The sequence below is a fragment of the Salmo salar genome, chromosome 23 (genome assembly GCF_965601325.2).
Source record: "Salmo salar chromosome 23, fSalSal1, whole genome shotgun sequence".
In the NCBI taxonomy this organism is placed as follows: domain Eukaryota; kingdom Metazoa; phylum Chordata; class Actinopteri; order Salmoniformes; family Salmonidae; genus Salmo; species Salmo salar.
Genome location: NC_138313.1, coordinates 31388185 through 31532363, shown reverse-complemented (window position 1 = coordinate 31532363; position 144179 = coordinate 31388185). Strand labels below are relative to the sequence as shown.

Genomic DNA, 144179 nt, shown 5'->3' with positions numbered 1-144179 from the left:
ACGCAGATGCTAAGCTACAGGACTGTTTTGCTAGCACAGCCTGGAATAATTTATTCCGATGGCATTGAGGAGTACACCACAATCAATCACTGGCTACAGCAATAAGTGCATCGATGACGTCGTCCCCACAGTGACCGTACGTACATTTCCCAACCAGAAGCCATGGATAACAGGCAACAGCCGCACTGAGCTGAAGGGTAGAGCTGCCGCTTTCAAGGAGCGGAATCACGCTATGCACTCAGACGAACCATAAAACAGGCAAAGTGTCAATACAGGACTAAGATTGAATCGTACTACAATGGCTCCGACACTCGTCGGATGTGGGAGGGCTTGCAAACTATTACAGATTACAAAGGGAAGAACAGCCGCGAGTTGCCCAGTGACACAAGGCTACCAGACGAGCTAAATTACTTCTATGCTCGCATCGAAGCAAACATCACTGAAGCACACGAGAGCATCAGCTGTTCTGGACGACTGTCTGATCACGCTCTCCGTAGCCGATGTGAGTAAGACCTTTAACAGGTCAACATTCACAAGGCCGCGGGGCCAGACGGATTACCAGGACGAGCATGCGCTGACCAACTGGCAAGAGTCTTCACTGACATTTTCAGCCTTTCTCTGACTGAGTCTGTAATACCAACATGTTTCAAGCAGACCACCACAGTCCCTGTGCCCAAGCTAACCTGCCTAAATGACTTCCGACCTGTAGCACTCACATCAGTAGCCATGAAGTGCTTTGAAAGGCTGGTCATGGCTCACATCAACACCATTATACCAGCATACCACCCCAACAGATGACGCAATCTCTATTGCACTCCACACCTGGACAAAAGGAACACATACGTGACAATGCTATTCATTGACTACAGCTCAGCGTTCAACACCATAGTTCCCTCACAAGTTCATCACTAAGCTAAGGACCCTGGGACTAAACACCTCCCTCTGCGAACTGGATCCTGGACTTCCTGATGGGCCACCCCCAGGTGCTAAAGGGTAGGTAACAATACATCTGCCATGCTGATCCTCAACATGGGGGCCCCTCAGGGGTGTGTTCTTAGTCCCCTCTTGTACTCCCTGTTCACCCATGACTGCATGGCCAGGCACGACTTCAACACCATCATTAAGTTTCCCGACAAAACAGCGGTAGGCCTGATCACCAACAACGATGAGAGCCTATAGGGAGGTGGTCAGAGACCTGGCCATGTGGTGCCTGGAAAACAACTTCTCCCTCAACGTGATCAAGACAAAGGAGATATTGTAACTTTCCACGACACTGCACATAACCAGTATATTTTGTGGTGATTTGGTAATAATGTTATACCTGTACACGTTTTATCACTGTATGTTTACATTCCAAGTCAGGTTAACATCCTTCACGTATGAATCTAATTCCAGATGTTTTCCAAACACTAGTCATCTCTGTGTGTGGGTCCTATGAGAGATGTGATTGTATGCATGGGGAACAGTGGGATCGAGTTGGAGAGCCATGATGATTGAGCTGGAGCTGAAGGACGAAGCTGAAAGACGCGGGTGGGGGGGTGTGTGACCACAGAGAGGAGGGAGGATGAGGGGGAGACTGCCGGAACCATTGTGCTGGGGGAAAAAAAAACACACAAAAAAAGTGTCCGGGCCAGATGCGAGTGGAACCAAGAGGGAGAGGAGAGGGATGGGAGAACAAGGAGCCCTTGACCAAATTAAGACACTTGTTTAATGTTAAAGGAAGGAGAGGGAGAAAAGGGGGGACCCCATCAGGAGTAGCATTCCCAGCTGCCTGGCCCTCCTCTCTGTGGGACTTTGAGTAAGTTAGCAGGGCATGCATGTTTACTCAGGTGTATTATTAGCTTGTCTTGAACAAAAATACTGTATATTATATAGATTTCTATGTATACACATTATTGTCTTGGATGTAACAATCCAAGCTGGCGTAGCAGTCGGACCTGTGTTTTGTCTTGTCCCGTGTAAATATCAATTCTCATTTTTTTTGTACACATTTTAATCTCACTTTATCTACGGACTGAATATACTCTCCTGCAGCCAGCCTCACCCAATGTGGTATGGATCTGCTATTTTTATATCTTTAGAACCGGAACCCCTATCAGCAGCTAGCCAGCTAACTAGCTACTAGTCAGTTTGCCACTGCTAGCGGTCTTCACTGTTAACTCGGACACCAGCCAGCCTCAGCTCGGTCAATACCTGCCAGTCTGCACAGCGCGATATCAACCCAGAGCATATCGAACTGCTTTTTCTCTACCACATCTCCAGATTCCTACCGCAAGCTCTGAACCTTTACACCGGATCATTGCAGATAGTTAGCTGCAATCCAAGTGGCTACTCCTGACTAATGTCTTGGTCCCGAAGCAAGCACCAGTTAGCTTTGAGCTAGCCTCGAGTTAGGCCCATCTCCCGGCTAGCCGAAGAGGTCCACCAGCTAATTCTTGGGCTACCAATACCTCTTTGCCAATTGGCCTGGACCCTTTACTGCCGACACGGAACCCGCCTATCCATCACGACTGGTCTGCCAACGAAATCGTCTGCGGTGGTTTCAACAGGCTCTTCAATTTGCGACGTTGCCGAAGGCCCATCTGCTAGCCCCGGCCCGCGAGCTGTCTGAATCGCCGTGTCTCCAGCTCGCCTAACGTTGTAGCGACTGCTGAATGGCTACCTGGCTCACCTATTGCTACTCATTGGACCCTATGCTCACTCGGCTACACATGCCTCTCCCTAATGTCAATATACCTTGTCTATTGCTGTTTTGGTTAGTTATTGTCTTATTTCACTGTAGAGCCCCCAGCCCTGCCCAATATGCCTTAGATAGCCCTTTTGTCCCACCCCCCACACATGCAGTGACCTCATCTGGCTTAACTGGTGCCTCGAGACAAAACCTCTCTCGTCACTCAATGCCTAGGTTTACCTCCACTGTACTCACATCCTACTATACCCTTGTCTGTACATTATGCCTTGAATCTATTCTACCACGCCAAAGAAATCTGCTCCTTTTACTCTGTTCCGAACGCACTAGACGACCAGTTCTTATAGCCTTCAGCCGTACCCTTATCCTACTCCTCCTCTGGTGATAGAGGTTAACCCAGGCCCTGCAGCCCCCAGCACCACTCCTATTCTCCATGCGCTCTCATTTGTTGACTTCTGTAACCGTAAAGGCCTTGGTTTCATGCACGTTAACAGAAGCCTCCTCCCTAACTTAGTTTTATTCACTGCTTTAGCACACTCGGCCAACCCTGATGTCCTAGCCGTGTCTGAATCCTGGCTTAGGAAGGCCCCCAAAAATCCAGAAAATATCCATCCCCAACTACAACATTTTCCGACAAGATAGAACTGCCGAAGGGGGCAGAGTTGCAATCTACTGCAGAGATTGACAGAACTCTGCAGGCTTACTATCCAGGTCTGTGCCCGAACAAGTCGAGCTTCTACTTTTAAAAATCCACCTTTCAAGAAACAAGTCTCACCGTTGCCGCGTGTTATAGACCCCCCTCATCCCCCATCTGTGCCCTGGACACCATATGTGAATTGATTGCCCCCCATCTATCTTCAGAGTTCGTATCGTTAGGTGACCTAAACTGGGATATGCTTAACACCCCGGCCGTCCTACAATCTGCCCTACCTCAATCACACACAAATTATCAAGGAACCTACCAGGTACAACCCTAAATCCATAACCATGGGCACCTTAGATATCATCCTGATCAACTTGCCCTCTAAATACACCTCTGCTGTCTTCAACCAGGATCTCAGCGATCACTGCCTGCATCCGTGATGGGTCCACAGTCAAACAACCGCCCCTCATCACTGTCAAATGCTCCCTAAAACAGTTCAGCGAGCAGGCTTCTCTAATCGACCTGGCCCGGGTATCCTGGAAGGATATTGACCTCATCCCGTCAGTAGAGGATGCCTGGTTGATCTTTAAAAAGTGCTTTCCTCGCCATCTTAAATAAGCATGACCTACACAAATAATTGAGAACTAAAAACGGATATAATACTTAGTTCATCCCAGACTTGACTGCCTATTTCGCAACAAAGCCTCCTTCACTCATGCTGCCAAACACACCATCTTAGCAATCCTTGACTTCGGCGATGTCATTTACAAAATAGCCTCCAACACTCTACTCAGCAAACTGGATGTAGTCTATCACCGTGCCATCCTTTTTGTCACCAAAGCCCCATACACTACCCACCACTGCGACCTGTATGCTCTCGTTGCCTGGCCCTCGCTACATATTCATTCATCGCCAAACCCACTGGCTCCAGGTCATCTATAAGTCTTTGCTAGGTAAAGCCCCGCCTTATCTCAGCTCACTGGTCACCATAGCACGCGCTCCAGCAGGTATATTTCAATGGTCATCCCCAAAGCCAACACTTATTTTGGCTGCTTTTCCTTCCAGTTCTCTAGTGCCAATGACTTGAACAAATTGGAAAAAAATTAATCACTTAAGATGGAGACCTACATGTCCCTCGCTAACTTTAAGCATCAGCTGTTAGAGCATCTTACTGATCAATGTACCTGTACACAGCCAATCTGTAAATAGCACACCCAACTACCTCATACCCATATTGTTATTTATCTTTTTGCCACCAAGTATCTCTACTTGCACATCATCTGCACATCTATCACTCCAGTGTTAACGCTAAATTATTTCTCCACTGTGGCCTATTTATTGCCTTACCTCCCTAATCTTACTGCATCTGCACAAACTGTATATAGATTTTCTATTGTGTTATTGACTGTACATTTGTTTATCCCATGTGTAACTCTGTTGTTTTTGTCACACTGCTTTGCTGTATCTTGGCCAGGTCGCAGTTGTAAATGAGAACTTGTTCTCAACTAGCCTATCTGGTTAAATAAAGGTGAAATAAAAAAATATATAAATGTTTATTTCTCAGAGTTAAAATGATTTGCTGAAAATGCTTTTGTAAAAGATTTAAAGTAAAATCCTTAAAAGAAAATGTGTGATACTGAATTCCAACGAAATTGCACTTGAGCAGTAGCTTCGAGAGGTCATGACTGCATTGAAGTCAGTAGAAATGTCTAACTCAAAGTCCACAAATTCTATGGTGCTTTACAGGACTTCTCATTGTAGCACTTTATTTTATCGTAAAGAAATGACCAAGTAGATCATTAAATGGTAATTACACTGTAATAACCCATTTGTTACACTACTTGTTTGTTCCAGAATAATAATTTGAAGTACATTTACATTTGAGTCATTTAGCAGACGCTCTTATCCAGAGCGACTTACAGTAGTGAATGCATACATTTAATTTCATGCATTTTCTTATTTTTTTTGGTACTGCAGTATCATGGAAGTATCGTTCCAACTCCGTAAATCTTATAAGTTGTTAAAGGGTCGAACAAATAAACATCATAGTGAAGATCATTTATTTTAGGTAGAGAATTTTGGCAGTGAAGACGCACAGAAACTGAGTTCATGAGAGAAAATTCACAAGTGTTGCATGAGAATCAACCATAGTACATCTTGCCCAGCATTTAGTACTGAATGACCAATAACAGACCAGTACACTGCTCAGTGAGATGGCCAGAATGTCAGTATTAGAGAATGAGCGTTATAGTAATTACCAGTGTGATGGAGAGAATAGGTATGAAACGTAGGAGTGTATATGGTAGGGACTGGCTTCACTGTGGGGGTTAGACAGGTGGGGTGGAGGTGTTAATGCTGGTTAGGCAGTGTGTGGGAGCCGGTATCTGTGGGATTCCGTTAAAAAGGGGTGTGAGTGGCGGTGTGTAGATGCCTAGACACAGGAGGAACTGAATTCGTCTCAGTGTGGGCTAGTGTGAAAACGTCATTCATATCGTCTGTGACTCAAACTATTGGTGGTGAGTGTTTGGGTGAGGCTCGGTGCACAGGGAGCTGGCTGTTCAGAATGTTGTAGATAGAAAAGTCATGTAAGAACGGACATGCCTATTCTGAATGACAGTCTGTTCTGCACAGTACATTTCCAACTGAACACCCTGTAAGAGGCTCGGCACACTTTACAGTTCCTGCAAACGGCGTACAACGCAATACGTGAATGCCGTATGTCACAATGGGCGTTTTCTTTTGCCTGCTACGTAGATTTTCACTGCTCAAAGCTTGAAATGAAACATACTATTCCTTACCCCACGGTGGGAGGCACTCGTGTAGATAATGAGGCTGTATCACGCCAAACTCGCTTGGTTAAAATGAAACCAGAAACATAGTTCCTCTTTCGGCAAAAAGTTGTTTCTCTTCACAAAATTACTATCAACTTATAAATTAAAAAAAAATATATTATTAAAACAAGCACTAGTGCTGGTATAAATCCTTGAAAACAAAAGTGATGAATGTACAAATGCCATTTAAACTTTCAAACCGCAACATTTTCTCAAAGCTCCATGGAAAAATGTGTAGCTACAATTGCAAGAAATTAACTTTAAAAGAAAAAGTGACGCCAAGAAGAGGGCTCTAAAATGCTCTTACCCAGGGCCACATTCAGCCACGTTGACAGGCTGAACAGGATCGGAATTAACATACAATTTAAAAACATTGTCCTCAGTCACCCTCCACGAGTTCGATTGACATACACTGGTGTACAAAACATTACACCTTCCTAATATTTAGTTGCACCCCATTTTGCCCTCAGACCAATCTCAATTTGTTGGGGATGGACTCTATAAGGTGTTAAAAGCGTACCACAGGGATGTTTTTGACACACTCAAACCGGTGCGCCTGGCACCTACTACCATAGCCCATTCAAAAGGCACTTAAATCTTTTTGTCTTGTCCATTCACCCTCGGAGCGGCAAATACATAATCCATCTCTCAATTATTGCAAGGCTTAAAAATCCTTCTTTAACCTGTGTCCTCCCCTTCATCTACACTGATTGAAGTGGATTTAACAGATGACATCAATAAGGGATCATAGCCTTCACCTGGATTCACCTGGTCAGTGTCATGGAAAGAGGTGTTCCTAATGATTTGTACATTGTGTGTGACACGTTTTTCTGCCCTGTAAAAAAAAAACGAATCAAAGAGAAACTAAATGATACTCCATTTTGTTCTGAGGTGAACAGAGTTTAAGATTAGACAAGAGTAGGTCACTCATTCCATCTACTTCCCACCTCCTGAAGTCACCCAAACAAATGCATTTCTATTAGGACTGCTAATCAATGCATCAGGCAGCACAATCCGGGCCTCACAGAGTCCCATCCTATGTGTCACTACACCCTAAAGGTGAGATAGGACAGCTAGACAATATTAAAAAGGAAATAACTTGTTAAAAACAAGTAGTACAGCTCACAATGAGAGGTGCATCCCTGCGTGGTACACACAGTGCATACTGGTACACAGCGGACAGGAAGGCCACAGTCTGCTACTGGTGTGGGGGAGGGGGGCAGAGATGTGGGGGTCCAATTGGGGACAAGGGAATAGGTCATTCAGAGTCTACCTCATTGACTTCAACTCATTCCCCCATGTTTGGTCCTTCCAGTCTCCCAGCATCTCTGGGGGGGGGGGGGGGGCACTGTTGGGCGCCGGGAGGCACAGCAACTCCTCAGCTGGACTGGCTGCCCCGCACATACAGCAGGAAGTCAAAGTTGGCTGAGGTGTTCATGGTATAACACAGGCTTACTAGGATGATGCAGGAGGCCTGGGTGTTTTAGACGAGGGACATGGTCATCAGGAAGACCAAGTGACTGTACATGCAGGGCGGGCCAGGCTGTGTTTCACTCAATGGGGAACTGGCTGCTGAGGAGCCAACTCCTTGGAACAGTCTGGTGAAAGGGGGGAAATGGTTAGGTAAAAAAAGGACCATCTATACGGGTCAGAGACATTAATATACTGCTCAAAAAAATAAAGGGAACACTTAAACAACACATCCTAGATCTGAATGAAAGAAATAATCTTATTAAATACTTTTTTCATTACATAGTTGAATGTGCTGAAAACAAAATCACACAAAAATAATCAATGGAAATCCAATTTATCAACCCATGGAGGTCTGTATTTGTAGTCACACTCAAAATTAAAGTGGAAAACCACACTACAGGCTGATCCAACTTTGATGTAATGTCCTTAAAACAAGTCAAAATGAGGCTCAGTAGTGTGTGTGGCGTCCACGTGCCTGTATGACCTCCCTACAACGCCTGGGCATGCTCCTGATGAGGTGGCGGATGGTCTCCTGAGGGATCTCCTCCCAGACCTGGACTAAAGCATCCGCCAACTCCTGGACAGTCTGTGGTGCAACGTGGCGTTGGTGGATGGAGCGAGACATGATGTCCCAGATGTGCTCAATTGGATTCAGGTCTGGGGAACGGGCGGGCCAGTCCATAGCATCAATGCCTTCCTCTTGCAAGAACTGCTGACACACTCCAGCCACGAGGTCTAGCATTGTCTTGCATTAGCAGGAACCCAGGGCCAACCACACCAGCATATGGTCTCACAAGGGGTCTGAGGTTCTCATCTCGGTACCTAATGGCAGTCAGGCTACCTCTGGCGAGCACATGGAGGGCTGTGCGGCACCCCAAAGAAATGCCACCCCACACCATGACTGACCCACCGCCAAACCGGTCATGCTGGAGGATGTTGCAGGCAGCAGAACGTTCTCCACGGCGTCTCCAGACTCTGTCACGTCTGTCACGTGCTCAGTGTGAACCTGCTTTCATCTGTGAAGAGCACAGGGCGCCAGTGGCAAATTTGCCAATCTTGGTGTTCTCTGGCAAATGCCAAACGTCCTGCACGGTGTTGGGCTGTAAGCACAACCCCCACCTGTGGACGTCGGGCCCTCATACCACCCTCATGGAGTCTGTTTCTGACCGTTTGAGCAGACACATGCACATTTGTGGCCTGCTGGAGGTCATTTTGCAGGGCTCTGGCAGTGCTTCTCCTGCTCCTCCTTGCACAAAGGCGGAGGTAGCGGTCCTGCTGCTGGGTTGTTGCCCTCCTACGGCCTCCTCCACGTCTCCTGATGTACTGGCCTGCCTCCTGGTAGCGCCTCCATGCTCTGGACACTACGCTGACAGACACAGCAAACCTTCTTGCCACAGCTCGCATTGATGTGTCATCCTGGATGAGCTGCACTACCTGAGCCACTTGTGTGGGTTGTAGACTCCGTCTCATGCTACCACTAGAGTGAAAGCACCGCCAGCATTCAAAAGTGACCAAAACATCAGCCAGAAAGCATAGGAACTGAGAAGTGGTCTGTGGTCCCCACCTGCAGAACCACTCCTTTATTGGGGGTGTCTTGCTAATTGCCTATAATTTCCACCTGTTGTCTATTCCATTTGCACAACAGCATGTGAAATTTATTGTCAATCAGTGTTGCTTCCTAAGTGGACAGTTTGATTTCACAGAAGTGTGATTGACTTGGAGTTACATTGTGTTGTTTAAGTGTTCCCTTTATTTTTTTGAGCAGTGTATAAAAATGTAAAAACCACTGATAACTGATTCCTGTTAAAACATGTAAAAAAACAAGTTTTCAAATCTGATTGAATTCCTCTGACTACAATACAATGTCTATTTCAGGGTAGATTTATTTCAAATAAATGTTAGTTACAGTATACCCCATAGGGGGAGATCAGTGTCAGTCAGGTCAAACGAGCGGACACTAAGATCATTAATGACTAACTAATTAGTAGGTTAAGAACAGGTTGTAAATGACTCACCTGTCACCTATTCTCAAAGTTGACGAGCTCACCCTGCAGGGGACAAAAATAACAGTGTGAAAGTCTGAACGCTGATAACACGCTGTGCTGGTGAGACAAACAGCGGTGAAGGACTATAAAAACTGCCCAAAAATACTAATGGAAATGCATGTTCTAGATGCAAACAGTGGTTAGTCACAACACATACAGGAGAAGTCTCTACAACCGTCACAGTCGGGGGAGCCTCTATTGGGTGCACGCGCTTAAAAACCTGTTGGGGCTCGGGGGCAGTATTGAGACATTTTGAAAAAAATATGTGCCCATTTTTAACTGCCTCCTACACCAACTCAGAAGCTAGGATATGCATATTATTAACACATTCGGATAGAAAACACTCTGAATTTTCTAAAACAGTTTGAATGGTGTCTGTAAGTATAACAAAACTCATATTGCAGGCAAAAACCTGTGAAAAATAGATCAAAAAAAATGTGAATTTTGTGACTGTACTATTTAGTGTCATGGTTTTATAGATACCATAGTGAGAAAGGATTCATTTCGCAACACCTACGGCTTCCACTAGATGTCAACGATCTTTATAAAGTTGTTTGAAGCGTCTATGATAAACAGAGAGCAAATTAGAATCCAAGGAAGTTGACATGTCATCACTTCATTTTTTTGCGCCTGCGCATAAATCTGAGAAGCGTGAGTTTGTCTTCATTGTTTATCTAGACATAGGATAGGTTGTGTGAAAATATTACTGATGTTTAACGTTAAAAATGGACCAAAAGATTAATGCTAAACAACATTTGACATGTTTGAACGGACGTAAATAGATTATTTACTAGGTTTTTTTAGCTTTTCGGCGTGATTTTACACTCCCCCCACCACGTTTTGTGGGAGCATAATGAACGCTAAGTACTTGGTGTTATTTGGACATAAATTATGAACTTTGTCAAAAGAAACCACATTTGTTCCGGACCTGGGATGCCTTCCGGACCTGGGATGCCTGCCTTCTGATGGAGATAATCAAAGGTAAGGGGATATTTACAATGTTATTATCGATTTTAGATGATGCTAACTGTATAGCATAGCCTGTTGTTCTTAGCATAGCACCCCGTTTATTGCAAAATGTGATTTCCCAGTAAAGTTATTTTGAGATCAGGCCATTCGGTAGCAATTACGAGATGATAATATATTATTCTTTGAATGACAATATTATAATTTACCAATGTTTTCGAATAGTAATTTTGTTATGTTCACCGGAAGCATTTCAGAGAAGAAAAACATCTGAATTTCACGCTACTGTAAAATGCTGTTTTTGGATATAAATATGAACTTGATGGAACAAAAAATGCATGTATTGTATAACATAATGTCCTAGGAGTGTCATCTGATGGAGATTGACAAAAGTTAGTGCATAATTCTAGCTGGTTTCTGCTTTTGGTGACGCCTGACCTTGAATTGAAAATGGATGTTTGTACTTTTGTGGCTATGTACTGTCCTAACATAATCTAACTTTATGCTTTTGCCGTAAAGCCTCTTTGAAAATTGAACAATGTGGTTAGATTAAGGAGATGTTTATCATTTAAATTGTGTAAAATAGTTGATTGTTTGAGAAATTGAAATTATTTGATTTTTGATGTTTTGAATTTCCAGCCTTGTTAGCAATCCCGACTCGGGGTTCATTGCTAACCTGTAGCCCCAACAGGTTAAAAAAAAAAAGGGTGTAATTGTAAAGACATGTCATTTAACAGTAAAAATGTATTACATTTTAATGTGGCATGAACACAAACAGTAATGACGTGGTCATCTGATTAGCTAGGTTTTCAGCCAATTGGCGACCAATTACTGTGCGAATATTCTAAAATCTGCATAAAACAATACGCACATTTTCCCACCAGAGATGTTTCCATCAAATGTACTTGTTGCAGATAAAATGTGCGTGATGACGCAGGGCACCAATTTTTATTTTGCAGTTAAATTCCCATGTACCGAATAAAAAGTTAAATGGGTTCCCATTTTATTTTTAACTCTGAAGGTTTTGGCAGACATTTTATTTGCTTTATATAGCAAATGTGCCCACTCAGATTTTCACACGTCCACTCTAGTCAACAGCTCGCAGATACAGTGCGGGTATAGCCTACATGAGATTATTATGGCAGCCAAGCATCGATCATCATGTCACCAGAATAAAACCCTTGATATTTATTGGAAAGGGGTATCAAGCCTTTCCAATAAAGCCTCACCACGCTGTGAAGTTCATCATAACTCATTTGATCTATAGCCTAATTAACTGCATGCTTTACCGGGTGGGATGACCACACCATATCATCACGTGACTCCAAGTTTACTTCAATATGATGGTTATTATATAAACATTTGCACATAATGGAATTTCCACCATAAAGTCTTATAATTAATTTTACCGACAAGATCCACCTTGTCTAGAGTGTTTTGTTTTGTCAAAATTGGAAAGTTTGCCAACAAATTAGATGTTTCCATCAGGCCTGTCATGACATTTATCTGGCATGTACATTACATGAAAAGGTTGGATGGAAACCTGGTTATTGTAAAAAAAGAAGAAAAAAAAATCACTTAAAAATCAGCAACCTGCAGCTGTGCACATTCATCTACTCAAAAATAATTCCAGCATCCATTTGATGAATGGAAATCTGTTAAACACCATAATGACATTCATTGATTGTTATTAGGCCTAATACTAGTGGATGCCAAGTTTTCCCCAGAAATGTGAAACATTTTTAATACATGAAATGTTTCATAAATTTCCTTCAATTCACAAGTGGCTGAATCTCAGAGCGAGCAAACCAGCATATCAGTCTGTGTAGCCCATATATCCAGTGCTGTCTCGCCAAAAATACTATGACGGGCGCCGTTTCGCTCGCAAGGATGCTTTCTCCAGTGAGATTGATGCGTTATGCCCAAGTAAGGTATTGTCCCCTGCAGAGCACCCTGGGAAAAGAAAAAGCATAGGATAAACCATACCAATACATCTGCAGCCACTGCCAAGCTTCTCACTTTGACTTCCCTCCTTAAAAACGTAAGCACAAACAGGGCCTTGAACACAAACTGCCAGTGGCTTGTAGCTTGCGCCATCTCTCACCATTTCTATTTTCCTCTGGAGTTGTTTGTGAGTGTGCTTCTGGTGCTCCTTAGCACAGCCTTCCAGATTGGCAAATTTAGATGTGCCCTCCTGTAGGGGAAAAAGTAGATTGTGTAACTATCACATCACTACTACAATCAACCACTACACCAAAAACCAAACCCTCTCATATGATGGTATTAACAGAGCAGAGTCTCACCCTCATCAGCAGCTCTTCGCTGGTCAGGTAGAGTTTGTGATGTAAGATGTCTGATAGCTCCTCAAACGTAGACATGCTGTCTCTGGGGAATTACATAGAGAAAGGTTAGAACTAATTGGGAAAGCATAGGAACTCCTCCCCATGAGTTGTAAGTAATCAGTTCATATGCATTCAGGTTGTGAAAGAGACTCCCTCAGACACCCAGGACCAGGCCCTCTTCAGTCTGTAGAGTGGGTTGGACTGCAGTGCAGACACAATGGCACGCAGCGACGAGAAGTTCTTAAGCATGCGACACTCCTGAGCGATGTCTATCCAGCGCTTGATGACCCGTGCCCTGAGGTGTGGGCGGATCTGGCGTCGGTGCAGTATGGTGCTGACCACACACGCTGCCACAGCGTTGAACTGGGTGATGGTGGCACGGATGGTGGGAGCACTGTGCTTGTTCTGTTTCTTATCCCTCTGGGACCAGATGGAGCCCAGGCAGTGGTGAGGAATCACCTTCTTGAACAACAACTGGAAACAGACAAGCTAATTAAGCCGTGTTCACATTGGCTTAATTTCATAGGCGGTTTGAAGTCCGGTAGAAATCTGATTCCTTGTCCATGTGACTTGTGTCTGAACGGTCAAATGTTATTATTTGCCCTCAAGTGTTTTTTAGACTGTTATTCAGCATCTCTTATTGCTTGCTAGCTACTCTGTTGACAGTTTGACAAGAACATGTGGTAGCTAACTAGCTTGTTAAATGTTTACAAACAAATTAATGAATGTGCTAGAACGCTAAACAGCTACCTAGCTAGCTAGTTGATTGCTGTGGCTAGCCAAAAGTAAATGGTTTTGAAAGTTGAATCAACTTATCCTGAGGTTTTAAAAGTGTTCTTACACTGTCATTTTGAACATTCAAAGCAACTGGGAAGATTCCATGTCAGGCATTGTTGTCACCTTAGCTTTCTACATAACCTCTGACTAATAGGATGCACGAGCACCACCAATCAGCCTACAACACTGCGCACACCCGTCATTACTATGACAACAAGCGTAGCCATGTCAGGAAATGACTGCTGTCTGAAAACAAACAAATCCGATTTGGTCACTTGTAACTTACTGTTTGGACAGTACATAGTCCAAAAACGGATTTGAAAAACAAAAAACAGATTTTAGCATTAAGGCCTGCAGTGTGAATAAGGCTTTAGACTATTAGGTTGCATTCATACAGGCAGCCCAATTCTGATCTTTCGTCCACTAATTGGTCTTTGAACAAATCACATTCAATTTTCACATCAGATCTTTTCAGGGCTGATTGGTCAAAAGACCAAACAGTGAAAAGAAATATGAGAATTGTGCTTCCTGTCTAAACACAGGCATAGTATTAAAACACTTAAACATATATTTATCGTGCAGTGTTCAAATCCCACCTGGGAATCCATACTCCCACCCAGACCCCCTCCCTCAGCTTCTCTTACCACATCCATACAAGTCAGTTGCTCTGCCACCAAATCTGTATCAAATGACATGAAGTCTTCCTGGACCTCAATCTCCACTTCCTCATCCTCACACAGGCCGAAGGAGCGTATGCTGTCAAAACCGCTGGAGAAACCTACCAGGAGTAATGATCAGATTAATGATGGAAGGCCAAACAGAGATAAAGGTATTTTTAGAGAGAGAGCGAGAGAGATACAAAGATAAAAAAACAAAATAATTGAGAGAGGATAGAGTACTAATTAACGAGATATCTTACTGTTCACCCACCATCTGAGTCTACATCCAGACTGGCCTCAGCCTTCAGCTGCTCCAGTAGACTCTGGGCTTTACGCATGGGCTCTGATCCAGGCAGGGCCCTCTGTAGGTAGGCCATCACCCTGTGGAAGCAGGGGTAGGATGGAGGCTCCTGGAAGTCCTCTGGACACTGGTCCAGCCAGGCTCTCAAGATGGAGGCCAGGGCACTAAGGGGGATGAGGGGCAGCAAGAGTCAGGGAGGGCTGCTGGGAGTAAGCTGCTGCTGACAGAGGGCAAGGCAGACAGGAAAGCTACACAGTAACAACTCAACTTCGCTTGAATCAATATGGAAATCAAGCAAAGACAGACCAAGTAAAGCAGGAGACATTGAGAAATCTTACATTCGAACGGCACCTTTGGTTTCAGAGGGTCTACATTGCTCAGTCTGTCCTTCACTACCCTCTGGAATTCCATACCTGAGAGAAAGACAAAAAGAAATTCAGCACCACCATCTACCATCAGTCTAATAGCAGTGAGACCAGTAAGTCTCCTCAGCCTCTCCATATAGAGCAGTAGTGTTCTTCAACCATGTTTCAGGAGAGCCACAGTCTGTACACACTGTTGCAGCTCAACACTTACATGTGACTTCATCAAAATCATGTTGATTATTGAACCAGGTGTTATAGCACTATGACTGGGACAAAAGCCTGCACTCACTAGATCTCGCCAGGACCAGCTGTTGTCAGCTCCTTCTATACACTCTAGCCACCATGGGCCCCCAGCCCAGTACCAGACGTACTTGTCTAGCAGCAACTGCAGCACAGTGTGCGTGCTGGCGAAGTATGTGGACAGGAAGATGGTGGTGTAGGCGAGGTCATTGCCCCGGAACCCCGTCAGCAGCGTCTCTACCTGCCGCTCCAGAGTTCCAGCACAGATCTTCCAGGTTTCTAGCTGGCTCACCGTGTGGCCGGGTGGCAGCCGGTCCCCCGCTGCCTGTGACGAGACAATATGGAAAGAACCAGGGATATTAGTACAATGAGAACGGGGAAAGAATGTGCTCCATGGTAAATACGTGCTTGCTTCAAGTTGTGTATTTCCAGTCTCCTATGTATTAGTTAGTCCATTAAATAGTTTGCCCCATAGTTGCTAAATATGTTGACCATGTTTGCCGTCCACATTGTTCTAATTGCATTGCTAAACATAGGCTATAGCATTCACACTGATATAGGGGCTGGGCCTACTGTAAATTGTGGTCTGGACATGGCAAACATAGTCAATAAGCAAGATTACATTCCCTAGACTAATTGATTAGGCCTAAAAATAGTATATTTTCAAACAGAACTGCCTGTTTATAATAGACTGTCTAAATACAGTTACAGGCACTACAATTGCTCCCTGTGGGTGTATAATGCAGACAAGGCAGCTTAGACTATGGAGGGTTTTACACACATCCAAACTTCACAGGAGCTGGATACCCACCTAGCACATTTGGTTCCTTGGAAGTGAACATTTCGCCTGAGAACTTAATTTTTAGGTTGCAGGGAGGTTCTGAAAACGTTTTACTATGGTTCTCTGAAAGTCTTATTAACATTATGAGAACGGAAATTGTAGGTTGAAGTTTAATAATTTCCTTAATTATTTCAATAACACTGCTAAGCTTATTTTGGGTTAACTTTTTTGAACTCCAAGCACAGACAGGACCCACAAAGTCATTTCCTTATGCATGCAAACATTTTCTTTGTGACACAGCTTAAATGAGATACAAAAGTATTCTTATTTTCTTATCCATGAGATTAGTCCACTGCACCATCAGGAAGGAGCTAGCATGCCATGTTTTTTTACGCATACAAAGCTGTTCATTTTAGTCTATTCAAAACAAGGGTTGGAACCGATTCAGGGAACAAAACCAAAAAAGGAAATTTGAGGAACAGAACGTTATTTGAAAAGCATGGGAACTGGTTAATGAAACTTTATTTTACATTTGGGGATCTTTTTCCAGTCCCACAGAAAATCGCAACAAAAATGCCTTTGCAAAGCCCTCACTGTCAGTCAAACTTTTTCCAGCTGGAAATCTTTGCCAGTAGTGTGCGTGTGTATGCGACCTGCCCCTCCCTTTTGAAGCATACATTACCGTAGTCTACTGATGACATTACAAGCATGATCTAGAAATTAGGGAGAGATGTTTAAAAGAATGGATTAACTTTTTCAATGCTAGTTAAAGGATGCAGTTTCCCATTGAATTAACTACAAAAAAGGTAAGATGTGTTTTCAATTCTAGTGCTGCTCTGCAAACAAGGTTGTTAGCTAGCTAGCTCTGGTCCAACTTTAAACAAACTCTGAAGTTCAAAGACATTTCAAAGTTCCTCCAAAAGGTATAATTCTGTAGGCCGAATTCAGATAATGCATGTCATAAAAGATGCCCAGCGGCAAGCTTCCTCCATCCGCTCTTGCAAAATTTCAGTTGCATCTTGTGACTGGCAGCACAGTTTGTGTGTTTATTTCAATATGATTAAACCATGCCGTTACGGCAAAATACAATTTGCTCTTAACTTCCCTATACAGATGAGAAAAATCAGCCACAGCAAGCTGCTCTATCCGCACTGATTGGTGAAGTCATTTAATGTCAAACTAAATGTAAAAAAAATATTTACATTTCAGAGGTTAAAAAAGGAACAGAAAAGAACGTTAGTCTTTTTTTGAAAACTGTTCTGTTTAGAAAGAAGCGACTGGAAAACAATTTTGGTTCCAACCATATTCAAACAGACCCCATTTCAAAGGAAACAAGCTCTCAGTAAGATCAGGTGTGGCCAATTAGTGGGCGCAGCCAATATGCCTGAAGACACTTAAGAGTTTTGTTGATGCTGAGAACGGAATGCATGTTTATTTTACCCTCTTTTTTTTTCTCCACAGATTTGTGATATCCAATTGCGATCTTGTCTCATCGCTGCATCTCCCCTGTACTGAGAATATGCCAAAGCAAACAACAATCATGCACCCTTTCCAGAAGGTTGTGGGAAGGTGGTATGCAAAATAATCATAGGACAACCACACTCTTACCAAACTCTAAGAAACATCTGGTTCTCAGAACATTATGTGCTACCTGGGTAAAGCTCCAATATAAAGAAAAAGGGGGAATGTCCACTCACCATTATACTGCTTTCAAATGTAATGTTTTATAAACATCTTACAGATCATATTTGCACTTTTCCAGAAATAGCAGATGTAATTGCATTGCATTCGAGCCATAAACCCATGACAACAATATTTCTAAATAAGATCGGGTCAGAAGCACGATATCATAAAATGGCACTGTGCACACTTACTGTAGGCCTAATGTCTTTACGCATACCATTCACACATCTATACATTATACTAGGCTCCTGTCAATTGTATCGTTGCCCATGTGCGAAGCAGATTTTTAAAAATCTTATGTTGATATGGCATTACAGGAAGATTGAAGAGATTGTAATTGCGTGTCTTTGGTAATCGGGTGTGCTCTTTGAAAATGGGGATGGATAGCCTACCTAAACAAGCGAAATGCAGGTATGTGAAAATGAAAAGGCATGAGGGCAAAAACCTCCAACATATTTCGAAGCACTATGTAGACCATTTACAACCCATTTATTCATAGGCTACTTTTGACTAAATGTCCAAGTTATAAAGACGCACCTTTGCGATTCTGCCAAACTAGCCTTGATTGGGGGCAGGGTAGGCTATGCTTGTTTTTTATGCAATTAAACAAAAAAAATGGGGGAAACTAATAATTTTTGGACATTTCTAAATACGAGATTCACCGGCATAAAATTCACGTCTCTCCTTCCATGGGCACCGTGTGTCATGGCTGGATAGGCTACACTTCCACTCTCAAAATCAATTCCATTATCAACTGCGTTACCGTCAACCTGCTTTTTGTGAGTCTTAAAACGTCCCATTAACGCTGCATGAAATTCTCTTTGGGGTTGTTTTTAGGACACAACTTAAATATTGCCACCCCTCCCACCTCAGCACAAGTGAGCTGATTTTAGACAGATAAATTGACAGTCCTGCCATTAGAGCTGGAAAATGCCAATGCGCCAATTAACGTCACAAAATTACAAACTAACAAGAGTTTGACACTTAAGCCTCCTCAGCGTCAGATGGAAATAGAGACCAATAAGGCTAAGGTTCCAAATCTGATTGTAGTCAACGGAATTCGATAATGTCTACATTATTTCAGGTTAGATTTATTTTAAATCTCAATGTTACGTACAGTACACATGTTAAGTCCTCCAGTGTGTACTTACTGGCTAAGTCTTGACAATGCCCTTGCAAAGTTTGCATAAAGTCGTACTTCTGTCTCCCACTCCTTCAATGTCACAAGACATGGCTGCAGAAGACAAACAGAGAATAATCATGATATCACTACTACCAGTCCACTTATCCTAAGTAGGAGTAAAACAATCAGAAAGAGATGTAGCAGAGAGGATAGAGGGAGTAAGAGCTGATGTAGAGATACAGTGTGAATGATTACTGACGCTTGTACCTCTCCTCCTCTCTGTGTTGAGGCTGGTTCTTGAACCAGTGCAGGAAGGCATCATCAGCACTAAGACAGTAGCTGTTACACGCAGACTGCAGCAGCTTGATCTGAGCTATCACCTCAAACTCCCGCAGAGTCAGAGAGAGATCAAGGTCACAGTACATTTTTTATTTAACTAGGTAAGTCAGTTAAGAACAAATTATTAACATAAAAAGCTGGACTACTAACAATGACTTTTCCCCCTTTACCTAATTAGTGGGTTAGAATGGGTTAAAAATGACACTCACCCTTCGCATCTTCTCAAAGTTGATTAGCCCCCCCTGCAGAGGACACAAAGATGAGTGTGAAAGACTGAACAATGATACCACGCCGGGCTGGCTAGAAAAACAGTGGTGGTAGACTAAAAACTGTCAAACAAATTCCTCAAATACTCATGCTCTATATGCAAACAGCGGTCACAACACACAGGAGAAGTCTCTACAAGCAAACAGAATGAGTGAGTAGGATGATAGTAAGGCTCACCTCTACTAGGTCTGACCGGGCAGCATCTAACATGGTCAGGTCTGTTAGGAAGGTGCCCAGGTAAGGTATCGTCCCCTGCATGGCACCCTGGGAGGAGAGACAGAGCAATGATTAAAAATCATACCGGTACATCAGCAAGCACAGCCAAGTTTATCTCACTTTGACTTCCCTCCTTAAATTGTAAACAAACAGGGCCTTGAACACAAACTGCCAGTGGCTTGTAGCTTGCTCCATCTCTCACCATTTCCTTCTGCAGCTGGAGTCGTTTGTGAGTGTGCTTCTGGTGCTCCTTTGCACAGCCTTCCAGATTAGCAAATTTAGATGTGCCCTCCTGTAGGGGAAAAAGTAGATTGTGTAACTATCACATCACTACTACAATCAACCACTACACCAAAAACCAAACCCTCTCATATGATGGTATTAACAGAGCAGAGTCTCACCCTCATCAGCAGCTCTTCGCTGGTCAGGTAGAGTTTGTGATGTAAGATGTCTGATAGCTCCTCAAACGTAGACATGCTGTCTCTGGGGAATTACATAGAGAAAGGTTAGAACTAATTGGGAAAGCATAGGAACTCCTCCCCATGAGTTGTGACTAATCAGTTCATATGCATTCAGGTTGTGAAAGAGACTCCCTCAGACACCCAGGACCAGGCCCTCTTCAGTCTGTAGAGTGGGTTGGACTGCAGTGCAGACACAATGGCACGCAGCGACGAGAAGTTCTTAAGCATGCGACACTCCTGAGCGATGTCTATCCAGCGCTTGATGACCCGTGCCCTGAGGTGTGGGCGGATCTGGCGTCGGTGCAGTATGGTGCTGACCACACACGCTGCCACAGCGTTGAACTGGGTGATGGTGGCACGGATGGTGGGAGCACTGTGCTTGTTCTGTTTCTTATCCCTCTGGGACCAGATGGAGCCCAGGCAGTGGTGAGGAATCACCTTCTTGAACAACTGGAAACAGACAAACAATGAGACCATTAGTATTAAAACAACATATACTTATCCTGCATTGTTCCAATCCCACCAGTAACAGGCTCCTCAGCCTCTCAATGTAGAGCAGGTGTGTACTTCAACCATGTTTCAGGAGAGCCACAGTCTGTACACACTGTTGCAGCTCAACACTTAAACGTGACTTCATCAAAATCATGTTGATTATTGAACCAGGTGTTATAGCACTATGACTGGGACAAAAGCCTGCACTCACTAGGTCCCACCAGGACCAGCTGTTGTCAGCTCCTGCTATACACTCTAGCCACCATGGGCCCCCAGCCCAGTACCAGACGTACTTGTCTAGCAGCAGCTGCTGCACGGTGTGCGTGCTGGCGAAGGCGCGGTATGTGGACAGGAAGATGATGGTGTAGGCGAGCTTATTGTCCCTGAATGCCATCAGTTGGGTCTGCACCAGCCGCTCCAGCGTTCCTTCCCGGATCTTTACAGCTGGTTTCCTTTCTTCCACAACCCTCCACCTGCGACGGGACAAGATGGAAAGAACCAGGGATAGGTGTTGAGACAACGACACCCTATATTTAATTCTTAAGCCGATTTGGGAGAGAGAACTTGCTACTACAACAAGAAACGCTCCAATCTGATTCTAATCACGGAGCCTGTCCTCTGGCTCAAAGAGGGAGGCAAAGAGGACAGCAGACTCTGTCCAACTCACCAGCTCTTTACTCTCAGTCAGCACTGCTCTCTGGCAAACATTTAGCCACTGGAAATGTACTGACTCTCGAGTGCCAAAAATATACATGCACATTCACACTGTATTTGCATAGACTTTCTAGTGGGATGGCACTCTGAGAAGTGCCACAACAGTAAACAAAGCACCAGTGTGGCTCACCGTTTACATCATCTTGCTTTCCACTAAACAAATAAGATTACAAGTCAACAGAAAACAAACCACCACACAGACAATAGCTAGGTTTCCATCCAACTTTCATGCAAATATTCTAAAATCCACATAAACATTTTCCCACCAGACATGTTTCCGTCAAATGTACTTGTTGCAGATTAAAAGCTGTGCACGATGACGTAGTGCACATAAAAATAACAAGCTAAATGGGTTTCGATCGCATTTTCAACTCTACTGATGGTTTTGTCAAAAACAATGTTGGGTCATGTGCCCACTCTGGTCATGGCAGGTACACACTAGCCAACAGCTTGCAGTTAATGGGTATAGACTACATGTGATTTTTATGGACATTTTTATATGTCAAACGGCAGCCCAGCATTGATCATCATGTCACCAGAATATGACCCTCAATATTTATTGGAAAGGAGCAACAAGCTCATCACCTTGCACATTCACCACCCTGTAAAGTTCATCGTTTATTTCACCTGTAGCCTAATAAACTGCATGGTTTTCTGAGTCGTAGTGGGAGGACCACAACCCGCGTCATCGCTTGACTCTTGGAAAGTTCACAAATTCGCTTTTTCCATCAGGCCAGTCGTGACATTTTTTATCCAACGTTTACTTTACTCGCATAAAAAAAAAAGGTTGGACAGAAACCTGGTTAGAGTCTTGCTTTCACTGGCTTACTCATATACACAACTCCCACTCAGGACCTGGATAATGCTCCAATGTTCTGAGCACAAATTGCATTGCCTTGCTTGTGGTTGGCTGGATGAAAGTTTCATCATCCAATTATTTCAGAGCTACAGAAGTGCAAGTTTCACCATTGCACAGATTGTGGTGATACATTGGCACAAGAATTATTAGAATATGGCAAATACTAGTCAATTCTTGCATTCTAGCCATGCTGGTCAGCCTACCTGAGACATGAAACCAATAGGTTGGAGGGGATAATGGCTGTTGCCAATTTATTAAATGCACAATTAGCCTAAATGGGTAATGGAAAGACTTCAACAACCTACATTTTTATTCAACATTCCAGGTCTTTGCAAAACATATATTTGTAGCTGTGACGTCATTACATCCAGCTGTTGTTAATATACAGTTACATGGAAATGCACCGCAGCAGGCAATTTTTGCATACATTTTCTATGCAAACATTCTACATGTCGAAAAAAAGACTGGTTTAGTTTCTCATCCATAGACTCCATTTAGCTGCAAGACAATAACACAGCAAGGCAAATAAACAAAACCTTTTTGGGCGAACTCAGCTGAGGTCTCAATTTACTGTTGAGAATTATTATAGAATACACAAGGTGTACTTTCAAATGTTGGTTGAGCAACAGCAGTCACTCAATTAGCCCATGTCAGCAAAACATTTCTAGATTGGTAAATTAGTCTAGCGGCCAGCTATCTAAACTTGTAGTGAGTATGGTCGAAAAAACAAACCAAGGTGGGTCCCAATGATAATCAGTTATATATATATATATATATATATATGTTTAGAATTGTAGGAAAGGAACTGTAAAACTGCTAATTTCTCTCCGCCCCATGGCAAAAGCGCCGAATTACAGGGGAGCGAACTTCAATGTGTTCTCTTCACTATCTCGAGGGGGGCCGGTAAATGTTTGATCGCATGTGGGTACACAGACCCACATCAGGCCCCTCATGAGTTCGGATTCTTTTGTGGTCCCCACTGCTATCAAAGTTGCCCCTCCCTGGTCTAGAGGGTGTATTAACGAGTGTCGAATTTGATCAACAATTTGACTAATTTTCTACCTACGTGAGGCTTATTTAATCGAATATAAGTTTAATAGTGGTTAGGTTTTACGAATGCACCGATACGGACGCACGTAGCATTTTGGCAACTTTGAAAAAACGACTATCGGAGATGTGCCAGTTCACGATGAGTATGTGGTCACTAATTGGCTAGAATGGCCCAAATTGATCTCGCCTCCCTTCCATCTTTTGATTATTTATTTATTTAAATTTTTTGAGCAGTCACTCGACTAGCTTGTCAATATAATAAAATAGTTTAACTCAATGTTATAACGTACCCCTCCATTCCATTATCTGTTACATTCCCAAGCCTAATAGCCCCTCTCCTCCAGCCTCTAAAGATGCCTCTTAAAACGCAAAATAGTCTGCAGCACAGAAAGAAGTTACTTTTTTACCATCTTCATATTTCAGGTGAATCTCATGACCAGCGCTTTATGATCCGAGGACTCAGAACACGGTAAATCTACCCAGGGCAGAAATGTTTCCAGTCCCCAGCCACATGGTCCTGCGCTGTAAATTACTTTCTCCTCCACTACACACTATCTGTCACAAATCTGTCTGCATTGTCCCCACTTGGTTTCAAATCTTCTTGTTCTTCTTCTGTGCATTTTATATGGCGGTTGGCAACCAACTTTAAGGCGCATTACCGCCACCAACTGGACTGGAGTGTGGACCATTGTCAAGGAAGTCAGAGAGGGAGGGAAGTGGGAGGGATATCTCGGCCAACAATGTCCTCTCCAGCAGGTGGCATTTTTTTTTCGCTCACCAAGCTGGAAGTTTTTGTACGAGGTTTATTTGGTCGTATATAAGTTTTGTAATGCTTAGGTTGTTATGAGTATATCGATTTATAAGTAGGACAAGTGACATCCCAGCAACTTTGATAAAAAAACACTTTATATCGGAGTTGTGCCAGTTAGTTCTATAGGGAATCCTTGGGACATCCCTAACCTTAACCCTTATAGGTACCTTAAAACCTGTTGGGGCTCGGGGGCAGTATTGAGACATTTTGAAAAAAATATGTGCCCTTTTTTAACTGCCTCCTACACCAACTCAGAAGCTAGGATATGCATATTATTAACACATTCGGATAGAAAACACTCTGAATTTTCTAAAACAGTTTGAATGGTGTCTGTAAGTATAACAAAACTCATATTGCAGGCAAAAACCTGTGAAAAATAGATCAAAAAAAATGTGAATTTTGTGACTGTACTATTTAGTGTCATTGTTTTATAGATACCATAGTGAGAAAGGATTCATTTCGCAACACCTACGGCTTCCACTAGATGTCAACGATCTTTATAAAGTTGTTTGAAGCGTCTATGATAAACAGAGAGCAAATTAGAATCCAAGGAAGTTGACATGTCATCACTTCATTTTTTGCGCCTGCGCATAAATCTGAGAAACGTGAGTTTGTCATAATTTTTTATCTAGACATAGGATAGGTTGTGTGAAAATATTACTGATGTTTAACGTTAAAAATTGAACAAAAGATTAATGCTAAACAACATTTGACATGTTTGAACGAACATAAATAGATTATTTACTAGGTTTTTTTAGCTTTTCGGCGTGATTTTACCAGCAACCCAACCACGTTTTGTGGGAGCATAATGAACGCTAAGTACTTGGTGTTATTTGGACATAAATTATGAACTTTGTCAAAAGAAACCACATTTGTTCCGGACCTGGAATGCCTTCCGGACCTGGGATCCTGCCTTCTGATGGAGATAATCAAAGGTAAGGGGGTATTTACAATGTTATTATCGATTTTAGATGATGCTAACTGTATAGCATAGCCTGTTGTTCTTAGCATAGCACCCCGTTTATTGCAAAATGTGATTTCCCAGTAAAGTTATTTTGAGATCTGGCCATTCGGTAGCAATTACGAGATGATAATATATTATTCTTTGAATGACAATATTATAATTTACCAATGTTGTCGAATAGTAATTTTGTTATGTTCACCGGAAGCATTTCAGAGAAGAAAAAAATCTGAATTTCACGCTACTGTAAAATGCTGTTTTTGGATATAAATATGAACTTGATGGAACAAAAAATGCATGTATTGTATAACATAATGTCCTAGAAGTGTCATCTGATGGAGATTGACAAAGGTTAGTGCATAATTCTAGCTGGTTTCTGCTTTTGGTGACGCCTGACCTTGAATTGAAACTGGATGTTTGTACTTTTGTGGCTATGTACTGTCCTAACATAATCTAACTTTATGCTTTTGCCGTAAAGCCTCTTTGAAAATCGAACAATGTGGTTAGATTAAGGAGATGTTTATCTTTTAAATTGTGTAAAATAGTTGATGGTTTGAGAAATTGAAATTATTAGATTTTTGATGTTTTGAATTTCCAGCCTTGTTAGCAATCCCGACTCGGGGTTCATTGCTAACCTGTAGCCCCAACAGGTTAACCATTTGTTTCAACATCTATAGAGCCCCACAGTGCTGGTGTCATAATACCCATAAAACCTAGCGGTCAAACAGGGAAATGTTTCTCGTTTTTTCCACCATTCATTTTTCCCATAGGGAATTTTAGAAACAATTAAAATAAGGGTTGTGTTTCATGTAGGCTTACCCTGGTGGAAAAACGATTGGAACCATTTCTGTTTGACCGCTAGATTTTATGGGTATTATGACACCTCCACTGTGGGGCTCTATAGAAGTTGAAACAAAAATGGTTAAGGTTAGGGACATCTCAAAGTTCTTGTATAGCCAGCATAAACTAGTAGCTAGCTGGGAAGGGCTTATGACGACTGACTGAACTGAATCCATTAGTCTCCACTCGACTCTCAGCTGTGTGACATACGTCAATTTGGGCACCAGGCATGGCCATATAACCTCTCCTGAAGCACACGGTAAGAATAGTGACATTGTTTTTTGCTTCTGTTTTGATGTTAAGTTTATGGAACTGTCCTAAATAATGCACTGTGCCAAATGGTGATGTAAATGTGCATAATACAGTATGTACTGCATTAAAATACATAAAGTTGCCAAATATTTTTCAGTTTTGTAATCAAGTCATTTTTAGTTATTGTCCTGCTATACCAACCATATAAAGCTAAAGTAGGACAGCATGGAGTAGCTAAAGTAGGACAGCATGGAGTAGCTAAAGTGGGACAGTCTTATTTATAGGATTTTCCTATGGAGGAAAGGGATCCAGTTTATATTAGGGACCCCCTGTACTTAGGTTAGGCAGGGCTCTGGTTCTTATAGTACTGTTGTACTGTTATTTGAATGAATTTCTGTTTTCTGTAAACCCTCTTCAGACATCTATCCAACATATTAGCCCAACACATAATACATTTCTGAAATCCTCAGATGTTTCCTAATCACACAAAATGCAATTGTCATTGGGGTACAATAATAATGGTGTCCCAGTCTACCAAATGCGAACTGAAAATATGGTTTTGACTCAATATACACAAATGGGTGTCATGCCTCCTATGAATATGAGGCATGATTTTTTTGCAGTTAGGAAACATCTTGAGGACTTCAGAAATGTATCATGTGTTGGGCTAACATGTTGGATAGATGTCTGAAGAGGTTACAGAAGACGGAAATGCAAAATATGTCCCACTATTTCCGAATTCACCCTACATAATTAAATACTAGGTCACCTGAAGATTTTCTCAGCAGCTTTGCTCTTCAACACCAGTATTCCTTAAATCTACACTGAACAAAAATAAACACAACATGCAACGATTTCCAAAATTTGACAGAGACAGTTAGGAAATCAGTCGATTGAAATAAATTCATTAGGCCCTAGTCTATGGATTTCACATAACTGAATACAGATATACATCTGTTGGTCACAGATACCTTAAAAAAAGGTGGATCAGAAACCAGTCAGTATCTGGTGTGAGCACCATTTATCTCATGCAGTGCAACACATTTCCTTTGCATAGTTGATCAGGCTGTTGATTGTGGCCTGTGGAATGTTGTCCAATCCTCTTCAATGGCTGTGCGAAGTTTCTGGATATTGGTGGGAACTGGAACATGCTGTTGTACATGTCGATCCAGAGCATCCCAAACATGCTCAATGGGTGACATGTCTGGTGAGTATGCAGGCCATGGAAGAACTGGGACATTTTCAACTTCTAGGAATTGTGTACTGATCCTTGCGACATGGGCAGTGAATTTATCATGCTGAAATGTGACGTAATGGCGGCAGATAAATTCCATGACAATAGGCCTCAGGATCTCGTCACAGCATCTCTGTGCATTTAAATTGCCATTGATAAAATGCAAATGTGTTCGTTGTCTGTAGCTAATGCCTGCCCATACCATAACCTGACCGCCACCATGGGCACTCTTCACAATGTTGACATAACCAAACCTTACATGCTGTCTGCCATCTGCCTGGTACAGTTGAAACCGGGATTCATATGCTGGAGAAGTGTGTTCTTCACGGGTCAGTGGCCATCGAAGGTGAGCATTTGCACACTGAAGTCGGTTATGATGCCGAACTGGAGTCAGGTCAAGACCCGGTGAGGACGAAGATTACGCAGATGAGATTCCCTGAGACTGTTTCTGACAGTTTGTGCACAAATTCTTTTCCTGTTCAAACCCAGTTTCATCAAATGTCCAGGTGGCTGGTCTCCGATGATATCACAGGTGAAGAAGCCAGATGTGGAAGTCCTGGGCTGGCGTGGTTACACGTGGTCTGTGGTTGTGAGGCCGGTTTGATGTACTGGCAAATTCTCTAAAATGACGTTGGAGGCAGCTTACGGTAAAGAAATTAACTTTCAATTCTCTGGCAACAGATCTGGTGGACATTCCTGCAGTCAGCATGCCAATTACACACTCCCCCAACTTGAGACATGTGTGGCATTGTTGTGTGATAAAACTGCACATTTAAGAGTGTACTTTTATTGTCCCCAGCACAAGGTGCACCTGTGTAATGATCATGCTGTTTAATAAGCTTCTTGATATGTCACACCTGTCAGGTAGATGGATTATCTTGGTAAGAATAAATGCTCACTAACAAGGATGTAAACAAATTTGTGCACAGAATGAGAAATAAGCTTTTTGTGCATATGGAACATTTCTGGGTTTTATTTCAGCTCATGAAACACGGGACCAACACTTTACATGTTGTGTTTTATCGGGTTTTTTTCAGTGTAATAACAATCTCTCCCTTTCCCTCCCATATTGCTGGCACTGAAATAGAATGTGTTCCATTGTCTCCACCTACCAATTTCCATGTAGTGTTGAGTGTTGTGTGGCCCAGTCACAGCCATGTGATTACACTTTCCTCCCTTCTCTCTCTCGAACTGAGGACCTCCCCGCCCCCACATTTTTCTGGATATAATACAGGCGTCTTCCCTTTCCCACCCTGTTCCACACCTCTTGCCATTTGTTTTTAACCACTGTTTATCAACCCTTTGGCTTCTGCTTTACTAATTGATCATTCCATTTCAACATTTGGATGTTTGAGAGCCTGCTCGGTGAGAACATCCACCTCCTTATTCAACTCTACTCCCACATGAGCTAGTACCCATCTGTCCCACCCTATACAAGAACTGCAAAATCTCATACAATACATCTTGTCTGCTTTTAGACAACAATTAATTTAAGCTCATCAGTGCTGCACAGGAGTCAGAGCAGATGACTACCTTGTCTGGCATCACCTCCTGCATCCACTCAACAGTCAAGAGTATGGCCAGCAACCCCATTGCTCTTATTGTCACTGCCACCTTAAACTCAGGAACACTAAAAGCTGCAACTGTCATCCCTGTTTTAGGGTCCTTAGGTCCATCTGTAAATATGTTCAAGAAAGCATAGTACTGTGTTAATTGTTCACTTACAAAATGTACTTGATCTACTCCTTCCTCTCAAGCAACCCTAAGTCTGTCATTAGCTGAGGGAGGAACCAAGGTGGGATAGTAGGAAGAACCACAGAGGGGCTGAACTCCTTCCCAAACAGCCCCATCTCTCTCGCATTGCCATTACCAATCCTCAGTCTGAAATCTTCCTCCTCTTATCTCCCCTCTGCCTCTTCATGTGTTGCTGTTGAATGGCTGAGCTCTGCCCAGTGCACTGCAGTCGTGGTCCTCCCCATAACCCCTCCTCTTTCCTCTTTCTTTAAATGTTTCATTTTCAGGGAGAAAATGAAAGACACAATCGGACATATATTATAACGTGTACGCTGGGAAGCAAGTACAGGCAGTGCAGATGTAATAATAAATAGTACAAAAAGCATACAGACATGAAACAGAGTCAATAACACCTGAGGAAAGAACCAAGGGGAGTGACAGATATAGGGAGGTAATCAGGAAGGTGATGGAGTCAAGGTGAGTGTCATGAGGCGCAGGTGTGCGTAACGATGGTGACAGGTGTACGTAATGATGAGACATCTGGCGACATTGAGAGGGGGAGCGGGAGTAAATGTGACATGCATTTAGAGAAATTTAAGATAATAGTTTAGCGCCGTCGAGCATTCTGTGAAAATGATGCTTGAATGCTTGTGCGTAAATCTTAAGCCAGATTGTCCTAGCAGAGTGAGTGAATGCAAGGAAGGCTGGTGATGCAGTCACTACTGTGTATTGTTTATGTGAATAGTGTATGTGAGGGAGAGTAGTCAACAACTGTTCCACTGTGTATGTGTTTGCAGACATAGTCAACCACTTATGTGAGTCAGTGGAGAGATTGAAATCAGGTGGTCAAATATTTAGAGAGTTTTATGAAGCTATTAGGATGATCGATAGTAGTATGTCTCATGTAATAACTTCAGCCACACAATGCACTGAGTGAGCCATGTACTGTACTAATAGGACTAGGCTGCTAGAGGACAATGGGAGCCCTGTGAGGGGTTTCTCTCTGTGGGAGAGTAGGCTGGTCATGCCGTGGCCCATGTCCTCTGACTCTCATACACTGGCCCATGCAACACACGTCACAGAGCATCACACCCAACGTCACACACAGTGTCAGTCGGTGCCCACACACGTACAGGCCAGCCATGGTGTCACTGGCCCCCAAACAGCTCAGTCCAGGGTGGCTGCAAGTGGGGCCGGAGGCTGCCTCCCTGGAGGGTCAGGGGTCCAGGGAAGCCCTGTGTACCCTGTCTGGAGGCCAGTTCCCAGGCTGGCCTAACCCACCATTCTCATCAGTCTCCATGGGTTTGGGAAGCATCGACATGCAGTGGGAAAGGTTGTGACTCCTGGCTCTCCCCTGGGGACAGTTGTGTTGCTCTCAGAGGGGAATGATGTCATCCTTCTGCTCACAACACTCCTTCTGTCAAAGTGACAGGCACGGCTCAGATCAACTGGACCAATGACAACACGTCTTCCATTTCACAAGAGTTGGTATGGGATGCAGCGAGAGCGAGGGCTGTTCAATGGCCCAATCAATGCAGTTTGGCGCTGCAGTGTTCAGATGAAGTAAGAGACTGTTTGTACAGCGTCTGCTGCTTGAGGATGATAAAGCCATCTATCTGATTGATTGACAGGAATAAATCCTACAGATATTATAGTCCAGAGCAAGTCTGTGGAAAAGGAGGTTTGTCTGAGGGGCCAGAGGAGGGGTGCTGTTCTTCCTGATATGTTAAATACACAGCACAGACTGGGGGACTGGACAGAGGGGTCAGCTCTCCCCCTGGCTTGACCCCTGGACACCCGGCCTCCAGCCTTCACTCTTGGGGCCCCACATCACTTTCCCCCATCCTCCCCTCTGTCTCCCTGCCACAGAACCAGGACAGGGATCAGCAGCGTGGAGTGGAGCGGGACAAAAACAGGAGAAGCGCAGTGCTGTTATTGCTCCACTGTGGGGGAAAAGGCACATTCCAGGAAATCTTCCACTTCCTGCCTGCAGCCTCTGGACTCCACAGCGCCTGCTGTTCTCATACCTGACTGGCTGGGCTAGAGACATAAAAACTCAGGTAGGATGGGACAGGACAATAGATGAAAGGACAGGAGAGGAACGGAGAGGAATCATAAAACCCTACATAAAGGGGACAGAACAGCAGCAGCTCACTCACTCACAGAGAAGATAAGAAAGGAAACACTCAGTACAGCACTATAGGGATCTAACTATAGCCTTTTCAGAGCCAAGAGGGTTTTACAGATCAGGCAGTCAGACTGTGTGATATGGTTTCAAGCTGCTCTGTTTAAGTGAAGAGGATTAAGAGGTCTATGTCACAGAAAGTCTACTGTACTGTTGGAGAACAGGTTGTTTAGTGGGTGTTATCAGAGCTATGTGTGTGTGTGTGTGTGTCATAGAGTTCACAGCATGGTCGGGAGTGTATAGAGAAGAGCAAGAAGGCAGAAGAGAAGAAGCCCAAAACAGTAACAGAATCATCAGTTTAAAAGAACTTAGGGGCTGATCCAGGAGACAATAATGGGCACGAGTAGAGAGCTGTAGGTGCCAGTGGATAAGGTTCAGCCACCATAGGTCTATCTGGCAAGAACAAAGTCCCAGATATCTTCAAACAATAACCATGAAGTGCCATGATGAAACTGGCTCTCATGAGGACCGCCACAGGACACAAAACACATCACCAGGCTGTGTAAGGGTTATTTGACCTAGAAGGAGAGTGATGGTGCTGCATCAGATGACCTGGCCTCCACAATCACCTGACCTCAATCCAATTGAGATGGTTTGGGATGAGTTGGACTGCAGAGTGAAGGAAAAGCAGCCAACAAATCCTCAACATATGTGGGAACTCCTTCAAGACTGTTGGAAAAGCATTCCAGGTGAAGCTGGTTGAGAGAATGCCAAGAGTGTGCAAAGCAGTCATCGAAGGTGGCTACTTTGAAGAATCTCAAATATATTTTATATTTGAGCATTTCAGTACTAGCTTATGCTTTCAGTACTAGATTCATTCTCTGATCCTTTGATTGGGTGGACAACATGTCAGTTCATGCTGCAAGAGCTCTGATAGGTTGGAGGACGTCTTCCAGAAGTTATAATTAATGTGTAAGTCTATGGATGGAGGTGAGAACCAAGAGCCACCTAGGTTTTGTATTGAAGTCAATGTACCTAGAGGAGCACGAAAGCTAGCTGTCCTCTGGCTACACCCTGGCGCTACCCTACAGAGTGCTGTTGAGGCTACTGTAGACCATCATTGCAAAACTGTGTATTTTAATCAATTATTTGGTGACGTGAATATATTTAGTATAGTTTTATCTAAAAAGGCTAACTTTTTAAATGTTTCACTATGTTATTTTTATGAAATTCACCAAGGAGGATGGTCCCCCCCTTCCTCCTCTGTGGAGCCTCCACTGGTCTATAATCAGTAGGGGAGATTCCAGATTTACCTGGTTTTAAAATAACTGAAAATCCTGTTTGATGCAAAGTACTGAATTTAGTGAAATGTGTGTTGTCATTTCTGTAAATAGGAGCACTACTTTGTCCCAAAATGTTGAATAGAATTCTATGGGAAAGCCATCCATTCCTGGTGCTTTTCACAGCACAAATGTTTTAACGGTATCTAATACTGTATATATTTTGGGGTGATCTCTGTTTTTAGTGATTATTTTTGTCTGCAGATAATTGCTTCAGGGTTGTTGAGTCTAAGAAAGCTATAGGAGCCGTCCTAAATAAGTTCAAGCGTAAAAACGTGCTCAACAAATCACATAAGTTGAATCGACTCACTCTGTGTGCAATAATAGTGTTTAACATGATTTTTGAATGACTACCTCATCTCTGTACCCCACATATACAAGTATCTCTAAGGTCCCTCTGTCGAGCAGTGAATTTTAAACTAAGATTCAACCACAAAGACCAGGGAGGTTTACCAATGCCTCACAAAGAATAGCACCTATTAGTAGATGGGTAAAAAAAAGCAGACATTGAATATCCCTTTGAGCATGGTGACTTTGGATTGTGTATCAATACACCCAGTCACTACAAAGATACAGGCGTCCTTCCTAACTTAGTTGCCTGAGAGGAAGAAAAAAACACTCAGGGATTTCAATGGTGACTTTAAAACAGAGTTCAATGGCTGTGATATGAGAACTGAGAATCGATCAACAACATTGTAGTTACTCCACAATATTAACCTAAATGACAGAGTGAAAAGAAGAAAGCCTGAACAGAATAAAAATATTCCAAAACATGCATCCTGTTTGCAATAAGGTAAAACTGTAAAGAATTTGGCAAAGAAATGAACTATATGTTCTAAATAAAAAGCATTATGTTTGGGGGAAATCACAATACATCACTGAATTTTAGGACTCCCATATTGCTCCATGACACATTCAATTTTGCAATCAGGAAATTGTCCTAGAAATACTGATCCAGAGAGAATATTATTGCAATATGCTGTTTTGCACATTTGTAACTCCGTTACTATGTAACCATCTCTTTGGATTATCTGCATTTTCATGAGGAAATATTACATCAAATGATACCATAATTGATGTTGATAAAGTCAACTAAGTACTTTCCCAGATGATATATTACATAAATGGATTATCACTAAAGAACCTGCATGTTATGCAGGTTTGCATTTAACTGTGACTTCATTACCAAGCACTAATTAGAGATTTTCTGCATGAAAGATATATTTCAACAATTACTTGTTAGAATTGCATTAAATGACTTACAAATACCTGTTAAAAAAATACATAGCATTAAGACTTGGCCCTTATTGTCAAAAAGATATGGCCGTTTTTATAGGGAAAGGTTGGATACCTTGGCTATGATGGCTATGATCTTTGTCCCTTTGTAACTTTCTCATGATTATCTACATTAATGTAGATATATTCAGAAACATATTCTATTCTTACTTACAATAAAAGTGATTCCAAAATTACACAATGCAATTTTCAACATTATTTAATCTCGTTGAACCCAGAAGTAGAATCGTCATAATTTGGTCAGCTGCGTGATTACCTTCTGTGTTCATACTTTTTAGGAATTGAGAGTTCCGGCAAAAATGAACTGGCCACCCTCGCAGAGTTCCGTCAAAAACAAAGTCCCCACCCTTGCAAAGGAAACATTCAGCTAAAGGCCCTCCATTGTTTCAAAAGCTTACTTTCTAGCATTTATGTAACAAATCCAATGCAACTGTCATGACTTCCACCGAAGTCGGTCCCTCTCCTTGTTCGGACGGCGGTCGACGTCACCGATCCACTTTTCATTTTCCATTTGTTTTGTCCTTGTCTATCACACCTGGTTTCAATTCCACAATTACTTGTTCCTTATTTAACCCTCTGTTCCCCCATGTTTGTTTGTGAGTGATGTTTATCTGTTCATGTATGAGCGTGTTTGGCTGGTTTCGCTGGGTTATGTTAAACCCTTATTTGTATTTCGTGTTAGTTTGTGCAGTGTGCTTTTGGGTCGCCAAATAAAAGGCTCCGTTTTGCTACCAACTATCTGCTCTCCTGCGCCTGACTTCCTACAGCCCTTCACGCATACCATTACAGCAACTCAATAGTACCTACAGTACCAGTCAAAAGTTTGGACACTCCTACTCATTCAAGGGGTTTTCTTTATTTTTACTATTTTCTACATGTAGAATAATAGTGAAGACAACACTATGAAATAACAAATATGGAATCATGTAGTAACCAAAAAAGTGTTAAACAAATCACAATATATTTGATATTTTAGATTCTTCAAAGTAGCCACCCTTTGCCTTGACACCTTTGCACACTCTTGGCATTCTCTCAACCAGCTTCACCTGGAATGCTTTTGCAACAATCATGGAGTTCCCACATATGCTGATCACTTGTTGGCTGCTTTTCCTTCACTCTGCGTTCAAACTCATCCCAAACCATTTCAATTGGGTTGAGGATGGGTGATTGTGGAGGCCAGGCCATCTCCACATTCGGGGCGGCAGGTAGCGTAGTGGTTAGAGCTTTGGGCCAGTAACTGAAAGGTTACCAGACCGAATCCCAGAGCTGACAAGGTAAACATCTGTCATTCTGCCCATTTAACAAGGCAGTTTAACCAAGTGTTCCCCAGTAGACTGTCATTGTAAATAAGAATTTGTTTTTAACTGACTTGCCGAAATAAAAATAAAATACATTTAAAAAATATATTATTATAATAATAATAATAATAATAATAATAATCCATTACTCTCCTTTTTGGTCAAATAGCCCTCAAACAGCCTGGAGGTGTGTTGAGTCATTGTCCTGTTGAAAAACAAATGATAGTCCCATTAAGCCAGACATGATTGGATGGTGTATCGCTGCGCAATACTGTGGTAGCCATGCTGGTAAAGCGTGCCTTGAATTCTAAATAAATCACAGACAGTGTCACCAGCAAGGCACCTACAGACCATTCCACCTCCTCCTCCATGCTTCACAGTGGGAACCACACATAAAGAGATCACCTACTCTGCGTCTCACAAAGACACGGCGGTTGGAACCAAAAATCTCAAATTTGACCTCATCAGACCAAAGGACAGATTTCCACCAGTCTAATGTCCATTGCTCGTGTTTTTTGGCCCAAGCAAGTCTCTTCTTCTTATTGGTGTCCTTTAGCAGTGGTTTCTTTGCGGCAATTTTTTATTTGAATGTATTTAACCTTTATTTAACTAGGCAAGTCAGTTAAGAACACATTCTTATTTACAATGACGGCCTACCAAAAGGCAAAAGGCCTCCTGCGAGGAAAGGGGCTGGGATTAAAAATATAGGACAAAACACGCATCACGACAAGAGACAACATAACACAGAGACACCTAGACAACAACATAGCAAGGCAGCAACACATGACAACACAGCATGGTAGCAACACAACATGACAACAACATGGCAGCAGCACAAAACATGGTACAAACATTATTGGGCACAGACAACAGCACAAAGGGCATTAATTAAGGTAGAGACAACAATACATCACACAAAGCGGCCACAACTGTCGTAAGACTGTCCATGATTAAGTCTTTGAATGAAGAGTGACATAAAACTGTCCAGTTTGAGTGTTTGTTGCAGCTCGTTCCAGTTGATAGCTATAGCGAACTGAAAAGACGAGCGACCCAGGGATGTGTGTGCTTTGGAGACCTTTAACAGAATGTGACTGGGAGAACGGGTGTTGTATGTGGAGGATGAGGGCTGCAGTATATATCTCAGATAGGGGACAGTGAGGCCTAAGAGGGTTTTATGAATAAGCATCAACCAGTGGGTCTTGCGACGGGTATATGGAGATGACCAGTTTACAGAGGAGTATAGAGTGCCGTGATGTGTCCAATAAGGAGCATTGGTGGCAAATCTGATGAGTGAATGGTAAAGAACATCTAGCCTTACCTGCCAATCTATAAATTACGTCTCCGTAATCTAGCATGGGTAGGATGGTTATCTGAATCAGGGTTAGTTTGTCAGCTGGGGTGAAAGAGGAGTGATTACAATAGAGGAAACCAAGTCTAGATTAACTTTAGCCTGCAGCTTTGATATGTGCTGAGAGAAGGACAGTTAACCGTCTAGCCATACTCCCAAGTACTTGTATGAGGTGACTACCTCAAGCTCTAAATCCTCAGAGGTAGTAATAACACCTGTGGGAAGAGGGGCATTCTTCTTGCCAAACCACATGACCTTTGTTTTGGAGGTGTTCAGAACAAGGTTCAGGGCAGAGAAAGCTTGTTGGACACTAAGAAAGCTTTGTTGTAGAGCGTTTAACACAATATCCGGGGAGGGGCCAGCTGAGTATAAGGCTGTTTCATCTGCGTATAAATGGCTGAGAGAGCTTCCTACTGCCTGAGCTACATTGTTGGTGTAAATTGAGAAGAGTGTGGTGCCTAGGATTGAGCCTTGGGGTACTCCCTTGGTGACAGGCAGTGGCTGAGACAGCAGATGTTCTGAATTTATAAACTGCACTCTTTGAGAGAGGTAGTTAGCAAACCAGGCCAAAGACACCTCAGAGACACCAATACTTCTTAGCCGGCCCACAAGAGTGGAATAGTCTACCGTATCAAAAGATTTGGCCAAGTCTATAAAAATAGCAGCACAACATTGCTTAGAATCAAGGGCAATGGTGACATCATTGAGGACCTTTAAGGTTGCAGGGACACATCCATAACCTGAGCTGAAACCAGATTGCATACCAGAGAGAATACTATAGTCATCAAGAAAGCCAGTTAGTTGATTATTTACAAGTTTTTCCAACACTTTTGATAAACAGGGCAAAATAGAAATAGGCCTATGACAGTTAGGATCAGCTTGATCTCCCCCTTTAAATAAAGGACTTACCGTGGCTGCCTTCCAAGCAATGGGATCCTCCCCAGAGAGGAGAGACGGGCTTGGCGATGACAGGGGCAGCAACCTTAATTAAAGAAGAAAGGGTCTGAACCATCTGACCCAGATGTTTTTTTGGGGTCGAGTTTAAGCACCTCAGCCTCAGTGACCGCCTGCAGGGAGAAACTTTGTAGCGGGGCAGGGGAAAAAGAGGGAGGAGCATCGGGGATAGTTGCATTAGAAGGGGTGGGAGATGAGGAAATGTTGGACGGGTAAGGAGGCATGGCTGAGTAAAATAGGAATCCTGACTTAATGAAGTGGTGAATAACGAGCTCAGCCATGTGCTTTTTGTCAGTAACCACCACATCCTCAACATTAAGGGACATGGGCAGCCGTGAGGAGGCGGGTTAATTCTCCAGGTCTTTAACCGTTTTCCAGAACTTCTTGGGGATAGACCCACAGAGAGAGAACTGCTCCTTAAAGTAACTAACTTTAGCCTTCCGGATACCCTGAGTGCACTTATTTCTCATTGGCCTGAACAAGAGCCAGTCAGCCTGAGTATGCGTGTGCCGAGCCTTTCGGCAAATGCAGTTCTTGAGGTGGAGTAACTCTGCAAGATCACGGTCGAACCAGGGGCTGAACTTGTTTTTAATTCCCATTTTCTTTATGGGGGCGTGTTTGTTAACAATACCACTGAAAATATCAAAAAAGAAGGTTCAAGCGTCGATTGTAGCTGTGAACCCACACTTTTAAATTGATCCATTTTAGTTAATAAGCTTCTAGTGTTAACGTGCAGAAAACCCAGGCTTTTACAAGAGCAGAAATCAGTGAAGCAGATATCAGAGCACATTGATGATGTATGACATTTGAATGTGCATTAGATGGCAACAAGATCATATTGTACAGCAATTTCATCAGGTAACATTAATACAAAGCCGGCGAGAGGTGGTTAGAATGGGATGGGAGGCCAAAAGTCTGTGTAACCAATAGAGAGTCCCGAGTGTGGGAACTAACATTGTCTGTCCCACGGTTGGGTAAACAAGAAAGTTCACAGTCAACAAAGCATGCAGGAGTCATGAGGCAAATAGCAAAATGCACAATAAACATGTTTAATATATAACGACTTGGGGAAAGCCATTGTAAGTTCAGAGTCACTCGACCCAACAGTGCGTGTGTGCTGGAGGTGAGTGAAAGCTCGGGAGAGAGGGGGGAAAGTGGTGGGGGCACCTGTACCAGACAGGGGGAGACAGGCCAGGGCAGACGGTGAACAGATCGCCAGGTGGAATCCAAGCAGTAATGCAACAGGCAACAAGAGTAGGTGTCACACCCACCAGGGAAAATATTTTATTTCTGGAGGCAGATTTCTTGTAGAAAATGCCAGTGGGTTTTCTCTGAACAGCGGGAGGGGGCTTCAAAGGCCTCTGGATTTTGGTGGGGCAAGCTGCGAGAGACACCTCTCACTTCACACCTCCATGCTAATTGAAGTTGTATCTGGTCTGTCCTAGCAAGCCTGGCAGCCTTAACTAGTTAAATGAATATATATAATTTAAAATATATATATGTAATTTAAAAAAGTAAATACAAAATAGAAAAATCATAATATAAAAAGGAAATAAATAAATAGAAATATAGATGTAAATACATTCAGTCCACATAAAGTAAAATATATCATTGTAATGTACTTTATTTTTTCTGTTTTCTTCTTCTTGGCTTTCAAAATGGCATCAGACCAAACGCTACTCACTCAGTTCCAGGTTGGAGGGATTCTTCAGGTCTCTGCTGCATGTTTGCCAGAGCACCCTCCGTATAGCTTGGAAAAAGGAGTCCTTGGTAGCAGTAATCCCTCCAGGTAATTTTGTCCAAAATTAGGTTGTATAGGAGTATTGATCTGGAGCGAAGGCCATGCTGTGAATGGTAGCATCCTGCATATGTCCCTGCCGAAAAATCCAAGTTTATCTAACTCCGAATCTATCCTTTTGTAAAAAACATGTTGAAAAATGTGAGAGCTCACATACAGCTGTCTCTCTCTCTCTCTCTCTCTCTCTCTCTCTCTCCACAACACGAAGGCCTGATTCACACAGTCTACTCTGAATAGTTGATGTTGAGATGTGTCTGTTACTTGAACTCTGAAGTATTTATTTGGGCTGCAATTTCTGAGGCTGGTAACTCTAATGAACTTATCCTCTGCAGCAGAGGTAACTTTGGGTCTTCCTTTCCTGTGGCGGTCCTCATGAGAGCCTGTTTCATCATAGCACTTGATGGTTTTTGTAACTGTACTTGAAGAAACTTTCAAAGTTCTTGAAATGTTCCCAGATTGACTGACCTTCATGTCTTAAAGTAATGATGGACTGTCCTTTCTCTTTGCTTATTTGAGCTGTTCTTGCCATAATATGGACTTGGTCTTTTACCAAATAGGGCTATCTTCTGTACACCACCCCTACCTTGTCACAATACAACTGATTCGCTCAAACGCATTAAGAAGGAAAGAAATTCCACAAATCAACTTTTAACAACACCTGTTAATTGAAATGCATTCCAGGTGACTACCTAATGAAGCTGGTTGAGAGAATGCCAAGAGTGTGCAAATCTGTCATCAAGGCAAAGGGTGGCTACTTTGAAGTATCTCAAATATAAATTATATTGTGATTTTGTTTAACACTTTTTTTTGCTTACTACATGATTCCAAAACCTTGAATGAGTAGGTGTGTCCAAACTTTTGACTGGTATTGTATGTTAGCATTTTTGCGCTTCATATCCAAATCACCTATAAGTAACATACAGTTTTACACAATACCTTTTTAGATACTTCAAGATGATTTGGACTTGAAGCATGAAAATGCTAATATACAGTTGAAGTCAGAAGTTTACATACACTTAGGTTGGAGTCATTAAAACTTGTTTTTCAACCACTCCACAAATTTCTTGTAAACAAACTATAGTTTTGGCAAGTCGGTTAGCATATCTAATTGTTTACAGACAGATTATTTCACTTATAATTCACTGTATCACAATTCCAGTGGGTCAGAAGTTTACATACACTAAGTTGACTGTGCCTTTAAACAGCTTGGAAAATCCCAGTCAATTGGAGGTGTACCTGTGGATGTATTTCAAGGCCTACGTTCAAACTCAGTGCCTCTTTACTTGACATCATAGGAAAATCAAAAGAAATCAGCCAAGACCTCAGAAAAAAATGGAGACCTCCACAAGTCTGGTTCATCCTTGGGAGCAATTTCCAAACGCCTGAAGGTACCACGTTCATCTGTACAAACAACAGTACGCAAGTATAAACACCATGGGACCACGCAGCTGTCATACCGCTCAGGAAGGAGATGTGTTCGGTCTCCTAGAGATTAATGTACTTTGGTGCGAAAAGTGCAAATCAATCCCAGAAAACAGCATTGGACCTTGGAGGAAACGGGTACAGAAGCAACAATATCCACAGTAAAACAAGTCCTATATCAACATAACCTGAAAGGCCGTTCAGCAAGGAAGAAGCCACTGCTCCAAAACCACCATGATATAAAAGCCAGACTACGGTTTGCAGCTGCACATGGGGACAAAGATCGTACTTTTTGGAGAAATGTCATCTGGTCTGATTAAACAAAAATTATGTTTGGCCATAATGACTATCGTTATGTTTGGAGGAAAAAGGGGGAGGCTTGCAAGCCAAAGAACACCATCCCAACCTTGAAGCACGGGAGTGGCAGCATCATGTTGTGGGGGTGCTTTGCTGCAGGAGGGACTGGTGCACTTCACAAAATAGATGGCATCATGAGGATGGGAAATTATGTGGATATATTGAAGCAACATCTCAAGACATCAGTCAGGAAGTTAAAGATTGGTCGCAAATGGGTCTTCCAAATGAACAATGACCCCAAGCATACTTCCAAAGTTGTGGCAAAATGGCTTAAGGACAACAAAGTCAAGGCATTGGAGTGGCCATCACAAAGCTCTGACCTCAATCCCATAGAAAATTTGTGGGCAGAACTGAAAAAGTGTGTGCGAGCAAGGAGGCCTACAAACCTGACTCAGTTACACCAGCTCTGTCAGGAGAAATGGGCCAAAATTCCCCCAACTTATTGTGGGAAGCTTGTGGAAGGCTACCCGAAACGTTTGACCCAAGTTAAACAATTTAAAGGCAATGCTACCAAATACTAATTGAGCGTATGTAAAATTCTGACCCACTGGGAATGTGATGAAAGAAATAAAAGCTGAAATAAATCGTTCTCTCTACTATTATTCTGACATTTCACATTCTTAAAATAAAGTGGTGATCCTAACTGACCTAAGACAGGGAATTGTTACTAGGATTAAATGTCAGGAATTGTGAAAAACTGAGTTTAATTGTATTTGGCTAAGGTGTATGTAAACTTCTGACTTCAACTGTAGGTACCATATTGGATTTGTTGCAAAAATGTTAGCATTTGAGACAATGGCCTGGTAAACCAAACCAAAGCATGTGTTTTTGTCATACTTGGTCCATAGACTGCTGACAGGGTAAGAAAACCAAAATGAAATGTTGTCATTTGGGTGAACTATCTATTTAACAGTGGGGGGATTTTTAAAAGAAAGTACCTAGTAGCAGGAAAAGCACCATCTGGTGGTCTGAACCTGGTATAATCAGAATGTATAATGGGACATAAAACCAACAACAAAATACACATTTCTCTGAACAGGGGGGGAAAAAACATGACCAAATTCACTGAGAATACATAAGATGAAGAAACAGTACTCAGAGCTGCAGCTCCATACTACTTGTCAAACATAGAGAATTGATACTATGTACTGGTTGTTGAGGTGGGATGGGCGTGGGGTGTGTGGGGGATCTGGGGTGTGGGGTGTGTGGCTTTTTTTTTCTTTTTTTTAAAAGTATACAGTATTTCCACAAAATAATGTTGCAGGAATGCTAATCTTATCTGTTTCTAACAACAGAAACTATTTCAGAACAATCTGTTATGGTGGGTGTCGTAATACTCTTTCTTGTGATTTGAGGTGGAAGGACCCCAAATACATACAGAAGGGAGTATATGTTTTGGCAGTTTCATTGTTGGGCTGAGATGTGAGAGACCCTGTGCAAAGGGAATCATGAAATTGACAGAAAAGTAGACAGTGACAGACCATTCAATGTCCAAAGTATACTAAGATTAACAGTCCAATGTGATTGTGCACAGTAATGATGGTTGAGGAGAGACGGAAAGCAGAGAGTGAGATCCACCTTCACAGGGAAGTGTGACCTGTAGTTCTGCTGAGCTCTGTTTATACCTCAAATGTCTGTTTGTGTGGTTGTGGTGATTTGAGGAAACGGGAGGATAAGGAAGGGGGTTGTTGAGCGGGAAATCGAAGCCTTGTGTCTTGCTCCCACCAGCAATTCTGCTGCACAGTCACATGTAGCTAGCAGTGACCGCTGGTAACACATTGTCATTTTCTCTGACCACCCCTGACCTGCTGAGTGGACATAGATGCATTCAGGCAACCTGCATCACTGCTTCACAGTTTATCAGCCATGAAGCTGGAACATGACCCATGTTTGTGTGTACATGTGATGTGCTATTAGTGTGTGCTTATTACAGTGAGGTAGCCTAATAACAGTTTATTAACCATGTCACTTTTATTGTTTGCATGAGAGATGCAAGCCTGGATGTCTATACCTATTTTATCCCTGAATCTTTTTAATTTGGAATTTACCTAAACATTGTTGATATGGTGTGGGAAAATGTAGGTCTTTGGGTGGTCTGTGTATGTTTGACCAATACAACTATTAGTAGGTCTGTGGCTCAGTATTAAAGGGAAATTCCACGATAACAGAGTGATACGGAGACTCATATTTTTCACTTTAAAATGTATGTCAAACAAAAATCAATGATTGCAAAGTTAAACAAACCATACAACTCTTTGCACAAGGATTACTTACATTTTTACAAAAACACATTTACTTGAAGAACAGTGCAAATGCAAAGTTTGTTCACAGAATGACGGCACAAACGGCATAAACCGTCATTCTGTTACCAAACTTTGCATTAGCACTGTGTGTTTTGTAAATTTTATTTCACCTTTATTTAACCAGGTAGGCAAGTTGAGAACAAGTTCTCATTTGCAACTGCGACCTGGCCAAGATAAAGCAAAGCAGTTTGACACATACAACAACACAGAGTTACACATGGAATAAACAACACATACAGTCAATAATACAGTAGAACAAAAGAAAACAAAAAGTATATATACAGTGAGTGCAAATGAGGTAAGTTAAGGCAATAAATAGGCCACGGTGGCGAAGTAATTACAAAATAGCAATTAAACACTGGAATGGTAGATGTGCAGAAGATGAATGTGCAAGTAGAGATACTGGGGTGCAAAAGCGCAAGATAAATAAATAAATAAATAAATCCAGTATGGGGATGAGGTAGATTGGATGGGCTATTTACTGATGAGCTCTGTACAGGTTCAGTGATCTGTGAGCTGCTCTGACAGCTGGTGCTTAAAGCTAGTGAGGGAGATATGAGTCTCCAGCTTCAGAGATTTTTGCAGTTCGTTCCAGTCATTGGCAGCAGAGAACTGGAAGGAAAGACGACCAAAGGAGGAATTGGCTTTGGGGGTGACCAGTGAGATATACCTGCTGGAGCGTGTGCTACGAGTGGGTACTGCTATGGTGACCAGTGAGCTGAAATAAGGCGGGGCTTTACCTAGCAGAGACTTGTAGCCAGGTTATCTACGACTTGTAGATAACCTGTAACGAGTATGAAGTGAGGGCTAACCAACGAGAGCGTACAGGTTGCATTAGTGGGTAGTGTATGGGGCTTTGGTGACAAAACGGATGGCACTGTGATAGACTGCATCCAGTTTGTTGAGTAGAGTGTTGGAGGCTATTTTATAGATGACATCACTGAAGTCGAGGATCGGTAGGATGGTCAGTTTTACGAGGGTATGTTTGGCAGCATGAGCGAAGGATGCTTTGTTGCGATATAGGAAGCCGATTCTAGATTTAATTTTGGATTGAAGATGCTTAATATGAGTCTGGAAGGAGAGTTTACAGTCTAACCAGACACCCAGGTATTTGTAGTTGTCCACGTATTCTAAGTCAGAGCCGTCCAGAGTAGTGATGCTGGACGAGCGAGCAGGTGCGGGCAGTTATCGATTGAATAGCATGCATTTAGTTTTACTTGCGTTTAAGAGCAGTTGGAGGCCACGGAAGGAGAGTTGTATGGCATTGAAGCTCATTTGGAGGTTAGTTAACACAGTGTCCAAAGAGGGGCCAGAAATATACAGAATGGTGTCGTCTGCGTAGAGGTTGATCAGAGAATCACCAGCAGCAAGAGCAACATCACTGATGTATACAGAGAAGAGAGTTGGCCCGAGAATTGAATGCTGTGGCACACCCATAGAGACTGCCAGAGGTCCGGACAACAGGCCCTCCGATTTGACACACTGAACTCTATCAGAGAAGTAGTTGGTAATCCAGGCGAGGCAATTATTTGAGAAACCAAGGCTGTCGAGTCTGCCAATAAGAATGTGGTGACTGACAGAGTCGAAAGCCTTGGCCAGGTCGATGAATACGGCTGCACAGTAATGTCTCTTATCGATGGCGGTTATGATGTCGTTTAGGACCTTGAGCGTGTCTGAGGTGCACCCATGACCAGCTCTGAAACCAGATTGCATAGCGAAGAAGGTACGGTGGGATTCGAAATGGTCGGTAATCTGTTTGTTAACTTGGCTTTCGAAGACCTTGGAAAGACAGGGTAGGATAGATATAGGTCTGTAGCAGTTTGGGTCTAGAATGTCACCCCCTTTGAAGAGGGGGATGACCCCGGCAGCTTTCCAATCTTTGGGAATCTCAGACGATACGAAAGAGAGGTTGAACAGGCTAGTAATAGGGGTTGCAACAATTTCGGCAGATCATTTTAGAAAGAGAGGGTCCAAATTGTCTAGCCTGGCTGATTTGTATGGGTCCAGATTTTGCAGCTCTTTCAGAACATCAGCTATCTGGATTTGGGTGAAGAAGAAATGGTGGGGACTTTGGCGGGTTGCTGTGGAGGGTGCCAGGCAGTTGACCAGGGTAGGGGTTGCCAGGTGGAAAGCATGGCCAGCCGTAGGGAAAAGCTTATTGAAATTCTCAATTATAGTGGATTTATCGGTGGTGTTTCCTAGCCTCAGAACAGTGGGCAGGTGGGAGGAGGTGCTCTTATTCTCCATGGACTTTACAGTGTCCCAGAACTTTTTTGAGTTAGTACTACACGATGCACATTTCTGTTTGAAAAGGCTAGCCTTAGCTTTTCTAACTGACTGTGAATATTTGTTCCTAACTTCCCTGAAAAGTTGCATATCACGGGGGCTATTCGATGCTAATGCAGAATGCCACAGGATGTTTTTGTGCTGGTCAAGGGCAGACAGGTCTGGAGTGAACCAAGGACTATATCTATTCCTAGTTCTACATTTTTTGAGTGGGGCATGCTTATTTAAGATGGTGAGGAAGGCACTTTTAAAGAATAGCCAGGCATCATCTACTGACGGGATGAGGTCAATGTCATTCCAGGATACCCTGGCCAGGTCGATTAGAAAGGCCTGCTCGCAGAAGTGTTTTAGGGAGCGTTTGACAGTGATGAGGGGTGGTCGTTTGGTCACAGACCCATTACAGTTGCAGGCAATGAGGCAGTGATCGCTGAGATCTTGATTGGAAACAGCAGAGGTGTATTTGGAGGGTGAGTTAGTTAGGATGACATCTATGAGGGTGCCCGTGTTTACGGATTTGGGGTTGTACCTGGTAGGTTCATTGATAATTTGTGTGATATTGAGGGCATCAAGCTTAGATTGTAGGATGGCCGGGGTGTTAAGCATGTCCCAGTTTAGGTCACCTAGTAGCACGAGCTCAGAAGATAGATGGGGGCAATCAATTCACATATGGTATCGAGGGCACAGCTGGGGGCAGAGGGAAGTCTATAGCAAGAGGCAACAGTGAGAGACTTGTTTCTGGAAAGATGCATTTTTAGAAGTAGAAGCTCGAATTGTTTGGGTACAGACTTGGATAGTAAAACAGAACTCTGCAGGCTATCTTTGCAGTAGATTGCAACACCGCCCCCTTTGGCAGTTCTATCTTGGCGGAAAATGTTATAGTTAGCAATGGAGATTTCATGGTTTTTGGTGGTTTTCCTAAGCCAGGATTCAGACACGGCTAAGACATCCGGGTTGGCAGAGTGTGCTAAAGCAGTGAGTAAAACAAACTTAGGGAGTAAGCTTCTAATGTTAACATGCATGAAACCAAGGCTTTTACGGTTACAGAAGTCGGCAGGGTAGCCTAGTGGTTAGAACATTGGGCTAGTAACTGAAAGGTTGCAAGTTTGAATCCCTGAGCTGACAAGGTACATATCTGTCATTCTGCACCTGAACAAGGCAGTTAACCCACTGTTCCTAGGCCGTCATTGAAAATAAGAATTTGTTTTTAACTGACTTGCCTAGTTAAATAAAGGTAAAATAAAAAAATTCTAATAAAACAAATGAGAGCACCTGTGGAGTGGGAGTGGAGCTAGGCACTGCAGGACCTGGATTAACCTCCACATCACCAGAGGAGAAGTAGGATAAGGGTACGGCTAAAGGCTATACAAACTGGCCGTGTAGCATGTTCGGAACAGAGAGTAAAAGGAGCAGGATTCTGGGCATGATAGCATAGATTCAAGGTGTAGTGTACAGACTAAGGTAGGATGTGAGTACATTGGAGGTAAACCTAGGCATTGAGTAATGATGAGAGAGATATTGTCTCCAGAGATGTTTAAGCCAGGTGATGTCATTGCATATGTAGGAGGTGGAACAACATGGTTGGTTAAGGCATATTGAGCAGGGCTAGAGGCTCTACAGTGAAATAAGACAGTAATCACTAACCAGGACAGTAATGGACAAGGCATATTGATATTAGAGAGAGGCATGCGTAGCCAAGTGAACATATGGGTCCAGTGAGTGGTTGGGCTGACTGGGGACATGGCGATTCAGACAGTTAGCAGGCTGATGCTAACAAGCTAACAGTTAGTAGGCCGGGGCTAAACAAGCTAGCAGTTAGCAGACTGAGTTAGCAAGCAAGCAGTTGGCAGACCGGGGCTAGCAGTTAGCAGACCCGGGGCAGGCAAGCAAGCTAGCCTTTGGGGGACGTCGCGATGGGGTAAGTCTGTTTTTGCCTCTTCGTCTGGTGACGTCGATACGTAGACCAGTCGTGGAATTAGTAGGGTTCTATGTAGCTCTAGATAGCTTGTAGGCCGCGGTTAGCAGAATGGGCCTTCAGCGGACGTCGCGCATGAGAGACCTGTTGGAATCCTCAGGCAGATTATGTCGGCATTCCAGTTGTAGAGGATCGGCGGGGTTCCATGCCCCGTACCGGCAGTAGAAGGGGTCCGGATATTGTAGCCCAGGAGTGGGCTTCGGTGGTAGCACAGGAGCCCTGGCCGGGCTAGCTTCAGGCTAATTGGTGCTTGCTCCGGGATGGAAACGCTAGCCAGGAGTAGTCACCCGGGATTGCGGTTAGATAGTTGTGAAGATCCAGATGAAAATGTTCAGAGTTTGCGGTAGGAATCCAGGGATATGGGGAACATTTAAAAAAAAAGTATAATAATAGGTCCGTTATGCTCTGGTTTGAATCATGTTGTTCGAACTGGCGAGAGCTTTCCGAGCTAAAGGTTAGCTGACTGATAGCTGGTAGGTAGTTAGATGGCTAGCTTCAGTTGAGGGATTCCAGATCCGAAGTAAATAGAAAGACTTTAGAATAAAAAACAGATCCACGCCACATTGGGTGAGGCAGATTGCAGGAGAGTATTTAGAAGTTGAGGATTAGGAAAATATTTTTAAAAGATATGCGAAGAAAAAGATGTAAAAAGATATATACAAGGGACACGACAGGACAAAGACGTCTGACTACTACACCATCTTGGATTAAATGCTCTGTGGAAATTGCTAAAAGTAGTCCTTGTTCATAGAGTTGTATAGTTTAACTTTGCAATCATTGGTTTTTGTTTGACATACATTTTTAAGTGAAACATCTGAATCTCAGTGCCAGTATTTTACTGTGGAATTGCCCTAAAGTACATAGTGTTGATATGGTGAATATGAATAGAATCTGAATGGAGGTCTCTGTGTGCTCAGTGGATAGAGAGTGTGACATTCTGTATCTTTGAGATGGTCCTCTTCTGGTCCTCTGACATCCTGGGTGACAACTCTTCCCGACTAGCTTGACAGTTTCCACCCATTGCTCCCGGACAGAAAGGCCAGGTCGGAAGGCAGACCTCTCCCACTGACCACTGCTCACGCTCACATATACAGCTTCCAAACAATACAGATTCCAAAACATACAGATTTGTGACTTCACACAAACAGATTCCAAACAAATGAATTACACACACACACGCACGCACACATGCACACGCACACACACAGATTTTGCACATGTATGCATGTGTACACATAATCACAGTGTGTGCTTTGTAGCTCAGTGGTCCTTTGTAGCTCAGTTGGTAGAGCATGGCGCTTGTCACGCCAGGGTAGTGGGTTTGATTCCTGGGACCACTCATACGGAAAATATATGCACACATGACTGTAAATCGCTTTGGATAAAAGCGTCTGCTAAGTGGCATATTATAAGCTAGTTTTGGCGCTGACACACCAAACAATGAGTCTGTTTGTGTTAGAGGCACTCTGAAACCTGTTTGTTTTATTGTTTATCAGAGATGGCACACTCTTAACCTATATTATATATTCGAATTACACGAGTACATGTATTATTGCATTTTTGTTTGTGACTGTTCTTCCTCCTGTTATTGGTTACAGGAGAAAAAAATGCTCCAATTTAACATTTCAATAGACTACAGTTACATAACATGTATGCCTGTTATGCATTTATGTCCACTAGTACTGCTCCCTTGGCTTGTGAAGTGTTGTAATGTGCCCTATTATCTATCTCTCTCCCACCCTCCTCTCCCCTTCTTAAAGATCAGTTATGAAACTAGGCGAGCCATAAAATAAAGCAGTGATTGAACTCAAACCGTTTTCACATGGCAGCGTCATTAAATAGTAGCAGCAAAACACCAGTCTCAACGTCAACAGTGAAGAGGCAACTCTGGGATGCTGGCCTCCTAGGCAGAGTTGCAAAGAAAAAGCCATATCTCAGACTGGCCAATAAAAAGAAAAGATTAAGATGGGCAAAAGAACACAGACACTGGACAGAGGAACTCTGCCTAGAAGGACAGCATCCCGGAGTCGCCTCTTCACTAATGCTATTAAGACTGGTGTTTTGTAAGTCAACATTTTGAGTTGGTAGCTCATATGAATATAATGTATTTGGTTTCCTATTTGTAACATTGTAACACTGTTACATACAATATGCTTTGTGGACTTCACCTGACAGATGTTGCTCTCTGGTTTTGTGAAGAAACAAAGGTGTGGTTGAATTTATTCTGCCACTGTGTCTACTTATTCTCTTGGCCTTTAGTCCATTATATCATGATCGCAAGGCATATGAACAGGTTATAGAGCAAACAACGCAATTATCACAACACATAGGTTGTAATGTGGCTTTTTTTGGGCTTCCCCAGTGATTTTACCCACACTGCTCCTGCCTGTGGAATCAGAGCAGTTTGGTTATAAAGCACACAGGTCAATAACCTAGAAACCAGGCAATATTCAGCACAGCCCAATGACTGGTAACAAACCCACCGGGCCTTTCGATAGTGGGTCGTTGAACTATCTGAAGCAATTGCAGATCAAGAGAGTAAATCTACAATGATGATGTGGTTTCCAAGGAAAAACAGAAAAGCTGACCAAGCACTCCTCCTTCCCATTTTGTCTTCTTTTCTTGCGCTTTCTTGTGAGGTTAAAATGTTTCCTTTCTAGCTCACTTTTTATTTCTTGGCACTGCAGGCATGTGTCAGTACGCCGTGTCAATGGATGTGGGTCATTATGACACAAAGGAGAACTGAGTGTGTCTGTCAAAACACTGTCATTTAACAAACTCCCATAGCTACAGCCCATGGAAGGAAACTGACACTCAATAGTCATTCATAGAAATGTGTTTCTGTGTTGATCCAAAAGTACGGAATAATGGTGACTACTACGCCAACCTTTTTAAATCAAACAGGGAGAGGAGTGACGGGGCTGATGTCCAGGTGGGCAGTGCAGGGGGGTGTACAGGACAGTTATTAATATGCATGGTCAGCACTAGTGCAATCTGGCATGTCAGCATCTCACCCACTTGTAGTCAGAACCCTCCAGCCATAAAGTGTTTGCAGATTTAGTGTGTCTATTTGAAGGTATTACGGTTTAGCACTATTTAATGTAGACTGGAGTCACATTTGGAGGATTTTTTTCCCTTGTTTTGGTGCCGAGGGTGCCGAGGGCAGCTCAAGACTATTGACCCCAGATGAACACCGTGGAACACTCCGGATCAGCCTTTAATATTACCTCTCTGAAAGCTTTGGATATAAGTTGCCTTTAGACACAGATCTAGGAGAAGCTTTGTTAGAGGAAATGTAAAACTGACCTCCGCATGTAAGAACCTTGTCATCGTACTCTTCTAGGCAGTTCTGGGATCAGTCTGTATAAGCCATGGTGTAACGTTGCCTGTGTGCTCCGCAAGATTACTGTGAGACAATGCGACTCCAGACCGGTGGTCGTCCAGAGGGGAGGGGCTCTGAGTGTCTTAGTGGGGTTTACTGACAGGGGTGATGTTATTCCTCTGGAGCCTGGCCGGCTATATGAATCACTGTGCTGCGGAGGCCAGGAGGCCACTGGTAGAGCCTCACTTAGGGCCTCTCTGGGAACAGTAAATCAGAGACCAGGCTGAGACGGGCTGCTGAGACAGGAGAGAGGAGAGGAAGGGGCAGAGAGAAGGGGCAAGAGAGAGGAGAGAAACACAGGAGGAAGGGGAGAAGACAAGAGTGTGGCTCAGTTGGTAGAGCATGGTGTTTGCAACGCCAGCATGGTGTGTGCAATGCCAAGGTTGTGGGTTTGATTCCCACGGGGGGCCAGTACAATATTTATTTTTTTATGCATGAAATGAAAATGAAATGTATGTATTCACTACTGTAAGTCGCTCTGGATAAGAGCGTCTGCTAAATGACTAAACTGTAAACTGATAGGGGGGAGAAATGAGAGATGGAGGAGCATGTAGCAGTAAGGGGTAGTACAGGAAGAAGAGAGAGGAAAGGAACAGGTGGGGGAGAAAGGGGGAATGCAAAAAAGTGGAGTGGGGTGTACCAGATGAGGAAGAAGGGGGAGAGGGGTGGAACAGGGGAGAAACATGGAGGGAGAGGGGGGAAGCTGTAATCTGCATGATTGAACAGTCACAGAGATTCAGCCTGTAGTGGGCACTGACTTTGTGCTCTTTGATTGCTCAGCTCTTAGGTTTTATGAAGCTATGACCGATCATAACCCAAAGTCATACAAACAAGCAACTCCTCTGGCATTATGGCGCCTGCACATTACATTGGGAAACCCAGTGCTGACTCTGGAGAAATTCACCATTTTACATACACACTGCCCCCTATTGGACACTGGACAGTGTGGTAAAAACACAAACAAACATGCACACACACTAATCTGCATGCGCAGACCACTTAATTCACACACAGACAGATACAACAGGACACACGGCCCACCTACACACAAGCACAAAGTGTTCCGGACTAAACATAGTCACAATAATGACAGTAGTAGTGGGAGTAAAGGCATCGGGAAGTGATCCCTCCCTGTGTCTCTCAGGCAGGCAGGCAGACAGACAAACATTGGATGCTGAGAGGAACATCCTAGTACTGCTTGCTATGCAATGATGCAATGACAGAGTTTCCACTGGAGTCGCTGGCTCTAACTGGTGCCAATGCTTTAATCGTGAGGATGAATCTTCTTTGTTTGCTTATGTCAAGCTAAAGGAAGGCACTCAGTGCTCTTCTTTCCATCCAGTCCAAATTATAATCATTCTTCCCAAGTTGCACTGAAAATCTTCTGATGATTCATTGTTTTGGTCTTCTTCTCTTCTGGCTTAGAGGGCTTCTCTATGAGCTCCTGACCGTACTGTGAACTCTCTATGACGCATATATACACACACACACACACACACACACACACACACACACACACACACACACACACACACACAGAGAGAGCGAGAGAGATCTGATAACACCCACTAAACGGCCTGTTCTCCAACAGTACAGTAGACTTTCTCTAACACTGACCTTTTGATCCTCTTCACTTAAAACAGAGCAGATTCTAACCATCCCACACAGTCTGGCCCCATATGGATAAAAAACTACATCTTGGCTCAAATGTATGTAATGCCTGACAATATTCCATAAATGCACGGCTGTGACATCTACAGGGTGGCCAAAGTGGTTCCTAATTCGGCTTCTTAAATTACTCTTTAGATATTGATCAATGGAAGATCCTTTTTTTTGGCCACCAAGCCATAACTTTGGCAGTGATATATACTGAAAAAATATAGAAACACAACATGTAAAGTGTTGGTGCTATGTTACATGAGCTGAAATAAAAGATCTCAGAAATGTTCCATTCAAACAAAATGCTTATTTCTCTCAAATGTTGTGCACAAATTTGTTTACATCCCTGTCAGTGAGCATTTCTCCTTTGCCAAGATAATCCATCCACCTGACAGGTGTGGCATATCAAGAAGCTGATTAAACAGCATGATCATTACACATGTGCACCTTGTGCTGGGGGCAATAAAAGACCACTCTAAAATGCTTCAGATGTCTCAAGTTTTAAAGGAGTGTACAATTGGCATGTTGACTGCAGGAATGGTATGGGAAGGCATAAACTACGGACAACGAACACAATTGCATTTTATTGATGGCAATTTGAATCCACAGAGCTACTGTGATGAGATCCTGAGGCCCATTGTCGTGCAATTCATCCGCTGCCATCACCTCATGTTTCAGTATTATAATACGCTGCCCCATGTCGCAAGGAACAGTATACAAATCCTGGAAGCTGAAAATGTCTGTTCTTCCACAGCCTGCATACTCACCAGACATGTCACCGATTGAGCACGTTTGGGATGCTCTGGATCGACATGTACGACAGCATGTTCCAGTTCCCGCCAATATCCAGCAACTTCGCACAGCCATTGAAGAGTGGGACAACATTCCACAGGCCACAATCAACAGCCTGAACAACTCTATGCGAAGGAGATGTGTCGTGCTGCATGAGGAAAATGGTGGTCACACCAGATACTGACCGTTTTTTTTGAAGGTATCTGTGACCAACAGATGCATATCCGTATTCCCAGTCAAGTGAAATCCATAGATTTGGGCCTAATGAATTTATTTCAATTGACGGATTTCCTTATATGAACTGTAACTCAGTAAATCTTTGAAATTGTTGCATGTTGCGTTTATATTTTTGTTCCGTATAATTGAAATTGTGATTGTGAGAAAAAAATGTACTTTTGATTTCACCAAATTTTAATATTATGTCATAAAGAGCACATGTTACATTTTATAAAAAATAAGTTCTAATTTCAAGAGTAAAAAAAAGACTATAGTAAGTGCCTCTCTTCAGCTTAATAAATAAGGAAAAAAATCTAGTGCCCTGTTTTTGTTTGTTTTCTTATTTTTTATCAATAAAAAAATATACTATTCATCGTACAATGCCCCACAATATTTCAAAGTGTAGGTCTAGGTCTTGTGCTTCCAATGAGTGGTATTATATGTCTCTACAGTGGATTGGTAAAAAATCTGGGAAATGAATCTCCTTGTGACAGGGGGAATGGAAGCTTGTTGTGTGCAACATTTCTAGCCTGTCTATCTATGGGTAACAAGGGTGACGTGACGTGTTCCGCTCGACCTACTCAGTTTTTCACCACAAAACACCAGAAAAACGGCAAAAAGAGTAAAACCAGCTCCTCTGCTTTTACACTATGATTTGACTATTAGATGTTCAATGTTTGTTTTCAAATAAATATTTTAAAAGGAATAGCTTTTTAAATATTCCACGTGTATCCTAAAAAGAAATCTTTACATATCTGTTTTAAAAGTATTTTTTTCAGTTTGGTGATGTCTGATCTGTAAAACCCTCTTTGCTCTGAGATGGCTATAGTTAGTAAGTTCTATTTTCTCTGTGAGTGTGCTGCTGCAGTCCTGTCCTCTTGATGTAGAGTTTGATGGTTCCTCTCCCTCTTATTTCCTTTCCTATCTGTTGCTTTCTTCTCCTTTCATTTCCTATCCTCTCCTTTCCGTTCATTTCCTTTCATCTCTTGTCCAGTCCTGTCCTTTCCTCCCTGAGTTGTATGTCTCTAGCCCAGCCAGATCAGCCAGTCAGGTATGAGAACAGCAGGCGTTGTGGAGTCCGGAGGCTGTAGGCAGGAAGTGGGAGATTTCCTGGAATGTGCCTTTTTCCCCACAGTGGAGCAAAAGCAGTGCTGTGCACCTCCTGTTTTTGTCCCGCTCCACTCCACGCTGCTGATCCCTGTCCTGGTTCTGTGGCAGGGAGACAGAGGGGAGGATGGGGGAGAGTGATGTGGGTCCCCAAGAGGGAAGGCTGGAGGCCGGGTGTCCAGGGGTCAAGCCAGGGGGAGAGCTGACCCCTCTGTCCAGTCCCCCAGTCTGTGCTGTGTATTTAACATATCAGGAAGAACAGCACCCCTCCTCTGGCCCCTCAGACAAACAAACCTCCTTTTCCACAGGCTTGCTCTGGACTATAATATCTGTTGGCGCAGCAGTAGGATCTTAGTACTGTCAATGAAAATTATTTATCATCCCAATGCAGCTGACACAGTACAAACAGTCTCTATTTAATCTGAACAGTGCAGCTGGGAAATTCCACTGCAACAGAGTGACACTGAGACTGATTTTTCACTTTAAAATGTATGTCAAACTAAAACCAAGGATTTCAAATTTAAACAAACCATACAACTCTGTGCACAAGGAATACTTATAACAATTTCCACAGACAATTTTACAAAAACACATTTAGTTGAAGAACAGTGCAGATGTGAAGTTCGGTAACAGAATGATGGTTTGTGATGTTTTTCTGTTAACATTCTCTTGACATAGATTTTAAAGTGAAAAATGGAGTCTCAGTGTTACTCTGTTACCGTGGAATTTCCCAGCAGCAAACTGCGTCCATTGCACCATAGATCTTAGCCCTCTCTCTCTGCATCCCAAACCAACTCCTTGTGAAATGGAAGATGTGTCCTCATCGGTCCAGTTAATCTGAGCCATGTCTGTCACCGGGGGCAAACTACCTGCCATCCAGGACACCTACACCACCCGATGTCACAGGAAGGCCAACAAGATCATCAAGGACAACAACCACCGAGCCACTGCCTGTTCACCCCACTATCATCCAGAAGGTGAGGTCAGTAAAGGTGCATCACAGCTGGGACCGAGAGACTGAAAACAGCTTCTATCTCAAGGCCATCAGACTGTTAAACAGCCATCACTAACACAGAGAGGCTGCTGCATACATACAGGCTTAAAAATCATTGGCCACTTTTAATAAATCGATCACTAGTCACTTTAATAATGCTTACATATCTTACATTACCCCTATCATACTGTATTTTATACCATCTATTGCATCTTGCCTATGCCGCTCGGTCATCGCTCATCCATACATTTATATGTACATATTCTTATTCCATCCCTTTAGATTTGTGTGCATTAGGTAGTTGTTGTTGGATTATTTGTTAGATATTACTGCACTGTCGGAACTAGAAGCACAAGCATTTCGCTACACTCACATTAACATCTGCTAACCATGTGTATGTGACAAATAACATTTGATTTGATTCGATTTGAACTCCTTGTGAAATGGAAGACGTGTCCTCATTGGTCCAGTTGATCTGAGCCGTGCCTGTCACTTTGACAGAAGGAGTGTTGTGAGCAGAAGGATGACATCATTCCCCTCTGAGAGCAACACAACTGTCCCCAGGGGGGAGCCAGGAGTCACAACCTTTCCCACTGCATGTCGATGCTTCCCAAACCCATGGAGACTGATGAGAATGGTGGGTCAGGCCAGCCTGGGAACTGGCCTCCAGACAGGGTACACAGGGCTTCCCTGGACCCCTGACCCTCCAGGGAGGCAGCCTCCGGCCCCTGGCCCCACTTGCAGCCACCCTGGACTGAGCTGTTTGGGGGCCAGTGACACCATGGCTGGCCTGTACGTGTGTGGGCACCGACTGACACTGTGTGTGACGTTGGGTGTGATGCTGTGTGACGTGTGTTGCATGGGCCAGTGTATGAGAGTCAGAGGACATGGGCCACGGCATGACCAGCCTACTCTCCCACAGAGAGAAACCGCTCACAGGGCTCCCATTGTCCTCTAGCAGCCTAGTCCTATTAGTACAGTACATGGCTCACTCAGTGCATTGTGTGGCTGAAGTTATTACATGAGACATACGACTATCGATCATCCTAATAGCTTCATAAAACTCTCTAAATATTTGACCACCTTCTGATTTCAATCTCTCCACTGACTCACATAAGTGGTTGACTATGTCTGCAAACACATACACAGTGGAACAGTTGTTGACTACTCTCCCTCACATACACTACTCACATAAACAATACACAGTAGTGACTGCATCACCAGCCTTCCTTGCATTCACTCACTCTGCTAGGACAATCTGGCTTAAAGGTCCAATGCTGACGTTTTCATCTCAATATCAAATCATTTCTGGGTAACAATGAATTTCCTTTATTGTGATTGTTTTCAATGAAAATGGTCAAAGAAACAAAAATTGCTTCTTAGCAAAGATACATTTCTAAAGCAAGAATTTTGCTAGGACTGTCTGGGGTAGGGAAAACACTGGACGCTAGCTGTTATTGGTTTTGAACTCCCTTTCTTATTGGCCTAGTTAAGGAAAGGTTAAATAACAACTAATTAATCTCCCGGGGATGTCACCAGGCAGGCCAAAACTCCATTCCATAAAAACAGGCTGAAATTTGAGGTTGATCGTTTCAAACAGCTATTACACTAAAAGGGCATTATCATAATTTTCACAATTTCACAGTATTATTCCAAACTCAGTGTGTAAATATATATAAAACACAGGCAATCACTTTTTTTTTTTTTTTACTTCGTTGGGCATTTAATCACAAGCATTCATGCTAAGTTTTCATGAAAATCACAGTAGTCGCTAAATTATTATTTTACTTTTTTTCTGTATTTTGTCAGATTGTATCTAAAATGAACCATTTTAAGGGGAATGAGGAGGGGTTATGGGGAGGACCGCGAGTGCAGTAGGCGGAGCTCAGCTATTCAACAGCGGGACGAAGGAAGAGGATGTGTTGAAAGGCAGGAGGAGGATTCGAAAGCGAGGGGGGGGGCAACACAAACAAGAGAGCTGTGACTGATTGTGTGTGTAGTGGAGGAGAGCATATTTTACAGAGCAGGACCGCGCCGTATGTTGCTGGGAACTGGAAACATTTCTTGCCTGGATGGACTGTTAGCATCTTTTGATGCTGTCCATGGATCATTAGAGAAGCGCTGACAATGAGATTCGCCTGGAAAGATAAAATGGTAAAAAGTTATTCCGTTTTCCGTGCTGCAGACTTTTGTTGATTTTGCGGTTTGAGAGTCAGCTTTTAGAGAGGCTGGGAAGGGAGAGGGTATTAGGCTTGGGAAAGTAGCGGATAAAGGAAATGAGGAGGGGACAGCGAGGGGGATACATTTGAACATTTAGTTGTATTTGTTTTCTCACCCTCGACGCCATGGTGGTGTACTTTAAATAGTCTTCATTAATCTCTTGCGCGTAAACGTTTTGCGTAAAGACGCGCTCTGGAAATGTTACTCTGGCCTAATATGATAGTTAGTTTTTCGCTGAAGACAAAACACTTGTCTCTGAGCTGAGAGTGAAATGAGCCCTGAGGCGATCTCTCTACCGGTCCTAGTTGCGCCTGGAGCAATCTGAGCACAAAGCCAACACCAGATAAGTCCAAAGACTTGACACCGTTGTTGTTACCTTGAGCGTATTATTTTCACATATAGTTAATAAAACCAGTGTGTGTTATGTGATGTTGTCAGTAGGGGGTTGAATACATACTGCTCCTATATTTGCCCGAGTTTAATAGTCCCTTCTGTAGTCTGCATCCCACCTCCACTGGGTTGCAACATCCTTCCAAACTGAATCCTGTCCAGCAAGTCTGAAATTTGGGTTTATATCTTGGGGCCATTTAATATACCTTGTAGTATCTAAACTCATTCTTATTCACAACTGTATTTTTCTCAGATTTGTAATTGTATTATAGGCCTTTTAGATGGGACCTTTTTAGAGGCTAAAATGTACGCTGTATGTAACTATACAAAACTTGTTTGATCTCTCTTTTTACAACTCCGCCCAGGGCCTTTGGTACACCATATGCCCCAACTTGGTCTACAAAGCAGGTAGACTTATAAACCCCTGTCTGAAAACATTTCTGCCTGGCACAAAAAAGCAGTCTCTGTGCACATACTGTGGACTCAGCAGGCTGGGCCAGTGAGCAGAAGGACCTCCTGATATTGTTTTGGAGTGGACTAGACTACATAACTCACTGAGTGAAGTATTTAACTCACAGAGAGGCAGCACTGTACGGGAAATTAATGGGAAATGCATACATGCTGGGCCATTTTTATCTCCTGCACTCAATTACTCCTCTGTGGCCTTCTTGCTCTCTCTCTCTATTTCTCTTTCCACCAGAGCCCATTGCCATCACACACTGTTTATCAGTGTCTGGCTGATTGTTTGGGGTGGGTTCCCTGCCTGGCCCTGTGTGCTTTGTTTTTGATAGAACCCAAACAGCCACCCACAACCGCCCCGGGCTAAGTGCCATTGGCCTTCAGAGCTGGCCATTGAGCCTGTTAACAGCAAGCCGTGACCTTTAACTCTAGCTGCCACCACTCTGTTTGGGGAGAGAGTGGACTTTGTCCTGCTGTTGTGATGCTGGTGGAAAGTGAGAGTGTGGACTTGGCTGGAGTGCGCTGTCATCTAAACAGCTCCTCTTTATGGGTTTAAAATGAGCTCTGGTCGCCGTCACACTGGATGTGGCTCTGTAGCCTGCCTTCGTCCCTGACTGGGCAGATTTCTGAATTTGAGAGGGTAAACTGCTGTTCTGTGTCTGTGTGCTCTGCATAACTGATGTGTCGCCAATACGGATTCAGAGCCAGAGAGTAGAGACTGCACCGTGAGGAGTACGGGTTGAGAGCTTTAACTTCCTCGGTGTCCAAATCACTAAGGACTTAAAATGGTCCACTCACGTGCACAGTCGTGAGAAAGGGGCTACAGCTCCTCTTCTCCCTCAGGAAGTTAAAGGTTTTACAGCCGCACCATTGAGAGCAACTTGACTGGCTGCATCACTGCTTGGTATGGCAACAGCACCGCCCTCGATCGCATGGCACTACAGAGGGTGGTGCAGACAGCCCAGTACATCACTGGGTAGAGCTCCCTGCCATCCAGGACCTCTATATCAGGCTGTGTGAAAGGAAGGCCATGAAAATCATTATAGACTCTAGTCAGCCAAGCCATAGACTGTTCTCTCTGCTTTCGCACGTAAGCACTACCGGTGTATCAAGTCTGACACCAACAGGCTCCTGAACAGCATCTATCCCCAAGCCATGAGACTGCTAAATAGCTTAAGGAATGGCTGCACAGACTGAGTTGGCCATTTTATTTTTGTACTGTCTCTATGCACACTCACAGGACTCTACACGCACACTGACACTCCAACACACACATAACATGTACACATTTGTACTGACTACGCAAACACACTCACATACAATCACCATACACATTGCTGCTACGCAGTTTATCATATATCCTGATGCCTAGTCACCTTCCCCTATACATACACCTTTGGGATGAATTGGAACGCCGACTGCGAGCCAGGCCTAATCGCCCAACATCAGTACCCGACCTCACTAATGCTCTTGTGGCTGAATGGAAGCAAGTCCCCGCAGCAATGTTCCAACATCTAGTGGAAAGCCTTCCCAGAAGAGTGGAGGCCGTAGCAGCAAAGGGGGGACCAACACTATATTAATGCCCATGATTTTGGAATGAGATGTTCGATTAGCAGGTGTCCATGGCACAGTCCATCACCACTAAGAGGTGCTACTGAAATTGTATATGGTTATATTACGTAAATGATGGTGCAACACTAATCAAAATGATCTTATTTTCGAACAAATGCGTTTTCTCACGAGTTGAATAGCGGTCGCTGTCTGCGTTTCTGAAACATCACTGCACTGTTGAATTGGCGCTTTTTCCTAGACCATGTTGCTATGTGCATAATAGCAAAGTTAAACAACATATTGGGGTTGAGAACAAGGCAGCAGCAGAATGAGGAGATGAGAACAGACCTTGCTTAATTGTCTATGAAAAGTGTGGAGAGAGAACACCCCAACTTAATTAGGTCTTTAATCAATAGCCTAACTGTTAAATGTGCCTGGCTTTATAAACTATCAATATATCTACAGAAATAAGACAGATCCTGGTTCCTTTGCCTGTTTAAGTGTTTGTTTAATAACCTACTAATTCCGTGAGCACCAAGCCTCACGCAACCACATGTCGGATAACAATCTCACAAATTCGGCTGTTATTAATCTTTGCTTTGATGTAATAAAAGCTTTACACTTTTGTTTTGTTAGAACAGCTTGTCTGGTAGTATTTATAATTGGTTTCGTGTTTACACGCTTCCAAATTGTCAAATTATATTTATAATAATAACCCTCATTTTTCTTGATCTCTTATTATTCTTATTATTATCATAATAAGTAATTTCATTATCATTAGTAGGCTTAGTATAGCAGCCTTGTATAACCACCATCAAGCTGTAGGACTAAGAGTGCATCCTGTTAAGTCTTAATACCGTAACTAACTTAGGTCTATATTTCAATACTTATATAGGCTACTGTATCAATCATTCATTTGTTCATGTCATCACACACCATATGAGTCATTCATGATTTGAAATGCAATCAAGCATTTTTGTTTTAAAATAAAATTAAGCGACCCTTGAATAATTAGCGTAAACAATAAATAATCGTTCCATTTCGGAAATTTCATTGACGAATGAATGCTGCTGTAATGAAGGCTTTACAAAAAAACATTACAACAGACTCTGGTACGCTTATACTTTATTTAGTGTTTACATTGTTCCAAACGGTCAAAAATTATATTGTAATCTAACAGCACCGGTTTGGCAAACATAATATGAACGCAGCGCTTCTCCTTACCTTATTTTTCTTGATCTCCAACTTGATGAGCAACCAGTAAACATTCCCCCGTTTCGAGTTGATTTGTCATGTCCTCTGCATCCATTTTGCTGTCACATGTATTCAGACTTTGTTATCACCATTTTTATTGCTGTGGTTATGATAAGCTATAGGTCAGGCCCTATTGGTCACGTGCATGCGATGCATAGATGTGTCACATAAAGAGCAAGGGAAAGGAAATGTTTTTCCTAAACAAATGAGGGATTTTGGTAACAGAACTTTTCAGTCAGAAATGACTGTAATTATGTTGCAGCTTCAGCAACATGGACATCGTGATAAACACTGAAGTTCTGTGGTGGTCGCTGCAACAGGGAGGAGAGTGCGACAATGGGTGCTAGTCACACAGTCACTCACTGTCATTTTTTTTTAACACAATGCAGCAAGTCTGAGCACAATCAAATCAATTGCGTTCGGATTCCCTCTAGTCATTTGTGTGTCCTAATTATTTCATCAAACAGTGCGCTTAAAGCATCAGACAAGCTAAGTGCATATAGTTGATTTGATTTCAACACATAAGATGTCTATATATGGAAAAATACACATTTTAAAGTTTCGACCAATCGAGTGGTTAACTCCCTCCGCATATTCGCACATTTGGACTCATCAGACCAAAGGACAGATTTCCACCAATTTAATGTCCATTGCTTGAGTTTCTTGGACCAAGTAAGTCTCTTCTTATTATTGGTGTCCTTTAGTAGTGGTTGCTTTGCAGCAATTTGACCATGAAGGCCTGATTTCAGTTTCCTCTGAAAAGTTGATGTTGACATGTGTTTGTTACTTGAACTCTGTGAAGCATTTATTTGGGCTGCAATATCTGAGGTGCATTTAAGGCTAATGAACTTATCCTCTGCTGCAATGCTAACTCTGGGTCTTCCTTTCTTGTGGCAGTCCTCATGAGAGCCAGTTTCATAGTGCTTGATGGATTTTGCAACTGCACTTCAAGATCTTTCAAAGTTCATTACATGTTCTGGATTGCCTGACCTTCATGTCTTAAAGTAATGATGGACTGTCATTTCTCTTTGCTTATTTGAGCTGTTCTTTTCATTATATGGACTTATAGCCCTATCTTCTGTATACCAACTCTACCTTGTCACAACACAACTGATTGGCTCAAATGCAATAACAAGGAAATAAATTCCACAAATTAACTTTTAACAAGGCACACCTGTTAATTGAAATGCATTCCAGGTGACTACCTCATGATGCTGCTTGAGAGAATGCCAAGAGTGTGCAAAGCTGTCATCAAGGCAAAGGGTGGCTATTTGAAGAATATCAAATATAAAACACTTTTCTGCTTACTACGTGATTCCATGTGTTATGTCATAGTTTTGATGTTTTCACTATTATTCTACAATGTAGAAAATAGTAAAAATAAAGAAAAACCCTTGAATGAGTAGGGTTGTCCAAACCTTTGACTGGTACTTATACTTATATAGCTTTATTTTAATTTTATTTTTGGATTATATGTGCATTGTTTTGCTAAGTATTACTGCTCTGTTGTAGCTAGAAACACAAGCATTTTGCAGCACCTGCAATAGCATTTGTGTACGTGACCAATAAACTTTGATTTGTGGTCCTGTGTTCTAATCTAGAGGATGGTTTGTCTTTGTGTTAACGGCTCATTATGGCTCTCCCACAGAGCTCGGTGCAGGACCGGGGGGAGGAAGTGGAGGAGGGGGCCATATACAATGTGACACTGAAGAGGTGCCAGATCCAGCAGGCTGCCAACAAGGGAGCAAGATGGCTGGGGGTGAATGGACCACTCTGCTCTTTCACTACAACACACTGATTGAAAGCAAGTGAACTTGTGAGAGACCTTGTCAGGCTCAAACAATAACCCTGCTGAATGCATTATGTCCATAGATAGATTTAATCTTTCCATTGGAGAATTGATGATATAAACACCAGTTGAACATGGCAACATTGGACAGATTGTATTAATTTGCAGAGTTATATACAGTTGAAGTCGGAAGTTTACATACACCTTAGCCAAATACATTTAAACTCAGTTTTTCACAATTCCTGACATTTAATCTTAGTCAAAATTCCCTGTCTTAGGTCAGTTAGGATCACCACTTTATTTTAAGAATGTGAAATGTCAGAATAATAGTAAAGAGAAGCTTTTATTTCTTTCATCACATTCCCAGTGGGTCAGAAGTTTACTTACACTCAATTAGTATTTGGTAGCATTGCCTTTAAATTGTTTAACTTGGGTCAAACGTTTCGGGTAGCCTTCCACAAGCTTCCCACAATACGTTGGGTGAATTTTGGCCCATTTCTCCTGACAGAGCTGGTGTAATTGAGTCAGGTTTGTAGGCCTCTGTGCTCGCACATGCTTTTTCAGTTCTGCCTAGAAATGTTCTATAGAATTGAGGTCAGGGCTTTGTGATGGCCACTCCAATTCCTTGACTTTGTTGTCCTTAAGCCATTTTGCCAAACCCTGGGAGTATGCTTGGGGTCATTGTCTATCTGGAAGACCCATTTTAGACCAAGCTTTAACTTCCTGACTGATGTCTTGAGATTTTGCTTCAATATATCCACATAATATTCTTTCCTCATGATGCCATCTATTTGGGGAAGTGCACCAGTCCCTCCTGCAGCAAAGCACCCCCACAACATGATGCTGCCACCCCCGTGCTACACAGTTGGGTTGGTGTTCTTCAGCTTGCAAGCGTCCCCCTTTTTCCTCCAAACATAACGATGGTCATTATGGCTAAACAGTTCTATTTTTGTTTCATCAGACCAGAGGACATTTCTCCAAAAAGTACAATCTTTGTCCCCATTTGCAGTTGCAAACCGTAGTCTGGCTTTTTTATGGTGGTTTTGGAGCAGTGGCTTCTTTCTTGCTGAGCAGCCCTTCAGGTTATGTTGATATAGGACTCGTTTTACTGTGGATATAGATGCTTTTGTGCCTGTTTCCTCCAGCATCTTCACAAGGTCCTTTACTGTTGTTCTGGGATTGATTTGCACTTTTCGCACCAAAGTACGTTCATCTCTAGGAGAAAGAACGCGTCTCCTTCCTGAGCGGTATGACGGCTGCGTGGTCCCAGGGTGTTTATACTTGCGTACTATTTTGTACAGATGAACGTGGTACCTTTAGGCGTTTTGGAAATTGCTCCCAAGGATGAACCAGACTTGTGGAGGTCTACAATGTTTTTCTGAGGTCTTGGCTGATTTCTTTTGATTTTCCCATGATGACAAGCAGAGGCACTGAGTTTGAAGGTAGGCCTTGATATATATCCACAGGTACACCTCCAATTGACTCAGATTATGTCAATTAGCCTATCTGAAGCTTCTAAAGCCATGACATAATTTTCAGGAATTTTCCTGACCCACTTTTTCTGACCCACTGGAATTGTGATACAGTGAAATAATCTGTCTGTAAACAATTGTTGGAAAAATGACTTGTGTCATGCACAAAGTAGATGTCCTAACCGACTTGCCAAAACTATAGCTTGTTAACAAGAAATTTGTGTAGTGGTTGAAAAACAAGTTTTAATGACTCCAACCTAAGTGTATGTAAACTTCCGACTTCAACTGTAAGTCTATAGGCTAATTCATTGTGCAAAGTGAATGACATTAGTTTTGTGGATAGAGCTTGTCAGCTTCATTGTAAGATATACAATAATACCAATTTGCAATCACAGGGTGTCTCATCCTGCGCAGGCCATACAAAAAACAACAGTTTCATGAGTAGCCTACTCAACTGTTTAGCTAAATGGGATTTCCTGATTTGCCGGTTCCAACTGCCATCATAATTCTTCTTTCCCTGCATGTTGCATCCTGTAAAAGCAAGGCATATAGAGGAGTACAACTATGCTACATTAACACATGACAGTACATATTCTGAGTACTGGAGCATTATCCAGGCCGTGAGTGGGAGTAAGTGGGTGTTCTGTATATGTGACCTACCAGCTAGATTCAGTCTTATGTAGCAACATTTTTTATTGTTTTTTATATTGGATAAAAGTAGAGACTCAGAGCTAGAAAAGTGTATATCATACACTACAGTTGAGGAACAATGGGAAAGTCATTCTGCTTTGAAAGTTGATAAACTTGTAACCCCACTTTTGAGAAAATGGCTATTGAATGTTTTGGTACACCTTCTGGAGAGCTCTTTTTTGTCTACACCCATTCACCATCGTTCACACCCTCTGAAGCCTTAGCCCCACCCATCTCTTTAAGGATTCACATGTGAGGACATGTGTTTAACAAAGTCAGTACGGTAGTGTACTAAAGAAACAAAGATTTCAAGATTAAGGCTGGTTTATACTACATTTATCGACATGTCTGTGGACAGTTGTTGCAGTGACATCATAAACATTCTATTGTCATCCAATATCAAACTTGTTATAAACACAAAAACGACAGGCTGCACGACACCCGCAGCCTAGAGTCCAAAATAACATAACTGGAGTATTTTAACACCAATAACTGATCTGTTTAGAAATGAATTTAGTGTATGTCAATCTAGAAAACCATGCAACTAAAAGCAACTTTCTAAACAATGTTTTGGTTTGTTTCTAGCTTGTTAGCTAGCTAGCTAAAGTTAAGTTAGCTGGCTTGCCAGCTCAATAATGGCCATATCATAGCTGACAACGCCTTAACTTTAGCAAATGTTTATTAATTATTACAGGAATATAAACTCACATCAAGATCATTATTTACAAGTTAATAGTGAACTAATTAAAGAAAATAGCTTACGGTTGTGAGTGTGACAAAATAAAAGTAGGGCATTCTGCCAGAGAATTTTAGAACTTGGACACTGTCTCATTGGCCTAACATTATATCCTAATTTGACTTCCGTGCAGGTCATGTTGTTCTTCACAATACTGTCTCTGGTAAACACACACCATATCAAATGAAATCAAAGTTTGTCACATGCACAGGATACATGAGGTGTAAATGGTACAGTGAAATGGTTACTTGCATAGTGGAGTCTTTTTGTTTAGACATGTAGCTAGCTAGCTATCATACTCTGCTTCCACCAGGCATTCCACTGATTTCAAAACTCGGTCATCTTGTTTTTCTTGACAACAACATTGTTGATTGCCGTTCCAGAAGACTTTACAATGTCTGGTTCAATGAAAAGGTTTTTACCTAAATCTGGATTTCCTCATCATCTGATTCATTTTTAGAGTCCGAGAGAGTCAGCATGGCACGATCGTCCTCCAGAAAGTGGAGAGCATAAGCAAGACTTTTGCAGTTCTTTGTAATATCTTTAAAAAAAGACACGATAGAAAGGATTACCTGTCTCCCGAGTGACACAGTGGTCTAAGGCACTGCATCGCAGTGCTAGCTGTGCCACTAGAGATCCTGGTTCGAGTCCAGGCTCTGTCGCAGCCGGCCACGACCGGGTGACCCATGTGGCGGCGCACAATTTGCCCAGCGTCATCCGGGTTAGGGGAGGGTTTGGCCGGCAGGGATGTCCTTGTCCCATCGTGCTCTAGCGACTTCTGTGCGGGCCGGGTGCAGTGCACGCTGACACGGTCGCCAGGTGTACGGTGTTTCCTCTGACACATTTGGTGTGGCTGGCTTCCGGGTTAAGCGAGCATTGTGTCAAGAAGCAGTGTGGCTTGGTTGGGGCGTGTTTTGGAGGACGCACGGTTCTCGGCCTTCGCCTCTCCCAAGTCCGTACGGGAGTTGCAGCGATGAGACAAGACTATAACTACCAATTGGATACCACGAAATTGGGGAGGAAAAAAGGATTATCTACACATACTGAGCAGCTCATGTTAACCTCTTGGGGCTAGGTGGGACGCTAGCGTGCCACCCGTGGTGCACTCCATCAACAGCAGGTGCATTTCAAGAGCGGCAAATTTGAATCCAAATAAATGTCAAAATTCAAATTTTTCAAAAATACAACTATGTTACACCATTTGAAAGATAAACATCTCCTTAATCTAACCACGTTTTACGATTTCAAAAAGGTTTTACGGCGAAAGCATAAATTTAGAGTATGTTAGGACAGTACATTTACAAGAGTTGTGTGTAATGTTTTGTCAAGTCAAAGACAGGGTCACTAAAACCAGCTAAAATGATGCACTAACCTTTTACAATCTCCATCAGATGACACTCCTAGGACATTATGTTAGACAATGCATGCATTTTTAGTTCTATCAAGTTCATATTTATATACAAAAACAGCGTTTTACTATGGCATTGATGTTGAGGAAATCGTTTCCCTCCAATAACCGGCAGTCAAGTCAGCGTCAGAAATTAAATAATTAAAATTAGAAAACATTGGTAAAATATTATATTGTCATTTAAAGAATTATAGATTTACATCTCTTGAACGCAATCAACTTGCCAGATTTAAAAATAACCTTACTGGGAAATCACACTTTGCAATAATCTGAGCACTGCGCCCAGAAAAATACGCGTTGCGATACAGACTAGACGTCATGTTGGGGAGATCTAAAATCGAAAATACTATGTAAATAATCCATTACCTTTGATTCTCTTCATCAGATGTCACTTCCAGGTATCACAGGTCCATAACGAATGTAGTTTTGTTCAAAAAAGCTCATCATTTATGTCCAAAAATCTCCGTCTCGTTAGCACATGATGTAAGCCAGCCGGACTTCTCGTCATGAACGAGGGGAAAAAATATATTTCCGTTCGTTCAAACATGTCAAACGTTGTATAGCATAAATCATTAGGGCCTTTTTTAACCAGAACATGAATAATATTCAAGGTGGACGAATGCATACTCTTTTATAACGTATTGGAACGAGGGTACCCAACATGAACTAGCGCGCCAGGTGTCTAATGGGACATCACCGTTCCATGGCTCTTGTTCGGTCAGATCTCCCTCCAGAAGACTCAAAACACTTTGTAAAGGCTGGTGACATCTAGTGGAAGCAATAGGAAGTGCCAAAATATTCCTAAACCCCTGTGTTTTTCAATGGGATAGGTTTAAAGTCAATACAACACATCAGGTATCCACTTCCTGTCAGAAAATGTCTCAGGGTTTTGCCTGCCAAATGAGTTCTGTTATACTCACAGACACCATTCAAACAGTTTTGGAAACTTTAGAGTGTTTTCTATCCATATATAATAAGTATATGCATATTCTAGTTACTGGGTAGGATTAGTAACCAGATTAAATCGGGTAAATTTTTTTTATCCAGACGTGCAAATGCTGCCCCCTAGACCCAACAGGTTAAAGACCGAAGCATGCTACATTTCAGACCAATCTGAACTCCTCTCTGGGCATGTCCAGCCCATCCATTATCTCAGCCAATCATGGCTAGTGGGAAGATTCCTGTCTTTTTTTCAAGGCTAAACCAACTAGGCTCATAATTTAACCATTGTATTTGTATTTACAGATGGCATACAAGTGTGTTATTAAGGCACATTAAAGCTCACATGTTTCAGAGAGCATTTCTCCCAGAAAAGCATTTTTGATAAAAAATATTAATGTTTACGTTCAAATACCTCTCCTGTGAAGTAGTGGCAAGACATACACCTAGTTTTCTGAAATGAGTCACATATGAGTAAGCCACTGAAAGCAAAATGTTGTCTTTCTGTGGTTGTTGATGATTGTAATCCCCTCATTTATTTAGTGGGAAAGCAAGATAACGTAAACAGTGAGCCACACGGGTGCTTTGTTTGTTGTGGCATTGCCCATAGGGTACCATCAGAAGAAATGTTATACAAATGCAAATAGTGTGAATGTGCATGTATATTTTTGCTACTCGACAGTCAGTACATTTCCAGTGGCTAAATGTTTGCTAGAGAGCAGTGCTGACTGAGAGTAAAGAGCTGGTGAGTTTGACTAAATGCTGTCCTCTTTGCTTCCCTCTTTGAGCCAGTGGACGGGGTGGAGGAGGGGCACAGATTGGAGAGTTTCCTGTTGTAGCATGCAAGCAGCACCAAGTTCTCCCTTCCTTTTCTCTCTCTCACTCCCTTCACTCCCCTCATTCTTCCCAACAGACACCATACTCAGACACATCTTCTTCGGAATTCAATATAGAGTGCCCTTTGTCTCAACACCTCTCCATCTGTCCCTCCATTTCCCTCTCCCCAATTCTCATCGTTCTAATATCCCTGGTTCTTTCCATCTTGTCGCATTGCAGGCGGAGGGGGACTGGCTGCCTCCCGGCCACACTGTGAGCCAGTTGGAAACCTATAAGATCCGGAGTATCCGGGCGGGAACGCTGGAGCGTCTGGTGGAGACCCTGCTGACTGCGTTTGGGGACAATGACCTCACCTACACCAACATCTTCCTGTCCACATACCGCGCCTTCGCCAGCACGCACACCGTGCTGCAGTTGCTGCTAGACAAGTACGTCTGGTACTGGGCTGGGGGCCCATGGTGGCTAGAGTGTATAGCAGGAGCTGACAACAGCTGGTCCTGGTGGGACCTAGTGAGTGCAGGCTTTTGTCCCAGTCATAGTGCTATAACACCTGGTTCAATAATCAACATGATTTTGATGAAGTCACATGTAAGTGTTGAGCTGGGACAAAGTGTGTACAGACTGTGGCTCTCCTGAAACATGGTTGAAGAACACTACTGCTCTATATGGAGAGGCTGAGGAGACTTACTGGTCTCACTGCTTTTAGACTGATGGTAGATGGTGGTGCTGAATTTTTGTATATTTTTTTGTCTTTCTCTCAGGTATGGAATTCCAGAGGATCGAGAAGGACAGATTGAGCAATGTAGACCCTTTGAAACCAAAGGTGCCGTTCGAACGTAAGATTTCTCAACGTCTCCTGCTTGCTTTTTACTTATTCTGTCTGTCTTTCCATATGGATTCAAGCGCAGTTGTTGTTACTTTGTAGCTCCTCAGTCTGCCTTGCTCTCTGCCAGCAGCAGCTTGCTCCCAGCAACCCTCCCTGACACTCTGCCCCCCTCCATCATCCCCCTCAGTGCCCTGGCCTCCATCCTGCGAGTCTGGCTGGACCAGTGTCCAGAGGACTTCCAGGAGCCTCCATCCTACCCCTGCCTCCACAGGGTGATGGCCTACCTACAGAGGGCCCTGCCTGGATCAGAGCCCATGCGTAAAGCCCAGAGTCTACTGGAGCAGCTGAAGGCTGAGGCCAGTCTGGATGTAGACTCAGAGGGTGGGTGAACAGTAAGATATCTAGTTAATTAGTACTCTATCCTCCAGAGGTGTGGATTCGAGTCACATGACTTGGACTCGAGTCAGACTCGAGTCACAAATATGATGACTTGCAACTCGACTTTGACTTTAACACCAATGACTCTTGACTTAACTTGGACATGAGCCTTTTGACTCGAACTGACTTGATACCCTCCCCAAACCCAAATATTAAAAATGATGCTATTAAAAAAGTGTGCAGCGCATCAACTCTTCATTTAACGGATTACAGTTTGAATCGGACAGCAGCCAATCAAATTGTGCCAGCTGAGAAAAATTTGCGGTGGCAGTGCAGAGGAACGTCGGCGGGTGAATTCAGATGGAGCCCTTGGAAAGATGATACCCAAAGTTATTATTTTCGGATATAAAGACGACGCTGTATCAACAAAAAAATGGATTGCAACTTGCAAAACATGGGGGAAGAAAATGACAGACGGAGGCGCAACAACTTCCGACTTTGTTCGACACTTGAAGCTGCGCAAAGAAAGGTAAGTCGTAGCTAATATAGCCGACAGCTATATCATTCAGAACTTTGCTAGTGTATCATGTAGGCTAATGTAACGTTAAATCAATGAGCATCCACACAGTCAGTGCGGGAACGTGATCATTGCACCCAAGAATGAGCTACAACTGGCTAGGCAGTTGGTAGCCTAAATCCTGTCTGATGTTACTGCTGTTCCTAAAACCATTGACATACGTTAGCCTACTGTAACCACAGACATAGTGTGTTAAGGTTGGGCGATTGTGTACAAGCCTACATCACCCGATTGCGATCCTCGATAGTCGATCACTATGGGGGGGGTCTTTCTCATGGCTACCCTTGTATTTCCATGGAAATATAAAGTTTATTTGGAAAGTAATAAATAATATATTTTTAAAAGCATTCATGATTTGCGTAAATGTAATATACTAACTATTACTCTTGTTAAAAATATGAAATGGTATTACATTTGGTGAAGAGCACATTATGACTTGTTTAGGACTCGAAACTCAAAGTTTAGGACTTGAGATTTGACTTGATACTTGTCGGTCTTGACTTGAGACTTGACTCGGACTTGCCTGTCTTGACTTGGGACTTGAGTGCTAAGGCTAAGACTTGACTTACTTGTGACTTGTAAAACAATGACTTGGTCCCACCTCTGCTATCTTCTCTCAATTCTTTAGTCTTTATCTTTGTGTATCTCTCCCTCTACTTCCTTTCTCTCTCTAAATACCTTTATCTCTGTTTGGCCTTCGATCATTAATCTGATCATTACTCCTACTCCTGATAGGTTTTTCTGGTGGTTTCCACAGCAACAGCTCATTCTGCTTGGCTGAGGATGAGGGAGTAGAGATTGAGGTCCAGGACGGCTTCCTGTCATTTGATGCAGACTTGGTAGCCAACCAGCTGACCTATATGGATGCGGTAAGAGAAAGGCTGAGGGAGAGAGTCTGTGTGGGAGTATGGGTTGCCAGGTTGGATTTGAACAATGCAGGATAAATATAAGTTATGTGTTTTAATACTAATGGTCTCATTGTTTGTCTGTTTCCAGTTGTTGTTCAAGAAGGTGATTCCTCACCACTGCCTGGGCTCCATCTGGTCCCAGAGGGATAAGAAACAGAACAAGCACAGTGCTCCCACCATCCGTGCCACCATCACCCAGTTCAACGCTGTGGCAGCGTGTGTGGTCAGCACCATATTGCACCGACGCCAGATCCGCCCACACCTCAGGGCACGGGTCATCAAGCGCTGGATAGACATCGCTCAGGAGTGTCGCATGCTTAAGAACTTCTCGTCGCTGCGTGCCATTGTGTCTGCACTGCAGTCCAACCCACTCTACAGACTGAAGAGGGCCTGGTCCTGGGTGCCCAAGTGAGTCTCTTTCACAACCTGGGTGCATAATTATTAGTCATTATGTTTCAGTGACTGTATTACTGGCAGTCATGAATCATGACCACATTAAAATTCCATGTGACCGTTGAGTCACAGTAATCTAATTTACAGCAAAGAATAGTTACAGGGGATTAATGAACCGATTGAAAACTGGGGATGATTAGGTGGCCATGATGGTCAGATTGGGGATTTAGCCAGGAAACCGGGGTTAACACCCCTACTCTTACAATAAGTGTCATGGAATCTTTAGTGACCACCGAGTCAGGCCACCCATTTAACATCCCGCCTGGAAAACCACACCCTACACAGGGTAATGTCCCCAATCACTGCCCTGGGATATTATATAGAATTCTTTTAGACCAGAGGAAAAAGTGACTGACCAGAACCAACCCTGCTTAGCATCAGAGGCAGTGAGATTCAGGGTGGTGTGCTGCTGGCACATAGGCAATGTTGTTGGTTCATTGATTGTGCATATTTTATACATTCATAATGAATAGGCTGACACATTACCTTTAGCTACAGAATATCTCACCACCGGGAGTTTCCATCTCCTCTCTCTCCTTCCTTCCTTTCTCCAGTGCGAAGAGATAGGGACTGTCAACAGTTTAATGAAATGTTTCGTTGTGGTAACATTTCACTATTGATGTTTCTAAACAGATTTCACTAGGTTTCCCAAATGAAGCACTGGGTAGCTGCAGGAACAGGGTTGGAGAGTTTGGGCAGAATATCACCTGTCCCGCAGCAAGAGGCTGCATGCTCCTCAAACAGTGGAGTGAAATGGAGTGAAATAACCGGAGTAGCCTGAAAAACAAACCAGCGGGGAAACGGCCTCCATTCATTACTTCAGTGTATATGGATGACATGTCTTTTTTCCCCTGTTCCTGTTCCTGTCCCTGTTCCTGTCCCTGTTCCTGTCCCTGTTCCTGTCCCTGTTCCTGTCCATGTCCCAGTTCCTGTTCCTTTCCATTTGATAATAGGCCATTCCAAATCAAACCTAATTTTGCATATTAGTAAAGACAAGATTAAAATTAGAATAGAGAAAATATGATCACTTGATAAGAGTGATCATATTATCACTGTTTATTATCTATGCATAGTCACTTTACAAATGACCTTGACTAACCTGTACCCCCGCACATTGACTCGGTACCGGTAACCCCTGTATATAGCCTCGTTCTTCTTATGTCATTTTCTTGTTCCTTTTTATTTTTTTTACTTTAGTTTGTTTAGTAAATATTTTAACTCTATTTCTTGAACTGCATTATTGGTTAAGGGCTTGTAAGTAAACATTTCACGGTAAGGTCTACCTACACCTGTTGTATTCGGCGCATGTCCAGCCTGAGACAGAGTGCAAGCATTTTTTTCCTTCTTTCTCAAATCATCATTAGCCTATAGTCACCTCATGCAGCCCATGTAAGTTTAGATTTTTAAGACATTCTAAGGTTTGTGTCATTAACAACTAAAGTTGTCAAATATCTCTAAATCTAGCATATATGACCTGTTTCAAATGATCACTTTTACGCTCAACATAGCCACTTCATATGCGCACTCACACCGGAGTGGGGAAAATATCCTTTCTATTTTTATTCAGCTACGTTCAATTATATTCTTCTTACTATAAAATCATATAAAATAATGTCACGGGACTTATAAGCATATCTTGTCAGCTAAATGAACAAGCCTACAGCCTATATCATGGAGCAGAGCCAGATTACATACAGTATCTAGTCAGCTAAATGAACAAGCCTACAGCCTATATCATGGAGCAGAGCCAGATTACATACAGTATCTAGTCAGCTAAATGAACAAGCCTACAGCCTATATCATGGAGCATAGCCAGATTACATACAGTATCTAGTCAGCTAAATGAACAAGCCTACAGCCTATATCATGGAGCAGAGCCAGATTACATACAGTATCTAGTCAGCTAAATGAACAAGCCTACAGCCTATATCATGGAGCATAGTCAGATTACATACAGTATCTAGTCAGCTAAATGAACAAGCCTACAGCCTATATCATGGAGCAGAGCCAGATTACATGCAGTAGGCCAACTCATATTCTGTTCTTCTGAAAAAATCTACTATTCATATCATAATGTTTCTTTAGACCTGCCTAAAATAAATAGATTTATTGTGATGTGTATATAACATTTATTTATTGTAATTTTTTAAACGTAGATGTTTCAAAGGTGTGCATTAGCAGCTTGGTTGTATGGAGGCCTGGAGACCGGAGCTCTTTTGCATGACAATAACCAGCTGACCAAAATTTCATGACCGCCACAGCCCTAGTCACAACTCCTAATTAGTTCTAACCTTTATGTAATTCCCCAGAGACAGCATGTCTACATTTGAGGAGCTATCAGACATCTTCTCAGATCACAACAATTACCTGACCAGCCGAGAGCTGCTGATGAGGGTGAGACTCTGCTCTGTTAATACCATCATATGAGAGGGTTTGGTTTTTGGTGTAGTGATTGTGTGAATGTCGAATCGCTACTACAATCAATCTACTTTTTCCCCTACAGGAGGGCACATCTAAATTTGCTAATCTGGAAGGCTGTGCAAAGGAGCACCAGAAGCACACTCACAAACGACTCCAGCTGCAGAAGGAAATGGTGAGAGATGGAGCAAGCTACAAGCCACTGGCAGTTTGTGTTCAAGGCCCTGTTTGTTTACGATTTAAGGAGGGAAGTCAAAGTGAGATAAACTTGGCTGTGCTTGCTGATGTACCGGTATGATTTTTAATCATTGCTCTGTCTCTCCTCCCAGGGTGCCATGCAGGGGACGATACCTTACCTGGGCACCTTCCTAACAGACCTGACCATGTTAGATGCTGCCCGGTCAGACCTAGTAGAGGTGAGCCTTACTATCATCCTACTCACTCATGCTGTTTGCTTGTAGAGACTTCTCCTGTGTGTTGTAGGGATTGGCATGAGTACTCAAATGGACGTCAAAACCCGATCTTTAACCAGAGATCTTTTTTTTTTCTTTCTTCAAATACTGTAAAACTATTTGGTGGAATGTGCTTTATGGCTTGTCCCAGAAAGACAAATGCTATTTTGTCTTGAAGACAACGTTCATTTGTTTTGTGTCCATTTGTACACGTGCATTTGCGGGGCACAAAATAAAACAAGGCAATCATCACACAGTTCTTCTCCCTAAATTCCCATTCCCCTCAGTGTCTCACTCCCTCAATTACATTCAGACCGCTCCCGATACACACACATGCTGAGTTTCCACACAATCTCCTGTTAGGCCTACAGTAATAAATGCCTATAATGACGGTGGGTGGGAAAAAGGCCTCTAACTGATGGGATACACAAGCTACATTCCTTGCCAAATTATGACAGTTTTATCACAAATTCAAAATGGACAAGAATGAGCTGCTGTTTTGGAATAATTGTTTCACGTCTGTTTTCCGCTACTTTGAGAACTGCTAGTGCCATTTTAGAATTGGTTATCCTAGGCTATAACCTCCCTAAACATAGACAGGTTCCACACGGAAAATAGGCAAAAACATTAGTTTGATAAAGACAGAGCGTATTTTCATCAGAATCATTAAAACTAGGGAGTTTGATAAAGACAGAGCGTATTTTCATCAGAATCATTAAAACTAGGGAGTTTGATAAAGACAGAGCGTATTTTCATCAGAATCATTAAAACTAGGGAGTTTGATAAAGACAGAGCGTATTTTCATCAGAATCATTAAAACTAGGGAGTTTGATAAAGACAGAGCGTATTTTCATCAGAATCATTAAAACTAGGCCGACTCACCAACTGGGTGTTGTGGCTGTAATTCATCACCATGCAGAGTTCCATTTGGAATTGTTCATCCATTTAGAAATTACAAACAACAGGAAGAATAAACTAAATGATATGTCTATCGGCCTATTTTTATTTTACATTTAACCTTTTTAACTAGGCAAGTCAGTTAACAAATTCTTATTTACAAAGACGGCCTAGTAACAGTGGGTATACTGCCTTGTTCAGGGGCAGAACGAGCGATTTTTATACCTTGTCAGCTCGGGGATTTGATCTAGAAACCTTTCAGTTACTGGCCCAACGCTCTAACCACTAGGCTACCTGCTTCCCCTATATAGAAGAAAATGAGACAGATTTTGGTTTGTAACCCTGACATTTTTTTCTTTCAATGCCCCAAAATAAGCCCCGTTTCAAATGATCCCTCTTTGAGAATAACTGTTTCAGATCACTTCGCACTGGCAACTTTTTTCATTTGTAAAACTATTCTGTTCTATTTTATTCTGTTATTGTCTTGACTGTGATAAGGGTTTGGGAAATAAGAGTCTTGTCTGCTAAATGAACAAAACAAGTCTGTCATTGCACAGCCATAGGCTTCTTCAAGTTAACCACTGCTGAGGTTTGTGCCTTTTTTGAAGACTGTGTTCCACAATATAACCAGTTGATATTAGGCTTTACATACATTTGTCGTAAATGACAATATCTTTTTATTCTGAATATACAGTGCATTCGGAATGTATTCAGACCCCTTGACTTGTTATTCTAAAATAGATTACATTTTTTTCCCTCATTAATCTACACACAGTACCCCATAATGACAAAGCGAAAACAGGTTTTCAGAAATGTGAACACATTTATTAAAACTAAAAAACGGATACCGTATTCAGACCCTTTGCTATGAGACTTGAAATTAAGCTCCGGTGCATCCTATTTCCATTGATCATCCTTGAGATGTTTACAACTTCATTGTAGTCCATCTGTGGTAAATTCAATTGATTGGACATGATTTGGAAAGGCACACATCTGTCTATATAAGGTCCCACAGTTATCAGAGCAAAAATTAAGCCATGAGATCGAAAGAATTGTCTGTAGAGCTCCGAGACAGGATTGTGTTGATGCACAGATCTGGGGAAGGGTACCAAAACATGTCTGCAGCATTGAAGGTCCCCAAGAACACATTAGCCTCCATCATTCGTAAATGGAAGAAGTTTGGAACCACCAAGACTCTTCCTAGAGCTGGCCATCTGGCCAAACTGACCAATCGGGAGAGAAGGGTCTTGGTCAGGGAGAACCCGATGGTCACTCTGACAGAAATCCAGAGAGATTCTGTGGAGAAGGGAGATCCTTCCAGAAGGACAAACATCTCTGCAGCACTCTAATAATCAGGCCTTTATGGAAGAGTGGCCAGACGGAAGCCACTCCTCAGTAAAAGGCACATGGCAGCCGCTTGGAGTTTGCCAAAAGGCACCTAAAGACTCTCAGATCATGAGAAACAAGATTCTCTGGTCTGATGAAACCAAGATTGAACTCTTTGGTCTGAATGCCAAGCGTCATGTCTGGAGGAAACCTGGCACCATCCCTACGGTGGAGCATGGTGGTAGCAGCATCATGCTGTGCGGATGTTTTTCAGCGGCAGGGACTGGGAGACTAGTCAGGATCGAGGGAAAGATAAATGGAGCAAAGTACAGAGATCCTTGATGAAAACCTGCTCCAGAGTGCTGAGGACCTCAGACTGGGGGCGAAGGTTCACGTTCCAACAGGACAACGACCCTAAGCACACAGCCAAGACAACGCAGGAGTGGCTTCGGGACAAGTCTCTGAATGTCCTTGAGTGGCCTAGCCAGATCCCAGACTTGAACCAGATCAAACATCTCTGGAGAGACCTAAAAATAGCTGTGCAGCGACACAACCATCCAACCTGACAGAGCTTGAGAGGATCTGCAGAGAAGAATGGGAGAAAAAGTGAAGGGGTCTGAATACTTTCCGAATGCACTCTATGTGAGGCAATTTGGATTAGTTATCTCTAATGGTTATGATAAGTTAGGCATTGTTGTGCACTGTTCGCATATGCATAAATACGCACATTTTTCCAGTGCGGACCTTGTCCTTGTGTTCTAAAAATAGATTTTTAATAAAAATAGAAACTCAGCACTCGAATGGTCAAAATATGTCAAATGCCCTTCCCTAGTGTGTTGGTACTGCTGTTTGCAACTAGAGCATGAGTTCCCATTAGCATTTTAGTATTTGTTTGGCAGTTTTTAGAGTAGTCCACCACCACTGTTTGTTTAGCCTGCGCACTGTGGTAAACTACATGGCTCGTCGAACATCTCATTCCAAAATCATGGGTATTAATATGGAGTTGTTTCCCCCTTTGCTTCTACAACAGCCTCCACTCTTCTGGGAAGGCTTTCCACTAGATGTTGGAACATTGCTACTGGGACTTGCTTCCATTCAACCACGAGCATTAGTGAGGTCGGGCACTGATGTTCGGTGATTAGGCCTGGCTCGCAGTCAGCGTTCCAATTCAGCCCAAAGGTGTTAGATGGGGTTGAGGTCAGGGCTCTGTGCAGGCCAGTCAAGTTCTTCCACACCGATCTCGACAAACAATTTATTTATGGACCTCACTTTGTGCACAGGGGCATTGTCATGCTGAAACAGGAAAGGGCTTTCACTGTTTCCACCAAGTTGGAAGCACAGAATCGTCTAGAATGTCATTGTATGCTGTAGCATTAAGATTTTCCTTCACTGGAACTAAGGGGCCTAGCCCGAACCATGAAAAACAGCCTCAGACCAATATTCTTCCTCCACCAAAGTTTACAGTTGGCACTATGCATTGGGGCAGGTAGCGTTGTCCTGGCATCGGCCAAACCCAGATTCGTCCGTCGGACTGCCAGATGCTGAAGTGTGATTCCTCACTCCAGAGAACGTGTTTCCGCTGCTCCAGAGTCCAATTGCGGCGAGCTTTACACGACTCCAGCAAACACTTGTCATTGCACATGGTTATCTTCGGCTTATGTTGCGGCTGCTTGGCCATGGAAACCCATTTCATGAAGCTCCTGACGAACAGTTCTTGTGCTGACGTTGCTTCCAGAGGCAGTTTGGAACTCGTTATTAAGTGTTGCAACCGAGAACAGACCATTTTTACACGCTACGCGCTTCAGCACTCGGCAGTCATGTTCTGGGAGCTTGTGTGGCCTACCACATTGCGGCTGAGCTGTTGTTTCTCCAAGATGTTTCCACTTCACAATAACAGCACCTACAGTTGACCAGGGCAGCTCTAGCAGGGCAGAAATTTTACAAACTGACTTGTAAAGGTGGCATCCTATGACTGTTGAAAGTCACTGAGCTCTTCAGTACGGGCCATTCTACTGCCAATTTTTGTCTATGGAGATTGCATGGCTGTGTTCTCGATTTTATACACTTGTCAGCAACGGGTGTGGCTGAAATAGCCGAATCCACAAATTTGAATGGGTGTCCACATACTTTGTAGTGTATCTGCGTTCAGTCTGTCACACTGTCGCGTTTGTGTTGTCTGCAGGGGGGGCTAATCAACTTTGAGAAGAGGCGAAGGGTGAGTCTCATTTTGAACCTGTTCTAAACCACTAATTAGGTAAAGGGCACAAGTCATTGTTAGTAGTCAGCTTTATTGATATGACTGACCTTGATCTCTCTCTGACTCTCTTATTCAGGAGTTTGAGGTGATAGCTCAGATCAAGCTGCTGCAGTCTGCGTGTAACAGCTACTGTCTTAGTGCTGATGATGCCTTCCTGCGCTGGTTCAAGAACCAGCCCCAACACAGTGAGGAGGAGAGGTAAAAACAACATCATCAATCATTCACGCTATATGTACACAGTGTCTTCAGAAAGTGTTAATAACCTTTGACTTTTTCCACATTTTGTTGTTACAGCCTAAATTTAAAATGGATTAAATTGCAATTATTATGTTTTTTTGTCACTGACCTACACACAATACCCTGTAATGTCAATGTAGAATTATGTTTTTAGAAATGTTTACAAATTAATAAAAAATGAAAACCTTTAGTGTCTTAAGTCAATAAGTATTCAACCCCTTTGTTATGGATATCCCAAATAAGTTCAGCAGTAAAGATTTGCTTAACAAGTCACATAATAAGTTGCATGGACTCACTCTGTGTTCAATAATAGTGTTTAACATGATTTTTGAATGACTACCTCATCTCTGTACCCCCAAAAATACAATTATCTGTAAGGTCCCTCAGTCAAACTGTGAATTTCAAACACAGATACAACCACAAAGACCAAGGAGGTTTTCCAATGCCTTGCAAAGAAGGGCACCTATTGGTAGATGGTAAATCTTTTTCAAATAAGCAGACATTGAATATCCCTTTGAGCATGGTGACGTTATCAATTACTCTTTGGATGGTGTATCAATACACCCACTCACTACAACGATACAGGCATCCTTCTAAACTCAGTTGCCGTACAGGAAGGAAACCACTCAGGGATTTCACAATGAGGCCAAACATTTACAGAGTTTAATGGCTGTGATAGGATGGATCAACAACATTGTAGTTAGTCTACAATACAAAAATAATTGACAGAGTGAAAAGGAAGCCTGTACAGAGTAAAAATATTTCAAAACGTGCATCCTGTTTTCAACAAGGCACTAAAATAATACTGCAAAAAAGATTGGCGAAGCAAATAACACTTTGTTTTCAGGACAAAAAGTTATGTTTGGGGCAAATCCAATAACAATAACCTGAAACAAAAGGCCAAATCTACACTGGATGTTCCTGAGTGGCCGAGTTAGTTTTTTACTTAAATCTACCTGAAAATCCTTGGCAATGGTTGTCTAGCAATGATCAACAACCAATCTGACAGCTTGAAGAATTCCGAAACTAATAATAGTCAAATATTGCACAATCCAGGTGTGGAAAGCTCTTTGAGATTTACCCAGAAAGACTCACAGCTGTAATCACAGCCAAAGGTGCTTCTACAAATAATTGACTCAGGGGTGTGAATACTTATGTGAATTAGATATTTCTGCATTTCATTTTAAATAAATTTGCTAAAATAAAAACATGTTTTGGGGTATGTGTGTGTGTGTGTGTGTGTGGTGTGTGTGTGTGTGTGTGTGTGTGTGTGTTTCACACTTCCTGACATTTAATCCTAGTAAAAATTCCCTGTCTTAGGCCAGTTAGGATCACCACTTTATTTTAAGAATGTGAAATGTCAGAATAATAGTAGAGAGAATGATTGATTTATTTCAGCTTTTATTTCTTTCATCACATTCCCAGTGGGTCAGAAGTTTACATACACTCAATTAGTATTTGGTAGCATTGCCTATACATTTTTTAATTTGGGTCAAACGTTTCGGGTAGCCTTCCACAAGCTTCCCACAATACGTTGGGTGAATTGTGGCCCATTCCTCCTGACAGAGCTGGTGTAACTGAGTCAGGTTTGTAGGCCTCCGTGCTCGCACATGCTTTTTCAGTTCACCCACAATTTTTCTATGGGATTGAGATCAGGGCTTTGTGATGGCCACTCCAATACCTTGACTTTGTTGTCCTTAAGCCATTTTGCCACAACTTTGGAAGCATGCTTGGGGTCATTGTCCATTTGGAAGACCCATTTGCGACCAAGCTTTAACTTCCTGACTGATGTCTTGAGATGTTACTTCAATATATCCACATAATTTTCCAGCCTCATGATGCTATCTATTTTGTGAAGTGCCACCAGTCCAGTCTCAAAGTTAACAGTGAAGAGGTGACGCTGAGATGCTGGCCTTCTAGGCAGAGTCTCAAAGAAAAAGCCATATCTCAGACTGGCTGCTAAAAAGAAAAGATTAAGATGGGCAAAAGAACATAGACACTGGACAGAGGAACTTTGCCTAGAAGGGCAGTATCCCGGAGTCGCCTCTTCACTGTTGACGTTGAGACTGGTGTTTTGCTCTCTCTCCCTCTCTCTATGCTTTGCTCTCTTTCATTCTGATTGTTTGATTCATTATGCTGAGGCTAAATAGACTGGTAGCAGTGATGTCACAATTATTCTCTGTTCATCTCCTGCAGCCATGCTATGTCTTGTGACATTGAAGGAGTGGGAGACAGTAGTCCAACCTTACCCAAACTTCGCAAGAGCATGGTTAAGAGATTCAGCCTGTAAGTACACACTGGAGGAATTCAAAAATGAAGCATACTGTACTTTACATTTAGATTTACAAGAAATCTACCCTGAAATATAGACATTGTATTGTTGTAGAATTCCTAGGACTATCAGATTTGGAACCTTAGCCTTTGACATAATATTTGTTATGTTTTAACAGGAAACAGTTATATCAGTGTGATGTTAGATCTATCTGACCATTTTCCCTCTGTCACCAGACTGTTCCAAGGAGCAGACTCAGCAGGCTGTTACCCAGTGAGGGAAACACCTCGGTCGCCCCCTACTGGCAGCTCAGGGGAGAGCATGGACTCAGTCAGTGTGTCATCCAGTGACTCCAGCCCTTCAGACAGCGAGGGCCTAGGCATGACACCTATACACACTTCAGATGCACAGCAGAACAAGGTAAAGCACTAACACCCACTCCCCTATTGTTATATTACTTCAAGTATGTTTTACTAGCTAAGTTGGTGAGGGATTTACACACTCCATGTTTTTCATTTACTTTGTTCTGTATTGTCACATTTTGTTTTCCTATCATGTGTAAATAATTCTAGGTATAAACTAGTTGTTGTAGTTATGTCAGCATTGAGTCTGTATGTGTGCTAACTAATGTATCTGTTTGTGTCCAGGTGTCAGAGTCTTGCTATTGCATTTCTCTCCACACCATGGACACTACCTTGTCCTCAGCCAGTGTTCCTGTGACCCCGGCCTCACCCTTCCTCCCTGGCCCACCCTGCATGCACCGTCGCTTGGACTCCCTGACGCCCATGTCCCCCTCCTCTCCCCTGCCCCCTGCCTACAACACCCAGGCTCAGGACACCTGCATCATCAGAGTCAGCCTGGAGCAGGGCAACGGCAACCTCTACAAGAGCATCATGGTACGTCTCAGCAGGAGATTAGTACTTTGATTTAGATGACCAAGACATTTTGAATAAATGGATGGAACCCTTTAAAGTGGTTTTTGATTTGGTACATGGTGTTGTTCCCTCCCAAGTTGACAAGTCAGGATAAGACTCCAGCAGTGATCTCTAGAGCCATGGCCAAACACAACCTGGAGAGTGAGCCTGGGGAGGGATACGAGCTGGTGCAGGTCATCTCTGACGAAAGAGGTACAAGTATTCTCCCTGTCACTCAAATATCACACACTCAGTCTTTTATACTCTCATTTGTAATTACTGACTTGTGATAATATTGTCATAAAAAATCCTTCGTTTTCCAGAGCTGGTGATTCCTGACACCGCCAATGTGTTTTACGCCATGAACACCTCGGCCAACTTTGACTTCCTGCTGCGTGTACGAGGCACTGCTGGGCGGTCGGTCCAACTGAGGAGTCGCTATGCCTCCACATTCCCCCGCACCCAGCAGCGCTCCGGCCTGTCGCTGCGCCTCAGCAAGGTCACCCTGTGACCCCTGGATAGGGGAACTATGCCTGGAGGGACCCATTTTATTTTTTGTCATTTAGCAGACACTCTTATCGAGAGTGACTTACAATAGTGAGTGCATACATTTTCGGACACCCGACTCGATGGGCTGGGAGTGGTGGTGGGAGACTGAAAAGGACCAGACATGGGGGAACAAATTGAAGTCAATGAGTTTAGACTCTGAATTCCCTATTCCCACATCTCCTTTCCCTAATCAGACCCCCATCTCTTAGTGCTCCCTCTCCCAGCATCCCTTCCTGTAGCAGCCTGTGGCCTTCCCTTTCTGGCACTTCCCCCAAAACCCCTATGGACTATTATGGTTGTGTAGTGGGACAGTGGTGCCATGTCTGTGGTAGAGCGAGACAGTCGTCGTCCCCCCTCTCCACATGAAGAGGTTTTGCACAGGTAGGAAGAGTGACTCCATCCCCCATCAGTATTCAGCTTTTTTATCGACTCTTTTCTTTCCTGTGGAGCCTGTATGTTTCCTATTATAGGGAGATGGGAGCCTGGACAGAGAGCGAGACTGAGATGTCCTGTTGCCTTTTTTAATGGTGGTGAATGATCGGCTCCTGTGTCAGTGTTAATCTGTGTGATTGATTGACAGGAACTGTGTGATGTCTTCTTTGATTCCATAATTTCACAGTGTGCACTGTGTGTACCACGCGGGACTGCACCTCTCATTGTTAGCTGTATGATGAATGCCAATATAGAGGCATTCTGATAGGTTACTACTTGGTTTTAACAAGTTTTTGTCCTTTTGATATTATTTAGCTGTCCTATCTCACCTTTAGGGTGTAGTGACACATAGGATGGGTCTCTGTGAGGCCCGGATTGCGCTGCCTGATGCATTGATTAGCAGTCCTAATAGAGATGCACTTGTTAGTGGCTAGGTGATGTCAGGAGGTGGGAAGTAAGTGGAATGAGTGACATTATCATTTGAGTCATTTAGTAGATGCTCTTATCCAGAGAAATGTACAGTTAGTGCATTCATCTTAAGATAGCTAGGTGGGACAACCACATATCTCAGTCATAGTTACTTTATACAGGAAAAATGTATTTACTATCAGAAAAGTCAGAGCAAGTGGGGGGGAGTGTTAGTTTATGAAAGGTAATATATTGTGGGGGAGGGGGATTATTTAAGATACTCTTTGAAGAGGTAGGGTTTCAGATGTTTTTGGAAGATGGGCATGGACTCTGCTGTCCTAGCTTCAGGAGGAAGCTGGTTCCACCATTGGGGTGCCAGGACAGAGAAGATCTTGGACTGGAATGAACAGGAGCTGCCCTCCCGTAGGGGTGGGAGGGCCAAGAGACCAGAGGTGGCAGAACAGAGTACTTGGATTGGGGTGTAGGTTTTAAGCAGAGCCTGAAGGTATGGAGGGGTAGTTCCTCTTGCTGCTCCGTAGGAAGGTATCATGGTCTTGTAGTGGATGCGAGCTTTGACTGGCAGCTAATGGAGCATGCGGAAATGGGAGGATTGAACACCAGGCAGGCTGCAGGATTCTGGATAAGTTGCAGGGGTTTGATGACACAAGCAGGGATCCCAGCCAACAGCGAGATGCAGTAGTTCTGACGGGACATGACAAGTGCCTGGATTAGGACCTGCACCACTTCCTGTGTGAGGTAGGGTCGTACTCTACGGATGTTGTAGAGCTTGAACCTGCACGAGCAAGTCACTGTTTCGATGTTTGCAGAGAATGACAGAGTGTTGTCCAGGGTCACGCCAAGGTTCTTTGCACTTTGGGAGGGGGACACCATGGAGTTGTCAACTGTGATAGAGAGGTCTTGGAGCAGGCAGGCCTTCTCTGGGAGGAAGAGCAGCTCTGTCTTGTCGAGCTTGAGGTGGTGGTCTGACGTCGATGCTGAGATATCTTCCAGGCACGCAGAGATGCGTGTCGCCACATGGGTGTCAGAAGGGGGAAGTAGAAAATTGTTGAGTGTCATCCGCATAGCAATGATAGGAGAGACCATGTGAGGATATGACAGAGCCGAGTGGCCTAGAACCGAGCCCTGGGGGACACCAGTAGTGAGATTACGTGGTGCAGACACAGATCCTCTCCACACCACCTGGTAGGAGCGACCTGCCAGGTAGGACGCAATCCAGGAGTGTGCAGAGCCTGAGATGCCCAGCCGTGAGATGGTGGAGAGGATGATCTGATGTTTCACGGTGTCTAAGGCAGCGAATAGATCTAGGAGGATGAGAACTGAGAGAGTCAGCGTTGGCAGTGCGGCAAGCCTCCATAACACAGAGGAGAACATTCTCGGTGGCGTGACCAGTCTTGAAGCCTGACTGGTTGGTTCAATAAGATCGTTCTGAGAGAGATAGCGAGAGAGTTGGTCAGAGACGGCACGCTCAATTGTTTTAGAAATAAAAAAAGAACGGATACCGGGAAAAAATGTACATAGTGTTGGTTTCTAGAGGAGGGTTGCGACTCTGGCCATTTTGAAGTCAGAGGGGAATACAGCCAGTGGTCAGGGATGAGTTGATAATTGAAGTGAGGAATAGAAATTGTCTGGAGAAAGGTGGTGGTGATGGGGACGAGTGGGTAGATTGTCGGGCTGCCGGACCTCACTAGTCTCAGGATTTCATCTGGAGAGAGAGGGGAGAAAAAGGTCAAGGCGTAGGGTAGTTATGTGTGAGTGGGACCAGTGGACTGGTGGCTGAATGAATGAGGAGCGGATGTCGTCAATCTTCTTTTCAAAGTGGTTGACAAAGTCGTCCGCAAAAATGGAGGGATTGAGGGAGAAGGTGGAAAAGGAGTTTCCTAGGGTTAGAGGCAGAAACTTTACATTTTGAGTGATATAAAGTGGCTTTAGCAGCGGATACAGAGGAAGAGGAGGGAGTGAAAGGATGATAGGTCCTCCGGAAGTTTAGTTTTCCTCCATTTTTGCTCAGCTGCCCGCAGCCCTGTTCTGTAAGCTTGCAATAAGTCACTCAGCCACGGAGCAGGAGAGGAAGGCCGAGCCGGCCGGGAGAAAAGTGGACAGCGCAAGTCATAGGATGTGAAGAGAATAGGGTCGAAGAGTAGAAGGGAGAATTTATAGGATAGAAGAGAAGAGAGAGTGAAGATTGAGATGGCACATTAGCATCTGGGTAGGGGGATGAGTGGGTAGGGTTGGAGGAGAGGGAGACAGAAAAGGAAACACAGTAGTGATCAGACCTGGAGGGAGGGTTGCTGTGAGATTAGTAGGCGAACAGCCATCTGCAAACAGTCATCTGCTCCTCTCCTTTTCACCGCTGAACAAAGTTAAGTTTTGTTTTGTTTCTCTTCTATGTGTTTTTTTAAGAGGAAAACTTGAAGAGGGTGATGGAAGACAATGTTTTTAAATATGTGAATTCAGATGTCAGAAAAAAGCCAGTGCCAGATTTGCTGTGATGCATTTGGAATCGTGACAGAGGGACAGACTCTCCCACTCTTAATGCTCAGTGTTTGCACATTACATTCATGAGTACTGGGGCTTATTCAGGACGTGCAGCGTTAAGGTCTATCCATAGATCACTCTATCATTTATTGTGTGTGTACTCTTGGGTGGAGTCAGATTTTCTGGAGCAACACGCACCTTTTGGTAACATGATACCCTCGCCGGTCCATGTGTTCCTAGACCCGCGAATAGCAACATTCACAAGTGTGCGATAGAAGATATTGTCTTGTCGTCTTCCCATTTGTAGTAAAGCAAAGAAGAATCACGTTGAAAACATCACCACTGAGTTAATAAGAAAAAAGAAAAACTGCATATTTGAAAAATAGCTACACGTAATGAAAGTTTCGGTTCATATTTACATTACTTCATTTTGTGCCTGCTAGTTGGTTGTCTAAAAACAGCAAGCAAGCTAGCCTTTTAGCTTCCCACATCTTCCCCATGTGAAATAATCTGATTTGTAATTAAATAATGAGGGGGTTTTTCTGGATCAAAAAGGGGCTTAGGGCCTCCCGAGTGGCGCAGTGGTCTAAAGCACTGCATCGCAGTGCTAGAGGCATTACTACAGATCCGGGTTCATTCCCTGGCTGTGCCACAACTGGCCGGGACCGGTAGTCCCATAGGACGGTGCACAATTGGCCCAGCGTCGTCCGGGTTAAGCGAGGGTTTGGCCGGGGGGGGCTTTACATGGCTCATCACGCCCTAGCGGCACCTTGTGGCGGGCCTGCAGGCTGACCCCGGTCGCCATTTGAATGGTGTTTCCTCCGACACATTGGTGCGGCTGGCTTCCGGGTTAAGCTGGCGGGTGTTAAGGAGTGCGGCTAGGCGGGTCATGTTTCAGAGGACACATGACTCCACCTTCGCCTCTCCCGAGCCCGGTGGGGAGTTGCAGCGATGAGACAAGATCAAAATTGGGGAGAGTAAGGGGGTAGTAAAAATGTTTTTACGAAATCTATTAAAAAAAGGGGGCATTAGGTGGTGGATGTGGCTGTGGGCGCTTTCGGCCTGTCGACGTGGCTGAATGTGGTCGGGGCCCTGAGCAAGAACATTTTAGAGCCTTCTTCTTGGCAGCGGAATGTTGCTATTTTAAAGTACATTTCTTACAATTCTAGTTACAAATTCTTCCATAGAGCTTAGAGAATGTGCAGTTTATAAAACAGCATTTCACCACTTTCATCACTTTTGTTTTCACAGATTTATAGCAGCACTGGTGCTTATTTCTTGATAGATGTCAAGTTAATTATTTTGTGAACTTTGTGCCAAAAGAGAAAGAGGAACAAAATCTATGTTTCTGGTTCAACCAGTGTGGCGCAAGAAATAATACGTTCCATTTCAAACTTTGAGTGGAGAACATCTGCGTAGCAACGTAGACAGGCCTACATACTACACAGAGCCACCCATTTTGTGACAAAAAATGACAGTCACGTATTGCGTTGTACTCCATTTGCAGGAACTGTAAAGTGTGCCGAGCCTCTTACAGGGTGTTCAGTTGGAAATGTACTGTGCAGAACAGACTGTCATTCAGAATAGGCATGTCCGTTCTTACATGACTTTTCTATCTACAACATTCTGAACAGCCAGCTCCCTGTGCACCGAGCCTCACCCAAACACTCACCACCAATAGTTTGAGTCACAGACGATATGAATGACATTTTCACACTAGCCCACACTGAGACGAATTCAGTTCCTCCTGTGTCTAGGCATCTACACACCGACACTCACACCCCTTTTTAACGGAATCCCACAGATACCGGCTCCCACACACTGCCTAACCAGCATTAACACCTCCACCCCACCTGTCTAACCCCCACAGTGAAACCAGTCCCTACCATATACACTCCTACGTTTCATACCTATTCTCTCCATCACACTGGTAATTACTATAACGCTCATTCTCTAATACTGACATTCTGGCCATCTCACTGAGCAGTGTACTGGTCTGTTTTTGGTCATTCAGTACTAAATGCTGGGCAAGATGTACTATGGTTGATTCTCATGCAACACTTGTGAATTTTCTCTCATGAACTCAGTTTCTGTGCGTCTTCACTGCCAAAATTCTCTACCTAAATAAATGATCATTACTATGATGTCGTTTATTTGTTTGACCCTTTACGGAGTTGGAACGATACTTCCAATTATTATTATTACTATGTAATTACCATTTAACTATCTATTTAGTAATTTCTTTACCATAAATTAGTGATACAATAGCTAGGTTTCCATCCAATGGACGACAGATTTTCATGTGAATATTCTAAAATCTGCATAAAAACTAAATGTGCATTTTCCCACCAGAAATGTGATTCCATCAAATTGACTTGTTTCATATACAAGGCTGTGCGTGATGATGTAGTGCACATAAATACCTTTTCTGGTTAAATTCCCATGTACCGAATAAAAACAAGTTAACTGGGTTTCCATCACATTCAACTCTACTGATGGTTTTCTCAAAAAATGTGCCCACTGTGGTATTGGCATGTGCACTCTAGCCAGCAGGGTGCAGTATAGCCTACATGAGATTATTATGGACAAAAGAGTGAGATGTAGTTTTATTTGTCAAACGGCAGCCCAGCATCGATGATCATGTCACCAGAATAAGACCCTCAATATTTACTGGAAAGTCACATCAAGCTCATCACCGTGCACTTTCACCACCCTGTGAAGTTAATCATGAGATTCGAACACCCAACCAACCACCCTCCTATTGTTTCTGTCTTAAGTAACAAGACAATAAGACAGTCGTCTTTATCTGGGATTGTAATGCACTGGATACAAAATCGTGTACTGCACACGAAAAAAAACTTTTCCACATTTCCAATAAGCAATTTGTGATACTGGGTTGCTTGATACACACGGGAAACTGTTGTGTGAAACCCAGCAGCATTGCAGTTCTTGATACACTCAAACCGGTGCTGCTACTATACCACATTCAAAGGCACTTAAATCTGGTCTTACCCATTCACCCCTTGAATGGCACACATACACTGTTCATGTCTCAAGGCTTAAAAACCCTTCTTTAACCTGTCTCCTCCCCTTTCACGGATTCTGATTGAAGTGGATTTAACAAGTGTTCATAGCTTTCACTTGGCCAGTCTCATAAAAAGAGCAGGTGTTCCTAATGTTTTGTACACTGTAAATGTACAAATTGTCCTTTTGAATAATCTTCTACAGAACAGTAAATTACAATTCACATTCAGCAATACTGGCACTATCAATGTAAAATAAATCTATCCCATGTGTGATCATTGAAGACATCTTTCACGATCAATATTGATTTCTAAAATAAATGTTTCATATATAATTGTCAAATGAAAGAAACATGACATTTTTCAGGCACTAGTTTGAATCAAGTCTGTCTTGAGCATTTGGCCATAGGTTCTCATCGACATCATTTGCTTCTGTAACATGCTCGTTGTTCATGCACCTGGGGATAAACCCTTTTGGCGAGGCAAATCCAAGCCTGTCATAGGTCTCAATTGACGTCATTGCTTGCCTCATTCATGACCTGGAGGAGGGTGATACTCTCATGGGGATGTCGATCATACACCTTCCACCTGTATTGTAATCATGTATTTTAGTGGTCATGTGTGGCTCAGTTACGTAGTAAGAGCATGGCACTAGCAACAGCAGAGTGGTGGGTTCAATTCTCACTGGGGTCACTTACAATAATGTGTGGACTCACTTGTTGCTTTGGTTAAAAACGTCTGCTACGTATATTGCATATGTTACGGTATTACGGTACTGTGTTGGCCAATGCAATATTTGAAAGCAGTTTGAAACACCACACAAAGACCCCAGCAACTTCATTTTGGATACATGTTTACTGTATAGGGGATGCATTACATACAATACATCTGATCTTAATATCAGATTTATTTTAACTTACTGAAGTAAAATCATTCATAATATTACATTACAGTATATCATACTTTATGTTCATACCTTAAACATACATTCATTATTCTCAAAATGTTGCAGACAAACCATTATATAGGTTTACCAAATGGTTAAGTGATTATCAATAAAACGTATTTAAACAAATGAGAAGACAATCATATCAAAAGTAATGTGAGCATTGCATTGTGAAAGGCAATTACTTCATATGAACATGTATTTCTAGATGAAACTGATTAAGTTTGAAAAATGGACTGTATGATTGCGTTGTACTTAGTCAATCTAATGTGCTAAGAGTTGTGAAACTGCCTTTTTGATGATCTGTTTTGAGTTTGGTACAAAGCGTTGTGAAAATGTACAACATACTTGTGAAAATTGCAACAAAGGGATAAAATAAATCATAAAAACACTTAGTGCCATTATTGATCTCAGAGCTCAGTTTAACATATCTATAGTACAGTACCAGCAGTAAGTTTACCAAATATAACAACTGTTCCATAAACAATTACCATCCACAGTAATCTTACTATTATCTCCACTATACCAAAAGCTATAAAACGTACAAAACTTAAACATTATCTCAGCATTAACGAAACCTAACCAGTGGGTATTGATCATCAATAATACAAAATGAGTTATCTGAGACAGGCTGAAGTAGGCTACAGTAGCCTGGTCCCATCTGTATGTGTGATTTAGCCAACTCTGCTGTGCCACGTGTGGTCCTTGTCAAGCCAAACATGAATGTATGGCATCATGACAATAGTCAAAGGAATTGTCTTAAGACAGATCTGGGACCAGGGCATGGCCACAGAACCTCTTCCTCTCCTATCCCGCACCTCTGCTTCCAGTGGAGATCCATTGGTCTGATCAAGGGTCTATCCATTAGTCGGATTCAATTGCAAAACGTTTTGCTACGGTTACCGTTTACTCTAGGAACCAAACAGAACGAAACAGGGAGGGGCCTACCTGAATTTGTCCAACAGAAACTCTTTTTAATTTCAAAACATTTTCTGTTTGGAGTAAACTGTTGCAAAATGTTTTGCAACATACCAAACATTTTTTCTATTAAATCTGACTAATGAATACACCCCAGGCCCTACCTCCCCCCTTTATGGTAGCCCTTGATCATGACTCACAGTTCAATTACATTACACAAGAGTCATTGGACAAAGGCGTCTTCTGTACAAGGGAGTTTTGTAAAGAGCCCCGAAGCTTGGTCTTAACATTAACACGCAGCGCTTGCGGTACAGTTTAAGAAGCATTATGACCCTATTTTTCATATCAGCAAGAAATAATTTTCTAAAAACAAAATGGTTCAATTGATATGCACTTTTATAGGGTTCCCACACAGCCTTATTTCTGTTAGTGCTTGTTTACGGAAAAAAGACAGAAGACCGAGTGGACTACCTGTGCCAATTAGCAATCTGTCTCCGAACACCTGTGTGTAAACGGAAGGACGCCACAAACGTGTCGTCACTGAAAAAACACTGTCGGCTGCAACTGTTAAACCAGTTAAAACAGTGAACAGTGAGTGAGTATTTGTGAAATTATTTTGATGTGAAATGAAAAAAGGGATTTATGTTTCTAGAACCGTACCGCAATTGAGAATCAATTCACGTTTAGATTGAGTATTAGGCTGTTTTGGCTGCCAGAGCCAATTTGCCTTTAAACAGCATGTAATGTCCTTGGACTATAAGGAGTACTGTTAGGCTCCTTCAGTCCATTATTTGATTACCCTTGTGGCTGATCATGGATGGTTCGAAGCCAGGGTGGCGACGGGCATGTTTGAGCAGGTGGTCGCTTCGCATGAAGCGCATGGCACACAGTGGGCACTGGAACTGTTTCTCCCCCGTGTGAGTCCGCAGGTGGCGGATTTGTTCATCAGAACGGGAGAACTTCTTGTCACAGTCAGGCCAGGAGCAGTTGTAGGGCTTCTCACCTGGGATGGGATGAAGAAACAGTTATTATTCACAACCAACATACTTGCTACTCTGTATGCGATGCACACACATGGTAAGCATAGCCTCGATTGCTCGGTCATCCATTACATTGGACTGTCATGACGTTGCCCTCTTTGGGTTTTCTATGCACCATCCCCCTACCCCCCCCACCCAGGCTCTGTGAGAGCGGTCGTAAATTCCTAAAAGAATGTCCTACCTCATGGCCACAGTTTTGAGACCGAGTGGGTTTCATAGAAAGAAAACAGGAATTCTTCCACCTCACAGGACTGGAGAACCGAGCAACACTTATGTTCTGGAGAAGGTATAAAAGATCGGTGAAGAATCCAGCTACGAACTGGTCCATTTGGTACAATTTTGTGAAACTCATGAGACAATACGGCCACATTACCATGGCACTGTTTATATAATAGCCTCAGTTGTGAGACTTACATCTATCTAATGGTTGTATAAAATGAACGAATAAGGATAAAGCTATTTGGAATATGTTGGGATGCTTGTAAGATGTTAATGTGAGAGAATTGTATTTCTGTTTAAAGTGTCACCAAGTCATCGGCACGCCCCCATGAACAGACGGGACCTGGCGTCACGAGACAGCCTTTTCTATGTTCTGAATATAACCCCCACCCAGATTTTCTATCACCAGACCGAGCTGACCTCCATTACGAGTTGGCTGAAGGTTTGACCATGCATTCCTCGTTCTGAACTTTAACCATACCACGTTGTTAAACTCTTAGACTATTGATACCGAGAGAATAATAACAAGTCTTTGATATTAATTACTAGTCTGCAGCTAGGAATTCGGTATCATTGAACGCGAAGACCGACGAAACATCTGTCCTATAACGACATTAATGAATGACACTTTGAAATATCCATTCTAACCGAGAGAGAGAGAGAGAGAGAACGCGAGGACAAAACTCTCCAACAGAACGAACTCTTCATCAAAGATCCCGACGACACACTGAGCGTGAATATATACACTGCTCAAATAAATAAAGGGAACACTTAAACAACACAATGTAACTCCAAGTCAATCACACTTCTGTGAAATCAAACTGTCCACTTAGGAAGCAACACTGATTGACAATAAATTTCACATGCTGTTGTGCAAATGGAATAGACAACAGGTGGAAATTATAGGCAATTAGCAAGACACCCCCAATAAAGGAGTGGTTCTGCAGGTGGTGACCACAGACCACTTCTCAGTTCCTATGCTTCCTGGCTGATGTTTTGGTCACTTTTGAATGCTGGCGGTGCTTTCACTCTAGTGGTAGCATGAGACGGAGTCTACAACCCACACAAGTGGCTCAGGTAGTGCAGCTCATCCAGGATGGCACATCAATGCGAGCTGTGGCAAGATGGTTTGCTGTGTCTGTCAGCGTAGTGTCCAGAGCATGGAGGCGCTACCAGGAGACAGGCCAGTACATCAGGAGACGTGGAGGAGGCCGTAGGAGGGCAACAACCCAGCAGCAGGACCGCTACGTCTGCCTTTGTGCAAGGAGGAGCAGGAGAAGCACTGCCAGAGCCCTGCAAAATGACCTCCAGCAGGCCACAAAAGTGCATGTGTCTGCTCAACGGCGTTGTAGGGAGGTCATACAGGGACGTGGAGGCCACACACACTACTGAGCCTCATTTTGACTTGTTTTAAGGACATTACATCAAAGTTGGATCAGCCTGTAGTGTGGTTTTCCACTTTAATTTTGAGTGTGACTCCAAATCCAGACCTCCATGGGTTGATAAATTGGATTTCCATTGATTATTTTTGTGTGATTTATGTAAAGAAAAAAGTATTTAATTAGATTATTTATTTCATTCAGATCTAGGATGTGTTGTTTAAGTGTTCCCTTTATTTTTTTGAGCAGTATATATTGATTGCAATTGTTCCCGAATGAGTGAGTGTTCATGTGTAAAGGTTTAGCATTTCAATTGTTATAATTATCAACCTTTTGTCTAACAAGCCGCCATGCCGGTTTAGCCCACTAGGGCACATTCTCCCATAATTTCTTTGTAACCATATCTACTGTTTGTGATGCATTTCTGTGAATTACTTAGTTAGTAAATAAATGATTTTAAGACAATTGATGTATGGATGACTCATAGTGAAGACTGGGTTCGTGCAGATAACCAACAATTTACGACGTTTGGAATGAGACTGACGAGGTAAACGAATACGTCATTAATCAGAAGACTAATAGATCAGATATTATGATATCTGAAGGTTCTATTAGGAAAATAACTAATCTGAATATTTTCCTTGGTGCCCCGACCTCCTAGTTAATTACAGTTACACGATTAATCAGTTTAATCGCGTAATAATAATTACAGTTATTTGATAAACATGTCTTCAGTTTAATGATGCCAAAAACACGACAGGACTGTAGGCTAATAGATGACCAATGGAGGCCAACATGCTGACTACACCAGGCGCGCGTGCGTCCACCATTGGGCGCATGTTGATTCTGTCCATCCACACCAGACGTGATCAGGACATGTAGGTTTAAATAGCAAAACTAACTCTGAACCAACTATATTAATTTGGGGACAGATAGAAACACATGAAACGTTCATGGACATTTAGCTAGCTAGCTAGCTAGTACAATTTCCTCTTTTTTGATGGATCTTTATAGAATTTTGCCCAACTTTGAGTCAAACAAAATTGTGTTCTCTACTTTGACAATTAATCAACAGATAAAAGGGGAAGCCTAGTCAGTTTTTATTAATCTCTCCTCCTTTAGTCTTCTTCTGTGGATTTTATATGGCCGTTGGCAACCAACTGGACTGGAGTGTGGATAGGGTTGCCAACTGTCCCGTATTAGACGAGATGTCCCTTATATTGGGCTAAATTGGTTTGTCCCATACAGGACTCACTTTCCCGTATATTCATCCAATCACAGTATAGCGTAAATGCGCCAATTCCTGCAAAGTAATTTGTTGTTCAGTCAGTTTAGCATATCAAGGAAATATGGATAAACCTGCAAAAAAGAAGACTGTGCAGCTACAACAAACAATGGGAAGCAAAAAAGATGTGTGTTAAGGCCATGCTAGCTAAACGTGCTAGCAATATTGGCGCATTTTTCGTGACGTCTACTGCGGAAAATGACAAATCGTGGCCTTGTATGTGTACCATACGGTTAAACATGGACTCGGCTACAACAGCACCGACTGTCTTGTTAAGCTCAATGGTGTTTTGTTTCATGACTCAAATGTTGTGAAGATGATGCACTTGGGAAGAACGAAAGCTGAGATGATTACAATTAATGTTTTAGGACCAGACTGTGTGATATTTTGGAAGATATGTCCCCAACCGAAGGTGAGCCCGTGTATTTCTCAGTTGCCAGTGATGCATCAAACAAGGGAAATATACAAATGTTTCCAGTGTGCGTGAGATTTCTGTGTCTGATGGAGTGCAGTGCAAGTTACTTGACTTTTATGAAGACAGTGATGAAACTGCAAATGACATACATCAAGCTCTGATGAACTGTCTGGAAAAGCATGAACTGGACATTAGACACATCCCAGCCTATGCAGCAGATAATGCCAATGTCAACTTTGAAAAATACCACTCCATTTACCAGTTATTGAGCAGTGCCAACAATCACATTCTGAAAACTAATTGCCCAGCTCACATAGCTCATAATGCCTGCAAGCACGCCTGCGATCAGCTGTCAGTGGATATTGAGGCAATTGTTTTAAAGAGCTACAGCCACTTCTCAGTATCTGCTTCCCGAAGAGAGGAACTGCGTGAATTTTTAGCCTTTGTTGACATTGAGTGGTGTGAAGTTCTGCGACATGTTTGCACACGATGGCTCTCTCTTCATCCAGCTGTCAACCGTCTCCTGCAAAGCTGGCCAGCTCTTACTTCATACTTCAGGTCCCTTGGGGAGACCTGTCCTGTGGCACTGAAGAGTACTTTTAAGTATGAAGAAAAAACAGAAGCTGCTGAGATTTATCTGTGCTTTTTACACAACGTGGGGTGTTTTTGACCAACTCGTAAAAAACCTGGAGGAAACAACGCTCTGCATCACAGATGTTTACGAGGAAGTCCAAAATGAAGATGCTTCAGCGGAAACAGGACCGATTGTTTTGGGATACCAGACCAAGCAGCTGATGGACAAACATTTGTCAGCACAAATGTCCAAGTAGCAACAGGACTTAAGTTCTATGACACTGTCATTACATACATTGATAAGTGGTTTGATTTCTCACCAGAAAATGTAATGGTGAAACTGATCGGCCTCTATGAGGAGCTCTCCTTCACTGACCTGGAGCAGCTGGTGGTTGCCCTCAAAATGACAGAGACAGTCAGTATGGACCAACTCTATGAAGAGTTTGGTACTAGCCAGGAGGAAATACAGAAAGCCAGACAGGATACCACAAAATCCACCAGTGAGGAGTGGGTGGCAGTTTTCCAAAACCTAGGAAAAACCAACTTGATCAACATTTTCAGGATTGTCTCATTTGTCCTCAGTGTGCCAGGCTCAAATGTCTTAGTAGAGAGGATTTTCTCTGATGACCATTAAATTAGCAGACTCAAGAAACAGATGCAGCACAGAGCTGATCAAATATTAACTTCAAATATCTGAACTGTGACTTGTCATGTAAGGGTTCTCTTTGGCTATGCAAAATGCCAAAGGACTGCTTGAATCAGTCAAGAGCAGCAAAAAATATCAATGGAAAAAGACTTGGTGGGTGACTCATGCCCCTCTTTTCCTCTTTTGCATTTGAAATGTTTTATATTTTTTTTTGCTGTAAAATGTCCAAATTGTGATTTCTTTGATCATTTATTTTGGAGGTTTAGTCACAAGTTTACATAATGATAGTTTTAGTAAAGTTATAGACTAAATGGAATATGAAAATGCTTTTCCTTTCCAATTGAATAAGAATATACACTGTATATTCATTCACACAACACCATACCCACGCCACCGTGGCACCGTGCACTGGCACACCACATTTTGTCCCTTATTTGGTAGTGAGAAAGTTGGCAACCCTAAGTGTGGACCTTCATCTTTCAATCACCCACATGGGTATATGTTCCTAAAAAAACAATGAAATGGGAGAGACAGGACTTGCAGCACATCAAGCATTTAAAATAGAACCAAGTTCAACTTCAGCGCTTGGCTACACAGACGATCATTGACTCGTGCGAGGAGTTTGGATGAAATGATTTAATAAAGGTCGCGCATACCTGTATGTGTCCTTATATGCGACTTCAGGTGAGACAATTTTCCGTAGGCCCTGACACAGCCATCAAACGTACAAACGTGTCGCTTCTTTTTAACAATTGGAGAGTGCGATAATCCGTGTCGCTCACTACCTGGCATGAGCGATATGCGCGCGAGTATGGATACAGGCTTCGGTGTAGAATTTGGGGTTGGATTGGTGGAATCGGACATCGTGTTGTAGTCGCTTTCCCCGCATGAGATGTTGATGTCTGTATCAGTTCCTCCAAATGAAGAATTACTATAATCCTGCAAGGCCAACATAGGCTGAAACCTTCCATGCTCATCAATAACCCCGGCAACCGCCATGATGTTGAATCTTCTATTTCTTCTTCTTCTTCTTCTTCTCCCGCAAGCATATGTTAGATGTGCATGCCGCCACCTACTGGATGGGGTGAACACTGCAACTTTATCATAAATAATATGGGAAGGGGGGAAAAGCATACTCCTAATATTCACACATTGCACCAAATGTGGATCTAGAAGGGTCTGACTGGGACGAAAAATCGACCCTGGCATTTCTAACACACCAGCCTATTCTTTTCCTTGAGGCCTCCATTATTAGCCAGATAATTCTCATTTTGAGCAAAAAACCCAAGTTAGACAGGCCCGCTGGGCTAAAAATGAACCAGACCATCTGGCATTTCGGGCTGCTTTTTATTAAATGCAAGTCATCATATTTTACAACAAACACTGAATTAATGCATAATAATTGCTCAATGTGCATTTTCTCCTTTTGCCAAGATAATCCATCCACCGCATTTCAAGAAACTGATTAAACAGCATGATCATTACACAGCACCTTGTGCTGAGGACAATAAAATGCCATTCTAAAATGTGCAGTTTTGTCACACAACACAATGCCACAGATATCTCAAGTTTTGCGTGAACATGCAATTGGAATGATGACTGCATGAATGTCCACCAGAGCTGTTGCCAGAGAATTGACTGTTAATTTTTCTACCATAAGCCACCTCCAATATCATTTTAGAGAATTTGGCGGTACGTCCAACCGGCCTCACAACCGCAGACCACATGTAACCACATCAGCCAGGACCTCCACATCCGGCTTCTTCACCTGCGGGATTGTCTGAGGAGGGCTGGAGGGATGCTGAGGAGTATTTCTGTCTGTAATAAAGCCCTTTTGTGGGGAAAAAACTCCCCCTGTCCAATCATGTGAAATCCATAGATCAGGGCCTAATGAATTTCTTTCAATTGACTGATTTCCTTATATGAACTGTAACTCAGTAAAATCTTTAACATTGTTGTATGTTGCATTTATATTTTTGTTCAATGTGTATATAACATTTATTCAGTGATTTTCTTCTTTGTCTAATATATGTGTTTATTCAACTAGGATGTGTAACACTTTATTTTAAGGATCCGTAATAAACCATTTATACGGCATTTATAAATTGTGTGTTCACCATTTATGAATCATTACCCCCACATTAACAAACAATTTACTAATCATTAGTAAAGTATTTTTGCATTCCCTAAAGTGAGTGCTATTTACATGTTATAAATACTTTATAAATGTTTTGAGTGACCAGTGAAATTTCGCACAAAAAGATGGACATGCCATTCGTAGACATTCCTTCAGTAACTGGTAAATAATAAGCACACAAACCAGAGTGCTTAAGTAAATATATATACATGTGTGAATAACCAGCTTACTAACATTTACAAATGTGGGAGTAATGATTAATAAATAATGAGCAAACGGTTTGTAAATGCCTTATAAATGCCTGTTTATTATGGATCCTTAAATAAAGTGTTACTCTTGGAGATAGCTGGGCCCAGCACCGACAGTGTGGCCCCCTGGTCTTCTGGTCCCAGTGATGCTAGGCTTAGCACCACAGACAGCTCAGCTGCTGCTGCTGCAGTAGTCAAGTGCAGTGGAGGTCGGAAGAACAGAGCGAGAGTTTTAATATTTGACAGTTTTAATATTTTGGCTCTATATATGTAATAGTAATTAACCCTTTCGGATGGGGGGGGGGGGGGGGGGGGGGGGGTCATGGTCTTCTGGTACCTGTGCTGTGGGAGAGGATGCTAGACTTAGCAGAGACAGCTAAGTGGTGAGTGAAGGTAGGAAGAAAACATAGAGACGTGGATATACTGCCAGTTCTTTAATATGTTGGCTTTATATGTAATAGCAATTTACACTTAGGAGTGACAGACCGAGTGACAGCAGAGAAGATCAGAGTCAGACTGCACAACAAGGAGGTAACAGAGGCACAGTTATAGTGGTGAGTTGTATCTGTGTTAAAAAAGGTGGAGGGCTATGTTTTTCATTGGTCACTGGTACAGTGTACTGCCTATGTTATGTGTCACGTGCGTGGTGAGGTGGGCTGGTGTGGCTAAAATGCCAGAGAACATTTTTTGTCCCAGTCCGCCCCTGCTTGCTGTTGCTCTTAGATGGCAACTCAGAGCAAATACGTGTGTGCCATTTGAATCTCAACAAGGAAGGTGGTTGTATTTGATTAATGTTTATGGAAAAGGTATGGATTTCAGCAAACAAAGAAAGGCACTCAACTAGAGGACAAATGTAGGTACAAGATAAGCGTTGCATCATTATAATTTTCTTGTATTGATCTTGGCCGAATCGATGTCTGAGCTGAATTCAACAAAGCCTGGTCTATGCTTGAGAGGAAGAGGCTAAGTGGGAGGGATAACTGGGCCAAAAATCTGTCTTCTCCAGCAGGTGGCATTGCTTTGTTACTTTCGCTCACCAAACGAGGGGTTTTTCTATGGAGGTCAATTAGAGCTCACCAAGCAAGGAGTTTTTGTATGGAGGTCAATGAGAGCTCACCAAGCGAGGAGTTTTTGTATGGAGGTCAATGAGAGCTCATCAAGCGAGGAGTTTTTGTATGGAGGTCAATGAGAGCTCATCAAACTAGGGGGTTTTGTATGGAGGTCAATGAGAGCTCACCAAACGAGGGGTTTTTGTATGAAGGTCAATGAGAGCTCATCAAGCGAGGAGTTTTTGTATGGAGGTCAATGAGAGCTCACCAAACAAGGGGTTTTTGTATAGAGGTCAATGAGAGCTCACCAAGCGAGGAGTTTTTGTATGGAGGTCAATGAGAGCTCGCCAAGCAAGGAGTTTTTGTATTAAGGTCAATGAGAGCTCACCAAGCAAGGAGTTTTTGTATAGAGGTCAATGAGAGCTCACCAAACGAGGGGTTTTTGTATAGAGGTCAATGAGAGCTCACCAAGCTAGGAGTTTTTGTATGGAGGTCAATGAGAGCTCACCAAGCGAGGAGTTTTTGTATAGAGATCAATGAGAGAGTGTTGAATTTGGTCCAAAAAAATGTTTATGGCTTATTTGCTACATGAGGTTTATTTGATGGAATAGAAGTTCTGTAATACTTACTTAGGTTGTTAAGAGTGTACTGATATAAGTAGGACACTTGGCATCCCGGCAAACTTTGAGAAAGTTTTCTCAAGATGGCTATGCATATTTATGGCATGAGGCTAGTTCCATAGCATCTCCATTGAATACAGGTAGTTGATTCAGGCAATAACTAATACCCCTCATCGAATATTCAAAAAAGTATAAAAATAACGAGATGTATCCACCAATCTAAAGAGAGAGGAATAGGGAGGAGTGGACAACGAATCTAGTTGTTAGGGCGTCATTATATTCACCTCTCTGTCTCTGCTCCAGTTCATCAGAAACTCCCTTCACCATGGAGTGGAGTTTAGTCACCGACGTAAATACCAGACTGATTCACGCTGTGCTATCAAGCTCGTGGGATCAGCTGGCTTTGTAAAACTAGATGCCAGGAGCAGTAAAAACGAGTTTGTTTCGATAGCATAGATATCTAGCTAGCTAGAAGATTTACATCATCATTTGCTATGATCAGCTGATAGCCACACTTCCCCCAGATTTTAATCATCTCTAGTTAGTAGGCCTAGAAGTCACTGGCACTAGCTTTCTTACAATGTGATCAGTGAATGTGTTGTTAAAGAAAATAAATATCCCCCCCAAAGCTCTGTAGGCCTGCAAATGCCTATTTAGGTGAGTATCTTCATGTGTTTGCCTGACAGCACTTTATAACCACAGCTTGAGAGTGAACCAAAGTATTTTAATAAACAGAATGCAACCTTGTACTATATGGTCGTTGAATGCACAGAGGACTCCTAGTAAGTGACCCAAGCCGTTGTTGATTTAGAGCTAGATTTGATCAGATCCGAGCTAGCCGACAACCACATAAAGGTTGTTTTGTTTTGTCAGAGGTGGAACTGCATTAGAGCTGTCAAATCCACAAGGGGCCCCTAGCATTAGGGGAGAGTGGGGTAAGTTGACATTTTGTACCACTTCCTTTTTAAAACCATGTCTATCTTTATTTCCCAAACACAATTCAACACAATCACAATAGTTTTTTTGTATTTTAATCATTTTAAGCATATTTTAGCACAGGCTTAACACCTAACAAACACTTTGTACGTTTTTTAAAACACTTTTAACATAGTCCAGACCCTGTTGTTACCTCATAACCCAGCGATAGTGCCTTGCATTACACCTGGGAAGAAAACGCTTCAATTAGCTTAACTTAACCCATTGCCATTGGCTCAACTTACCCCAAGGCAATCATTTTGACTATATTATCCCACACAGCTACAATAATGCACTTTCATGCTAGGTTTAGGACCTCATATTGAAGCTTATAGAGACCGACTGAGGAATAGAACAATCTTAAAATAATCTACTTTGGTTTAGATACAAGCATCATGAAACCTCTTACAAAATACATTAATTTGACTTGGTGGAAATCCATTTTTGGTACTTAACTTGCTTTCCACTTTTTCCATGTGGTTTCTTCCTTCACAGACTTCAGGAAATGGTGACTCTTCCTAAATATTTGGTCAAATGATACATTTTGTGTATGGTTTCTTAGAAACAAGGTGGGCTCAGATTACCCCTTTGGCTCAACTTACCCCATTCTCCCCTATACCTAAAGCGAATATGGCTGTGAGAAAAATCCCATGCAGCCTTGTTTACAAAATTTCACACGGGAATGTGAGATGTAATCTACACCTTGATTAGGCCATTAGAAATCCTCATTATGCAGTTTAATGATTTTTTATTTGAGCATCATTATTTCGATATAGCCAACACTCTCTCGTTCTGAACTTCTAATGCGAGTGGGATGGGTGTGGCTTCGTGACAATAATCTGAAGAGCAGCTGCTCACTGATTTGACAGCTCCAATGCAGTTCCACCTCCAACACTGCCAAAACATCAGCTATGTGGGTGTCGGCTATTGCCGGTTAATGCTTGATCTGATGGAATTTAGGCCTTAGTCAGACTTTCAGTACCGTCAGTATCCCCTGGCTGGTTGTCCTTCTCATTCAGGCAATAACTCTAATCAATGATAACTTGCAGTATTACTCATGACCGGTGGTTAAATTGAGCCAGAGCTACCTGGAGCCAGGCCCCTGCACCTTGGCATAAAAAGTAGGAAAAGGGTATAATAAACCAGCGTTAAAGTTATGGCCAGAGTTAGAGTTGAGCCAGGGTGTGGACATGAAGCTAGGTTAAGTGTTCTGGTTATGGCCAGTGTTAGGGTTGAGCCAGGGTGTGGACATGAAGATAGGTTAAGTGTTCTGGTTATGGCCAGTGTTAGGGTTGAGCCAGGGTGTGGACATGAAGCTAGGTTAAGTGTTCTGGTTCTGGCCAGTGTTAGGGTTGAGCCAGGGTGTGGACATGAAGCTAGGTTAAGTGTTCTGGTTATGGCTGAGCCAGGGTGTGGACATGAAGCTAGGTTAAGTGTTCTGGTTATGGCCAGTGTTAGGGTTGAGCCAGGGTGTGGACATGAAGCTAGGTTAAGTGTTCTGGTTATGGCCAGAGTTAGAGTTGAGCCAGGGTGTGGACATGAAGCTAGGTTAAGTGTTCTGGTTATGGCCAGTGTTAGGGTTGAGCCAGGGTGTGGACATGAAGCTAGGTTAAGTGTTCTGGTTCTGGCCAGTGTTAGGGTTGAGCCAGGGTGTGGACATGAAGCTAGGTTAAGTGTTCTGGTTGTGGCCAGTGTTAGGGTTGAGCCAGGGTGTGGACATAGGAAATGAAGAAAGTGTGGAGAGACATGGCAGATGACAGTGAGCATGGCTCAACCCTAATCCTAACCCTCCCCCCAATAGGGCTCCTCCACCTCTGAGTTCCCAATTCAACCACTGTTCATGACCAGAAGGTGGTGACATGACCTCTCTTTCTGCTTCTGCTGAACGAGACACAGACACTGTCAACACAGACAGAATAAAAACATGTTCACGGGTATTTTTGCAGTTAGTTAAGGCATTAAGGCAAACAAACACCGCATTGGGCACTCATAATAGCTAGCTGCTGTTTGTGAATGGTCAGACTGGGCAGTAATGCTGTCCTGTACTGTAGGCTACTGTGGCCTCGTCCTCCTCCTCCTGTCCAGCCTCATAGGTCTTCAGGGCTCAGAAGCATATCTCCACATCCGCCCTGCCTGTCTCTTTATGAAAATCATGTGTCTTGTATAATCCTCTGTTCTGGACAGTTTCTTGTCTTCTCTCTCTCTCTGTTCCTCTCTGTTTCCCCTGTAGTCCTGAGCCTTCTTGACTGATAGCTCTTCAGACAGGAACAGTAAAACCCAGAGAGGAATTTCCTATACGTTCCTATAACCAGAGCATGGTGCACACCCTGGGATGATGTACTGTACTGAATAGTGAGCTGAATGCCTCAGTATCTTGTCTACCTGTTCATACATACAGTACCTGACTTGGCTATGACAAGGATTTCTTTCTGACCAGGTGACACTAAATGTGACACAGTACATAAACTGTGTTATAGACTGAAATGTTAACATTGACCGGAGATGTGTCTGTGCTACACAGAGAGAGGTTGACATCCCAAGGTCGTGGGAATAGTGTAGAAGCTTAGATTAGGGATACAATTAAAATAACAGCAATACACAGGCTAGTCTATATAGTCTATTCAAACACTGTAGCCATAACTGAGGTGTTTGTGGCCTACTCACAAACAAACTGCAGAGTGAAAAAAAACACACATTTGGTCAAGACGTTTTATTGGCTGAAAACTTTCTCCCACCACCTCTCCAGTTAGATGAAAGGCCAGGCTCAGCAAAGTGTAAAGCCAGACAAGTGTAGTCTGATCCGTGTGTAACAGGGCCAGCCTGCTAACTACTACTACAAGGCCACAGAGGAACACTGTCCTCCATCATGCCTGTCCTGTTTCTTGGAAAGAATCTGATGGCAAATGATTATGACTCTGTGTGTGTGTGTGTGTTTGCATGCCTTGCACCACATACACATTCTGCAGACATATCCATACACATGCATGTGGTGTGTCTGTGAGTGACAGTGACATCATTGGAATTGACAGTACTCCTGGGTACAGTATGTCAGTCTCCAGCCTGCATGCACACAAGCACACACACACATAACACGTTTTCAGACAGCTGTAAAATAACTTTATTCCTGCCCATAAACCACATCTGTTATTTATAAATTACAATAATCATCCTTTTTAACAATAAAAAAAGATTTATTTGTGAATTGTATATCTGCACTGCCAACAGCAATATCTGTACTCCACATGTTGTAGAGTCCCGGTTTGTCCCAGTCTCTCTCATATAGTCCCAGCATGGTGTGGCTTTTCAGCCCCCCGTCCCGTCCCGTCCCGTCCCCCCAGTCCCTCTCTGCATCTCTCCAAGGTGTGTGTGTGTGTGTCATGTAGAGTGCATGGGGAATAAATTAAGCTGGAGTCCTGGGCCTGAAGCCCACTTTCTATTCCTCAGTGCACAGACCACTCCGCCCCTCACCAGGCAGCCAATGGGATTCGCATCTCAGCCTGCTGTTATGCTATTAGCCAGCAGATAGCCAATGAGAAAGAGCACCGAGCGGAGCCGTTTAGTGTGTATCCAGTTGGTTGGGTCTGTGAGTGAGTGTGTGTGTGCAGTGCACATGCCTGTGCAGTGTGTGTCCGTCCAGGTGTGTGTGTATATCTATGTGTATGTCTGTGTGTAAACAAGTCTATCTCTTCTTCCTCAGAGTTCGTCTCGTGTGGAGCGGGCAGCGGGTGGAGGTGAGTCTCCCGTCACACTGTTCTGGGCCACGGTGTGGATGCGGCCTTGCTGTTCTGTCTTCCTGGCGTGCTGGTGCTGGCGGTCCCAGTCGGTGGCGGTGGCCTCGTCGTCCCAGATGGTGGAGGTCTCTGTGTCGCTGACGTAGCCTGGCTCGCCCGTGTAGTGGGTGGGGTAGAGGAGGAGGGGTTCCACGGAGAAGGCCTTCAGGTCCCGAGGCTCAAAGTGAGACATGAAGTCAGAACTGATGGAGAGAGGGGGAAGAGGGTTACATGACACGTCCTCAAAGAGAATCACACACTAAGGGAGAGAGAGAGGAGGACATAGTAAACTGTCAAAGTGCATTTTGTGCACCATTCAAAATGATAGAGGTGTACAGAAAGGGGGGTCATATAAGGTAATTCAGCCCTGCAGAATCAGCACCACTTGGTCAAAGTTAAGCATGGAGAGAGATTGCATCACAGAGAGGTCAGAAACACATAATCAGAGAGCACTCTGCCCTGCCATAGTGGCAGGGCAGAGACTTCCAGCATCTGTCAGAAAGGAGCACTGATCATGACACTTTAACATGCCATCAAAGGGAGCCAGAGAGTTGTAGAGCGGTGCAGAGAGGGGAGAGGAGCGAGACACATCAGCTTCAATCAGTCAGGCCCTGTCAGCCAGAGGTCAGCTGGTAAAGGTCAGCCCCCCTGCAGTCGTTTAGACAGTGCCAGCGCAAAGAGAGTAACCTGATGCCTTTATTACTTCCCAGGGAATTGAACCCTGAGAGGCTGGACTTAGTCTGAGGGTTTGATCCTCTCAGAGTTGGCAGAGGAGAGACTGCAGGGCATCCCTAACCTACTTTCCCCCTCTCTCTCTCTCCAGTCTTCTCTCTCTCTCTCTCTCTCTAGTCTTCTCTCTCTCTCTTGCTCTCTCTCTCTGTTCTGTATTTATGTAGTGATTTATACTCTCTCTCACACACACACACACCCCACCCTCATACTGAGCTCTGGATCAATGGGAATCCTGTCCCTCTCACCAGCAGCAGGAAAAGACATTCCGGACCCACATTCCTCCGAGAGGCAGAACGAGGGAAAGGGAGAGAGAGAGAGAGGGAAGAGAGGGGAGGACAGAGGGGAAAGGGCAAAGAGGGGTAGGGGAGAGTGAGGGAGGGAGGGCAGAGTGGGGTAGGGAAGAGAGATGAGAGAGAGAGAAAGGGAGGGAAAGCAAGGGAGGGAGGGAGAGAAAATGGGCAGGGGAGCAGGGAGAGGCAGGGGGCAGGGTGCAGAGACAGAGAGTACCCATTTATCCCTGGGAACAATCCCTGGCCTGTGTATCAGGGACTCACTCTGTACAGGAGAGAGAGGGGGGAGACAGAGGTGAAGAGAAAAAGAGAGAGAGAGAAAAGAAGAGTGCCAGAGAGTGAGATGGAGTGAGGGAAATGGGTTGAAGAGAATGCGTGAGGGAGAAAGAAGAGGAAGAAAGGGAGTAGGGAGGTGTAAATTATCAAGGAACCCACCAGGTACAACCCTAAATCCGTAACCATGGGCACCCTCTTAGATATCTTCCTGACCAACTTTCCCTCTAAATACACCTCTGCTGTCTTCATCCAGGATCTCAGCGATCACTGCCTCATTGCCTGCATCCATTTATTTATTTAATTAAATGTTTTATTTAACTAGGCAAGTCAGTTAACCTCTTAGGGCTAGGGGGCAGTATTTACACCGCCGGATAAAAAACGTACCCGATTTAATCTGGTTACTACTCCTACCCAGTAACTAGAATATGCATATACTTATTATATATGGATAGAAAACACCCTAACGTTTCTAAAACTGTTTGAATGGTGTCTGTGAGTATAACAGAACTCATATGGCAGGCAAAAACCTGAGAGATTCCTTTACAGGAAGTGGCCTGTCTGACCATTTATTGGCTTTCTTTGACATCTCTTTCCAAAACAAAGGATCTCTGCGGTAACGTGACACTTCCCACGGCTCCAATAGGCTCTCAGAGCCCGGGAAAAAGCTGAATGTCGTCATTCCAGCCCCAGGCTGAAACACATTATCGCCTTTCTCAAGTGGCCGATCAGGGGACAGTGGGCTTAGGCGCGTGCACTGGTCGCCCCCGTCTTTCTGTTTTTTCCTCTGTTTACCGAAACGCAGATTCCCGGTCGGAATATTATCGCTTTTTTGCGAGATAAATTGCATAAAAATTGATTTTAAACAGCGGTTGACATGCTTCGAAGTACGGTAATGGAATATTTAGATTTTTTTTGTCACGAATTGCGCCATGCTCGTAACCCTGATTTACCATTTCGGATAGTGTCTAGAACGCACGAACAAAACGCCGCTATTTGGAAATAACGATGGATTATTTGGGACCAAACCAACATTTGTTATTGAAGTAGAAGTCCTGGGAGTGCATTCTGACGAAGAACACCAAAGGTAATACAATTTTTGTTATAGTAAATCTGATTATGGTGAAGGATAAACTTGCTGGGTGTCTAAATAGCTAGCCCGTGATGGCTGGGCTATGTACTTAGAATATTGCAAAATGTGCTTTCACCAAAAAGCTATTTTAAAATCGGACATATCGAGTGCATAGAGGAGTTCTGTATCTATAATTCTTAAAATAATTGTTATGCTTTTTGTGAACGTTTATCGTGAGTAATTTAGTAAATTGTTAGTAAATTCCCCGGAAGTTTGCGGGGGGTATGCTAGTTCTGAACGTCACATGCTAATGTAAAAAGCTGTTTTTTGATATAAATATGAACTTGATTGAACAAAACATGCATGTATTGTATAACATAATGTCCTAAGATTGTCATCTGATGAAGATCATCAAAGGTTAGTGCTGCATTTAGCTGTGGTTTGGGTTTATGTGACATTATATGCTAGCTTGAAAAATGGGTGTCTGATTATTTCTGGCTGGGTACTCTGCTGACATAATGTAATGTTTTGCTTTCGTTGTAAAGCCTTTTTGAAATCGGACAGTGTGGTTAGATTAACGAGAGTCTTATCTTTAAATAGCTGTAAAATAGTCATATGTTTGAGAAATTGAAGTAATAGCATTTCTAAGGTATTTGAAAATCGCGCCACAGGATTCAACTGGCTGTTACGTAGGTGGGACGATTTGGTGCCACCTAGCCCAGAGAGGTTAAGAACAAATTCTTATTTTCAATGACGGCCTAGGAACAGTGGGTTAACTGCCTTGTTCAGGGGCAGAACGACAGATTTGAGTCTGCGGTCAAACGACCACCCCTCATCACTGTCAAACGCTCCCTAAAACACTTCAGCGAGCAGGCCTTTCCAATCGACTTGGCCCGGGTATCCTGGAAGGATATTGACCTCATCCCGTCAGTAGAGGATGCCTGGTTGCTCTTTAAAAGTGCTTCCCTCGGCCTCCCAGGTGGCGCAGTGGTCTAGCTGTGCCACCAGAGATTCTGGGTTCGAGCCCAGGCTCTGTCGCAGCCAGCCACAACCAGCAGGCCCATGGGGCGATGCACAATTGGCCCAGCGTCGTCCGGGTTAGGGAGGGTTTGGCCGGCAGGGATATCCTTGTCTCATCGCGCACTAGCGACTCCTGTGGCGGGCCGGGCGCAGTGCACGCTGACCAGGTCGCTAGATGTACGGTGTTTCCTCCGACACATTGGTGCGGCTGGCTTCCGGGTAGGATGTGCATTGTGCCAAGAAGCAGTGCGGCTAGGTTGGATTGTGTTTCGGAGGACACATGGTTCTCGACCTTCGCCTCTCCCGAGTCCGTCCGGGAGTTGCAGCGATGAGACAAGACAGTAAACTACTACCAATTGGATACCACGAAATTGGGGAGAAAAAAGGGGTAAAAATATATCTATAAATAAATAAAAGTGCTTCCCTCACCATCTTAAATAAGCATGCCCCATTCAAAAATGTAGAACTAAGAATAGATATAGCCCTTGGTTCACCCCAGACTTGACTGCCCTTGACCAGCACAAAAACATCCTGTGGCGTTCTGCATTAGCATCGAATAGCCCCCGCGATACGCAACTTTTCAGGGAAGTCAGGAACCAATATACACAGTCAGTTAGGAAAGCTAAGACTAGCTTTTTCAAACAGAAATTTGCATCCTGTAGCACTAATTCCAAAAAGTTTTGGGACACTGTAAAGTCCATGGAGAATAAGAGCACCTCCTCCCAGCTTCCCATTGCACTGATACTAGGGAACACTCTCACCACTGATAAATCTACGATAATCGATCATTTCAAAAAGCATTTTTCTACGGCTGGCCATGCTTTCCACCTGGCTTCCCCTACTCCGGCCAACAGCTCTGCACCCCCTGCAGCAACTTGCCCAAGCCATCCGCTTCTCCTTCACCCAAATCCAGACAGCTGATGTTCTGAAAGAGCTGCAAAATCTGGATCCCTACAAATCAGCTGGGCTAGACAATCTGGACCCTCTCTTTCTAAAATTATCCGCCAAATTGTTGCAACCCCTATTACTAGCTTGTTTACCCTCTCTTTTCGTCTGAGATCCGCAAAGATTGGAAAGCTGCCGCAGTCATCCCCCTCTTCAAAGGGGAAGACACTCCAGACCCAAACTGTTATAGACCTATATCTATCCTACCCTTCCTTTATAAATCTTTGAAAGCCAAGTTAACAAACAGATCACCAACCATTTCGAATCCCACCGTACCTTCTCCACTATGCAATCTGGTTTCCGAGCTGGTCATGGGTGCACCTCAGCCACGCTCAAGGTCTTAAACAATATCATAACCACCATCAACAAAAGACAATACTGTGCAGCTGTATTCATTGACCTGGCCAAGGCTTTCGACTCTGTCAATCACCGCATTCTTATCGGCAGACTCAATAGCCTTGGTTTCTCAAATGACTGCCTCGCCTGGTTCACCAACTACTTCTCAGATAGAGTTCAGGGTGTCAAATCGGAGGGCCTGTTGTCCGGACCTCTGGTAGTCTCTATGGGGGTGCCACAGGGTTCAATTCTCGGGCCGACTCTTTTCTCTGTATGTATCAATGATGTCGCTCTTGCTGCTGGTGATTCTCTGATCCACCTCTACACAGATGACACCATTCTGTATACATTTGGTCCTTCTTTGGACACTGTGTTAACAAACCTCCAAACGAGCTTCACTGTCATACAACACTCCTTCCGTGGCCTCCAACTGCTTTTAAATGCTGCCCGCACCCGCCTGCCCGACTAGCAACACTACTTTGGACGGTTCTGACTTAGAATATGTGGACAACTACAAATACTTAGGTGTCTGGTTAGACTGTAAACTCTCCTTCCAGACTCACATTAAGCATCTCCAATACAAAATGAAATCTAGAATCGGCTTCCTATTTCGCAACAAAGCCTCCTTCACTCATGCTGCCAAACATACCCTTGTAAAACTGACTATCTTACCAATCCTTGACTTCGGCAATGTCATTTACAAAATAGCCTGCAACACTCTACTCAGCAAACTGGATGTAGTCTATCACAGTGCCATCCGTTTCTTCACCAAGACCCATATACTACCCACCACTGCGACCTGTATGCTCTTGTTGGCTGGCCCTTGCTACATATTCGTCACCAAACCCACTGGCTTCAGGTCATTTATAAGTCTTTGCTAGGTAAAGCCCCGCCTTATCTCAGCTCACTGGTCACCATAGCAACACCCACCCGTAGCACGCAGCCCAGCAGGTATGTTTCACTGGTCATCCCCAAACCCAACACTTACTTTGGCCACCTTTCCTTCCAGTTCTCTGCTGCCAATGACTGGAACGAACTGCAAAAATCACTGAAGATGGAGACCTACATCTCCCTCGCTAACTTTAATCATCAGTTGTTAGAGCAGCTTACCGATCACTGTACCTGTACACAGCCAATCCGTAAATAGCACACCCAACTACCTCATCCCCATATTGTTATTTATCTTCTTGCTCTTTTGCACCCCAATATCTCTACTTGCACATCATCATCTGCACATCTATCACTCCAGTCTTAATGCTATATTGTAATTATTTTCCTCTGTGGCCTATTTATTGCCTTACCTCCCTAATCTTCTACATTTGCACACACTGTACATAGATTTTTCCATTGTGTTATTGACTGTACGTTTGTTTATGTGTAACTCGGTGTTGTTGTTTTTGTCACACTGCTTTTCTTTATCTTGGCCAGGTCGCAGTTGTAAATGAGAACTTGTTCTCAACTGGCCTACCTGGTTAAATAACGGTGGAATAAAAAAATATATATTAAAAAGTAACTCTAAATCACCAATAAGGAACACCACTCACCATACCACAGAGCCTATATCAAGGATGGACCCGCGGACCAAAAATAAAAACATATAAATTAAAAACTCAGTCGAGGTCTCAACTTACTGTTGAGAGTTAGAATAATAGAATACACATGGTGCAATTTCTAAATTTGGTTGTGTGTCAGCAGCCACTTAATTAGCCCATGTCAGCAAAAAAAGAAAGAAAAGATTAGTCAGTTAGCTGGCTGCTAGACTATCGAAACTTGTAGAAAGTGTGTTTGATTTACCGACCGGGGTGGGGCCCATTGATCATATTAAAAACTGCAAACATTTGCCTCCACCCTAAGGCAAAATAAAACTGCAAATGTTTCTCTCCTCCCCCTGTCTGTGTCAGCCTCAGTGCAGGCAGCCAGTCCCTTACTTGGGGTGTTTGTTGAACATGACGGGGAGGAACTCATCAACAGGTAGCATCTTGCTGAAGGCCTGAGCAGCCAGCAGCTTCCTGGCACCCTGCGCTGACAGAGCATAGCCCAGCGTCCAATAAGAGTAGTCTGCCTCCACCAGGTTATTAACCCCTTCCACAGAACGCTCCGGCTGATGCACTTGCATACGCTTACGCCCCACATAGCTGTATGAGAACAGAGGGAGGGAGAGAGAGATAGAAAAGAAGGGAGGGAAGAAGAGTGATTCAATTCATTATACATAAGCTCCCAATTAATAATTACACATCATAACAATGCTACTTGTAGACATCGTTCTTACATGAGATCCCAGTCCAGCTGGGCCTTCTCTACTTCCTCCATGATGGTCATCATTCGCCTCTTAAATCTGGGCTCAAACCTCACGTCATCCTCCAACACCAGCACCTTGGAAAGACCACGCTCCGCCAACTGACAACAGCACAGAGAACAGGCCTGGAGTCACAAATATGTAATAGCACACAACCACTATTGGCATCGACAGGCTGCAATGGAAAGGGTCAAAAGCTTCAAGTTCATCTTCACAGAAGACCTGACAGACCAATCACAGCGACACTGTGGTGAAGAAGACGCAACAGCGCCTCATGGGCCCTCAATTCTCAATTTCTACAGCTGCACCATCGAGAGCATCTTCACCGGCTGCATCGCTGCCTGGTATGATAACTGCTCTGCCCTCAACCGCAAGGCTCTACAGAGGGTGGTGCGGACGGCCCAATACATCACTGGGGCGAGCTCCCAGCCCTCCAGGACATCTACACCAGGCAGCGTTTGAGGAAGGCTCGTAAGATCGCCAAGGACTCCAGTCCCGAGCCATGGACTGTTCACTCTGTTACCATCTGGCAAGCAGTATCGGAGCATTGGGTCTCGGTCCAACAGACTCCGAGACAGCTTCTACCACCAGGCCATCAGACTGCTGAACAGCTAAATCTATACTACCGTTCAAAAGTTTGGGGTCACTCAGAAATGTCCTTGTTTTTGAAAGAAAAGCACATTTTTTGTCCATTAAAATAACATAAAATTGATCAGAAATACAGTGTAGACATTGTTAATGTTGTAAATGACTATTCTAGCTGGAAACGGCAGATTTTTTATGGAATATCTACATAGGCGTACAGAGGCCCATTATCAGCAACCATCACTCCTGTGTTCCAATGGCATGTTGTGTTAGCTAATCCAAGTTTATCATTTTAAAAGGCTAATTGATCATTAGAAAACCCTTTTGCAATTATGATAGCACAGCTGAAAACTGTTGTCCTGATTAAAGAAGCAATAAAACTGGCCTTCTTTAGACTAGTTGAGTATCTGTAGCATCAGCATTTGTGGGTTCGATTACAGGTTCAAAATGTCAAGAAACAAAGACCTTTCTTCTGAAACTTGTCAGTGTATTCTTGTTCTGAGAAATGAAGGCTATTCCATGTGGTCACTTAGAAACTTCCTTGTTTCTAAGTGACCCAAAACTTTTGAACGGTAGTGTAGCTGTCTCACTGCACAGGGCTGCACCTTAGAGACTATCTGCACCTTAGAGACTATCTGCACCTTAGAGACTATTTTCTCTGATTCTCCACACATCCAACCCTTATACACAAGCACACACACAACCACCCATAAACAAACACACAAGAACACAGACTCCCACACACACACAATCAATGCAGCTGTTGTATTATATATAATTTGTTCAACTGTGCGACCAACACACTACCCACTTTCTATTTGTAAATACAGTCATTCTTGACACGTTCATTATCTACACTGCAGATCCTCTTGTGTACATATCAGGCTACTACTATTTGATATTTTTTACATGTCTATTATGGATATTGATTATTGTACTACAATGTTGAGGGAGCTGGCACACCTTTTATACCTGCTATAAACTGTGTTTGTGAGTAATAATATTTGATTTGATTAAGTGAGGTTAGTTGAGCGCACCTGTACCCAGGTGGAGTGGTGGCTGAGGAAACAGCCTATCTCTCCTCTGGTTAGAACACGGCCAGAGTACGGGTCCTTATAACCTGGAATCATCTCTATACCCAACGCCTGCAGCTGAGAAGAGTTCAGAGCCCTGAGAGAGAGAGAGGGAAGGAAAAGAGAGAGAGAGAGAGAGAGAGAGAGAGAGAGAGAGAGAGAGAGAGGAAGAGAGGGATTGGGATCGATGAACAGAGAACTAATGTAAACCATAGTGTCCCATGCAGCTGTGAAGTCCTGTGTATGTGTATGGGTGAGACCTACTTGCCATCCACTGCGTCAGTAAGGGTGGCCTGCAGACCCAGAGAGGTCATGGTGCTCAACATTCTCTGTCTCCTGTCCAGACGACGTTTCAGATTGATCAGGAAGATCTGAGACGAAGGGGGGGGGGGGGGGGGGGGGCAGAGGGAGGGAGGGAGCAATCAGTAGGAAGGCAGAGTAGGAAGTAGGGGCAGAGACATGGGAGTAGTGGAGGAAGGAAACAGATGTAAGGAAGAGCAGGAAAGGGAAGGGAAGAAATAAATGTCACATCAAAGAAAGACAGATGAACTCTCAATATAAACCAATTCCTCTAAACAGTCTGGGCCAGTGTCTTACTGTACCTCATCAAAGCCCATCTTGTCCTGCGGCATCTGGGGATTGTACAGATACTCTGAGGGCGCTATGTTGTGGTCAACTGTTAACACATACAGAGGAGTCAGAGTTAGAGATAATACAGACAGAGGAGTCAGAGTTTGAGTTAATACAGAGTTAATACAGACAGAGGAGTCAGAGTTGGAGTTACTACAGAGTTAATACAGACACAGGAGTTAGAGTTAATACAGAGTAAATACAGACAGAGGGGTCAGAGTTAGAGATAATACAGACAGATGAGTCAGAGTTGGAGTTACTACAGAGTTAATACAGACAGAGGAGTCAGAGTTTGAGTTAATATAGAGTTAATACAGACAGAGGAGTCAGAGTTTGAGTTAATACAGACAGAGGAGTCAGAGTTAGAGATAATACAGACAGAGGAGTCAGAGTTAGAGATAATACAGACAGAGGAGTCAGAGTTTGAGTTAATACAGAGTTAATACAGACAGAGAATTCAGAGTAAATACAGAGTTAATACAGACAGAGAATTCAGAGTTAATACAGAGTTAATACAGACAGAGAATTCAGAGTTAATACAGAGTAAATACAGACAGAGGAGTCAGAGTTAATACAGAGTTAATACAGACAGATGGTGTCAGAGTAAATACAGAGTTAATACAGACAGAGGAGTCAGAGTTTGAGTTAATACAGAGTTAATACAGACAGAGAATTCAGAGTAAATACAGAGTTAATACAGACAGAGAATTCAGAGTAAATACAGAGTTAATACAGACAGAGAATTCAGAGTTAATACAGAGTAAATACAGACAGAGGAGTCAGAGTTAATACAGAGTTAATACAGACAGAGGGTGTCAGAGTTAGAGTTAATACAGACAGAGGAGTCAGAGTTAATACAGAGTTAATACAGACAGAGAATTCAGAGTTAATACAGAGTAAATACAGACAGAGGAGTCAGAGTAAATACAGAGTTAATACAGACAGAGGAGTTAGAGTTAATATAGAGTTAATACAGACAGAGGAGTCAGAGTAAATACAGAGTTAATACAGACAGAGGAGTCAGAGTTAATACAGAGTTAATACAGACAGAGGAGTCAGAGTTAATACAGAGTTAATACAGACAGAGGAGTTAGAGTTAATACAGAGTTAATACAGACATAGGAGTCAGAGTTAATACAGAGTTAATACAGACAGAGGAGTCAGAGTTAATACAGAGTTAATACAGACAGAGGAGTCAGAGTTAATACAGAGTTAATACAGACAGAGGAGTCAGAGTTAATACAGACAGAGGAGTCAGAGTTAATACAGACAGAGGGTGTCAGAGCTAGAGTTAATACAGAGTTAATACAGACAGAGGAGTCAGACTTAATATAGAGTTAATACAGACAGAGGAGTCAGAGTTAATATAGAGTTAATACAGACAGAGGAGTCAGAGTTAATACAGAGTTAATACAGACAGAGGAGTCAGAGTTAATACAGAGTTAATACAGACAGAGGAGTTAGAGTTAATACAGAGTTAATACAGACAGAGGAGTTAGAGTTAATACAGAGTTAATACAGACAGAGGAGTCAGAGTTAATACAGAGTTAATACAGACAGAGGAGTCAGAGTTAATACAGAGTTAATACAGACAGAGGTGTCAGAGTTAGAGTTAATACAGACAGAGGAGTCAGAGTTAATACAGACAGAGGGTGTCAGAGTTAGAGTTAATACAGACAGAGGGTGTCAGAGTTAGAGTTAATACAGAGTTAATACAGATAGAGGAGTCAGAGTTAATACAGCAGCGTGAAATCAGAGAGAGTATTTCCTCTAGGGCCACACCGGTTTATTTCCCATTCCCATAAGCAGAGAGAAAACTGTGGGAGGGTGAGGAGGAGGAAGGAAAAAGACAGAGACATAGAGAATTAGTAAGGCACTGCAGCAGGCCTTAGGGTAAGGGATAAGTTCAGGGTTAAGGATAGGTTTTGTGTGTTGTCAGAGAAGAGGCTAAATTAAAATGGGAGATAACAGAGATGAAGGATCCTTTTGAAGGAGAGGTAGAAATCTGACAAAGTAAAAGAGGCGTTTATTTTGATTTAGAAAGTAGTGTGTGTGTGTGCTTACTCATGGCCTCAGCGATAGTGTGTGTGAAGCTCTCCTTCTCCTCGTCAACATTCTGTGAGGCCTTCAGAGGAACCGGCAGGAAGCCATAGTGTTCTCTGTTACACACATACATCTGCACATCTGTCAACACACAGTCACACGGAGTAAATCAAAAACACACTGATACATTTGGATATCTGCAAAGAAACACTACTACACCCAAAAACACTAACATGATTGTACAGTGCCTTCGGAAAGTATTCAGAACCCTTGACTTTTTCCACATTTTCTTACATTACAGCCTTATTTTAAAATGTATGAAATCCTTTTTTTCCCTCATTAATCTACACACAATACTCCATAATGACAAAGCGAAAACAGGTTTAGACATTTTTGCTAATTTATTAAACAGAAAAAACAGAAAAATTACATTTACATAAGGATTCAAACCCTTTACTCAGTACTTTGTTGAAGCACCTTTGGCAGTGATTACAGCCTCGAGTCTTCTTGGGTATGACGCTACAAGCTTGGCACACCTGTATTTGGGGAGTTTCTCCCATTCTTCTCTGCAAATCCTCTCAAGCTCTGTCAGGTTGGATGGCTAGTGTCGCTGCACAGCTATTTTCAGGTCTCTCCAGAGATGTTTGATCTGGTTCAAGTCTGGGATCTGGCTGAGCCACTCAAGGACATTCAGAAACTTGTTCCGAAGCCACTCCTGCGTTGTCTTGGCTGTGTGCTGAGGGTCATTGTCCTGTTGGAAGGTGAACCTTCACCCCAGTCTGAGGTCCTGAGCGCTCTGGAGCAGGTTTTCATCAAGGAGCTCTCTGTACTTTGCTCCGTTCATCTTTGCCTCGATCCTGACTAGTCTCCCAGTCCCTGCCGCTGAAAAACATCCCCACATCAAGATGCTGCCACCACCATGCTTTACCCTAGGGATGGTGACAGGTTTCCTCCAGACGTGACGCTTGGCATTCAGGTCAAATAGTTCAATCTTGGTTTCATCAGACCAGAGAATCTTGTTTCTCATGGTCTGAGAGTCTTTAGGTGCCTTTTGGCAAACTCCAAGCAGGCTGTCATGTGCCTTTTACTGAGGAGTGGCTTCTGTCTGGCCACTCTACCATAAAGGCCTGATTGGTGGAGTGCTGCAGAGATGGTTGTCCTTCTGGAAGGTTCTCCCTTCCCCACAGAGGAACTCTAGAGCTCTGTCAGAGTGACCATCGGGTTCTTGGTCACCTCCCTGACCAAAGACCTTCTCCACCGATTGCTCAGTTTGGCCGGACGGCCAGCTCTAGGAAGAGTCTTGGTGGTTCCAAACTCCTTCCATTTAAGAATGATGGAGGCCACTGTGTTCTTGTGGACCTTTAATGCAGCAGACATTTTTTGGTACCCTTCCCCAGATCTGTGCCTCTATACAATCCTGTCTCAGAGCTCTATGGACAATTCCTTCGACCTCCTGGCTTGGTTTTTGCTATGACATGCACTGTCAATTGTGGGACCTTGTATAGACAGGTCTGTGCCTTTCCAAATCATGTCCAATCAATTGAATTTACCACAGGTGGACTCCAATCAAGTTGTAGAAACATCTCAAGGATGATCAATGGAAACAGGATGCACCTGAGCTCAATTTTGAGTCTCATAGCAAAGGGTATGAATACTTATGTAAATAAGGTATTTCTGTTTTTAATTTTTAATAACATTGCAAAAACAATTCTAAAAACCTGTTTTCGTTTTGTCATTATGGGGTATTGTGTGTAGATCGCTGAGGAAAATGGCTGTGTGTATTATTGTGTGTATGTAAGTGTTTGTGCATTCGTGTCATGTATTTAATAGTTATATGTTTACTAGTTCTGTTTGTACCCTACTGATCACAAGCCACATCAAATAATCCCACACAATCAGGGAAGTCCGAAAGTCACAAATCTGGTGTCAATTACCCAGCCTGCCTTGTATCCCTCCATTAAACACATGATGGGTTCTATTGTAAAACATCTCTTCAACACAAGACACAGAAGTACCCTCAGAACTATTAAAACACAGAGAACTACCCTTGCTCTCCCCTAGCCCCTTTCCCTTTAGTATTTGCAGATCTGAAGCAATCGGATAGGTGTAAAATAATATGGCATAAGCTTTTTACATTTGGGACGGCAGGTAGCCTAGTGGTTAGAGTGTTGGTCCAGTAACCGAAAGGTTCCTGGATCAAATCCCTGAGCTGACAATCTAAAAATCTGTTGTTCTGCCCCTGAACAAGGCAGTTACAGTTTTTTCCAACTGCTTACACACAAAATCTTTTCATGTCACACGATTTTTGAAACCTCTCACTCAAAGTGCAAAACTACACACCAAATATCAAAAACCAGAAGCTATTTCTCAGCCTTTGACTCAGTTGTCAATTACATAAAACACTTTTTTCAAAACACTACACACAATTCTCTACCTAAAACACAAAAATCTAACAGGAAGTGACTTACCTTCCTTTTCCAAACACAACCAATCAAAATGCTACACTTATTCACCAGGTCACACACACTCCTCACATGTGCAAACACTAATTGCTTAACTGATCACTAACCAATCACTGCTTTACTGTACTATTGGCCTATAAATAGGTCAACGGTCAGATTACCTGTTTTGAACAATGGATGCCAACAATGGACAGAGAGCAAGAGGAGTAGGAGGGAGAGGCAGGGGACAAGAACGAGGACAAAGACGAAGAGTTGGAGTAGGAGGAAGAGGAAGAAGAGGGCAAAGAAGAGAAGGAAGGAGAGCCATCTCTGATGAGATTAGGTTAACACTTGTTGATCATGTGATCAACCATGGTTTGACCATGAGAGAGGCTGGACTGAGTCCAGCCCAACTTGAGTCGATTTACAGTGGCGTCCATAATTCGAACCTTCAGAAATGAGAACAGGTATGCAACTATCTAATGACTATTTTAGCATTACAGTAATCTACTGTAAAATACGTATGACTGCATAGTATTGCATAAACATTTGTAACTCTAAGCCATCCATTTACTGCACTGCATTGAATGAATGATGTTGGTTATCATGCTGTACTACCTTTTTTAGTACATTGTTTACAGTTCCTATGCTGAACACATACTGTGTTTGAATTCTGTACAGAGTGGAACGGCAAAGACATCATGGAGGACGCTTGTTTACAGATGTACAAGAGACTGCAATTATACATATGATTTTGGCCAACAATGCAATTAGGATTCGAGAGATAAGAGGGCATATCTTCAATAATGACACCATATTTAACAACATCAATGCTGTAAGCCTGTCGACCATACAACGCATCCTCCAACGGCACCGAGTGACGATGAAACAACTTTACAAGGTGCCATTTGAGAGAAACTCTGACAGAATCAAGAATATGCGACATGACTTTGTAGTGGTATGTATGCAGCAGTACTTCAGACATACCATATTTACTCATCTGTATATCCTTTTGTCTGTTACAGAGAGTATTGGAGCTGGATGCCCATGTAATTCGCCATGAATTTATTTATGTGGATGAGGTTGGCTTCAACCTCACCAAAACCAGGCGCCGTGGAAGAAATGTAATAGGACAGAGGGCAATTACCAATGTCCCTGGACAGCGTGGGGTAATATACCTATGTGTGCTGCCATCACTCAAAACGGGGTCCTCCATCACAATGCCACACTGGGTCCGTACAACACCGGCCATATGCTCACTTTTCTGGATGCAATTTACACAATGCTTGTCCCTGATCCAGATCAGGAGCCTGCTAGTTTTGTGGTTTTATGGGACAATGTTAGTTTTCACCGGGCTGTTCTGGTCCAAAACTGGTTTGCCACCCATCCACAATTTGTAGTTTTGTACCTACCCCCATTCACCTTTTCTAAATCCCATAGAGGAATTCTTCTCAGCCTGGCGCTGGAAAGTGTATGATCGCCAACCCTATGCCCGCATGCCGCTTCTCCAGGCAATGGAGGACGCATGTGGGGACATAGAGGTTGCCTCTGTCCAAGGTTGGATACACCATGCTAGGAGATACTTCCCTCGATGTTTGGCAAGAGAAAACTTATCTTGTGATGTGGACGAAGTATTGTGGCCAGACCCATCCCGGAGAAGAGATGAAGCGTAGCTTAGCACTGGTGACTGCCCCCCCCCCTACCAATTCCTGGACTGCCCCCCCGGGACCCCACACACACAATTGTGTTCTTTACTGTATTCTAAAGAATATACTTTTGGTTTACATATGTTTAAGGTTTTGTTGTATGCTACTGTATACAACAGTAATGTTTGGCCTAATAAATATTTTCTGTTTCTACATTGCATTGGTGTTTACAGTGTACTTGTTACCCCTCTCAGCAGATTACTTTCACTGTAGAACATTGTATTGAAATGTAGATATAAGCCTATGAAAGACCAAAGAGCTTTAGATTTAGAACAACAGTGTTTACATGGTATATCCAAAAATGTACTATTATGAAAGCAGTATTTGCCATTTGATGCAAATGCTTCATTCTGACATGTTTATGGCATTTTGAATGCAGTGTTACATTTTGAAGGAGATGTGAGGCATTTTGCATTTTGTGTGTGCAGTTTTGGGAATTGTGTGTAGAGTTTTGAAAACGTGTGTAAGCAACCCAATGTTCCCTGGTAGGCTGTCATTGTAAATAAGAATTTGTTCTTAACTGACTTGCCTAGTTAAATCAAATAAATTACCCCCTGGACCTGAATGGAAGGCTGGGTGGAGCCATAAGGACTTTGCTTTCACTGTGTTGGTGGTTGGGACTAGGGGTTGTTTCTGAACCAGGCTGTATGACTGTATACACAGTTGGTTTGTGGGTGGAGTAGCTTGGTGTCTTGTACTCAGGGCTATGTTTTTACAACACATCCAACATGAACTAGGGTGTTGTGTCTGGACAGGATCATGGCGGGGGGTGGGAGGGAGTTAAACTCTGACCTGCCTGTCGGGCGGAGAAGGAGAATACCATGATGTCATCGAAGGCCCAGCTGTAGTCAGGGTGAGGGGGGTAGAAGGCCAGCTCCCGACTGGCGTCACGCCTCAGGTCTAACAGGAAGGTAGAGTGCACCATAGGTACGGCGAAGCAACCCAGACGCTTCCACTCCCTGATTGGCTGGTAGTCTGGAGTACGCTTATAGTAACCCTGGAAGACAGAGATAAAGAGATGGAGAGACAGGGTTGAGAAGGGGATGGGAAATATAGAGAATTGGTCTTAAAGATGCAGTCCGGGATCTTAAGCACAAATTCGTAAAATATTGTACGAATTGCAAAAAAAATACAATAATTGCAGGACGTTAACATATCCCACGATATGAATGACGTAGTACACAATTGGATGACATAGTGCACAAAAAATGGGGACCTGTTTTGGCTCGTGAGCAGCACTTTCAAAACAACTGGCTGAAATTATACACATTTCTAGAGCATCACTTTAAGAGGTGTGGAAGCTTTGTGAAGAACAGAGACCAAATGGTCATAACATTCACTTGCTTGCTGACGGAGAGAGAGGGCACATAGAGGAGTGAAGTCTATGTGGGGCTACATGGCTAATGCAGGTTATTTACCTGGGGAGTGATGCCACACCAGAAGTTGGAGTAGAGAGAGCGAGACTCCAGCAAGGGAGCCACCAGAGTCAGGTTCTCAGCCATGAGTAGGTTCAGGATCCTGGGGTTGGTCAGCAGGTTATCACTGTCTGCAAACTAGACACACAGAGAAAGACAACAGAATAATGTATAATCTCACAGAACGTAATTTAACAAACTTGTAGCATTGCAGGTATACAATCTAAGACAACCGGACACAGAGAGAAAGCAGGTATCATCATTCACATACAATTATACCACGAACTAAAGTCACACGTAATCTCACAGGTATAATATTATCTCTGTCTCACCAGTATATAATCTGCCCAGCGTTCCCGTGCTGCCTTCAGAGCAGCCTGCCTCAGCTTCATCACATGGTTGAAGCGGGACGGAGGCCAGTGCTTGGGCCCCCACTCATCAGTATAGGACCTGAGGACAGGACAAAAAGCTTTACGATCAGTACCTCATATTCACCATACCTTAATGAGCAGTGAACTTCAGAGATTCCAAGAATTAAGGAATGTGAACCTGAACGGATGGGGCGGGGTGAGATTCCCTGAGGCTGAGGGTCAGACACTGGGGGCGTGGTCAGAGGCAGGGGGGAGTCAGACACTGGGGGGCGTGGTCAGACTTACTTGGGCTCCTCCATGGGTCTCCACTCCACATAGTGGTACTGGTCCTGAGCCTGCTTCAGCCACTCCCTCAGCATGGCTGTGCTGTTGTCCACACTGTGGTCTGTTGCTGCCCTGAGACACAATATAACATGGGACACTATATCAACACACCGCACATGACAATGCAGGAACAAGACATTTAGCCTCTCTAGGGTATGTGGGACGAAATCGTCCCACCTACTCAACAGCCAGTGGAATCCCATGGCGCGATATTCAAATACCTTAGAAATGCTATTACTTCAATTTCTCAAACATATGACTATTTTACACCATTTTAAAGACAAGACTCTCGTTAATCTAACCACACTGTCCGATTTCAAAAAGGCTTTACAACGAAAGCAAAACATTAGATTATGTCAGCAGAGTACCCAGCCAGAAATAATCAGACACCCATTTTTCAAGCTAGCATATAATGTCACATAAACCCAAACCACAGCTAAATGCAGCACTAACCTTTGATGATCTTCATCAGATGACAACCCTAGGACATTATGTTATACAATACATGCATGTTTTGTTCAATCGAGTTCATATTTATATCAAAAACCAGCTTTTTACATTAGCATGTGACGTTCAGAACTAGCATACCCACCGCAAACTTCCGGTGAATTTACTAAATTACTCACGATAAACGTTCACAAAAAACATAACAATTATTTTAAGAATTATAGATACAGAACTCCTTTATGCAATCGCTATGTCCGATTTTAAAATAGCTTTTCGGCAAAAGCACATTTTGCAATATTCTGAGTAGATAGCTCGCCATCACGGGCTAGCTATTTTGACACCCACCAAGTTTGGCCCTCACCAAACTCAGATTTACTATAAGAAAAATTGGATTACCTTTGCTGTTCTTCGTCAGAATGCACTCCCAGGACTTCTACTTCAATAACAAATGTTGGTTTGGTTCAAAATAATCCATAGTTATGTTCAAATATCCTCTGTTTTGTTCGTGCGTTCAAGACACTATCCGAAAGGTGACGAAGGGTGACGAGCCCGACGCGTTTCGTGACAAAAAAAATTCGAAATATTCCATTACCGTACTTCGAAGCATGTCAACCGCTGTTTAAAATCAATTTTTATGCGATTTTTCTCGTAAAAAAGCGATAGTATTCCGACCGGGAAACCCTGTTTTCGTTCAAAGACGAAAAAATAAAAACATGGTGTCGGCTCGTGCACGCGCCCCCAGTCTCATTGTTCTCTGATCGACCACTATCCAAATGCGCTACTGTTTTTCAGCCATGGCCTGCAAAGTCATCATTCACCGTTCTGCCGCCTTCTGAGAGCCTATGGGAGCCGTAGGAAGTGTCACGTTACAGCAGAGATCCTCAGTTTTCAATAAAGAGAGTATAGAAGGCCAAGAAATGGTCAGAGAGGGCACTTCCTGTAAGGAATCTTCTCAGGTTTTTGCCTGCCATATGAGTTCTGTTATACTCACAGACACCATTCAAACAGTTTTAGAAACTTTAGGGTGTTTTCTATCCAAATCAAACAATTATATGCATATTCTACTTTCTGGGCAGTAGTAATAACCAGATTAAATCGGTACGTTTTTTATCCGGCCGTGCAAATACTGCCCCCTACCCTAGAGAGGTTAAGCACTAACTTTCTACATAACGTATCAAGATAATGTGTCGACACGGCAACAGCAACACGGAAACATAGCTGCAGCTGATCCTGTGTGTGTAGGATCAAAACATGAACACACACAGTCACGCAGTGTCCTATGTGAGTCAGGAGAGTAAAAAGAGCAACAAACAAACAGGCCAGAGCATACAGTACAGCACCGCAGCTGGGACAACTCTATCCTGTCCTCACACACACTGCTGCCACTGTCTGCACACCGTATTCCCTGTCCTCACACACACACACACACACACACACCTACCCTAACTCTGTCACACACTCACCCTTCCTTTCTCACCCTATGCTATCACGCTCTCACTTCTACAGAGTCGTACCTGACAGTAATAGCCTAAGGCCTTGAGATGATAACTACAGTACTCTCTCTCTCTCTCTCTGCATCTAATATGTGCTTAATGGAGGAAAAGGTCAATAGAGAGAGAGAGAGAGAGAGAGAGAGAGGCCAGTGTCTGTAGAGAGGATGCTGTGTCACTGATGGCAAGCACACACACACACGCGCACACACACACACACACACTGGAGTTTTCCACTGCTTGCTGTAATATTCCTGGCTGTAACCTCTCTAGACAAACTCTCACCCTACGTCAGAGTGCAGACAAACCAGAGATAGCAGTGTATAAACACCCATTTTACAAAACCGCTGCTAACACTGTTCACCATGAGATAACACTGTAGACACAATTCATCACACACACTGAGCTCAGAGATAACAATATTGACACCTGTAAGACACACAGAAACCCTGTCCAGAGAGAGATCTTTCAGCACAGACAGTTGACTTGGTGTTAACACCCAGACACCAACAGATCTCCAGACAGACAGTTGACTTGGTGTTAACACCCAGACACCAACAGATCTCCAGACAGACAGTTGACTTGGTGTTAACACCCAGACACCAACAGATCTCCAGACAGACAGTTGACTTGGTGTTAACACCCAGACACCAACAGATCTCCAGGCAGACAGTTGACTTGGTGTTAACACCTAGACACTAACAGATCTCCAGACAGACAGTTGACTTGGTGTTAACACCCAGACACTAACAGATCTCCAGACAGACAGTTGACTTGGTGTTAACACCCAGACACTAACAGATCTCCAGACAGACAGTTGACTTGGTGTTAACACCCAGACACCAACAGATCTCCAGACAGACAGTTGACTTGGTGTTAACACCCAGACACCAACAGATCTCCAGACAGACAGTTGACTTGGTGTTAACACCCAGACACCAACAGATCTCCAGACAGACATAGTCAGTCCAGCTGGAGAGAGAATGTAGGCCTACCTGCCTGACGGACCACAGGGGTAACCCTGGGGTTAATAAGTGGCGTCTGTGTGTGTGTGTGTGTGTGTGTGTGTGTGTGTGTGTGTGTGTGTGTGTGTGTGTGTGAGTTCATTCGTGTTTGAGCCTGTGTGAGGGAGAATACGTACATGTTTTATGGTAAAGTCAGGCATTTTAAAACAGTGAGTGTGTGTGTTTGCACATGACTGGGTATGTGGACATAAACTGTAAAGCAGGGGTGTCAAACTTTAAGACCTAGACAACCAAGTGAGGGGAGTTATTTGCTAATCAGTGACCTTAATTCATCAATCAAGTACAAGAGAGGAGCGAAAACCCGCAGACACTCGGCTCTCTGTGGAATGAGCTTGGCACGTGCGGTAAAGGATGAGTCCTGCTTCTGACAGCTGGTCTCTGTCTTTGTCACTGGGTAAAACCACCTTTAGTGGAGGTAACGAATGGATGTGCACACTCTTTGACATGTCTTTTCAACCATGAAATTCCATATTGCTGGGGGAAATAAATGTGTTGGTACCTGTCATTTTCAAATGAGCTCTGGGCTAGGATTTGAATGGGGTGGATCTGTGAGAAGCTCAGAAACAGAAGAATCTCCATCCGTTCTGTATGAGGATGCGTGTGTGTGCGTGTGTGTGTGCAGGAGCATGTGTTAGCATCTCATTCCTTTGTGCCCTTGCCATCCTTATACAAGTCAGTGAGGTCACAGAGACAAATATGTTAGATGGATTGTATCTCATACTAACTAAAACCTATTTAGTAAATGTTTCCCCATGCTCATTAGAACACAGACAAAACAAACAGATGACAATATGGTTAGGTTTCCACATTCCCCACTAAAATGCTAACCTTTTCAAATCTGCCCACAATTCCAGAAGGAGCCTATTCAAGCATTTAGCAGTTGAAGGTTTCTGACTGTACGTCATTCTTCACTAGATCAGCCCCTTTCAGCCATAACACACAGCTCTGTATTAGAGGTACACTATGATATTTTCTATTACGGAAGCGGCGTCTCATTTTGCCTTATGTAAGATAACAGTTGGTGTGTGTGTGTGTGATGTATGGTGTGTGTGTGATGTGTGTGTGCGCGTGTGTGGATTCTATGGGCCTGTACAGGCAGAGGACAGGCAGGCACACAGGCCGGGTTTTCTATCTTTCACCTTTGTGTCTCTTCTTTCATTTATTTAGGTGAATCTTCATCATTCCATCTCCTATTCCACACATGCATGTCCTGTTTCCGGCAGGATCTATCGTTTCCAGGCTTCTCAATTTCCTCTGCCCAGGGCTGAATCAGCCAAGGAGGGTACAGAGCAGCAGCTTGAGTCCCTGGTCATCCCCACATCCCCCTAACCACACTCACACTCACTGCAGCCAAGCCTGAAATTCAATGCCAATGATGTGTGAATGGAAAAATGTGCTTGTGGGATACTGTATATCTTTTTAGTTTTTTTCTGTACACTCATAAGTGCACATAGCATCATAACGTGTGTTTTAGCACTTCTGTTCATGTGTGTTTGTGTTCTGTATGTGTGAGAGAGCGTGTTAAAATGTCAGCTCATTTTGAAGGTGTTTGAAAATCCAGGCTCTGGGGGGTTGGACTGGACACTCATCCAGTCTTCCTCCCTCCCTCTTTTCACTCATCCGTCACTTTGTTCCTCCGCTCTGCCCTCTTTGAGGTTTACAGTAACTCTGGCTTATTATTTTCAGCCCTGGAGCGCTACAGCTCTACTTTCTCTCTTTATGATCCTCATCTGGACACCACATGCTATTAGGTTTCACCTACACACTCTTACCATCTCGTTCTCTCTCTATCCCTCTCTCCTCGATCTATCAGTCCCACCTGGCCTGGCTGTGCCTTTCATCAGTGAGGAGGGGGTGTGATGAGCTGACATTGAGAAAGATCAATGGAAGGGGCAGGAAGGTTACACCTGGCCCAAAAACACTGAACAAACACTCAAGTGAAAGTTACGAGGCCTAAAATCCTTCCATCGTATCTGCATTGGATATGCCCTTTTCCCGTAGCTAGTGTTAACAGACTTAAATCACTTTACCTACAGTTGAAGTCGGAAGTTTACATACACTTAGGTTGGAGTCATTAAAACTTGTTTTTCAACCACTCCACAAATTTCTTGTTAACAAACTATAGTTTTGGCAAGTCGGTTAGGACATCTACCTCGTGCATGACACAAGTAATTTTTCCAACAATTGTTTACAGACAGATTATTTCACTTATAATTCACTGTATCACAATTCCAGTGGGTCAGAAGTTTACATACACTAAGTTGACTGTGCCTTTAAACAGCTTGGAAAATTCCAGAAAATTATGCCATGGCTTGAGAAGCTTCTGATAGGCTAATTGACATCATTTGAGTCAATTGGAGGTGTACCTGTGGATGTATTTCAAGGCCTACCTTCAAACTCAGTGCCTCTTTGCTTGACATCATCGGAAAATCAAAAGAAATCAGCCAAGACCTCAGAAAGAAAACTATACAAGTCTGGTTCATCCTTGGGAGCAATTTCCAAAATGCCTGAAGGTAACACGTTCATATGTACAAGCAATAGTACGTAAGTATAAACGCCATGGGACCACGCAGCTGTCATACCGCTCAGGAAGGAGACGCGTTCTGTCTCCTAGAGATGAACGTACTTTGGTGCGAAACGTGCAAATCAATCCCAGAACAACAGCAAAGGATCTTGTGAAGATGCTGGAGGAAACAGGTACAAAAGTATCTATATCTACAGTAAAACAAGTCTTATATCAACATGACCTGGGGCGGCAGGTTAGAGTGTTGTGGTAAGAGTGTTGGACTAGTAACCGAAAGGTTGCAAGATCGAATCCCCGAGCTGACAAGGTAAAAATCTGTCGTTCTGCCCCTGAACAAGGCAGTTAACCCACTGTTCCTAGGCCGTCATTGAAAATAAGAATTTGTTCTTAACTGACTTACCTAGTTAAATTAAGAAAAAAAAAAAAAAACTGAAAGGCTGCTCAGCAAGGGAGAAGCCACTGCTCCAAAATCACCATAGAAAAGCCAGACTACGGTTTGCACATGGGGACAAAGATCATAATTCTTGGAGAAATGTCCTCTGGTCTGATGAAACAAAAATAAAACTATTTGGCCATAATGACCATCGTTGTGTTTGGAGGGAAAAGGGGGAGGCTTGCAAGCCGAAGAACACCATCCCAGCCGTGAAGCACAGGGGTGGCAGCATCATGTTGTGGTGGTGCACTTCACAAAATAGATGGCATCATGAGGAAAGAAAATGATGTGGATATATTGAAGCAACATCTCAAGACATCAGTCAGGAAGTTAAAGCTTGGTCGCAAATGGGTCTTCCAAATGGACAATGACCCCAAGCATACTTCCAAAGTTGTGGCAAAATGGCTTATGGACAACAAAGTCAAGATATTGGAGTGGCCATCACAAAGCCCTGACCTCAATCCCATAGAAAATGTGTGGGCAGAACTGAAAAAGCGTGTGCGAGCAAGGAGCCCTACAAACCTGACTCAGTTACGCCAGCTCTGTCAGGGGGAATGGCCCAAAATTCAACCAACTTATTGTGGGAAGCTTGTGGAAGGCTACCCAAAACGTTTGACCCAAGTTAAACAATTTAAAGGCAATGGTACAAAATACTAATTGAGTGTATGTAAACTTCTGACCCACTGGGAATGTGATGAAATAAATAAAAGATGAAATAAATCATTCTCTCTACTATTATTCTGACATTTCACATTCTTAAAATAAAGTGGTGATCCTAACTGACCTAAGACAGGACATTTTTACTAGGATTAAATGTCAGGAATTGTGAAAAACTGAATTTAAATGTATTTGGCTAAGGTGTATGTAAACTTCCGACTTCAACTGTATGTGTGTGTGTGCATTCTGCAGTAACTCCCCTCCCCCCAGGCTGACGTGGCTGCAGCAATACATGCTGGCCTGTCAGGGAGGGAGGGTGAGTGGGTGATTGAGACCTAGCCGTATTCCTCAGAACATTCACCGTCAACACAGGGCAGAATGACCCAAGCTCCCCCCCCCCAAGAGCCTATATAACACCCCATCTTACCTCATCCTCCCACACCATGACCTACCATGACTTATCCATACACACTCTCAATCAGGCCACACAACTTCCAAATATAATCAGTCAGAAAATCTCTGTGTTCTTGCCCTCTGTCCTACCCCACATACGTCTTTAACAAAAATATAAATGTTAGTCATTTAGCAGACGCTCTTATACAGTGTCTTACAGGAGGAACTAGGGTTAAGGATCGTTCCATGATCTCGCCATCACGGTTGACAACTCCCTTGTGTCCTCCTCCCAGAGTGCTAAGAACCTTGGCGTGATCCTGGACAACACCCTGTCGTTCTCCACTAACATCAAGGCGGTGACCCGATCCTGTAGGTTCATGCTCTACAACATTCGCAGAGTACGACCCTGCCTCACACAGGAAGCGGCGCAGGTCCTAATCCAGGCACTTGTCATCTCCCGTCTGGATTACTGCAACTCGCTGTTGGCTGGGCTCCCTGCCTGTGCCATTAAACCTCTACAACTCATCCAGAACGCCGCAGCCCGTCTGGTGTTCAACCTTCCCAAGTTCTCTCACGTCACCCCGCTCCTCCGCTCTCTCCACTGGCTTCCAGTTGAATCTCGCATCCGCTACAAGACCATGGTGATTGCCTACGGAGCTGTGAAGGGAACGGCACCTCCATACCTTCAGGCTCTGATCAGGCCCTACACCCAAACAAGGGCACTGCGTTCATCCACCACTGGCCTGCTGTCCCCCCTACCTCTGAGGAAGCACAGTTCCCGCTCAGCCCAGTCAAAACTGTTCGCTGCTCTGGCACCCCAATGGTGGAACAAGCTCCCTCACGACGCCAGGACAGCGGAGTCAATCACCACCTTCCGGAGACACCTGAAACCCCACCTCTTTAAGGAATACCTAGGATAGGATAAAGTAATCCTTCTAACCCCCCCCCCCCCTTAAAAGATTTAGATGCACTATTGTAAAGTGGTTGTTCCACTGGATATCATAAGGTGAATGCACCATTTTGTAAGTCGCTCTGGATAAGAGCGTCTGCTAAATGACTTAAATGTAAATGTTAAGTGCCTTGCTCAAGAGCACATTGACAGATTTTTCAACTAGTCGGCTCAAGGATTCTAACCAGCAATGCTCTTAACCACTATGCTACCTGCAAATCACGTTCAAATTCACACGTCATTTTCACTCACATGAAATACACAGACAGCAAAACAAATATTTCCTACTCGGTGATGTCTAGATAAATGCAAAGTAATAGAAAAACATACAATCGCAATAATTTAGTTTGTAAGGGAAAATGAGAAAGGGAGGGAAAGAGAGAGGGAGAACGGGAGGGATATAGAATAAGAGAACGTGAACAGAGGTAGCACAGTGTGTCTCTGTGGTTAAGCCAGGGTGATGACACACACAGACAGACTGACTTGGCTAAAATTATAGTTCCTCTGTGACAACATGAAGTCGTTCTGGCCACTGCTGAATAAATCATTTGTAACATCCCTCAAAACAGTTTACACAGCTTCCCCACCTCCCTCTCTCTCTCCCTCTCTCACACACACACAAAACACCCCTTAAAACACTTAAACTGAAACACACCTCCCCACCTCTCTTTCTCTCTCAGTCTTTTCCTGTCTTTCTGAAGAGAAATGGAATGCTTTGCCTGTCTGGATGCCAGTCTGTTTCAGCATTAGCCAGATCCATTGTTGGCCTGCTAGTATGTGCTGGAATAGATGGGCAGCAGGGAGAAGAATTCACAATTTTATCCAACTCCACCTTTGGAACTACTGGTCAAGAGACAATCACGTTCATGCCAACAGGTCTATCTATGTGAGGATCTATGTGAGGATCTAGGTGTAATATGTTTCAGTTCTCCCCTGGGGATTCGATGACACTGACACATGGCCAGGGCTGTTCTGAGTATAGCCACAACTCCTGGCAGGGGACATGGAGCTGTTCTCTCTGCTGGCAGACACAGGTCTGGGCATAGTCCCATCTCTGATCAGGTTTTATGAAGAAACCACTGGCTGAGTATTAACACTCCTCATGTGAAAATGGTACGTGTTGAATGAATCATAAGTGTGTGTTCTGTTGTGTGAGTTAGGAGGTGGTACTGTCTCTGTTGTATGAGTGATGGAGTTCCTGTGTCACTGAGTTACTGCCTTCACTAAGCACAAGTCTGGCCCAAGGCTAGTAGAAATACACAGATACACACCGCACCACCACCACCAAATGCAGACCCCAACAGACTGAAACTGGGCCAGAGCACTAAGGATAATCAAACACACACTCACATACCAGCCATGTGCCAGCGATATGATCTAATCCACGAAGAGAAAGAGAGAGACCAAGAGAAGGAAAACGAGAAAGAAAGAGAGAAATCAGGGCCCAAATTGGCTGCTTCAAATCCCACAAAATCTTCTCTTGTCCTTTTTTAAAAACAAATACCACCAAAAATGTCAAAGGCTCCCCTCCTGAAATGATTAAAAAGACATCCATTGGGAAATAGTTGGTGGTTGGAATGCTGGATCCAATATTGTTATCCGGTAGAAAGGGAGATTTTTGGAAGCAAAGGTCATGTTGGAGCAGGCAGCACTTCAAAAACTCCAAAACACTCCTGGTTTATCTTTTACTATAATGGCATTATACTCTTTGAAAACATTTAACTTCTGAAGAACATCCACCTGGTAACAGGTGGATCTGCTACCTAACCACCCCTCCAAAGGATGGGACTGGGACATATGGAATAGAGCTGGAGATCCCAGCCTCGTAAAGAGCAGATCTGCAGCAGTAACACACCATCAACACTGACAGCTATAAGATGCAGACACATCTCTCATCATGTCCTTTAAAGTTTAGAATGTTGTTGGCAACCACTGGAATTTCTCTGTGATGGCGACATTATATACATCTAATCAAACGTATTTGTCACACACAGTTTACAGCAGGTATAAAAGGTGCCGTGAAATGCGTATGTGCTTGCTAGCACAACAATGCAGTACATTCATCAAAAATCAATAATAGCAAGTATTAGATGTAATAGATGAGGTAGTGAGCATAGTAATAATGGACTGGATTTACAAATATAATGTGGGCAGTGGAATCAATAGTATATATTAGAACAGCAGAGTTGACTTTGTGTGTGAGTGTATGTGAGCTCTTAGAGTGTGTGTGTGTGTGTGTGTGTGTGTGTGTGTGTGTGTGTGTGTGTGTGTGTGTGTGTGTGTGTGTGTGTGTGTGTGTGTGTGTGTGTAAGGGTTGGATGTGTGGGTAGTCAGTACAAATAATTTCTACGGTAATAATGTATTGGTTATCTGGTGTAAATAGTCTCTAAAGTGCAGGGAAACAGCTAGGTTTAGCTTGGTGGTAGAAGCTGATGGCCTGGTGGTAGAAGCTCTCTCAGAGCCTATTGGTCCAGGACCAGATGGTAACAGAGTGAACAGTCCGTGGCTCGGGTGACTGGAGTCCTTGACGATGTTTGTCATAATAGCTGAGGCACACATGGTTTAGATGGTGTTCTCAGTCATATACAGAATCATTGAAAAATGATGGTTGTGGTTCAGATTTCGTGGTTTGTGCATCACATTATCATCATCAAAGATGTAATATGGAGAGTATAGAAACGACAATGGAATCTATTTATTAGGCTATTTCACACAAAGTTCAGAGAACAGATTGTGTTGTCACAGTCGAAACACAGCAACAAATCATCTCTCTTCAGTTCACTTTCACCACCTGGAAAAGCACTTCCCATAAACAGCCCAGAGACTCAGCTCCAGGCTACGGAGTTACTCCTGAACACTGCCCCAATGATGAGCTCAACCTTCTACTCCAGTCACAACACAGGGTCGTGACCTCTGGAGACCAATCACAGGGCTGAGTCACATTCTATCAACCAATCACGAGCCTGGGTTCTGGCCCATGTCCAATCGTTAGCCTGCGGCCAGCTTAGTGTTGTCCTGAGGGCAGGGGAAGGAGGTGGGGGGAGAGAGAGGAGGGTACACTGTTTGAGCATGGCTGGAATGTGGCTTCACTCACTAACCTGCTCAGTGCCACAGGGTAATTCTCAACACAAGCCTACCGACCAGCCAGCCTCCGCCCCGTCTCCCTTTGCCCCCTAATTCCCTGCATTCTTTCACAGCACAGTGAGACTCTCTCACCTCTCTCTTAGTCTTCTCTGTCAGACTCAGATACCTCCATTTCATTTTCAGTCTACTGAAGCCTTCTATGGGGAGAGTGCGTTATCCCAACCACTCTTTCTCTATCATACACACAGACTGCTCTTCCTCCAGCCATCACAGAGAAGAAACTTGCATGTGCCCCTAAATACACACACACACTTTTTTTTCTTCACTTGAACAGTGACAGCCTTCTTGTCCCAGGGGAGAGCAGGGGGAATTGAAAGATGAGCAGTGTCCAAGCTCTACCCTTCAGCCCCAGAACAAACACACACACACACTTGCAAGCATGCACACACATTAATCAGCCACTGGCACCAGGTCTGTGGCCAGCAGAATTTAATCTGCTGGCCACAAACCGTAATTCTACCACATCTGTTGCTTTTCACTACCTCTCTCTTTATAGAAGTTGTATAACTACAGCTGTTTATACAATGCATATGTATTTCAACATTTGAAAACACATTCTCATGGGGACCTGGTTCCACTAGTTTGTAAAACAGAATGACAACATTTGACATTTGTTGTATGACGTTTACAATACTGTCATAAAAGGATGGGAGGAGGCTGTTGGCTCATGCACTTACAAAACAATTAAATGATCACAGCAACAGTGAGCATGGATTTTCCTCTCTTATATAAGAACCAAGTGAAATACACCACCTAGAAACAGTGAGATTTGAGGCAAGCTTGGGAGAAACATTATGACTCATTTTCTAGTCTAGCTCTGGCAGATTGTCATACTTACAAAACTCTTCTTTATGGTATAGTCATTATCAACACTGAACGTCTACTGTAGGCTGCTCAGCCACCCAATAAACGTCTCTATGCCAAACACTTCTCATTGGCAGTCAGTATTGAGAGCTTGCAGAGCTGTACTGAGACCTTATCGGTTCTGACTCAGAGGAAGCTTCCAGACAGACAGTAGAGTGCAGCAGCAGACAGGTCCTATACAGCAGGGATCATCAACTACATTCAGCCGCTAGACTGCAAATTGACTGCAAGAAGCCCAAACAGATATAATATTTGACTAAAACATAATAATTTCAAACCTTGCTTACATTTGTATATGATCACGTGTCTCTCTACTATGCGTTAGAATTCTTGGGAACAGATTTCCAAAATTAAAATCACTTGGAGCTGATTTCCTGGTGTTTTTACAGTCTTTTGTGTCCAACAATGAACATTTTTGCTCAGAAGACTTGGGGTACCAAATCAAACCACCCTCTGGCCAAATTCAGCCCGCGAGCCGCCAGTTGGGGAACCCTGGTATAGGGTCTGCTGCTTCTATACATCTGGCTGTGCTATGTGGACATGATGTTCCACAGCTGGTTCCACCCTCAGGCTACGCTGGGACTTTTCATCCCTCCCTAAATTACTTTGCTTAGTGCTGAGTCAAACTCAAACTGTTTTGACTCTCAGGAAGGCTACGGAGGGGAGAAGAGAGATAAAGAGAGAGGTAGAAAAGAGGGTGTACAGTGGTAATATGAGAGAATCTGCTTTATGAGGTCATGGTAGATGTAAAGTCGGATGAACTACACTGTGGATGTTTATAAGTCAGGTACAGTACACTATCAGTAAAACGTACTGAATCCGAACTTTTACTTTCCTGTGGAAAGTCAAAATGCCTCTATAGGATTAAATCTGGGGCAGATGCATAAGACAACATTTCAGGCTCAACTGAGCGAGCCCTGCTCCAAACAGAACCACAGACTCCATAGTGTCTGATTCTACTGTCTCTATCCAGTGTGTGACTGTGTGCTGGATGCCACAAGTGGGATTGATGGGTCTAGGCCCCTTCTTTGTTAGTTAAAGGGCTCCACATAAACATGTTGGCTCAGTGATTTGGCCGTTTACTCTTGCGGAAGGGTCCTAGTGGGTCTAGACCTAGTGTGTGTGTGTGTGTGTGTGTGTGGTGTGTGTGTGTGTGTGTGTGTGTGTTGGGTGGTGCATGGTCTCATTGAGAAGCAGAAAGACATAAAGCTGCAAACAAAAGCAAGCGTTTGAAAGGATTAGTGGAACACAAAATACAAAAGCATCCCACAGGGCATGACAGCAATTCTGGAAGAAACAGAGAAAATGCATTAATAAAATATCAAGTCTCTCGAAAAGTGTCGATGACATGTGCAACAGAAGAGATATCTGGGCAGTCTCCACATGCTTCTGTACTGACTTGTTTCATCCCTGTAGACTAGTCATCCAGATCGCTCCATTTCTCCCGTGATTCTCTCCACTGCACTTTACGCATGACTTCCTTAGTGTGCTAGCTGAGCTCCCACCTTCTGTGCCGCTGTCAGAGGCACTCAGTGTCTGGTGTCTACGTACTCTCTCGCATCTCCAGGCAGGCTGCCTGTTGGCCAGGCCTTATTACTGCAATCATGATCCTTAAACTTTAACTGCCTATGGAAAATGTAGGGCCCCCCGTCCCCGGAAGCTGTTTTAGGACCCCTGATTTCCGCAGTGTGTGCGTAAAGAAAAATAGCACCATCATTAACATGCTCTACCCTTTCATCTTATCCTAACATGCAATTAGGAACCCGGTAGACACGCGAGGAGAGCGCGTTGTAAAACGCGGCAACAGGTCTCGTTCACGCTGACAGCAGCATCTCTGTTCTTTACGTGGACATGAGGTTCTTATTATACTACCCGAAAACAATAACAGCTTTATGTTGGGCTACTTCTATGTGTGTACTTCTTTGTAGCCTAATAAAGTGCAAATCCGGAATAGTAGCGGGTGCGCGGATCTATACGTCACTTGGTGCTGTATTGAAGACAATTTGGCCAAAAGAAAGTTATTAGAAAGTTAGTTGCGTTTCTCACCATATAGCGATCCGCTCCTTCGGGTAGTCTAGCCTGTCGATGCAGCCCAGGTAGTGCGGCAGGCTGTGCGCCGCGTTGCGAGCCAGAATGGCGATCATGACTTTTGGCTTCAGCAGGGACGATTCGGGTCGGACCGGGTCCTGCACCAGAGTCGCTATGTCTGACATGCCACCGGGCATGAGGAAGACAAGTAGAGCGAAGAACAGCCCGACTCCCACGGCTCCAACCGCAGGCATCATTCCCAGCATCATTCGCCCCCACCGTTATTCCGACCTGAGCTCCGCCGCGACTGAATATGAGAGTGAGCGTTAGCGATGGTAGGAGTGAGCAAATAAGGTAGGAAGGGGGAGGGGATGGAGTGCATGACGGAGGGAGAGGGGTTACCTCTAGAGTCTATCTCCTCCCCCAAACTTTCCTATAGCGTTCCTACAGCTTTCCCAATTCCCCCTCTTGCTCGCTTTCTCAATGGGAGAATACATGGACATTACAGGGGCTGATTACAGAGTAGGGAATCTGTGACAAATGTGCACATGTCCAAGAATAACTTAATTTCAGTAAGTAACACATAACATTTCTTACTCAAATCCAGCACTTTACTGCGCTGTAGAACTGATAGCCTAGACACAATTGCTGTATTTGTCAGTTCAAGTCTATGCATGTGCATTGTATAAACTGTATGCTATTCTAGAGGGAATATGTGTATAAATGTGTGACTAACATAGGTTGTTTGTGGTTGTAAAGTCTGATTATTTTTAACAGCATGTGGTTTGACTGCTTAGGCATGGCTACATTGTCCTCCCTCCCTCTGCTGTTTCTATAACTCTCCTCCTTTCCTTACATGTATGGTAAGTACATAATTCCACTTCACAATCCCCTGTCTGCATGCCTCCTTTCCCCACTTCCTTATTCTCTCCATCCCTCTGTATTTCCCCTTTCTTTTTCCATCCCTCCTCTCTGACTGACTGTTTCTTGGGTGGTGCAGTTGCAGCAGCAGGGTTCTCGGAGTACCATGAGTGACATCAGTCCCAGCTGCAGACAGACAGGCAGAAGGACAGACCCAGACAGACGGACAAACACTGTTTATTTACCCAATAGTGAAGCCACCTGTTGATGTTTCCATTCTTAATTGAAATGGTCTAATGAGTGTTCATTACCATTAACCCTGTAGTTAGATGGATGTTCCTGATGAGAGATGTCTGGGCAGGAGTACTAAGTAGACATGTCTATCCGTCCATTGTGTTGAAGCAGGGTCCAAGCAATCCAATTAGCTCCCCCTAGTGCCCCAATACAGTAGCGGCAGTTGGGATCCATCAACGTTCCTTTAAACAGTAATGATTATGAAGCTTTATAAAGTAATAATCTGAAAGATGAGCCTGAGAATGTAAGCCACACCATGTATTAATATATTTCCTGGCTTGACTTGTTTTTGTAGTCTGAAGACAACATTAGTCAATAGTAGTCAATGTTCCTGAATTCAGATTTCCAGAACCAGACTTACAGTAGGTTGTTTGTGGTATGCCCTTAGTTACATTTTGATACAATTGTATCTATGCACTTGCATATAATGCTGAGTTTTTCCTTGTAATGTCTATACACCTCCTACTCTGAAATGTTTTACCATATGTCCTCCGTTTTATCCCAAAGCCTTTGCTTTACAATTGTCGCTACATACAGTACCAGTCAAAAGTTTGGACATATCTACTCATTCAAGGGTTTTTATTTATTTTTACTATTTTCTACATTGTAGAGTAATAGTGAAGACATCGAAACTATGACATAGCACATATGGAATCATGTAGTAACCAAAAAAGTGTTAAACAAATCAAAATATGTTATATTTGAGATTATTTAAAGTAGCCACCCTATGCCTTGATGACAACTTTGCACACTCTTGGCATTCTCTCAACCAGCTTCATGAGGTAGTCACCTGGAATGCATTTCAATTAACCGGTGGGCTTTATTAAAAGTTAATACGTGGAATTTCTTTCCTTCTAAAATGCGTTTGAGCCAATCAGTTGTGTTGTGACAAGGTAGGTGTGGTATACAGAGGATAGCCCTACTTGGTAAAATACCAAGTCCATATCATGGCAAGAACAGCTCAAATAAGGAAAGAGAAATGACAGTCCATCATTCCTTTAAGACATGAAGGTCAGTCAATAAGGAAAATGTCAAGAACTTTGAAAATGTCTTCAAGTGCAGTCGCAAAATCCATCAAGCGCTATGATGAAACTGGCTCTCATAAGGACCACCACAGGAAAGGAAAACCCAGAGTTACCTCTGCTGCAGAGGATAAGTTCATTAGAGTTACCAGCCTTAGAATTTGCAGCCCAAATAAATGCTTCACAGAGTTCAAGAAACAGACATCTCAACAACAACTGTTCATAGGAGACTGCGTGAATCAGGCTTTCATGGTCGAATTGCTGCAACAACAAAACAACACTACTAAAGGACACCAATAAGAAAAAGAGACTTGCTTGGGCCAAGAAACACGAGCAATTGACACTAGACCGGTGGAAATTTGTCCTTTGGTATGATGAGTCCAAATATGAGAATTTTGGTTCAAATCCTGTGTCTTTGTGAGACGCAGAGTAGGTGAACGGATGATCTCCGCATGTGTGGTTCCCACCGTTAAGCATGGAGGTGAAGGTGTGGGGGTGCATTACTGGTGACGCTGTCAGTGATTTATTTAGAATTCAAGGCACACTTAACCAGCATGGCTACCAGCAGCATTCTACAGTGATACGCCATCCCATCTGGGTTGCGCTTAGTGGGACTATCATTTGTTTTTCAACAGAACAATGACCCAACACACCTCTAGGCTGTGTAAGGGCTATTTGACAAAGAAGAAGCGTGATGGAGTGCTGCATCAGATGACCTGGCCTCCACAAACACCCGACATCAACCAAATTGAGATGGTTTGGGATGAGTTGGATCGCAGAGTAAAGGAAAAGCTGACAACAAGTCCTCAGCATATGTGGGAACTCCTTCAAGATGGTTGGAAAATCATTCCATGTGAAGCTGGTTGAGAGAATGCCAAGAGTGTGCAAAGCTGTCATCAAGACAAAGGATGGCTACTTTGAAGAATCTAAAATATATTTTGATTTGTTTAACACTTTTTTGGTTACTCCATGATTCCACATGTGTTATTTCATAGTTTTGATGTCTTCACTATTCTGCTACAATGTAGAAAATAGTACAAATAAAGAAAAACCCTTGAATGAGTAGGTGTGTCCAAACTATTGATTGGTACTGTACTTCACATGCAGTCCTTTGTCCTTTTCAACCTTTGTGTAATGCAGAACTCAATGAACGGCTGATATTCCACTTCAGTTAGGGTTAAATGCACGGTTCCATTTTGTCTGGAAGGGAAACAATTTCTAAATCACCAGTACTACATGCTTTATGATGACTACTGCCAAGCTTATGCTGTTCTAAACTGTCATCCAACACATTCCCTAACTGCATAGAACCACAATTTCAGAGCCACTCAAAATAGTAGGGTAGATCCTCGTAGTTTGAAAATGTATTGGTCCCAAATTGCCAACAAATCATCAAGCCCTAAATGAGTTGAATGAGGTATGTATGTTCCGGGCTACAACAAAAATGTCTGCTGTTGGGGGAACTGGACTGGAGTTGGGAAACACTGCTGTGGAACCCTGTAGAGCACCCAACATTTGCTCACAAGCTTGATGGAAAAATATGGCTACAGAAACAATATGTCTTCTCTCGGTTTGCTGCTTCCAAAAGTGTGTTTTATGAAACATTTCTGGAGCAGGTTGCCCAGCAGAAGGAGCCCTCACTGTGGCCAACACACTCAGAGAGGGAGGGAGGAAGTCAGGGTGGGTGGGGTGGGTCTGAAGTCCCATCCTTTAATTCTTCCAGGGCTCTCAGCCACAGACGGGGGAACAAAACACTCCATGGGGTCAGAGGGTAGAGGAGAGTGTCTTGGAACACATGGAAACCATGTGTTTGATGTATTTGATACCATTCCACTCATTACCACGAGCCCGTTCTCCCCAATTAAGGTGCTACCAACCTGTGATACATAGAGTTGGGCCTACATGTACTATACCCAACCGGATGTTACTGCTCCCTCCCTTATCATGTGAAGTAGATGCAGTATGTGACAGGCACTATTCCCAGTAGAATTCTATGGATACATCCTGGAGTTCTCTGAATTCCCATGTAAAGCACTTGCAGGTGCTCCATGAATGCATTTCAATCCATTAGTGTATCAATAGCTGTGGCTCCTCTGATCTGAAGGTTGTCTGCCTGAGTAATCCAGTGCATATGGATCAGCATCTCAGGGCTGTATATAGAAATAGGGAGACAGTTGGAGAGGCAGCTACTGCAGTGGAGCTAAAGCCAGGTACTAAGAGCTGCCTGGCGGGTGTATTAGCTGGGTAACAGGAGAGAGATGGAGAGGCAGAGAGCTAGAAGTTGCTGGATTGAGTTAACATTAATAGCTAAGTGAAATCATGCTGGCAGAGAGCTAGAGTCTCCCAGAAAGACACCAGCCAATAAGGGCAGAGCTAGAGCCTGTCAATCATCACTGATCACCTCCCCTCTCCAGGCACTGCTCTATCCCTCACTTCCACTGGGATCTCACTGTGACACACACACAGACAGTAGCCCCATGTTCACACACACTGGTCATACACACAGTTCCAGGTGATAAACCTCCAGGAACTATGTGTGTGTATGTGTGAGGTGTGCAACACACTGCAAAGTGGGCCTTAAACCTCTCTGAGCCAGACTGCTAGAACATGCTGTACCCTAATGAGTGCACTCACAAGGGGAGGGAGGGGTTTATTGGGCCCTTACATCATAGTGGAAAGAACATTGTCTTGCCCATATTCCTGTCTGAGGTTAACGGGCAACATCCATCTCTCTCTCTCTCTCTCTCAGTGGGAGAGATTGGCTAGCTGTGAGAAGTAGGCCCACTGGGACTTTTTCCTCTCTCCCTGTGCTGCTGTACAGTGGCTGCTGATTATAACCTCATGTGTCCCTGTGAGACAGAGAGACTATGTGTGTGTGTGTGTTCCGCTCCAGCCCCTTGTGAGGTACAGTAGCACTATAAACCAACACTATAAAGCAACACTATGTACTGGTTTCTAAATAGAAGTCCACATCCATCCCTGTGACCACACCAATGACTCAAAGCAAACAGAGATCTCAGATGTTTAACATATTAGCTTTCAATAGTTGTGAGAATGCATTTCATAATGTGAAACTTTCTCCTGTATGTCCTTTAACATATATCCACTATGTCCATCTGGCTGTTTGTAATTCATGACGCCTCAGGTGCAGTTCTGATATTCTACCACCAGACTGCGCAAAGCATCAGTCTTGACCTGAAGTGGTCCGTCACCGTTTGTAGAAACTGAAACATGGCTTTGGGACCATTACCAGAGGAAAATCATCACGACTTTTCAATCCAACGGTGACGTAAGCATGACAGGACTTTCCTTACTGAAACTTAACAACACACCACCTCTGAGTCACACAGAGAGACACACAGAGAGACACACACAGAAGATGAACAGGTCCTGTGTTTCTAATTTTAATAGAAAAACAAAAAGTATTGAAAAATCAAATGAAAAAGAAAGGATCCATTAATGATGATGACATAAGCATGATCAGGGCTGTGTCTCCCAGGCAACCATAGCTCTTTTCCTTTCAACCCACTTCTCAGTCCATGAAAGGCTGTGTGTGTGTGTGTGTGTGTGTGTGTGTGTGTGTGTGTGTGTGTGTGTGTGTGCAACAGAGGGTGACTCCACTCTGCCAGTAAGCTTCAATACTACTGAGTTGAAGAGAAGCGGCGACTGAGCTCCCAATGCGGAGGAAAGAGTAATGAACACTGCAGGTGCACATGAATAAGTCCAGCAGCAGGACCCAAACAATCCACGGCTGCTGGTTCCTACATTCACCCAAACCCATCAACACCACAGCCTATTAACATACTTACATAACACTGGGCTAACAAAATGACAGGAATACAATGGCATCTCTGTGTGTTTGTGTCGAGCTGCTTTGGTCTGTACTTATGTGTGTGTGTGAATATATGAGT

The 144179-nt window shown here is 43.2% G+C and overlaps 4 protein-coding genes and 1 non-coding gene across 6 annotated transcripts; 1 reads left to right on the top strand and 4 right to left on the bottom strand.

The window, feature by feature from the left end:
- Positions 1–5375: 5375 nt before the first annotated feature.
- LOC106584237 (ral guanine nucleotide dissociation stimulator-like 1) lies at positions 5376–19343 on the bottom strand. The gene is made up of 10 exons (XM_082968246.1): positions 19178–19343; positions 19007–19029; positions 15463–15656; positions 15065–15139; positions 14697–14890; positions 14411–14544; positions 12951–13032; positions 12752–12841; positions 9652–12600; positions 5376–7761 (listed from the first exon to the last, which is right to left on the bottom strand). The coding sequence occupies exons 1-7, from the start codon at positions 19341–19343 to the stop codon at positions 13012–13014; spliced, it is 807 nt and encodes a 268-aa protein (XP_082824372.1). The 3' UTR covers positions 5376–7761; positions 9652–12600; positions 12752–12841; positions 12951–13011.
- LOC145863000 (ral guanine nucleotide dissociation stimulator-like 1) lies at positions 15515–23919 on the bottom strand. Its single transcript, XM_082968047.1, has 8 exons — positions 23724–23919; positions 20987–21166; positions 20142–20651; positions 19943–20032; positions 19702–19788; positions 19186–19499; positions 18947–19029; positions 15515–15656 (listed from the first exon to the last, which is right to left on the bottom strand). Exons 3-6 carry the CDS (start codon positions 20214–20216, stop codon positions 19440–19442), a joined length of 312 nt encoding a protein of 103 aa, XP_082824173.1. The 5' UTR covers positions 20217–20651; positions 20987–21166; positions 23724–23919; the 3' UTR covers positions 15515–15656; positions 18947–19029; positions 19186–19439.
- Positions 23920–57708: 33789 nt separating this feature from the next.
- LOC106584386 (ral guanine nucleotide dissociation stimulator-like 1) lies at positions 57709–89486 on the top strand. 2 transcript variants are annotated; one of them, XM_014169637.3, is made up of 17 exons: positions 57709–57951; positions 63320–63430; positions 69762–69970; positions 70304–70378; positions 70556–70749; positions 72059–72192; positions 72320–72639; positions 74994–75078; positions 75188–75277; positions 75432–75518; positions 79960–79992; positions 80111–80232; positions 82468–82557; positions 82780–82963; positions 83191–83439; positions 83556–83670; positions 83781–89486. In XM_014169637.3, exons 1-17 carry the CDS (start codon positions 57925–57927, stop codon positions 83966–83968), a joined length of 2313 nt encoding a protein of 770 aa, XP_014025112.3. In that variant the 5' UTR covers positions 57709–57924; the 3' UTR covers positions 83969–89486. The 2 variants fall into 2 exon arrangements, with proteins under 2 accessions (XP_014025112.3, XP_014025113.3); XM_014169638.3 differs by lacking the exon at positions 63320–63430.
- A 1715-nt stretch (positions 89487–91201) lies between these two features.
- On the bottom strand, positions 91202–98823 carry LOC106584385 (uncharacterized). The gene is made up of 2 exons (XR_014382319.1): positions 98443–98823; positions 91202–93232 (listed from the first exon to the last, which is right to left on the bottom strand). It is a non-coding gene; the product is annotated as an uncharacterized LOC106584385 (transcript).
- Positions 98824–105510: 6687 nt separating this feature from the next.
- LOC106584384 (procollagen galactosyltransferase 2) lies at positions 105511–138421 on the bottom strand. Its single transcript, XM_014169634.3, has 12 exons — positions 138110–138421; positions 124099–124209; positions 123775–123892; positions 123446–123580; positions 122820–123024; positions 117902–118021; positions 115810–115883; positions 115472–115578; positions 115172–115304; positions 113523–113650; positions 113182–113388; positions 105511–106788 (listed from the first exon to the last, which is right to left on the bottom strand). The coding sequence occupies exons 1-12, from the start codon at positions 138358–138360 to the stop codon at positions 106509–106511; spliced, it is 1869 nt and encodes a 622-aa protein (XP_014025109.1). The 5' UTR covers positions 138361–138421; the 3' UTR covers positions 105511–106508.
- Between the last annotated feature and the right edge of the window lie 5758 nt (positions 138422–144179).

Coding starts and splice junctions, on each gene's coding strand:
- LOC106584237 (XM_082968246.1), bottom strand. CDS start 19,343: ATGTACTGTGACCTTGATCTCTCTCTGACTCTGCGGGAGTTTGAGGTG. Junction 19,030..19,177: donor AGAGGAGGAGAGGTACAAGC/GTCAGTAATCAT, acceptor TGTCTTCTGCAG/CCATGTCTTGTGACATTGAA. Junction 14,891..15,064: donor ACCAAAGGTGCCGTTCGAAT/GTAAGATTTCTC, acceptor CATCCCCCTTAG/TGCCCTGGCCTCCATCTTGA.
- LOC145863000 (XM_082968047.1), bottom strand. CDS start 20,216: ATGTCTACGTTTGAGGAGCTATCAGACATCTTACATCACAAACTCTAC. Junction 19,789..19,942: donor TCCAGCTGCAGAAGGAAATG/GTGAGAGATGGA, acceptor CTCTCCTCCCAG/GGTGCCATGCAGGGGACGAT. Junction 19,500..19,701: donor CCCGGTCAGACCTAGTAGAG/GTGAGCCTTACT, acceptor TGTCCTCTGCAG/GGGGGGCTAATCAACTTTGA.
- LOC106584386 (XM_014169637.3), top strand. CDS start 57,925: ATGAGATTCGCCTGGAAAGATAAAATG. Junction 72,640..74,993: donor GCCTGGTCCTGGGTGCCCAA/GTGAGTCTCTTT, acceptor GTAATTCCCCAG/AGACAGCATGTCTACATTTG. Junction 82,964..83,190: donor CAGATGCACAGCAGAACAAG/GTAAAGCACTAA, acceptor GTTTGTGTCCAG/GTGTCAGAGTCTTGCTATTG.
- LOC106584384 (XM_014169634.3), bottom strand. CDS start 138,360: ATGATGCTGGGAATGATGCCTGCGGTTGGAGCCGTGGGAGTCGGGCTG. Junction 123,025..123,445: donor GGTGTGGCATCACTCCCCAG/GTAAATAACCTG, acceptor TCTGTCTTCCAG/GGTTACTATAAGCGTACTCC. Junction 115,305..115,471: donor ACTGACGCAGTGGATGGCAA/GTAGGTCTCACC, acceptor TCTCTCTCTCAG/GGCTCTGAACTCTTCTCAGC.